We start from the raw sequence: 144,179 nt of genomic DNA, 5'->3' as shown, positions 1-144,179 counted from the left end.
ATTACAGGGCTGATTGTATTTCCTCTCCTCCAAATCTGCAGAAACCTTTAAAAAGGTGTTTATTAAAATGGAAACAAAGTAGGAGTCTACACAATCTTATATAGCTACAAAGGACCAATTTTGAATTTTTTGTGCTTTCCTTGTGCAATTTGATTTTAGTTTTCATTAGGTCACCAGAAATGGGAGAATTTAAGGGCACTCACATTGGGTCAACTGTTGACCCCAGGCTATACTCAACAACTGAGCTAAGCAGGTCATAGACACACGCACTCTGGAAAAGCTTCCTGCAGATAGTCATTCAACAAGAGAAGGAAGCAAGGTCATCCTTTCAGGTCATTACATTCTAGTCCAATGACCAGTGGTAATTAATTGTATTGTGTTCCCATCGTAAAAATAAACGAGGAGGAAGTGCAGTAGGTTGTAAATGCCCTAGGCATTCTTGGAATTTAATCTAGCTCCTTTGAATAGTGAAAAGGAAATGAAAGCTTCACTTTCTCCCAGAATGAAACCAGGTTATAACAGGCAGCAGACCTGTAACTACACATTCAGCCTACCACTAAACGAGTCCTTAAGTTTGATAGCTTTTGATAACAAAAGTAGAAGCTTTACAAAATAAAGTGTAACCATGGCCTATATTCTCTCAGAAGATATACATTACTTGTAAGACCAACACAAAACGTCTCCTAGCTAAGCATTTTGGAAGAAAGGCAAATAAATGAATACTTGGGCATAAATTTATTTAAATCCAAAAGGAGAAGGCTGTCCAAGAGTTTCCCTACACACCTTACATCGGTCCTGATATAGCCTAGGAAAAGAAGAACAGATCCTGGAGGATATATGCAGTGTACAATCGCAGACTAAAGGTGGAAGAAACAGTTTAATTTGAGCTTTGATTTCTCCAGGGAGAAACATTTCAAGGACATTATTAGAACCTGCCAAAGTTAGTTAGTAGCAGAGCTACCTGTAGCCCCTGAAAGTGAGTCAAGAGCTCCTTTTATAGCAGGGTGTGTTTTCCAACTTCAGAAGCCCTAGATCTAGAATGTAAGGGAATTCAACAGCAGTTAACATTCTGTTCTCTTTCAAGTTAGACTTCTTATTGCTTTATTAATTCAAACATTTTACTTTTCTAAAAAAAAATGTATGTATTTAAAAGTCAGAGTTACACAGAGAGAGAAGGAGAGGCTGGAGCTGTGCCAATCTGAAGCCAGGAGCTTCCTCCAGGTCTTTTTACATGGGTGCAGGGGCCCAAGGATTTGGTCCATCTTCCACTGCTTCCCCAGGCCATAGCAGAGAGCTGGATTGGAAGTGGAGCAGCCAGGACTTGAACCAGCGCCCATAGGGTTGCTGGCACTGCAGGTGGCAGCTTTACCTGCTACCCCTAAGATAGCTTAAGTGCTTGGGCCCCTGCACCCATGTGGGAGACACAGAAGTTCCAGGCTCCTGGCTTTGGCCTGGCCTAATCCCAACAGTTGCAGCCATTTGGGGAGTGAACCAGCAGATGGAACAGCTCTCTCTCTTTCCATTTATAATTCTACCTTTCAAATTAAATAAATATTTAAAAAAGAAGATGATTAGCAATTATGAGTAGAGGTATTAATACAAATACCAATATAAGCCTTGCCTTTTGTTATATTCAGACTGAAAGGAATTTGAAAAGAGAACCTAAACCTTACTGTGATTCATTATAATTTAATATCAAACTCGTGTAACACTTCTTATAACTCTTCAACTACTGGTTTAGTTTGCAGAAAACTATAGTTAATGCATTTGCTACTATTAATACCTAAAATGAGGGTCTTCTTTTAAGATTTATTTTTTACTTATTTGGAAATCAGAGTTAAAGAGAGAAAGGGAAGAGACAGAGGGAGAGATCTTCCATCCACTGGTTCATGTCCCAAGTGGCTGCAACAGCCAAGGCAGAGCCAGGCTGAAGCCAGGAGCCAGGAACTACTTCTGGTTCTCCCATGTGGGTAGCAAGGATCCATATTCTTGGGTCATCTTCCATTGAGTTTCCCAGGCCATTAGCAGCAAGCTGAATCAGAAGTGGAGCAGCTGGGACATGAACTAGTACCCATACGGGACGCTGGCATCACAGTCAGCAGTGGCTTAACCTGCTGTACCACAATGCTGCCCTCAAATGTATAGTCTTTGGTATTCTTATTCCCTGCAAGAAATGCAAGAGGCAGAATAGCATAGTAGAGGCCCCAGATATATTCAAATGTAAGTATATATAACTGAGCTATATTGGAGTTTGACCTCTAATTTGATTTGTTTGGATTCACATCCTGTCTTTACTGCCCAATTACCTGTGTGGCCATGGGCAAGGCATTATTCTCTGATCAGGAAGTGATAGTACTTGTTTGGTTGTTATAAAGTCAAAAGGTCTGGTGCATATAAAAATGCATGGTGACTGCTTAGCAAATATTAGTGGAGTTACTATTTTGTTACCATCTTACATCCTACATTGCTGTTCTGTGAGTTAATTTTTTTTTTTTTTTTTTTTTTTGGACAGGCAGAGTGGACAGTGAGAGAGAGAGACATTGAGAAAGGTCTTCCTTTTTGCCGTTGGTTCACCCTCCAATGGCCACCACGGCCGGCGCGCTGCTGCCAGCGCACCGTGCCAATCCAAAGGCAGGAGCCAGGTACTTCTCCTGGTCTCCCATGGGGTGCAGGGCCCAAGCACTTGGGCCATCCTCCACTGCACTCCCTAGCCACAGCAGAGAGCTGGCCTGGAAGAGGGGAAACTGGGACAGAATCCGGCGCCCCGACTAGGACTAGAACCCGGTGTGCCGGCACCGCAAGGCGGAGGATTAGCCTAGTGAGCCGCAGCGCCGGCCTTGTGTGAGTTAATTTTAAGAAAATGTGCATGAGCCTCTCACGGCAGCCAGAGTAAACCACGATTGTTTAGAAAAAAAAAAAAAAACACTTTTAGGTGGCTGACTTTTATGAATGACAAATCAGGTAGACGTTTTCCTGAGACAATTCTGTTGCATAAGAGCCATTTTCCACTCTGCCCTCCTCCACTCCCAGGCAAAAGTTCTCTGAGAAGGCACGGGCAGGAGATCCCACAATGAAATGTTTGCAAAATAACTTGCCACCTCCTAATGTTGTCCCCACTCTGAGTCACCTTTTCAAGTTGGCAGCCTTTCAATATCCTTATAGGGCTACCCAGTTCCAGGGACATGTGTGGACTTATGGTTTTTCCCCAGGGTGTGGTAACCACAGCCGTAGTCAGTGAGGGAGGCAGGTCAAACAAAAGATTGCAGAAGGTTTGGGCTTGAGGGTAGAGGACTGAGCAGTGAAGAGATGGGGAAGTGTAGGCCAGGCTTGAATGAGAGAAGAGAATGTGTGATGTGTGCAGTGGACAATGGAAACCAGGATAAGTAAAAGAAATATGCCAAAGGATAGCACTCACATGTGAAGTGTAAGGCGTACAGACGTCATTCCTCAATCTAAACAGGAGTGCAGAAAAGAAAACATGGTGATTTAAAGAAGATGGCATAAAGATGAAAACTAAAATAACAAAATTAGAAAAAAGAAGGTCTTTGGTTAAGTCATAACACCTTTTGAGGCCAGTGCTGTGGCTTAGCAGGTAAAGCCACTGCCTGCAGGGCTGGCATCTCATATGGGTGCCAGTTTGAGTCCCAGCTGTTCCACTTATGATCCAGCTCTCTGCAATAGTGCCTGGGAGAACAGTGGAAGATGGCCCAAGTCCTTGGGCCCCTGCTACCACATAGGAGACCTGGGAGAAGCTCCAGGTTCCTGGCTTCGGATTGGCCCAAGTCTAGCCATTATGGCCATTTGGGGAATAAAATTGCGGATGAAATGCCTTTCTCTCTCTCTCTCTCTCTCTCTCTCTCTCTCTCTCTCTGCCTCTGCCTCTCTCTAACTCTGCCTTTCAAATAAATAAATACATCTTATAGGTGTTATGTCTTTTTTTTTTTTAAAGGTTCCCCTGGCTAGCTCTGTCAGCAACCCTCTGTTTTATGTTCAAGTATGTATTATATACATGCTCTATTCATATTAGTAGCTTTGAAAGCATACGTTTATTGTTGAAAAATATAACTATTTGATTTTCTTCCTTTAAGTCACTTTCCTTGACTCTGGCCAAGCCTCACAAAGAGCAACAGATGATAAATTCCAGTATTTTCCAAGCCAGACTAACTCTGAGGTAGTGGCTGTTTGGTTTCCATTAGAAACATTAAGAGAAATTAATTATTTTAGACTCATGGAAAAAATCTTTTCCAACAATCATGATGTTACAGATATAAAATTTCAGATCTGGAAAATATTTAGTAGAAAATATTTTTATAACAGTTGAAATAATAAAAATCTATTGCTTTTCTCAGTGGCTTAGAAAGCATAAGAAAAACAGACACATTGAAAACACTGGTGCCGGTGCTGCGGCTCACTAGGCTAATCCTCTGCCTTGCGGCGCCGGCACACCAGGTTCTAGTCCTGGTTGGGGTGCCAGATTCTGTCCCGGTTGCCCCTCTTCCATGCCAGCTCTCTGCTGTGGCCAGGGAGTGCAGTGGAGGATGGCCCAAGTGCTTGGGCCCTGCACCCCATGGGAGACCAGGAGAAGCACCTGGCTCCTGGCTTCGGATCAACGCGGTGCGCCGGCTGCAGCATGCCGGCCGCGGCGGCCATTGGAGGGTGAACCAATGGCAAAGGGAGACCTTTCTCTCTGTCTCTCTCACTGTCCACTCTGCCTGTCAAAAAAAAAAAAAAAAAAAAAAAAAAAAAAAACACCACTGGTGGTGACCCTCCAAGTTTCAGTCTCTCTAGACTACAGTTAGTATGTGACAACTGGTTTGCCAATTGTTTTTAAAGGGCTTGTCTCCCATCTGTGTGATAATAATAAACAGTAACCAGAGTGGATGTGACCTGTCGCTCCAAGACAGCAGTTCCTAACATTGACCACACACAGGACACAACTGAGGAGCTTTACAAAAACACTGACACCTGGCTCCTACCCCAGAAATTCAGACTTTATTTGGATAGGATGCAGCCTGGGCGTCAAGAGTTGTGAACGTTCCTTAGGTGATTTTTATGTACAGCCAGATCTGAGACACACTTAAAAAGCTTTCAGTCGACAAGCGTGGTCCCTGGACCGGCAGCATTGTGATTGCCTGGAGCTTTTTGGAAAAGCAGGACACCACCCTGAAGGCACTCGGCTGCATTTGATCTCAGAAGCTAAGCAGGGCGGGGCCTCGTTAGTACTTGGATGGGAGAAGCACAGGATGTCAGGTCCCACCTCAGCCTGGATTTACCTAAGATTCCCACGTGGTTTATGTGCACGTGAAAGCCCGAGAAATGGCCTCAAAGGAATTCCTGTCCCTGCTCATAGTTTCTTTCTCTGAAGTTAGACAGTGATTGCATAGTAAATAAAAAATGAAGGAAAAATAGTTTTCACTTTCCCAAACTCAGGAAAATAGCCTTTCATCTTTATGACATTCTGTAGCATAATAACCAGTAGATGATGTGGGGTGCGAGCTGTATATATAGGGTTGTCAGATCAAATATAGGCTGCCTAATTAAATGTGGATCTCAGATAAATTCCAATTTTTAAGTGAAAATATGTCCCAAATTTTGCATGGAACATATGTATGCTTACAAACTATTTATTGCTTATCTGAAGTCCAAATGTAGCTGGACATCCTGCATTTTTATCTGCTAGATCTGGCAGTCCTACATGTACTCCCAGGAGCCTCTTTTTGCTCTCTAGACTCTACCAACAAAAAAAAAAACAAAACAAAACAAAACAAAAAAAAGGAAATGATACCATAAATGGGCATGCAGCTACGCTTTATGCTGTCTAGACTGATTGACTGTAATGTTGTTTCTCATGCAGCCCAGACAGCCGGGACTCTGTGACTTCCTTAAGCCGGGCTGGTGACTCATCTAACTGGGAGAGTAATGGGAAATTTACTTGCTGATTCAGAAAGACACAAACCTTGGCAAACTTTTCTTTCAGTAAAACCAAAAGAAAAAAAAATTCCAACTTACAAGTTAGAGGAAAATATATTAAAACAATTTAACTTGAGGCAGCAGGCAAATTAGTTGCATGCTTTCTCTTTTTATTTTATTAAATATTTATTTATTACTTGAAAAGCAGAGTTACAGAGAGACAGAGATCTTCCATCCACTAGTTCACTCCCCAAATATGGACGGAGGTGGGCTGGTCGAAGCTAGGAACCATGAGCTTCCTCTGGGTCTCCCATGTTCTTGCAGGGGCCCAAGCACTTGGACCATCTTCTGCTTTCTCAGGCACATTAGCAGGGAGCTGGTTCTCAAATGGAGGAGCCAGGACTTGAATCAGTGCCCCATATAGGATGCTGGTGCCATAGGCTGCGGCTTTACCTACTACGCCACAGTGCTAGCCACAGCATGCTTTTAGTTGATTAAAATACATTTTCCTGGTTTGATTATTGTAGTCAGGTATTTTTCCTAAAAATTACTGCTATTTAAGCTCCCTCTAAAGCCACAATCCAAGGATGCATTTTAACTCTGCTCTTGATGCTGCATGTCATTTGCAAATCCAGTAGCACATTCTTGGAGCAGAGATGTAGGTGTGGATAGGACGACCATCCCATCTTTGTTACCTGTCTCGAGAGGCTTCGCAGCCAGGGGCACGTGAGATAGGTCAGTTTGCGCTCCTGAAGTGAACACTTCATAGTGTGCTCCATACTTAACTTCTCAGGTTGACTTCAGTCCTTCTGTATTGTGACCACCATTTTCAGGTTTACATGAAGCTTTTTGCTTTTATCAAGATAAGCTGTGGCAGAAGAGGAAATTAAGTTCACATTAGCCAATTCTGAATTTAGTTTTCATGTTTGGAAAGGCTTTAATGGGGAAAACATAAAATAGTTGTGAAAATACATAATTCTATTGATTTTTCTTAAATAAGTTCATAGTTGCTTTTGAGTAGATCTAAAGTGGAATTATAGATATCAACTCTTTTATATACGCTTTCTGAACCTTCTCTGCTGAGGCTGGGTTTTCATGGGTAATGAGACTACCAGCTATGATATAGATGATCATGGTTTCAGGACCTGAAAGCAAACCAACTCATTTCTTGCACATATAAGCAGAAACATCCATTTTATTTTAAAGATTTATTTATTTATTTGAAAGGCAGAGTTACAGAGAAGCAGCGGCAGAGAGAGAGGGAGAGAGAGAGAGAGAGACCTTCCATCCGCTGGTTCACTCCCCAAATGGCTGCAATGGACAGAGCTGGGCTGATCTGAAGCCAGGAGCCTGGAGCTTCCTCTAGGTCTCCCGCATGGGTGCAGAGGCCCAAGGACTTGGGCCATCTGCTGCTGCTTTCCCAGGCACGGTAGCAGGGACTTGAACCGAAGCCCATATGGGATACTGGCACTGCGGATGGTGGCTTTAAATGCTATACCACAGCACCAGCCCCAGAAACAACCATTTTTAAGCAAAGCCCTCAAATGCCATATTCCAGAAGCTTCTCTACCACTTCACCCCCTGCAAACACATGGTAAAGACTCAAAGTGTTAAGTACTCTGAGGTGGGAGGAATGAATAGTCACAAATGCTTTGCTGCTGATGACATCAAGGAACTGCAGTCCGTTTTCCCGTACTTTGAACCTTGCCCAGCTTTGTAACTGGCTTTGATTCAGTAGAATGTGGCAGAAATGATGATATACAAGCAAGCCTCTGGAGAGCTTACAGTTTCCACTGTTGCTGCCTTGGGACACTGCCCTGAAATGACATGCAAGGAAGCTGCTCCAGCCAACTGGAGGATGAGAAGTCACAAGAAGGAGAGCGGAGGTGCCCTGCTCACAGCCAGAACCTCTACCAAATACATGAGTGTGACTGTTTTAGAACTCCCTACTCTCCCCACGCCTTCGCCTGAATGATGCTCCCTCAATAAGCCCAGGAGAAACTGCTAATCAACCCACACAGAATCAAGAGTGATAATAAGTTTAATACTCAAACTTCAGTGTGCATAAAATTTCCCCAAAGAGAAAGTTAAGTAGGAGGAAGATCCCTGGTCCCCACCATAGCAATTCTGATTTCATAAGCTTGGCCTGGGATCCTGTGATCACACTTTCAATACAAGGAGTCCAGATGGTGGTGATCCTCAAACAACCCTTTGAGAAGTGCATCCTGGCAAGATTTCATTCTGCTCAGAGGTCTGAGGCAGCCAGCCACGAACTGTGCATCACCCCGGTCCCCAGGCTGTACAGTGCACATTTCATCACCCACATACTGAGCCAGGTACAGGCAGTCACTTTTCTTTTTAATGTTTGTGTGAAAAAAGAGCAAATATATATATATATATATATATATATATATATATATATATAGAGAGAGAGAGAGAGAGAGAGAGAGAGAGGTAGATAGGTAGAGAGAGAGAGAGAGAGAGAGAGATCTATAAAGTATCAGTGGAAATTCACCAGGAAAGGATTTAGGATAAACAAGGGTGACTATTTCAGAAAGCAGTTTGCAAACTGGAGAGGGACAGCCTTGGTACAAAACAAAAATGCACTGGAAAGGAACAGAGGGAACAGTGATTTGATGTAGACAAAGTTCTCGCCCAGGTTCCCATTCCAGGCTGCCATGCAAAAAACGGATGCAAGTTGGTAGGGAAAGCACTTGGTCTGACTGTTTGGTTCTTAAAACTAGCTGCAGGTCACAATTCATTGGTCAGACATGTGTGGAGAAATGGAACTCTACAGAAATTGTTCTTCTGGCAGCTGGAACCGGAATGTGCTCAGGTAAGGGCCACAAGGTGGGCTCTTCCAGGAACATAGAGTGAGTATAAGAGGATGTGTGTGAAACCTCCAGGCAGCAAATGGCTGTTGGCCTCAATTTGAGTTTTGGGCCCAGTTACCTAAGATTCATCTTGAAGTTTCAGCTCTTCTCAGAGTTTGTGACTGATGGATGGATGGATTGATAGATGGACATAGACGATACTTGTAAAATAGAAAAAGAAAAGCTTTTCTTGCTCGTTTGCCTAATGTAGATTATCAGGGAGATGGGTTGGGTGGGAAACCAGACATGGCTCAACCCCCTGGGGAAACAGATTTGGTGGGAGATTTTGACTGAAATTGATATGGGCTAAAGTCTTGGAATAAAAGGCTAATATTCAAAAATAAGTTGAAGCTGCACTGGAGAACAGTTGCAGGTTTTTTGAGCACTATGAATGGAGGAGACAGGAGAATAGGGAAGGCAGGTGCTCAGGGAGGTTCATTTGAGAGGAGAACAATGTAAACTGCGGGTGAATGCACAGAAACGTGAAGGTGATTGTTGCTTGTTCATCTCCTCTCATTGTATCCGTGCATCACTTAACCACATGGGTTTGGAGCCCTGGAGCCACGGTTCCAGCTGGGGCTAGTGGTGGCTCTCTAGGAGGAGGTGGGTCCTGCTTTTATCTGTCTTACATGTGCACTTCTGGCTGACGTGCTGTTGGGATGAGAGGGTTATGCTGCCTAGAAACATTTGAAAACCAATGAGTTACAACAGAAGGAAATTGCTATTTAACTGAAGAGAAGGATGCATGATCAGACAGATGATATTGTCTTTTAGAGAAGGCGCTGTCAGTGGTACCTGAAAGATTCCATCTTCTCACGGTTGTCTTCTGTCCTCAGGAGTTCGGGAACCCAGAAAAACCCTCAGCAACTACCACTTCTAGGATCTCTGTGTATTTTCTTCACCACAGTAAAAGTAAAATAACTTGTAAAACACGAATTTCTAGTATAGCAATAACATTTTCCAGAAACCTTCCTTTATGGGGCCAGTGTTGTGGGTCACGAAGTTAAACCCCAACCTGTGACACTGGCATCCTATATTGGAGCTCTGGCTTGAGTGCTGGCTGCTCCACTTCCAATCCAGCTCCCTGCTAATGCACCTGAGAAAGCGGCAGAAAATGTCCCATGTGCTTAGGCCCCTGCAACCCATCTACGAGACCTGGATGAAGCTCCTGGCTCTGGCCTGGCACAGACTTGGCTATCGTGGCCATTTGGGGGTGAATTAGCAGATAAAGATATCTATTTCTCTCTCTGCAACTGCCTTTCAAATGAATAAATACATTATTTTAAAAGCAAGGGATCTTTTTCAATTAAAACATTAGTTACTAATAGAATACCTGAAGTGTAACGTATTAGAGTGAAATAGAAATTTTGAGATTCGATGATTGTTTACAGCCTTTTTGTCTTCCATTGAGGAACAGTGTTATTTTTTTTCTCTTCATACTATTTGTTGAGCTCTTTTTTTTTAAACTTTTATTTAATGAATATAAATTTCCAATGTACAGCTTATGGATTACAATGGCTCCCCCCCCACATAACTTCCCTCCCACCCGCAACCCTCCCCTTTCCTGCTCCCTCTCCCTTTCCATTAATATTAAGATTCATTTTCAATTCTCTTTATATACAGAAGATCATTACAGAGAGAGGGGGAGAGCCAGAGAGAGGTCTTCCATCTACTGCTTCCCTCTCCAGACAGCCACAATGGCCAAAGCTGGGTCAGGCCAAAGCTAGGAGCTTTGTCCATATTTGGCCATCTTTTACTGCTTTCCCAGATAAACTAGCAGAGAGCTAGATTGGGACTGGATAAGCTAGGACTTGAACTGGCTTCCATACAGGATGCTGGCTTGCAGCAAGTGCATGACCTGCTGTGTCACATTGCCAACCCCTGGTTGGATCCTTTTCTGTGTGAAACTGAAACTCCTCCTTCCTAAATAGTAACATCCATCAGCCAACTGCTGTTCCATATCCTGGCCACAGAAGTGATCACCTGACAGAGAAATGGCCAATCACAGAGTTTCACTCCTCTGAATAGAAGTTGGGTTGGAGTGAGCAATTATTTTTTTTTAAGATTTATTTATTTTCTTTCAAAGTCAAAGTTACATAGCGAGAAGAGAGGCAGAGAGAGAGAGAGAGAGAGAGAGAGAGAGAGAGAGAGAGGTCTTCCACCTGATGGTCTACTCCCCAGATAGCCACAACGCCGAAGCTGCGCTGATCTGAAGCCAGGAGCTTCTGCCGGGTCTCCCACGTGGGTGCAGGGGCCCAAGGACTTGGGCCATCTTCTATTGCTTTCCCAGGCCATAGTAGAGAGAGCTGGATTGGAAGAGGAGCAGCCGGGACTAGAACCGGTGCCCATATGGGATACCAGCGCCACAGGCCAGGGCTTCAACCCACTGCGCCACAGCACTGGCCCCTGGAGTGAGCAATTATAAAAAGTCAATGAGTCATTGCCTGGAGTTGATTATTGGTTTAAGAAGAGGGTAGTGGAACTGGTGCCGTGACAGTAATATCTTCTACTGATTGTATAACTAATATACTAATTGTATAACTAGGGCCAAGTCCTCTCTGAGGCACATTTTACTCATGGCAATACATAGTTGTAAAGTGTACCCATCTATAGTTACAGGAAAAAGAAAATTATATTTCAGAACCTGGAATCTTTTTAAGGTAAGAATATTCTTTACTTAGTTTTTCACTTGAAATTTTAAAGTCTGGTCATGTAAGTCCCAAACATACTATTAAAAAAATAGGGCAAAACTAAGTGAGCAATTCAGATCTCAAATTGCTTAGCATGAGATCTGAGAGAAATTGAGACATGGCCTCAGCCCAGAGAGAGGAGACAGGGGCCTGGGAGCTAGAAGAGAGAAAAAAAAAAGAGGGCCTGATGGAGATGGGTGGGTACTCACAACGTGGCAAGAGGTCAGGAGGTACAAGGGACACAGACAGACGTTCCCAGGTTGGAATGGCTGAGGGTTTTCAAGAATGAGAACATCACTTCTTGGCCTTTTGGGCAAGATCCAGTGTGAAGAATGGAACAACTAATATTCAACTATAAGAGCTTAGCTGCTCTCCACGGCAAACGTTGCCCCTCAACCATTCTACAGAGTTCTGCAGTATGCAAGTACCTTGCATTTGGCTTGCTTTATGGAATTAAAGCAAAAAGGGCCATGCTCCATCTTTGGGTTAGCACAGGGCATGTACAGGGTTGAGTGGACAGACTGGATACAGGTGACACAGCAGGGAGACTGAGAATTCAATGTTGGGGGCCGGCACTGTGGCGTAGTGGGTAAAGCCGCCGCCTGTAGTGCTGGCATCCCATATGGGCACCAGTTCAAGACCTGGCTGCTCCACTTCCAATCCAGCTCTCTGCTATGGCCTGGGAAAGCAGTAGAAGATGGCTCAAGTCCTTGGGCCCCTGCACCCGCATGGGGGGGGCCCTGCACCCGCATGGGAGACCCCTGGCTCCTGGCTTCAGATTGGCGCAGCTCCGGCCGTTGCAGCCAATTGCATAGTGAACCAGTGGATGGAGGACTTTGCTCTCTCTCTGCCTCTCCTTCTCTGTGTAATGCCAACTTTCAAATAAATAAATCTTTAAAAAAAAAAGGCATTCAGTATTGGCTTAAGTCCTTTTAAGGATCCATAGAGACATCAGGAAGGAGGCTGGTGGCAGTGGAAATTACATACAGCTCACAATCTCAGATCTGCAAGACACAGTACATAATCTATGTAAAATTCAACACAAACTGACTCAGACTGCTTATTGCTCCCACCTGACTTCATCTGAGAGGCAGAGAGACACACAGAGACAGATTGAAAGACAAATACAGAGTGTTCTGTGACTTTGCTCCTTTCAAACAGAGAAATCTCTGGAGATTCCAGAAATGAAGAGCCTATGGAGGGTGGTAAAGAAGGAAAAACAAGAAAATCAGGAATGTTGATGCCAGAGCAGTTTCTGGTTTTTGTTCACTGCACTTGGCACCATAGTTCTGTGATGAATGAATGAATGAGTGGATTCCAAAGATTAGAAGCAGGAAAAAAAATCTGTGCAGAATGGAGCAGAAATAGAGAATACAGGAAGTTTCACCACTTATTTTTGCAGTGATAGCAAGATAAAGTTGGAAGATATTTTAGAATTCATCAAATCTCATTCTTTAACTTTCATATGAAAACCATCTATAACTATACCTTTCCAATTTGGGAGCCGCTAGTCACATGTGACTATGGGATTTTTTTAAATCCAAATTTTTTTTTTCATTTTCAATTACCTTTAAATACAGAAGATCAATTTAGTGTATATTAAGTAAAGATTTCAACAGTTTACACCCACTTAGAAACACAAAGTGTAAAGTACTGTTTGAGTACTAGTTATAGCATTAATTCACATTGTACAACACATTAAGGACAGAGATCCTACCTGGAGAGTAAGTGCACAGTGACTCCTGTTGTTGACTTAACAATTTGACACTCTTGTTTATGGCGTCAGTAATCTCCCTAGACTCTAGTCATGAGTTGCCAAGGCTATGGAAGCCTTTTGAGTTTGCCAACTCCGACCTTATTTAGACAAGGACACAGTCAAAGTGGAAGTTCTCTCCTCCCTTCAGGCACCTCCTTATCTGATGGCCCATTCTTTCCACTGGGATCTCCCTCGCAGAGATCTTTCACTTGGGTGTTTTTTTTTTTTTTGCCAGAGTGTCTTTGCTTTCCATGCCTAAAATACTCTCATGGGCTCTTCAGCCAGATCCGAATGCCTTAAGGGCTGATTCTGAGGCCAGAGTGCTGTTTAGGACATCTGCCATTCTGTGAGCCTGCTGTGTATCTCGCTTCCCATGTTGGATTGTTCTCTCCTTTTTAATTCTATCAGTTAGTATTAGCAGACACTAGTCTTGTTTATGTGATCCCTTTGACTCTTAATCTTATCATTATGACCAATTGTGAACTGAAACTGATCACCTGGACTAGTGAGATGGCATTGGTACATGCCACCTTGATGGGGTTGAATTGGAATCCCCTGGTATGTTTCTAACTCTACCGTTTGGGGCAAGTCAGCTTGAGCATGTGCCGAACTGTACATCTCCTCCCTCTCTGAATCCCACTCTTATATTTAACAGGGATCACTTTTCAGTTAAATTTAAACACCTAAGAATAATTGTGAGTGAATTAAAGAGTTCAACCAATAGTATTAAGTAGAACAAAAAAAATACTAAAGGGATAAAGTATTAAGTTGTTCCTCGACAGTCAGGACAAGGGCTGATCAAGAAACTCAGAAAATGCATCTGTTTTAGCTACCATAAAAAGTAGGGGTTGGACATTTGGGTTAACATTTAGGCCATAATGGAGTACCCCAGCTCAGCTCAATTCCTGGCCCTAGCTCTTTATTGCAGCTTTCTCCTGAAGCAGACCCTGGGAGGCAGCAGAGATGGCTCAAGTAATTGGGTTCCTGTCACCCATATATGAGACCTGGGTTGAGTTTCTGCCTCCCAGCTTTGGCTCTCTGGCCATTACGGGCATTTGGAGAGTAAACAAGAGGATGGGAACACTCTCTGTGTATGTTTTTCCATCTGTCTCTATACGTCTCTCTGCCTTTCCAATGGAAAAAAAAATAATGTAGGGAGAGGAGCAAGCACTTAGCCTAGAGGGTAAGGTGCCTATTTCTACATGTGAGTGCCTGGGTTCTATTCCCAACTTTAGCTTCAGATTCTGGCTCTCCTCTAATGCAGACTTGGGAAGGCAGCAGTGATAGCTTAAGTAATTACATTCCTGCCACAAACTTGGGAGACTTGGATTGCATTCCTGGCTCCTGACTCTAGCCTCAGCCTATTCCAGGAAATTGCAAGCATTTGAAGGGTGAATGAGTGGATGGAAGCTCTCTTTGGTCTGTCTCTCTGCCCTCTCTCTCCCTCTTAAAAAAAGGGGGGGGGCAGAAAATAGTAGGAAGATGTGTCAACACGTCTAGAATAAAAGTAGGTAACAATAAAATCTTTGACACTAAAATTTATATATCTGGGCCAGCATTGTGTTGCAGCAAGTTAAGCAACACCAACATCCCATAAGAGCACCGGTTCAAGTCCTGGCCACTCTGCTTTCCATCCAGCTTCCTGCTAATGCACCTGAGAAAGCAGCAGAAGAGGGCTCAAGTGCTTGAAGCCATGTCAACCTCGTGGGAGGCCCAAAAAGAGCTCTTGGCTCTTGGCTTCTATTTGGCTCAGCCCCAGCTGTTGCAGCCTTGTAGAGAGTGAAACAGTAGCTGGGAGATCGTTCTCTCTCTCTTTCTATTACCTTTCAAGTAAATAAATACTAATCCTCAAACAAAAAATTTTTTATTTTTTAACTATTAGGTCAGTCAAAGTGTAACTGAAAAACCTAAGAAATAGCAGCTTAAAGGTAGAGGCATATTTTTGTCTTACATAATACAGTATGAAAGTTTATCATCCGAGATTGGAATGATGAATCCATGTTTATCAGAAACTCTGTTCTGTGTTCTTAGATCATGACTTCTATTACTAAATATGCTTCCATACGTACAGTATAGCTGCTGTAGTTCTTTTTTTAGATTTTTTTAAAACTTTTATTTAATTAATATAAATTTCCAAAGTATAGCTTATGGATTACAATGGCTTCCCCCCACATAACTTCCCTCCCACCCGCAACCCTCTCCCCTTCCATTCACATCAAGATTCATTTTCAATTCTCTTTATATACAGAAGATCAGTTTAGCATATATTAAGTAAAGATTTCAACAGTTTGCACCCACTTAGAAACACAAAGTGAAAAATACTGTTTGAGTACTAGTTATAGCATTAAATCACAATGTACAGCACATTAAGGACAGAGATCCTCCATGAGGAGTAAGTGCACAGTGACTCCTGTTGTTGACTTAACAAATTGACACTCTTGTTATGGCATCAGTAATCACTCCAGGCTCTTGTCATGAGTTGCCAAGGCTATGGAAGCCTTTTGAGTTGACTGACTTCAGTCTTATTTAGACAAGGTCGTAGTCAAAGTGGAAGTTCTCTCCTCCCTTTAGAGAAAGGTACCTCCTTCTTTGATGACCTGTTCTTTCCACTGGGATCTCACTCGCAGAGATCTTTCATTTAGGTCATTTTTTTCCCCCAGAGTGCGTTGGATTCCCATGCCTGAAATACTCTCATGGGCTTTTCAGCCAGATCCGCATGCCTTAAGGGCTGATTCTGAGGCCAGAGTGCTGTTTAGGACATCCTCCATTCTGTGAGCCTGCTGTGTCTCTCGCTTCCCATGTTGGATCGTTCTCTCCCTTTATTATTCTATCGGTTAGTATTAGCAGACACTAGTCTTGTTTATGTGATCCCTTTGACTCTTAGTCCTATCATTATGATCAATTGTGAACAGAAATTCATCACTTGGACAAGTGAGATGGCATTGGTACATGCCACCTTGATAGGACTGAATTGGAATCCCCTGGTATGTTTCTAACTCTACCGTTTGGGGCAAGTCAGCTTGAGCATGTCCCAAATTGTACATCACTTCCCTCTCTTATTCTCACTCTTATATTTAACAGGGACCACTTTTCAGTTAAGTTCCAACACTTAAGTATAACTGTGTATTAATTACAGAATTAAACCAATAGTATTAAGTAGAACAAACAAAAAAATACTAAGAGGGATAACGTATTAAGTTGTTCATCAACAGTCAGGGCAAGGCCTGATCAAGTCACCATTTCCCATAGTGTCCATTTCACTTCAACAGGTTTCCTTTTTGGTGCTCAGTTAGTTGTCACCGATCAGGGAGAACATATGATATTTGTCCCTTTGGTACTGGCTTATTTCACTCAGCATAATGTTTCCCAGATTCCTCCATTTTGTTGCAAATGACCGGATTTCATTGTTTTTGACTGCTGTATAGTATTCTATAAAGAACACGTCCCATAATTTCTTTATCAAGTCTACTGTTGATGGGCATTTAGATTGATTCAGGTCTTAGCTATTGTGAATTGAGCTGCAATAAACATTAATGTGCAGACAGCTTGTTTGTTTGCCAATTTCATTTCCTTTGGGTAAATTGCAAGGAGTGGGATGGCTGGGTTGAATAGTAGGGTTATCTTCAGGTTTCTGAGGAATCTCCAGACTGAATTCCATAGTGGCTTGACCAGTTTGCATTCCCACCAACAGTGGGTTAGTGTCCCTTTTTCCATACATCCTCTCCAGCATCTGTTTTTGGTAGATTTCTGCATGTGAGCCATTCTCACCGGGGTGAGGTGGAACCTCATTGTCGTTTTTATTTGCATTTCCCTGATTGCTAGTGATCTTGAACATTTTTTCATGTGCCTGTTGGCCATTTGGATTTCCTCTTTTGAAAAGTGTCTATTGAGGTCCTTGGCCCATCTCTTAAGTGGGTTGTTTGTTTTGTTGTTGTGGAGTTTCTTGATCTCTTTGTAGATTCTGGTTATTAATCCTTTATCTGTAGCATAGTTTGTGAATATTTTTTCCCATTCTATCGATTGCCTCTTCACTCTCCTGACATTTCTTTTGCAGTACAGAAACTTTTCAATTTGATGCAATCCCAAATGTTAATTTTGGAATTGACTGCCTGTGCCTCCAGGGTCTTTTTTAGGAAGTCTTTGCCTGTGCCTGTATCTTGCAGGGTTTCTCCAATGTTCTCTAATAATTTGATGGTGTCGGGTCATAGATTTAGGTCTTTAATCCACGTTGAGTGGATTTTTGTGTAAGGTGTAAGGTAGGGGTCTTGCTTCATGCTTCTACACGTGGAAATCCAGTTTTCCCAGCACCATTTATTGAATAGACTGTCCTTGCTCCAGGAATTGGTTTTAGATCCTTGATCAAATATAAGTTGGCTGTAGATGTTTGGATTGATTTCTGGTGTTTCTATTCTGTTCCATTGGTCTATCCATCTGTTTCTTCTGTACCAGTACCATGCTGTTTTGATTACAACTGCCCTGTAGTATGTCCTGAAATCTGGTATTGTGATACCTCCGGGTTTGTTTTTGTTGTACAAGATTGCTTTAGCTATTCAAGGTCTCCTGCATCTCCATATGAATTTCAGCATCATTTTTTCTAGATCTGAGAAGAATGTCTTCGGTATCTTGATTGGTATCGCCATGGTTAGGCCAGGCTGAATTTGGAAGCTGGGAACACAGTCCAAGTCTCCCTGTGGGTGGAAAGGATCCAAGTACTTGAGTAATCATGTGCTGTCTCCCCAAGTGTGCATTATCTGGAATGTCGAAATGAAAACTAGAGGCAGAACACAAACTCAGACTCTCCAATATAGGATACACATGCTTCAAGTGGTATGTTAACCACTGTAATAAATGCCTGAACCTAGAGCATTTATTTTAAAATATATTTATTTATTTACTTATATATGTATTTGAAAGGCAGAGACAGAGATCCATTGCTTCAATCTTCAAATGCCCAGGGTAGCTGAGGCTGGAACTGGCTGAAGCTATAAGCTGGGAACTCAATCCAAGCCTCCCACAGGGGTGGCAGGGACCTAAGTACTTGAGCCATCACCTGCTGCCTCCCAGGGTGTGCATCAGTAGGCAGCTGGAATCATCAGTGCAGTACTGAGATGTGGGTACCCCTAAAGTATTGAGTACTTCTCATACAGCACTCTAACATTAGTTGATGTTACTTATTTAAGTATTTGTCTAGTCAAACTTATGTTTTTCATAAGGGTTTGTGTCTGATTTGTCTTCACAATTCAAGCTCCAATTGAAGTCTTGGGCATTCAGGAGGCCCTTAATGAATGCTTAATGATTAAATGTACGATTAACATATTATTTCTTTAAAATCCCTCAGATGCCAGAAGGCATAATGTTTTTGTTTTTTTCATTATTTACTTGAGAGGCAGTTACAGAGAGAGGGAGAGACAGAGAGAGGTCTTCCATCTGTTGGTTCTCTCCCCAAATGGTCACAATGGCTGGAATTGAGCCAATCTGAAGCCAGGAGCCAGAAACTTCTGGGTCTCCACATGGGTGCAGGGGTCCAAGGATGTGGGCCATCTCCTACTGCTTTCCCAAGCCATAGCAGAGAGCTGGATCAGAAGTGGAGCAGCTGGGACTCTAACTGGTGCCAATATGGGATACCAGCACTGCAGGCAGATACTTAACCTACTATGCCATAGCACCGGCCCCAATTAATGTATTCTTTAAGTAGACTAATTAACTGTAGTGTGTTTGTAAATGAAAAGAAAAATAGTGTAATAGTCATTGTGAACACATTTATTTTATCCACATTAACAACATCAGATTTTCATAACTATAATAGGGCATTAAAAAGTACACACCTAAAGTAACTTATACTATATTCTTAGAACTGTCAACTCATAATATTCAGTAGTATTTAATGCTTTAATAGGATTAACTTTTTATGTTCTTGATATTTAAATTTTCTCATGCAAGAATGAATTTATGTAGACATATGTACTTATGGCATTTTTTTTTAAGATTTATTTATTTATTTGAAAGAGTTACGCAGAGAGAGGTCTTCCATCCAATGGTTCACTCCCCAATTGGCCGCAATGGCTGGAGCTGCGCCGATCTGAAGCCAGGAGCCAGGAGCTTCTTCCAGGTCTCCCATGCGGATACAGGGGCCCAAGGACTTGGGCCATCCTGTGCTGCTTTCCCAGGCCACAGCAGAGAGCTGGATTGGAAGTGAAGCAGTTGGGATTCAAACTGGTGCCCATATGGGATGTCAGCACTTCAGGCCAGGGAGTTAACCCACTGCACCACAGTACCGGCCCCTGTACATATGCCTTTTTGAGAAATGCAGATCGTTTTTACTTCCTAAGTATTTTTTTGACAGGTTTCAGTAACCACATTCTTTTTTTTTTTCCTTTTTTTTTTCTTTTTTTAAAATTTGACAGGTAGAGTTATAGACAGTGAGAGAGAGAGAGACAGAGAGAAAGGTCTTCCTTCCGCTGGTTCACTCCCCAAATGGCCACTACAGCCAGCGCTGCGCCAATCCGAAGCCAGGAGCCAGGTGCTTCTTCCTGGTCTCCCATGCGGGTGCAGGTGCCCAAGCACTTGGGCCATCCTCCACTGCACTCCCGGGCCACAGCAGAGAGCTGGTCTGGAAGAGGAGCAACTGGGATTAGAACCCGGCGCCCATATGGGATGCCAGCGCCACAGGCGGAGGATTAACCAAGTGAGCCATGGCGCCAGCCCCTACTTACTAAGTATTTTAGTCATCAGTTAGATGTTATGTTACTAAACAATAGTAGGATTAATGCATATCTCTAATGAGAATTTCAAGAATTAGATATGTAATCATATAAATGGAATGTTTTGCAATTAATAATATATTTTCTTGCCTTTTTCTCAAGAAAAAAATACATGTGTAACTTTTTTAAAAATTTATTTTATTTATTTGAAAGAGTTAGAGAGTTAGAGACAGAGAGAGAGAGTTCTTCCATCTGCTGGTTCACTCACCAGATGGCCACAACAGCCAGAGCTGCGCGGATCTGAAGCCAGGAGCTTCTTCCACGTCTCCCACGTGGGTGCAGGGGCCCAAGGGCTTGGGCCATCTTCTACTTCTATCCCAGGGCACAGCAGAGAGCTGGTTTGGAAGAGGAGCAGCCGGGACTAGCACCGGCGCCCATATGGGATGCCGGCACTTCAGGCCAGGGCTTTAGCCTGCTGCACCACAGCACAAGCCTCCTTGTGTAACTTTTTAAACTGCAGTTTTTAAAAGCCTTCTTGTTATGAGTGTTTACATCTATCATAAGTCTGAATAAAATAAGAGAAGTTTTGAGTCATAATGTCCAGTGAGAAACAGACCAGATTTATATGAAGTGATTTTATGGTGAAAGTAATAATAGTTATCTATCAAGTACCAGAAACATTTTAAATTATCCCACATAATTTTTTCCATTATTCATGACATAAATAAAACAGGGAGTTTTATTAGAATTTTAAAAATTCTATGTTCCTCTGATATGTTATTTTTATTTATTTTATTTTATTTTTTTTTTTTTTTTATTTATTTATTTTTTTTTTTTTTTTTTTTTTTTTTTTTTTTTTTTTTTTTTTTATTTTTTGACAGGCAGAGTGGACAGTGAGAGAGAGAGACAGAGAGAAAGGTCTTCCTTTTGCCGTTGGTTCACCCTCCAATGGCCGCCGCGGACGGCGCGCTGCGGCCGGCGCACCGCGCTGATCCGATGGCAGGAGCCAGGAGCCAGGTGCTTTTCCTGGTCTCCCATGGGGTGCAGGGCCCAAGCACCTGGGCCATCCTCCACTGCACTCCCTGGCCACAGCAGAGGGCTGGCCTGGAAGAGGGGCAACCGGGACAGAATCCGGCGCCCCGACCGGGACTAGAACCCGGTGTGCCGGCGCCGCTAGGCGGAGGATTAGCCTAGTGAGCCGCGGCGCCGGCCTGATATGTTATTTTTAAAAATCATGTTAGCTCATTCTGTACATAGCACAAATACTTCACTTTCTATATCGAAGCCTCTAATTTGGCTTTTCAGTAACAGATGAGTAACTAGGACAGCAATTCCTGCTTCCAAATGTGGCTCATTTTTGGAGTATAAGCACTGTTCTGAGAATTGTGATCTGTTTCATTGCATACATCAGAGATTTCAACACTTCAGGTCGTTAAAAATTACATCTCCTTAGGTAGTTACACTGTAAGAGGATGCAGTAACCTTTAATTGAAATAAAGTAAGATGTATGATCCCCTTCTACATTTTTACCACATGTTGGTTCTTGGAAGAGGAATTCTGAAAACCACCAGGTACTTCTTTGAAGTTGAGAATTACCTATCTTGACAATATAGTGATTTTCACAGTGAGATGTAGAGAACTGCAGGGGTACACAAGACATTTATTGGTATTTATGATTTATTTTTGTTTCCTTCATAAACCCCAAATCTTAATCCTAAATTGCAGAAATGAAAGAAAAACAGTTAAAAATCTTAGAAGCACTATTCTTGGGGCCGGCTCTGTGGCATAGTGGTAAAGCCAGCCCCCACCAGTACTGGCATCCCATATGGGTGCCAGTTCGAGTCCCAACTGTTCCACTTCCAATCCAGCTCCTTGCTGTGGCCTAGGAAAGCAGTAGAAGATACCCAATCCTTGGCCCCTACACCTGCATGGGGGACCAGAAGAAGCTTCTGGATCCTTGTTTTGGATCGGCCCAGCTCCAGCTATTGCAGCCATCTGGGTAGTGAACCAGCAAATGGAAGATCTCTCTTTCTCTGCCTCTGCCTCTCTCTAACTCTGACTTTAAAATAAATAAATAAATCTTAATTTAAAAAAAGGAAGAAAAAAAAGAAAAAAAGAAACTTTTTAAAATATAAATAAATAAATCTTAATAAAAATAAATAATAAAAATAAATAAAAAGATAAATAAATAAATCTTAATTTAAAAGGAAGAAAGAAAAGAAAAAAAACTTTTTTTTAAAGATTTATTTATTTGTTTGAAAGGCAGAATTAGAGGGAGAGAGAAAGTGTGTGATCTTCCATCCACTGGCTCATTTCCCCAAGTGGCCACACATCTGGCTAGGGCAGGCCAAAGCTAGGAGTCTGGAACTCCATGTAGGCTTTCAACATGGGCAGCAGAGGCCCAAAGACTTGGACCATCTCCTGTTGCCTTCCAAGTCACATTTACAGGGAATTGGGAGAAAGAAATGGAGTAGCAGGGATTTGAACTGGTGCTTATATGGGATACCAATATTGCAGGCAGTAGCTTAACCTGCTGTACTATAATGTAGCCCCAGTACTTCAGCAAATTAAGATTACTTTAACTATTTAATGAAATCATTGCTCAGGCACACTTGCACAACTTCTTCTTGGACAAACCGCTAAATTAGTGGAACTCATTTGATGAACACAACTAGTAATATCATTTTATTAAAATCTTTAAATTTTTTTATTTAAAAATTTTGAGAGGTGGAGATACAAAAGAGACAGAGATGAACACACCTCCCATCCTCTAAATGGCCTCCCAAATGCCTGCAAGGCCTGAGCCTGGGACAGAGCTGGGTCAGGGAGCAAGGTATGCAATCCAGGTCTCCCATGTGAGTGGCGGGAACCCAGTTACTTCAGCCATCACTGCTGCATCCCAAGCACTCCATTGCTAGAATGGAAGCCAGAATCAAGAATTGAACCCAGGCACTCTGAAGAGGGAAGATGGCGTGTTACCTGCTCGGCTAAAAGGCCTTTTCTTATTAGACAGTACTAGAGGCAAACAGTATGCTATAAACAATTCAGATTGAGGGTAAAGATAATTTGTCAAGTAAATTTTCAGATCATTTCGAATATATTATATGCTTTTTATCTTTTTCATTCTTATATTGTTACTTTATGAATTTTTATATTGCAATGAAAACCTAGTGGTGATGAACCTGAGCTTGCAGTCATAGCATCTTGTGTTCAAAGTTTGTGCTATGTTAGAGTCATGACCTTGGAGAATGATTCTGTCTTATAGAGAATCAGTTTCTTCCTCTTTAAACTGGTGAGGCTAAGACTGGCACTGTGGTATGGCAGGTAAGGCGACTGCCTGAGATGCTGGCATCTGATGTGGTCATTGCTTTGAGTCCCAGCTACTCCATTTTTGATCCAGCTGCCTGCTAATGGCCTAAAAAAAGCAGCAGAAAACGTCCCAAGTGCCTGGGCTCCTGCACCCATCTGGGAGACCTGGAAGAAGCTCCTGGCTTCTAGCTTCTGTTACAGCCATCTGGGGAATGAGGCAGTGGATGGAAGATCTCTCCTCTCCCCTCCTCTCCTCTCCTCTCCTCTCCTCTCCTCTCCTCTCCTCTCCTCTCCTCTCCTCCCCTCCCCTCCCCTCTCCCCTCTCCCCTCTCCCCTCTCCTCTCCTCTCCTCTCCTCTCCTCTCCTCTCCTCTCCTCTCCTCTCCTCTCCTCTCCTCTCCTCTCCTCTCCTCTCCTTCAAATACATAAGTCTTTAAAAATCTAAAAAACAACCAAAAAATAAACTGGGGATGCTAATGGAACCTATGTGATAGAGTTTTATGACTAATAAATAACAACATATACACAAAATGCTTAGCACAACACCCAGTGTATCATGAATAAAAATCAATGCAATTTTTAGTCATTATTAAGTCTCTGGACAATGGAATTCATTCGTAAGGCCCTGTGTGGAGCTCACAGCATGTGAAGACAATAAAGCAAGGATATGATGATCCTGACACAATCTTTGAAAGACAATTGGAACTAGCCACTTCAAGGAGACTGTGCAGGTTTGTATGTGACCGGAGGCTGGGGGAAATGGTGGCAGAGGAGGGCTAATGTTTTCCAGGAAGATGGTGCCCTATGAACAAAAATGGCATTCTGGAGAAACTGTTAAGTAATTCAGCATGGTTAAAATTCCTTTGTGAGGTAGGGACTGGTAAGAGGTAGTAGTTGAGAGCATGACAGTGAATAAGCTCCTCTTACGGATGTAGAATGAGAAATACTGCAAATCAAGGACAGAATCTTAGGGAACTCTAGCATTCAAGGGATAGTTTTAAGAAATGAGGTCCAAAAAGATCAGTTTCTTGGCCACCTTTTTTTCAGTCACCAAGGTGCACAAGTGTTATCTGGGGTTTTTTCAAATACAGATCATATAAGGAAAGGCAGCAGGGGGGGTGAGAGTGAAACCACAGAGGCCAACTCAAACTCCCTAATAAATCACTAGGAGAGCAGAGGCCAGAGAGTTAGACAAATAAACTACAGCAATAAAAACTCCAGGACTGGGTGGAGTGGAATGAAAGTTCTGGGGAAATGGAGAGTAGAGGGGATTTCAGAAGAGTTCCTGTGGGTTAGGAACTGAATCTCCCTGGATCTGTGTGTGTGTGTGTGTGTGTGTGTGTATTTAAAGATCTATTTATTGGGGCCAGTGCTGTGGTACAGTGGGCTAAGCCTCTGCCTTTGGTGCAAGCATCCCATATGGACACCACGGTTTGTATCCCAGCTGCTCCACTTCCCATCTAGCCCTCTGCTATGGCCTAGAAAAGCAGTAGAAGATGGCCCAAGTACTTGGGCCCTTGCACCCATGTGTGAGATTTGAAAGAAGTTCCTGGGTTCAGATTGGCCCAGCTCCAGGCATTTCAGCCATTTGGGGAGTAAACCAGTGGATGGAAGACCTTTCTCTCTCATTGTCCGTGACTCCACCTCTGAAGTAAATAATAAAATATTTTTTAAAATTCTATTTATTTATTTGAAAGGCAAAGTTATATATAGAGAGGAAGAGACACACACAGAGAGATCTTCCACCTGCTTGTTCACTCCCCAAATGGCCACAATAGCCAGGGATGGGCAAGGCTGAAGCCAGGAGCCAGGAGCTTAATCCAGGCTGCCCACATGGGTGGCGGGGGCCCATTTTTCCACTGCTTTTCCAGTAGCATTAGCAGGGAGCTGGATCAGAAGTGGAGTAGCTGGGACATGAATTGGCATCACAGGCAGCAGCTTAACCTGCTGTGCCACAATGCTGGCCCTATGGATGTGCTTAGAGATGCAAATTTTGAAATTTCTCTTGTTTTGGCATAACTGGACTGAACTCCTTGTGTACAAGCAAAGTAGAACATGGGTTTATTTTTATTTATTTATTTGAAAGACTCTGTTTCTTTCCCTCTCTCTCTCTCTCTCTCTCACACACACACACACACACACACACAATTTTTCATCCACTGATTCACACTCCAGATGGCTGCGAAGTAGGAGGTAAGAGCCTGGAACTCTATGCAGGTCTCCCACATGGGTGGCAGGAACTCAAGTACCTGAGCCATCATCTGCCCCCAGGACATTATCAGGAAGTTGGATCAGAAGCAGAGCAGCTGGGTCTCCAGTGGGCACTCCAATATGTGATGCTGGCCTCACAGGTGGTGGCCTAACTTCTGTATCACAATGCCAGCCCTGGAACCCTGGTTTAATTATGATTGTTGAAGGAGCTTCAACAGTTGTTGGATATGTACTAGGAGAACTAAGAGCCTAGTAATAGTCACATGAATTTACTACTGTGCTAAGTACAGTACAGAAGTACTGATGGCAGCAAAGGCTGTTTAATTATACAACATAGGTGACATTATCATTTCCACTTTATAGATAAGAAAACTGAGATACAGAATGGTTGGATCAATTTTCCCAGGGTCAACAATGAGTAGTTGGTGAAGGCAGGAATTGAATCCAGATGCTTGAATTTATAGAAACCAATTGCATCAAGATTTTTAACTAAAGGACAGTGGATTAGAGGCAAAATTCAAAGTCAAAATTCTTTTTACTGAGGCAGGCATTTGGCATACGGGTGAAGACACTCATTGGGATACCTGCACCCCATTCTGAGTGCTTTTGTTGGAGTAATGGCTCTGCTTCCAATTCTAATTTCCTGCTGACCCATGCCCTGGGAGGCAGCAGGTGATGGTTCAAGTAGTTGGGTTTCTGCTGAAGTGGCGGGGTGTGGATTATTAATTTTTTTCCAGGCTCTTGCCTTGTACCTAGAGAGGCATTCCAAGTACAGGCATAAAATAACAAATTTTATTTAAAAGGTGAGAAAGAGAACACACATACACAAGGTAGTGTGGGATGCCCACCCCTCCAAACATTTTATGAGTGGACAGCAGGCCCAAAAGGAGAAAGGGGTGGTGGAGTGGAAGCAGAAAGCCCAAAGCCCACCTAACAGTCCCTCTAGATGTGGTCTTTGGTGAAAGAGAGACTCCTCCCCAGTTGTTGGCCTCTTTTATGATGTCAGGGTTGGGGTGGAGTGTGCCTCCATAGGAATGAGGCCACCTGGGAGTTTTATGGTCCTCCATAACTCCCACAAGGAGCTCAATATCCATATTTCCATTATGTCTTACCCCAGGTCCTGGATGAAGCAGACACATCCCAGGAAAGGGAGCACTTTTTTTTTTTTTTTCAATTAGAAGAAAATAATTACACATGGTTTGGGGGTGGGGATGGGAGTTGGGGTGGGGTAGGGCTTGTGACTTTCTGTTCAGAAATCCTAAACTAGCTGCCTCCCTGTTCTACATCATTGCCACCCGTGTGGAAGACCTAGAGGAGCTCCTGGCTTTGGCTTTGGCCTGGCCCAGCCCCAGGTATTGTAAACTTCAGCTGCGGGGGTAGAGGGCTGGGGGAGCATACTGATGGTGGTGGTGAAGCAACCAGCAGATGAGAGATCCTATCCTTCTGCCCTTCAAAGAAATACATAAAAATTTAAAAATTCTTTTTGCTACCTAATATTTTCTATATAAGAAAGGGATTCTGCTCAATGTAGATAAGGCAGATGAGTTGGAGAGTTGCTGGGATGTACAGGAAGAGTACAAGTAGTGGTATAAAGAGCAGCTGGGCATTGCTTTTCTTCCAGTCTAAAACATGCTTTTTCCCTCTCCCATGCACACAGTACGCAGCACAATGTTGATTCTCAAGTAAGTGCTGGCAGAATTGATATGTTCTCTAGTACATTTGCAAGGCACTGCACGGATGACTGCTCAAGCATGGTAACACAAAGATGCCTGCATTTATAACCCTAAGTTCCTAAAGGCACGGCATTAGTCAACTTTATTGTCTCCTAATAGAAATGTATGTGCGTGTGCTTTTTAAACAAATTCCTTGACTTGCGAGACTGCTCATTTGAAAAGAAGTTACAAAGAATGACTCAAGAAAAAGCACTTTTAGTAGCTATTTGCAGGCTTACTTACCGTTGTGGTGTTCACTCAGATTTTTGTGGGGGCGTGTGTGGTACCATTGACTTCTTCCTTTTCCTGCTTCTCCCATGTTCCTCCCCCCTCCCTTGGTGAGACCTCTGTCCTGGGATGAGGAGTTGAGCAATGGGAAATTTACTGGTTTAGCCAGACATTACTGAACTCTTTCCCTGAATGGATTTCCATGTGGGTTGGTTCTCAGGCTTTTAGGTATAAAAAAAATTCTTTGGCTTTACGCATCCACACACCTATCCCGGGCATCTTAAGTGCATTAGGCAACATAGAGAGGAGAATGGTGTATTTGTATTTATGGGTAAGTGAGCTGTAGGATTTGTTATCTCTATTGGTAACTTCTTTAAGGCAGATGCTGTACAATGGCTTGTTTACAATGGCTTGTTTAACCAATGATTTTTCTGCATTATCTTTTTTTTAATTTAAAAATCAGACTATTTAAGGCTAATTTCAAGTTTGGATTTCATTTCAATTTATATACATAATCCTTCAGAGGATTATTTAACAATGAGAGTGATATATATTGTGATTGAGTTTTAATAGTTACTTTGGGCAACAGGTCCAATATTACTATGGCAGTATTTGTAAATTTTAAAGCTCTACACAATGTTCTTCTACTTTATTCCGTTCACCAAATTTTTTAGCATATTATACGCCGTACGGGAAAGTCAGTTCTCTGGGCAAAGTTTACTCATCTGCCATTCATTCAATGCTTGAACATTTTATTGACAGCTTACTATCTGCTTAGCAAGCGGCTAGATATTGGGAATAAACACACACACACCCCACTCCACTTATTTCTCGATGATGCATATTCCTTCTTCCAGTTCTGAAATTTGTCTACCTAAGCATCCTAAAATCAAAGAAGCAGTTTTGTGATGTCTTTGAACAACCCCATTCGGAATAAGGCTTCGGCCATTCTGACTTGATTGCAAACCATCACTGCTCATCTTTGACTCGACACCGCTTTGGTGTGACTATTTAGTTCAGCTGTAACACACCCAGCTTAGGAGAGGCTGCACCAGCCCAGCGTTGGGGAAGTTGGTAATTACTTTGGTGTTTGTGTGTGGGAGAGGAAAAGGAGCATTAATTAGAGTTTCGCTGACGAGAGCCAGCCAAGCTCAGTTGCAGAAACAGGAGGAGCGGATCAAGTTTTCCGCACTTCTAAACAAAAGTCGCAGGGAAGTTCCCCGCGGGATCAGGGTTATGGGGCGTCCTTGCGACTCGGGCGAACTCGAGAGGGTCGGGACACTGGACCTCATCGGCCCGCCAGCTCGTGGTGCTCGGCCTGAGGCCCTCGTGCTGCGCCCGGCCGCCCACCCAGGTTCTTTGGGGTTGGAACCCTGGCACAGGCGCCTGGGGCTCGGGACAGGCGGCGACAGGACGCACGGAAGTGCGCTCAGCTCTCCCTAGTCCGAGGACAACTCTCCGCCCACACTTCCTCCTCGGGCTGGGCGGCTCAGCCTCCCGGGCCGGCTCCTCCTCCTCCTCCTCCTCCTCCCCCCCTCCGCTGCCTCCTCCCCTTGCCCGCCGCAGCTCCCGGGCCAGAGGTGCAGCGCTCAGCCCCGCAGCCCCCAGCCAGAGTCTCGATTTGGAGCGGTCAAGCGGGAGGGGCGCCGGGGCCGCCTGCGCCGTCGTCGCCGCCCCACGCGCCCTGCACCCCACTCCTCCCGCGGCCGCTGCGAAGCTCAGCCCGCCCGCCTGCCCCGGCGCTGTCGCAGGGTAGCGGGGAAGCAAGCGGCGGGCAAGTTCAGGCGCGCGCAGGCGGCGGGCCGCGGGCACCGTGCGCCCCGGGCTGGGCGCCCCGCGCGCACTTCGGCGATGGCTTCGCTGCCGGGGCGGCTGAGCCTTCGCCCTCGCTGCCTCCTGCCGCTTCTTCCCGGACTCCTGCTACCTCTCTGCGGCGCCTTCAACCTAGACGTGGACAGCCCTACCGAGTACTCTGGCCCCGAGGGAAGTTACTTCGGCTTCGCGGTGGATTTTTTCGTGCCCAGCGCGTCTTCGTAAGTGGCTGCGCTCGGACCGCCCGCCGGCCCCTTCCCCCACCGCGCACCCACCCTGCGTTTTCCCCCGGGGATTGGTCTCGGGGAGATCCGGGCGTCTGCCTGTCTCGCCCTCCTCACCCGCGGGACGGTTTATGTCCTGGATGGATGAAATATTTGGGAGAAGCTGAACTCTCTAAGCGGTCACCACCCAGTTCCCCACCTCTCGTCACCTCTTAAAATTGGTTGGGGGCAGAAGGGCAGCGTCGGAGCGAACCTGCGCTGCAGATTCGGGCAGAGTGGGGATCCACAAAGCCGGGTCCTGCCCGACCCCGCTCCGCGCCTGCCGGTGTCCATTTGGTCTCCAAGCGTCTTTCCCTCCGGGACCAGTGAGCCTTCTCAGTAGCCCTTTCCTGCCTCCCAGGCTCGACGCCCGTCCTCTCCGCTCTCCCCAAACGAGCCCTCCCCCACTCTTGATGCCTTGCACTCTGTGTTTCTTCTCCTTTTCCAGACATTCGGGGAACTAAAATGACCCTGTTGTATTACATTGGTTGTGTCTTATCTCTGGTACTGTCAGACCTTGACGCATTTGAGGTTGAACAGATGAATGTGTCATCTGCTCTTTTTATAGCGAGCCACTATTTAGGTCATTGTTCAGAAAGAACAAGGGTTTTTGCTGAGTTTTCGCTCACTGCCGGTCGTTTGGATATCGCAGAATGTAAAAACTCAGGTACGTTTTCAAATGGCCATCGGTCTGCGTTGCAAAGACCGTAGCGGTTTGCAACAGTTATTGTCATTATTGGATTCAAAGTTGTCTGTGACTTTACTGAGCGCTGACATCATTCTCATCGCCCCACCCCCATACTCGCGTTAGAAATTCTGATTTAATGAGTGCTCCTGGGATGTTTTACGTTTAAGTCTTTTCGAGAGGGAAGCTCGTCTCAGCGTTCTTTCTGAACTCTTAGAACTTTTAGTAACTTTTGTTTCTGAATTTTCTTTATATAATATCCTTTATTGTTCTGGAGTGGGAACAGGATCATTTTGATGGTCAGTACTTGCTTGAGTAGGACCATTTTTCCAATACATACAAGCCTAACTTGAGAGTGGACTGAATATTTTTCTATGACTATTAAAGCGTTCATTAGGATTTGCTCTCAACATTTTTTAGAATGTTGCTGATTGTAATTCATTTGTAACAACCTTTGTAGAAATATATACATTGTATGCGATTAGTGGACACTAGGCTTTTCTTCTTCTTCTTCTTCTTCTTCTTTTTTTTTTTTTTTTTTTTTTTTTGTAGTGAACTCAGCTTTGTGCATTCTACTGAAAACTGCTTCCTGTTCAGGGAAATCTGAAAACAGATTTTTCAAGATAAAAATATTCATTAACTTTAGGGAAGCATTTGCCACCTTCACAGTAGATTTACTAATCATTTTAGTTCTCCTTGTTAACATTTTTTGTTTCCAGATATTTTTAGTTGTGTGCCTTTAGAGTACTGCACATTTTACTTTCACCCAGGTGTGTACTTTTAGATGTAAATTGTACAGAAATTTTAGTCATTTCCAAAATCTTTTCTTTTGTGGAGGTGGTATTTAAATAGGAGAGAGTTGAGGGCTGCTAATTCTGCCACCATCCTCTGAGTTTACTGAAGTTATCTGATAAAATGATAGACATTTAAATGTCTTTACCATGGAAAATGCACTAACATTGAACTATTGGTGATATCTGCCACCACTAATTACAGGGAGTGATGGTAATCCCTGAGTAGTCATTGTGATCACTGGATATACTGTGACCTTGCATGTTTAATGACCTCACCTATGGCCTTCACTGGTAAAACTGAATGAAGATTTGGTTTCCTATAACATTCTGGAATGCTTGTCAGTAACTTTGTTAGTGATAGGTTATACCTAAGGCTCCCTAGTCTAACTTAAACAGTGGAAGCCAATGAAGTTTTTATTGTTTCAAGTATATGAATATATACATATGTAATATGTGTATATATGCATATATATACAAAATATATATGCAAAGGTTTCTACTTACTGAGTTTCTCAGATTAAACAAAAATTATTGTAAAATTGTGCTGAATTTTGTTAAAAGGTACTCTTCAATTTAACAGGCATTGAATCCCAGATCCCCTAAATTAAATATTATCATTTATAATATTACCAGCTGGATTTATGGTTGTTATTGCTGTTATCATAAGCTTTCCAAGGGGAAAAAAGGGAGACAGAGCTTGTATGCACTGGTTCACTCCCCAAGTGGCCACAATGGCTGGAGCTGGGCCAAAATAAAGCCAGGAACCAGGAACATTTTTAGGGGTTCCCATGTAGGGGCAGGGGCCCAAGCACCTGGGTCATCTTCCACTGCTTTCCTAGGTGCATTGGCAGGTAGCTGAATTGCAAGTGGAACAGCTAGGACACAAACCAGTGCCCACAGGGGATGCGGGTGTTGCAGGCAGTGACTTTATCCGCTATGAAATAGCACCGACTTCCAACTGTATAATTTTTTCATTTTTAAAAGATTTATTTGTTTATTTGAAAGGTAGAATTACAGAGAGAGAGGAAGAGATACACAGAGACATATCTGCTGGTTCACTCCCCAAATTGCTGCAATGGGCAGGGCTGAGCCTGGAACTCCCTCTGGGTCTCCCACACGGGTAGCAGGGTCCCAAGTAGTTAAACATCTGCTAGGCAGGGAGCTGGATAACTGACCCTCCTGTCGGGTGCTGGCAGTGGGTTAACCTGCTGCCGACCCCTTTTTCATAATTTGCAAAGTACTTTTACTTATGTCTCAGTTCATTCTATACTACAAACTGGTAGGGAACTAGTGGGGATAGTTAGGTTCATTCATTCTTACAGATGAGGAAATTGAGGTCAGTCATTAGATTGTTAGACACTGAAATTCATACCTCTTCCTTTTTATATGCAAATATTGATTTTTTTTTTTAATGTGAAGGGATGGAATGAGAGGAGGAGAGAGAGAAAGAGAAAGAGAAATCTCCCATCTCCTGGTTCATTTCCCAAATGCCTGAAACAGCAGAGGCTGGGCCAGGCAGACCCAACTACTTGAGCCATCACCTGCTGCCTCTCGGGGCCTGTATTAGCAGGAAGCTGGAATTGGGAACCACAGCTAGGCTTTGAACCCAGGCATTATGACATGATATTCAATACCTCAAGCTACATCTTAACAACTGTGCCAAACACCAGACCCCAAATATTGACATTTCAAGAAGAAAATAATTGGGCAATCTTCCTTATTCTTCAAATACCATATGCTATAGCATACAACTTTCATTTTGTTTGTTTATTTAAAAATAATGCTATAAAGAGGAACAGCGGATTTACATTCTTGCCTTTCCCTCATTAAACATTCAATGAGGGGCTGGTGCTGTGGCTGAGTAGGTTAAGCATCCTATATGGACCCTGGTTCAAGTCCTGACTGCTCCACTTCTAATCCAGCTCCCTGCTAGTGCTCCTGGGAAAGCAATAGAAGGTAGCCCAAGTGCTTGGGCCCCTGCACTCACATGGGAGACCCAAAAGAAGCTCTTTGCTCCTGGCTTCGGATTGATCCAGCTCCAGCCATTGTGGCCATTTGGGGAGTGAACCAGTGGATCAAAGACCTCTCTCTGTCTCTCCCTCTCTCTGTAACTCTGACTCTTGAGTAAATAGATAAATCTTAAAACACACACACACACACACACACACACACCATAAATTGAATCTTATTTACAGTTTGTGTGTGTTCTTGTGACCCTCCCGCCCCCCCTGCCAAGAACATGGTTGGGTGAATTTGCCTTGGAAACAGAAGTCCTTCCATTAGCATAGCAACACCTGGACAACTTTTTAAATCAAACTGCCTCCCTGGTTGCATTGTAGTTCTCAAGTAGAACTCTAACTTGATGTTTCTATAGACTGTGGATCACTTCTCCCTGAGTAGCCCATCTCAACTCATTTTAACAAAGAAAAACTCTTTTGCACCAAGAGATGTCAGATGTACCTTTGTTTCTATTAATAGTACCATCATTTTCTCTGTTGCCCTGGAAATAATTTCATAGTCCTCCCTCTCATTTTCTATTTTTCTTTGTCCTCCTACTGCACTCCTCCAATATTACTCAGAGATTAGTCACCAGGCAGAAAGTCCTAGAAATTCTTCCTTGTTAAAGTTGTCTTATATCCATCTCTGCTTCCCACTTCTTTCACTGCCCTATCTCAGCCCCAAGTGTCACAGGTCCTCTTCCTTGATCCCTCTGTCCATCATTTGGTTTATACTTGAAAACTGAAAACATCTTTGGTATTTTTTTTTTTTTATTTGACAGGTAGAAAGTTATAGACAGTGAGAGAGAGGAGAGAGACAGAAAGAAAGGTCTTCCCTCCGTTGGTTCACTCCCCAAATGGCCGCTATGGCCAGAGCTACAGGAGCCAGGTGCTTCCTCCTGGTCTCCCATTCGGATGCAGGGGCCCAGGTACTTGGGCCATCCTCCACTGGCCTCCTGGGCCACAGCAGAGAGCTGGACTGGAAGAGGAGCAACCAGGACTAGAACCGGCACCCATATGGGATGCTGGTGCCGCAGGCGGAGGATTAACCAAGTGAGCCACAATACTGGCCCCCATCTTTGACATTCCTTAGTTTTGTCTTTTTGAAATATCTTTTTTGGTCCTATAATTCTGCTGCTAAAATTCCCCCAGCAATGCTTCTGTTGCTAGACAGAAAGTCCAAACTGCTTAACCCAGATTTAGGCCCCTTTGGGTCTGTCCCAACCTGCATGTATTTTTAAAATTTTGTGTTCTCTTTCTCCCTTTGTCATTGAAACCACTGGCATAACACTTTACAAAGTGACTCCAGCTTGCTTTCCTGAGCTTTAGTGTGGTGTTGGATATATTGGTTGATTTTTCTCATCATAAATAATATGTATGCGCAGACTATGTTCCTTATTATTTAGAAAGTAGAGTCTATGTTGATTATTCCCAATTAAGACCATAGGCATATTGGGCATTATATATACAGGGAAAACCCATGGGATTCATGGTTACTGTTTCTGTTTTATGTCATATAATTGTTGACAGTATAGCGTTTTTTAAATAGAAAGTAAATCTGAAATTGGAATTATAGCTCTGAAATGAAACTCGGTACCGTTTTATACACATTTCTTCCTCTTCACGTGCATGATAATTTCTCAGAAGTTTCTTCTGGTGGAGACTCATTGGTTCACCCAGAGTCAGCTGAATATATTGAACGTGCTTTATCTTGGAAAGGTCAGTGCTGAAAGCAGCCAAATAACTTTGTTCATTTGGAGGGTTTGAGAAATGTACTTGTCATTGTTTGGCAGCCTGCCCTTCCTTGGTAGTCAAGGTCACATTCCCTGAAGCAACTGCCCTTCAAGTACAATGAGGATAGAAAGGGCATCCAAAGGGCATCCTTTCGGTTGGTTGCTCTGGTCTTCTCTCTCTCACTTCTTCTCCCTATGTCTCTACCTCCTCATTGTTCCCTTTTTCCCTCCTTCCCATCTCTTGTCCTCCCTCTCCCCTCTCCTGTCTCCTTCTCTCTCTGTGTGTCATTCTGTCCCCCTCTCTCATTTCTGCCTCACTCATAACTTTAATCCCTCTTTCTGCATTGTTCTTCTGCCTTTCTCTGTCCCCTACACCTTACCTTTTTAACACTTCTTGACAGGCTATTAAGAGCCTACTCATGGATGGCAACCTTAACTCTGGAGTCTCATTTAATGAAAATGTCTCCATTCATTTAAAAAGAATGGTGAAGATGGGAACCCTAATAACATTAAAAAAGACTTATTTATTTGAAAAACAGAGTTACAGAGGGGGAGGGGAGGGAGATACACACACACACACACACACACACACACACACACCACTCCCCCCATACACAGAGATCGTCCATCTGCTAGTTCACTGCCAAATAGCTGCAATGGCTGGGGCTGGGCCAGGCTGAAGTGGAGCCAGGAGCTTCTTCTAGGTCTCCCACATGGGTGCAGGAACCCAAGCACTTGGGCCGTTCTCTGCTGCTTTCTTAGGTACATTAGCAGGGAGCTGGATTGGAAGTGGAACTTGAACTGGCACCCATATGGGATGCTGGCACTACAAGTGGTGGCTTAATCCACTACACCACAGCACCAACCCCTATGAAAGCAGATTTTAAGTTTTGTAATGCTTACTTTGTTAGGGAATAGTTTATTAGTTGTATTAATTGTTGTTTTCAGTTCTGATACCATCAACTGTTATTTTCTGATGCTTTCGGACTTTCAAAGTTTGTATCTATCCACTATGCACCTTTAGAAAAATTCTTTTCAGAGTAATTACAGTGGGTGTTGCTATTTCCATTCAGTAGAATAGGGAACAGGGATCCAAAGTGAGCCTTTCAATTCATTTATTGTGTTTGTAACTTTTCAATCCAAACTGTTTCTATTAGACAGTGTTGTTTATATTGCAAACATTTTTTTCTGGTCTGTCACTTCTTTTACCCAAATTAAGCTGTAGTAGACATTCTTAGAGGAACTTGAAGTAACCTTTGTTTAATTTTTTACAAACATTTTATTAATAGGCTTTTGTTTTTCATAGCATGTCTTGTTTTTTTATATTTCTTAATTTTTTCACTTAGCATATTTTACCACCCTGGGTCCTTCATGCAAATAGTTCCTTCACTGTGTAACTCCCTCTTAAGACTCACATATGTGTATAGTGATTTTACTTTTTCTATCTGTCCATTTTTCTCTTTTAAAAACTTAAATATCATAAAAGTAACTTAAATATCTTGGTGCCATTTTGGCCAGATAACTTTGTTCCTCTGTTTTTTTTTCTCCACTAACCGAGCATTGAGCTGTTGACACTGCTCACACATTCCTTTTATATTATTCTGCCATTTCTGTGGCATTTCAGCAATGCACAAGACTGTACTTGAAGGTATGCCTCGCAGAACTTGATGAACATCCGTGTTAGTAATCTAATTACTGTCATTTCATGTGTATAATGTGCAAATGTTCTGATGAAAAGCAGCAGCCTGGTTTCTGTCTTACCCAAGGAGCTCTGTTGTTTTCGTTCAGAGAACTCATCTATTGCACTCTTTTCTGCATGAGTTAAAGGCTATCCCTCATGACTGCCCAGCCTTCTCTGTCTTACAGAGCCAGGTAATGGAATTGTGTGAAATCTGAAACACAAGGGAATTGTTGTAAGGTTGATTTCAATAGAGAGTGTTTAATAGAGGATGGTGTTTAAATTCTAGAGGGGTTGAGTATAGTGAAAATGATTTATTTATATGTTGGTGGTTTAAGATTGAGACCTATAGTTAGTAAATTTACTTGCTCTTCTACTATCAACTCAGAAACTTGCCTTGAATTCTTATTTGTGGCAGGCACAAAAATGCATTAGGATACCCTAAATTCTAAGAAGCAATTTATCATAAGATGGGAAGAACAGTTTTGATGATAAATTATAAAGTGTTCTGTAATGTATTATATTATGACAGTCCAGATTTGAGTTTGGCTTGCAGGTGCTTAGGCAAGTTCTGATAACTCTCCTACCCTGAGCTCGTGGAACTAAAATCACTTACACACCTATGCTTTATTACCTGTCTTGGGAGCATTTAGAGAATGAATGACTCAGGACTTTACACTGTCAAGATCTTGAAAAAGATGCTAACTTAAAATGTTGTTTTTCTCCAACATGCACTCAAAAATTATTTAACTCAGTTGAAGAGGATCAGTTTGTGATTTTTGTAGTCACATTTTTGACCTATTGGAAAGAAAAACCATTATATTTGTTTACATATATAAATGTAGATGTTATAATGTATCTGCTTGTATATAGTAATTAAGCCATGTTGAAACCAGCTCTCTTTAGAAAATATGGAAGGAGTTGTGCTGACAAGGAGCTGCTCTCTTAATTGTGGGTAACAGGGGTTCTTTTACTCAGTCATATTTTTTCTCCTTGGGAAAGCTTTTTGATGAACGAAAGTTGATTTATTTTCCAAAATCTTGCTACAATGGGTGAGAGTCAGCATTGGTGTTTTACTGATGCCAAATATGACTGCATAAACCTTTATTAAACAGGGCGTGGTTTGATTCAGAGTAGCATTTTTATTTTCAATTTGTGGGTTTGAGGATAAGTTTCTAAAGCAGAACCTGGAATCCACACACAGCCAGGTCTCATCTAGACTAGATGAGATTTGACAGCTCCTAGCCAGAATAAATGAAATTGTAATTGACTTAAAAAGTTAAAATGATTGCACTTTAAGAAAAAAGGAAAATGTTTCCTTTGCCAGAAGAATGTACGAGACTTAGTATTCAAAGAAATAGATTGATAAGGATGGTGGCATTTATTTAGTACTGTGTCGACTTCTGCCCTGTTTTTTTCTTCCTACATTTCAGTTTGCTTCTAGTGAGGAAAGACTGACAGTCCCCTATATCATCTTTCTCCTCCTGACTCCCAAATGTTATTGCCCCGCAGAGCTCACTCCTTGGTGTCTTCTTGCTAGACTTGACCTGGTTGAGCTCGTCCTGACTGTGTGAACACATTGTCTCCTCGGCTGATCTCTCCTCAGAGCCTCACACTACCAAGCACGTGTCACACAGACACCTCCAGCTCACACCGAGAACCGAATTCATGTTTTCCTGTCCGTAGGTAATCTGTCTCTGCTTCCTTCTCTCCAGGCTTTCCTCATATCCGTACAGTCAAGAGGGAAACCTGGCTGGCCTTCTTTAATCTTCCCTTTATCCCCGTCCAAGCCACCATCCCTGTCTCTTTCCCAGATCTGCTCACTCATCTCTGTCTCTGCCCTCCCTTCCTGCTGCAGGTCACTCTCATCTCTTCCTGGATGCGTTGCAAGTCTCTTGCTTTCTGTGTTACTATTATTATTATTATTTTGGCCATCCTCTTTCTTAATGCTTTCCCCACAGGGCATGGCACTTACTTTCCTTTAAATGGAAAAAGTTTTACCATGGCTCGCAAGCTCTTCTCTACCTTGCTTTTGCTGGGCTCCCAGATGTGATCTTGTGCCCCTGCCAGCTTGCTGTCTTTTTTTTTTTTTTTTTTAATATTTATTTATTTATTTACTTGAGAGGCAGAGTTACACACAGAGAAAGTCTTCCAGCTGCTGGTCCACTCCCCAAATGGTTGCAAGGGCTAGAGCTGGGCTGATCTGAAGCCAGGAGCTTCTTCAAGGTCTCCCACGTAGATGCAGGGGCCCAAGGACTTGGGCCATCTTTCACTGCTTTCTCAGGCCATTAGCAGAGAGCTGGATTGGAAGAGGAGCCGCCAGGACTCCACTGTAGGCTGAGGCTGAATTTACTGTTGCAAAGCGCTAGCCCTTAGCTTGCTGTCTTGCTTCAGCAACGATGAATTCTTTCCTGCCTGAGGTCTTTCTACCTCCTGCTTGGAGTGCTGCTTCCACCTCTTTATCTCATTCCCTCATCTCACCTTCCACCACCAGTACACAAAAAGTCCTAAGAGCTGTCCTAGTTCTGTTCCTCAGAGAAAATTGCCCTGACTACATTATCTAAAAAGATCTCTGCTCCCCATTCTTTAAAAACCCTTTCCTTAGAGAAACCTTGCTTTATCTACAAGAAGTCTCACCTCTCAATTCATTAGAGAAATTTTTGCTTAATCTGAAGAGGGCCTCCCCTCCCTATTCCCAAATAATCTCTCTCAGCCACTTGTTTGCTTCCTTCACAGCATTTGTAACTGAGTAATTTGTTTCTTTTTTGGCAACTTTCTTGCATCCAAAGGAATGTAAATGCTACTGAGAAAAGGAACCAAGGTGGTTTTATCTGTCTTCGTGTCTCTAGTGCCTGTGCTATGCTTTATGTAGAGGAAATAGTCAATCCATGTTTCAGGCTGCCGCCTGCAGTGCGGGCATTCCATATGGCGATGGTTTGAGACCCGGCTGCTCTACTTCCAATCCAGCTCTCTGCTATGGCCTGGGAAAGCAGAAGATGGCCCAAGTGCTTGTACCCCTTCACCCAGGTGGGAGACCTGGAAGAAGCTCCTGGCTCTGGATCCGCCCAACTCCGGCCATTGCAGCGTTTTGGGGAGTGAACCAGTGCATGGAAGACCTCTCTCTCTCTCTGCCTCTCTGTAATTCTGCCTTTCAAATAAATAAGTAAATCTTTTTTTTTTTTTTTTTAAAGATTTATTTGTCTACTTGAAAGAGTTACACAGAGAGAGAAGGAGAGGCAGAGAAAGAGAGAGGTCTTCCATCCACTGGTTCACTCCCCAGATGGCCACAATGGCCAGAGCTGTGCTGATCTAAAGTCAGGAGCCAGGAGCTTCTTCCAAGTCTCCCACACGGGTGCAGGGAGGAAGCACTTGGGCCATTCTCCACTGCTTTCCCAGGCCATAGCAGAGAGCTGGATTGGAAGTGGAGCAGCCGGAACTCGAACTAGTACCCAAATGGGATGCCAGCACTTCAGGCGGCAGCTTTACCTGCTACGCCACAGCGTCGGCCCCAATAAGTAAATCTTAAAAAAAAAGGAAAAGTCTCATTTTGAATAAATAGAAAGCAACTAGAGGAAAGGTCTCTTTGTACTTAAAAATTTGGACTCCTAATGATCTTGCCGTCTGTTTATTTTACCCTGATAAGAAATTGAGTAGTGGTTCTAATCTTTGACCAAGAATTGATTAGTTAGTCTTGTGAAGAGAGATTTATTAATCACTATTAAATGTAAATGGTAATATTTAGAATTATCATACTTTGCAATAATTTATTGAGAATTCTTTGTTCATTTTTTTATAAGAATCCAGGTTATAGAAAACACTAAGCAGATCACACTCCCACACAAAAGACAAAACCAAACTTCCCTGAATCTAGCCGGCATGTGTGTGTGTGTATAATATGGATATAATATATATACACATTTTAGTATATATTTTATATGTATTTAATATGTATTTTAATTTCATTTTATTTGAAAGCAGAGCAATAGAGAGAGATAGACACTGGTTCATTCCCAAATGTCTGTAATAGTTAGAGTTGGGCTAGGTAGGCTAAAGCCAGGAGCCCAGAACTCAAAACCAGGAACCTGGACCTCAATTCAGGTCTGTAATGTGGGTGGTAGAGACCCAGGTATTTGAGCCATCATCTACTGCTTTACTGTGGTGCACGTTAACAAGAAGCTGGATCAGAAGAAGAGGAGCTGGCACTCAAACCAGGCACTTCAGGCTGAGATGTGGGTATCCCAAGTGGCAGCTTCGCTGCTGTGCCAAGTTCCCACCCCCAGCATACATTTTAAAAACAGCTTATTGAGATCTATGACATATAATACACTGTTTGTTTTTGTACATAAGTTTAAAACGTATATATAGCTTGACCAGTATAAATTTTTAAATGAATAAAACCCTACAGTTGGTTTGTAATGTTACAGGATGAATAATAATTATAACAAATAGTGGATGTGTGTAAGAAAGTTTCAACTATATAAGGAAATTATATCCTTAGGGAATAGTTTTAAAAAATTGTTCATCACATTAAGAAAATGATTGTTCCTTATAAATCATGTTATTACTTATGCCTTACGTCATTTAAAATTTTGTTAATGGGTTGGTGTTGTAGTGTAGCGGGTAAAACTGCCACCAGTGATGCTGGCATCCCATATGGGCACCGATTCGAGTACCAGCTGCTCCACTTCCAATCCAACTCCTCATTTATGAGTCTGGGAAAGCAGCAGAAGATGGCCAGGTCTCTGGGCCCCTGCACCCACATGGGAGACCTGCATGAAACTCCTGGGTCCTGGCTTCAGCCTTTCCCAGCCATGGCTGTTGTGATCATTTGGAGAGTGAATCAGCAGGTGGAGGATCTCTCTGTCTTCCCATAAGTCTGCTTTTCAAATAAATAAATTTTTTTTAAAAAAAACCCTATTTCTTCTTTTGTATTTTAGGAGGATGTTTCTTCTGGTGGGAGCTCCCAAAGCAAACACTACTCAGCCTGGGATTGTAGAAGGAGGGCAAGTCCTCAAATGTGACTGGTCTTCCAACCGCCGGTGCCAGCCGATTGAATTTGATGCAACAGGTAAATACTGCTGCAGTGGTTATTTCATTCATATCATTTGATATTTTTAAGCAATTGATTTGGTTTAAATGTAACAGTTTAATAAAGTGATGAATATAAGCACCTGAGATCCACTGATAAAGTTATTTAAAGACAAATGGCTTATTTTATGATTTTTTTCTACAATTTTGTGGCATATGAAAGCATTAAAAATACATTGTGTTCCATTAGGTGTCTTCCAATTTAAACTGATAGCGTTAAGCTGTAGAGATTTGGAGAGATTCGGTTAAGGTGTTTTTGCATGTCTTCTGAGATGAGGAGTTCATGGGCACAGCCACAGTGAAGCATGAATGCTATGGATCAGGTTTCTCATCATGAGTATATTCAAGTCTTGGGTCGTGCTACAAAAACCAGTTGAGGAATTTTTTGTATTTAAGCAGATTTTGGTAACTTAAAAAACAAACAAACAAACACCTTTGGGGCAGACTTTGACATAGTGATTAGCACACACCCATGCCCCCTCAAGGTAGCTGGTATAACTTCCGGTCCTGGCTCCTGACTCCAACTTTCTGCTAATGAAGACACTGGCAGGCAGTGGTGATGGCTTGAGTAATTGGGTCCTGAACTTTTGTGGGAGACTTGACTTGTGTTCCTGGCTTGCGTCTTTGGCCCTGGCTGAGCCCCAGCCTCTGTGAGCATTTGGGGAGTAAACCAAAGGATGGTTTACTCGCTCGTTCTCTCTGTCAAAAATAAATAAATAAACAAGCAAATAAATAGATAAATGAATATTTTAAAAACCTCTTTGCTAAACCAATGGATGGGAGCGCTTTCTTTTTCTCTCACTTTATAAATAAATAAATAAATAACCAACCAACCAATCACTCTTAGCCAAAATTTATTGGGCAAAATAGGTGTTATGGTTCTGGTAAAAGGAGAACTTTATCTCAAGTTTCAATGTCAGTCATGATTGCAGCAGTAAGGAGTGAAGTAGCAGATGGAAGATGAGAAATGACAAGAAATGATTTAAGGCTATGATAATGTCAGAAATGAAATGTGCAAAATCCTTTCTAAATTTTTATTAGTACTTTATAAATTTATTATTATTTATGAGGCAGAGAAACAAAGGGCCTCTGTCTGCTGGTTCACTCCCCTAAAGACTGCAGTGGGCTGGGGCTGGGCAGAGGGCAGACCCAGGAGCCAGAAATGCACTTGAGGTCTCCAGTGAGGGTGATAGGAGCCCAGTTAGTTGAGCCATCTCCATAGTGCCTCAGGATCTGCATTCGTGAGAAGCCAGAGCTGGGACTTGGAACTCTGATGTGGCATGAAGTTATCTTAACTGCAAGGCTAAATGCCCCCTCCTATATTAGCATATTTATGTACATATATATTATAAATGTTTAGAGAATCCTCAAAGAAATTGTGTGACATTTCTTCTAGTACAACATGTCACAGAATTTTTAATGATTTGCTGATGTTTATAGAATGCTTCAAGACAAGCCTGAACAAAATCAGTCCTTTTTTTTTGTTTCCTATATTTTCATTTCCTGGTAGTTCTAAAATACATTGATTCTGGAAATTAAAATATCAGTAAAACAGGAATCATATGTGGACTGTTCCATTTGATATGGTGATTATTGCCAAAATGATCATCTGTCATTAAGCCTGCTCTTAACAGGAACCTGTCACATGTTTTTGTTTTTTCCATCTGAAACCATATTAACTCTTGTTGTCTTTTTTCCATATGTGACTAATACTTGGAAAACCCCAAAAGTTTATAAATAGGCTTAATTTTTACCACAAATGAAGAATACCTGTGATTCAAAATATTATGGGTCACATTATTTGTCTTCTAAGAAAATGTGAATATTAGTAAAATAACTGTATGATAGGTTGAACTGTTCAAATATGTTTCTCTACTGGACACCGTAGATTTTTATATATTGCAAGGTAGTTTATTGCTGATCCTTTTTCCTGGAACTGCTTTAGGTAATTTTTTATTTATTGAAAAATAATATATATACCTTGTTTAAAAAAAAAAGTCAGATAATCCAAAAGGATATATAGTAAAAAAATAGAACTCTCTCATCAGCTACCAGGAGGCAATCATGCTTGACTGTTTCTTTTATCCCAGAATTTTTTTTTTTTTTTTTTTTTTGACAGGCAGAGTGGACAGTGAGAGAGAGACAGAGAGAAAGGTCTTCTTTTTTTTTTTTTTTTGACAGGCAGAGTGGCCAGTGAGAGAGAGAGAGACAGAGAGAGAAAGGTCTTCCTTTGCCGTTGGTTCACCCTCCAATGGCCGCCGCTGCAGCCGGCGCACCGCGCTGATCCTGGCAGGAGCCAGGAGCCAGGTGCTTTTCCTGGTCTCCCATGGGGTGCAGGGCCCAAGCACCTGGGCCATCCTCCACTGCACTCCCTGGCCACAGCAGAGAGCTGGCCTGGAAGAGGGGCAACCGGGACAGAATCCGGCGCCCCAACCGGGACTAGAACCCGGTGTGCCGGCGCCGCAAGGTGGAGGATTAGCCTATTGAGCCACGGCGCCGGCTTTATCCCAGAATTTTATTTCAATACATGTATGCATACTTTAAAAAAAAAGGCAACACCAAAATAGAAATATACTGTTAGGCAGTACCCACTTTCTAGCAATATGAATCTTACAGATCTTTCCATAATAATATATTTGTGTTTACTTCATTTTTGTTGTTGGTCACTGTGGTTATATCCTATTAATTTGCAGTCCTTTTGTTAATAGTAAGACTGGGCATCTTTGCATTTGTGTGTAAGCTGCACAGATTCCTTTTCCTATGAGACATTTTCAGTATATTTGTGTATGTTTTCTACTGATTTGTGAATTTTAAAAAATGAATCTCAATTTTGGACACTCCATCATTTCAAAGCATAAACTAGAATATGGAATCATGTTTGCCATCAAATCTGTCACCAAATTCGAATCTAAATGGTCTTTGTCATTCTACTAACATCATGGCCCAAATAATCATTGTCTCCCACCTGTACCATTGCCCTAGACTCTGAATTAGGGTGCTGCCAGGGTCCAGATGGCACACTTAGATTGGAATAGTTAGGAGCTTGACTATTGCAGAGGGCTGAGTAGGATATCAGGTGATTGGTTAGTCATACATCGGCACTAGTTAAAATTTGGCCTCCAGGGCTGCAGGGAACAGTTTCCAAATCCAACAACAGAGCCCTCTATGGAGAGTTGCATGATGGGAGCTATGGCTTTCATCAGAGGGCAGTAGCCTTACACAACATGACAAGAGGGGAGGAGCAGAGGATTAAATCCTGATCTTGTTTTTCTTCCTCCTTTTGATTCTCTGGATTTCTTTGCTGTGTCTCATAAACAGTAGCTACTTTCCTACCTCATCCTTACCTAGGATGTTTTATCATGTCAGACATTCTATCTTCAGATGTCTCCTGGGTATGCCTGTCACCACCATCTTTGAGAATCGCTCCAATACCTTCTCAGTAATGCCCTGACCATCTTGATTAAATTGCAACTCCCCCTCCCCACCTTGTAATGTTTGCTTTATTTTTCTCTGTAGTACACATATTTCACACTACTGTATACAGAACCAGGAACACCATCTCCACATGGGTGGCAGGAACCTCAGTCTTCAGGCCAGCATCAACTGCCTCCCAGGCACAGTAGCTTGAAGGTGGACCAGAAGTGTGGAGACACTGGGACTTGAACCAGGCACTCTGATATGGGATGTAGGCATCCCAAGTAGCTGCTTAAGCTGCTGTTCTGTAACACCTGCCCCAAGTTGTTTGTTTTTAGTGAATGCCTGTCTCTCTCAGTTAGGGCATAAGTTCCATTGGGACAATTTTTTATAAAAGATATATTTTTATTTATTTGAAAACAAAGTGACACAGGGGGAGAGACACAGAGAGAAAAAGATCGACCATCTGCTGGTTCACTCCCTAAATGGCCACAACAGCTGGTGCTGGGCCAGACTGAAGCCAGGAGCTCGGAACTCCATCTGGGTCTCCCCTGTGGACAGAGGCGAGGTACCTAGGCCATCTTCTGGTGCTTTCCCAGGTGCATTTGCAGGGAGCTGTATCAGAAGCAGAGCAGCTGGGACTTGAACTAGTGTTCCACTATGGGATGCTGGTGTCCCACACAGCAGCTTAACCCACTGCACCACAAACCAGCCCAGGTTAGTATTTTGTTTTGTTTCGTTTTTTAAAGATTTATTTACTTATTTTGAAAGGCAGGGTTATATATATAGAAAGAGACAGAGAGAATCTTCCATTTGCTGGTTTACTCTCCAGATGGCCACAATGGCTGAGGCTGAGCCAGGCTAAAGCTAGGAGCCAGTGGCTTCATCTTGATCTCCCACATGGGTACAAGGGCCCAGGCACTTGGACCATCTTTTGGCTGCTTTCTCAGGTGCATTAGCAGGGAGCTGGATTAGCAGTGGAGCAGCCAGGACTTGAATCCATATGGAATACCACTGCAGGCAGAGGCTTAACCTTCTATGCCACAGTCCTGGCCTCATCTTTTTTTTTATTTTTTATTATTTATTTATTTGTGTGTGTGTGTGTGTGCATTATATTTTGTATCCAAAGGATGTTTGCTTGAGTTCGACAGGACAGTATAGATCTCAATAATATAGTCAAGAGAATACATCTTTAGAGGCAGCACTACTAGACTGTATTGACTTTTGTGGAGAAAATGCCTATAATTTACATTTTGCTTCTGAACTTTCCTTAGAGCTCTGTCCCAAGGAATTCTTTCCACTTCCTTGTTCAAACACATAAGCATCTCTGCACCACCAATGTCTTGCTATCTTTTCCAGCACCTCAGGGGAGATAGAGGTGGGTGGTTGGTTATCTGTGGTTTCTGGTTTTTGCTCCAGGCTCAGACTGCTCGTGCCATTCAGCAGCTGTTTATTTTGCACAGGTTGCTACCCTTATCTTTGTGGTGATGGTCCTCATCTAACCTTCACAGACGTGGCTTAAGCAGATTTTAAAGGTCGAAAGGACTTTGACCTCATATTTTAAAAATTATTCATTTTCATTTTTATTTGAAATGCAGAGAAACAGAGAGGTAGAGACAGACACAAAGAGAAAGTTCTTTAGTTTTTTAAAGATTTATTTGTTTGGAAGAGTTACAGAGAGGAGAGACAGAGAAATTGATCTTCCATCTGCAGGTTTGCTCCCCAGATGCCCACAATGATCAGGGCTGAATCAGGCTGAAGCTAGAAGCCAGGAGCTTCATGGGGGTTTCCTGTGTGGGTGTCGGGGCCCAAGTACTTGGGCCATCTTCTGCTGCTTTTCCCAGGCTATTAGCAGGGAGCTGGATTAGAAGTAGAACAGCCAGGACTCAAACCAGCACCCATATGGGATGCCCACGTCACAGGTAGTGGCTTAATTCACCACAACATACTGCTGGCCCCCAAGAGAAAGTTCTTCAATCTGCTGGCTCATTCCTCAGATGCCCCAGCTACTGGAAGTGTGCCAGGCTTAAGCCAGGAGCCCAGAACTGAGAGTCTTCTGTGAGGGTGATGGGGGCACAGGTACTGGAGCCGTCACCTGCCACCTCTCAGGTTACCTATGGGTAGGACCCAGCACTTGAACCCAGGCACTCTAATATGGGATGTGGGCGTCCCAAGAGACATTTTGGCTGCTTTGCCACTTACCTGTCACTGTCTTCATGTTTTCGATATTTGGGAAGTAATTTATAAAATACTCAGGAAAATAAGCTCTGGTTATGTGATTTAGTAGATATTACCACTCTTTAGCAGTGTTCATCTTTCTAAAACTGGCCTGCCCAGGCGACTTTTTATGGCCAATAAAATATAAGCAGAAGTGTGTCATTTGTGGGTGGCTGTGTTTAAGGGCTGGGGCATTATTCTGCCATTCACCAGATTCCATAGTGAGTTGTGAGAGCTTAAATGACAGAGCCTGTCAATCTGAGTCCTGTAGATAGGAAATCATTGATCTGGTTCTTAGCAACAAATAATTGCTATTTTTTAAATTATTTATTTATTTATTTTTTTATTTTTGACAGGCAGAGTGGACAGTGAGAGAGAGAGAGACAGAGAGAAAGGTCTTCCTTTTGCCATTGGTTCACCCTCCAATGGCTGCCGCGGCCGGTGCGCTGCGGCCGGCGCATCGTGCTGATCCGAAGGCAGGAGCCAGGTGCTACTCCTGGTCTCTCATGTGGGTGCAGGGCCCAAGCACTTGGGCCATCCTCCACTGCACTCCCGGGCCATAGCAGGGAGCTGGCCTGGAAGAGGGGCAACCGGGACAGAATCCGGCGCCCCGACTGGGACTAGAACCCGGTGTGCCAGTGCTGCAAGGCGGAGGATTAGCCTATTGAGCCACGGCGCCGGCCAATAATTGCTATTTTTAAAAAAAGATTTATTTATTTATTTGAGAGAGTTAGAGAGATCCTCCATCCATTGGTTTACCTCCCAAATGACCACAACAGCCAGGGCTGGGCCAGGAGCCAGGAGCTTCTTCTGGGTTTCCCATGCTGGTGCCCTTGGGCCATCCTCTGCTGCTTTCTTCAGCCATAGCAGAGAGCTGGATCGGAAATCGAGCAGCCAGGACTTTAACTGGCGCCCATATGGAATGCCAGTGTCACAAGTGGAGGCCTTACCCACTGCGCCACACTGGCCCCCATATGGAGATATTAAAATACAGCATTACTAGTAGTCAGCTTTTGGAAAAGGCCATCAAAATCCTTTCCTATTCTACATGCAACCTTGATTTCTTGTAAGTTTCTTGTTCTGTTTTACTGGGGACTTGAATGAGTAAGTGACTGGATACCATTCCTCATGCTAAAAATGACCATGATTGGTAAATTGCATTTGGATTGGAAAAAACTAAACAGAGTGAGTGCCTGCTGAGGATGCCATAGTTTTTGAGTTCCCTGTGTAGTGACTCATAACCCGCATGTGCTTTATTGGGATTCTAGAAACTATGGCTATGGAATTGTTGCGAGAGACATTTTTCCTATGTGGCTTTGAAGCCAGGGTGGCTCCTGTGCCTACTAGATCTTGTTTCTTCCTATCTGGGCTGGCATCTGGTGTGGGAAAGAGAACTCTGGACACCTGTGTATGCAGGAGAGTTCATGTAAGGACTCTCAGCCAAGAGGTGTTTGGACCACTCTTGCTGTCCTGTGTCCTTCTAAGTGAACTGATGCTACATGGGATCTTTGTTAGCTCCGTGAACCTGAACCTTTAGCTGAGCCTTAAGAAGTTCTGGGTGATTATTGCATGCAATTTGAACTTTGTAGGAATTCTTTGATTTAGGAAATACAGTTTCTTAATTCACTTATAAAACTGTGATAATCAGTGGGACGAGGTAACAGTGTTAATGAAAGGACAAATTGTTTTATAAATGTCCGATGCGTTTTAAGTGTTTCTAGAAGCGTAACTGTATGGCCTTGAAATGGCAAGAGAGGAAGTACGTGGAGTCATAGACTACTGAAAAATGAGTCTAAGTAAAGAAGAGTTAAAAACCGAAGTAGCGTATCCAGAAGAAAACGTGATGAAGCGCGTTTCATTGGCTGTAGTGTAGGCTCCTTTGTTTCTCAGTCTGTTCCTTCACTTCTGGCTTCTCCCTCCATCTTCAACGCCAGCGGTGGCTGGCAGAGTCTTTGTCAGGCTACAGCACTGTGGCATTGACTCTTCTCTGTCCCTGTTAGGATTACATTGCTTCCCCCAGCTAACCCAGAATACTCTCCTATTTGAAGGCCCTTGTTTTGGTCATGCCTGCAAAAGGCTTTTTGGCCATGTTAGCTCACATATTTATGTATAAAGTTCTGGAAATTAGGACTTGGATGTTTGAGGGTTTAAGGAGGAGAGGCATTATTCCGTCTGCTACAGTGCTTTTTAAATATATTTTGTTAATTGATGTTGGTTATTTTCCAGGCTAGAACTCTGCTTATGTAAGTAGGCATTGTTCCCTCTCTCCCTTTTCTGTTGGCAGCTGTTGTCATGAGGAATGCAAACTGGATTTAGAAGATACAGGCTCTGATACTTACCAGGTGTGATATTCAGCAAACGACTGAAGTCTGAGAGCCTTAGAAATGTGGGAAGCCCATAGTTATGGAGAAGGAAATAAAGATAATTACAGATGTTGTTAAATGGATATATTTTGGTTTGCATTTTAGCTTCTGATATTGCGACATTTGGGAAAAATCTTGTCTGTGCAACATGTTTTTCTTTTCTTAAGAAGTGTATGTTACTAACAGGATGCCTCAATAATGTATCTTTCCTAAAATGATAAGAGTGCTGATTTGCAAACCAAGTGTTGCCTGGCTCTGCCAAAGTTTCTGTTTGGAAACACATACAGGCTTGGCTTCTTGCAGAGGATGGCCCAAGTCCTTGGGTCCTGCACCCCATGGGAGACCAGGATAAGTACCTGGCTCCTGCCATCGGATCGGCGCGGTGCGCCGGCCACAGCGTGCCGGCCGCGGCGGCCATTGGAGGGTGAACCAACGGCAAAGGAAGACCTTTCTCTCTGTCTCTCTCTCTCTGTCACTGTCCACTCTGCCTGTCAAAAAATAAAAAAAAAAAATTAAAAAAAAAAAAGAAAAAGAAGCTCCTATCTTTATATACCAAATACAGTGGATGTCACCTACTGCCCACCATGTCTGTCCTAGAGGTCAAAACTCAAATTACTCTCCTTCCCTTCCCAAATGGCTTGAGGCAACATTTACCGATTGCTCCCAGATGGACTTAGCTACATGCATTGGGAAAAGCCTGGTTGTGCTGCTTCTCTGGTGAAGAAAAATGCTTGTGATATTTTCTGGGTATTACTAGATTTTGTATTTAATGAGGAATACAGACCTCTGAGCTATTTTTGCTTCTTTGCCATACAGTTTCCATCTGATTATGATTAAAACACCCAGGCAGATTCTAAACTAGGCTGCTTAAAGTTTAAGGTCCTGATTTGGGTAAATATCAGTCTTTGCACAATTGTGTCTAGATGTTTCTATGGTTGCAACAGTTCTGTGAACTGAAAAGAAAAACACGGAAGAAGAATAACTTCCCTTCCTTTGTTAATAAATAAATTTATACTAAGAAAGATTTTCTGTTTTAATGAAAATGTTTCTCCTGATACACTCTTTCGTCCCTTGGTGCAGAAGTATACAGTTGGAGAACTGGCAAGCTCCTTGGAAATCATTTAGTCCAAATTAGGAGTTAACTCACACTGATGCGGCTTAGTCAGTGTTTTAACATTTTTATGGTTTACCTCGTCTAAATTCACATAATCCTTCAAAGTTTGCCCCCTTCTCCGCCCACTTTGATATCATTCATTCCCATTCTTTTAGATTGTTTTTCATTTTTTTCATGTCCTGTAAAGAGGTTTTGTTTTAAAATGTTAGATGCTTTCAGGATTACTTCCTTCTATCACCAGGAGGAAACAAACCAGCATTGATAAAACAGTGGTGTTTTCAAAAGGCCTGTTTTTGTGCAGCCTCCAAAAGAACCATCAGAATCGCTCATGGAAGCACAGGGAGATTTTGATTCTTTGTTCAGTGTTGTAGTAAAAACTACAAGATAAATAAAATAAATCCCAATGCCAGTGAAACGAGCTTCATCCTCTTTTCTTCTTGATATACTTTTCTTTTCTTTTCTTTTCTTTTCTTTTCTTTTCTTTTCTTTTCTTTTCTTTTCTTTTCTTTTCTTTTCTTTTTTCTTTCTCTTGTTTACTCTTACTTTAGACTCATTTTTCAGCAGTCTGTGACTCCAAGTACTTTGCATTTAGAAATCTTTGTGTCTTGCCATTTCAAGTTAATACAATTATGCTTCTAGAGACATTTAAAGCCACGTTGGAAGTTTATAAAGCAAATCATCCTGTCATTAACACTGTTACCTTGTGCGTGCCAATTATTATCTAACATAGTTTCCCAAATCAAAGGACTGGTTGATCTATATTTCAGTCTTCAGGACGATCTAGAATTTTGATTTTTTTTTCCCTTCAACTTTGTTTATTGATGTACTGAACATGAATTTTGATTTTTTAATGATTTTTTTTGCTATATTATACTCTAATAATTTGATTCTGTGACATGCAGCAAGATTCCCAGGAAGACCAGTGCTTTTTAAAATGCTAGGAAGAGCTCGCTCAATTGAAATAGTCTTGCATTTTTGTGAACATAAACTCCATGTATCTGAGATGAAAATATAAACTTAAAGTTAATAAAGAGGGAGTTACGGAGCTCCTAACAAATCAAGATTAACAAATACCTACCCATACTACATTTTAAAATCATTTTAAAATATTACAATAATAGATGTCCATTGATGAAAATCAGAGAAAATTCTGGAAGATAAAAAGAAAATAAAAATCAACTAAATTCTATGACCCAGATGACCAAATAGTCATAAAATATATTTGTGCAGCTGTCTGTATTTGTATGTGTACCTTATATTCTGTGTATGTACTGTGTGTGTAAATATATAAAATTTTAATTTAGTCAATCTGTCTTCTATTGGGTTGGACATTTTTTTAAATGGTTTTAACAAGACTTTGAGTATACTTATCATTTTAATTACTTTTTGAATGGATTCCTAAAATTAAGTTCAGAAGTCACGTGAATGTGGTGGAAAGATTGATGCAACCTATCTTTTAACCAAATTTGATGCCAGCTTTTCTCATCCGACAGGTGAAACATGGATCTAGTCATCATTTATGTAGCAAGATTTCGTTTGCAGCAAGGTTGTGCTTATTAGCACTCCCTTTTTAAATTATCTATTCTTAGTCTATTACTCTACTGATACTATTTATTTTTAAATAATTTTGAAGAATCTTTATTACAAACATGCCTGTTCAATGTTACAACTATCTTTTCACCTGACAAATATGACTTTTTTTAAAAAAACGATTTATTTATTTATTTGAAAGGCAGAGTTACAGAGATGCAGACACAGACAGGGAGAGAGAGGTCTTCCATCTATACACTGGTTCACTCCCCAAATGACCGCAATGGCTGGAGCTGGGCTGATCTGAAGCCAGGAGCCAGGAGCTTCTTCTGGGTCTCCCATGTGTGTGTAGGGGCCCAAGGACCTAGGCCATCTTCTGCTGCTTTCCCAGGCACATTAGCAGGGAGCAGGATCAGAAATTGGAACTGCCAGTACTTGAACAGGTGCCCATTTGGGATGCTGGTACTGCAGGCGGTGGCTTTACCTGCTATGCCATAGCACTGACCTCAAGTATGTCATTTTTAAAAATAGATTTATTGAGATATAATTTACCGTAACATTCACCCATTTTAAATGTACAATCCAATTAAATCTTACATTATTTATAAAGTTTTGTAGCCATAACTACAATTTCATTCCAGAATGTTTCTCTCACCTTAAAGAGAGATCTTGTGCCTTATCAGTCTCTCCATCCGTATCTACATCCCTAAGCCACAACTAATCTATTGTTTGTCTATATATCTTCCTTTTTTTTTAAAAAAAAAATTCATTTAAATATAATACACAGTTGTCCTCGTTGTAGTGTGTATCAGTCCTACACTGTTTTTTTGCATAATAGATTTTCATTAAAAAGATAAACATTAGGGGCCAGTGCTATGGCATAGTGGGTTAAGCTGCCCTGCTGCAGTCCCGGCATCCCATATGGAGATCAATTCTAGTCCCAGCTGCTCCATTTCCAGTCCAGCTCACTGCTAATGCACCTCAGAAAACAGCAGAGGATGCCCAAGTGTGTTGGTCCCTCTACCCACATGGGAGACCCAGATGAGCTCCTGGCTCCTGGCTTCAGTCTGGCCTGGCCCTGGTCATTGCAGCCATTTGGGGAGTGAACCAATGGATGGAAGACTTCTCTCTCTCTGCCTTTGCCTCTCCCTCTCCCTCTCTTTAACTCTACCTTTCAAATAACTCAATAAACAAATCTTTAAAAATAAAAAAGGATAACTGCAGGTGCAAATATGGGTTGTTTCCACTTTTTGGCCCTTATGAATAATGCTACTATAACATTTATGTACTAGTCTTTGTGTGGACATATGTTTTTAGTTCTCTTCAATAGAGACCTAGTAATGGAATTGTTGGGACACATGTTAACCTATGTTTAACTTTTTTTAAAAAATTGCCAAACCATTTTCAAACGTGTACCATTTTACATTCCTCTTAACAATATATGAAGGTTTCAGTTTCCCTACCTCTATAGGGACAGTTGTTTTCTGTCTTTTCTATAATTGCCATCCTGTTGAGTAAAGAGCCATGTTTCAATGTGTTTTTCATTTGTATTTCCTTGATGTATTTCCTTGATGATATTGAGCATCTTTTCTTGTGTTTATTGGCCATTATATCTCCTTTGGAAAAAATATCTATTCAAGTCCTTTGGCCATTTTTAATTGTGTTATATGTTGTTTGTATTTTTATTACTGACTTTTAAGAGTTTTTCCTTCAAATTATTGTATATACAAGTTTCATACCATATATGACAGGCAAATGCTTTTTTTTTTTTTTTTTTAAGATTTAATTGTTTATTTGAGAGGCAGAGTTACAGACAGAAAGGGGAGAGACAGAGAGAGGTCTTCCAGAGGTCTTCCATCCTGTGCTTCATTCCCCAAATGGCCACAATGGCCAGAGCTGGGCCAATCCAAAGCCAGGAGCAAGGAGCTTCCTCTGGGTCTCCCTCGTGGGTGCAGGGCCCCAAGCACTTGGACCATCTTCCAGTGTTTTCCCAGGTCATTAGCAGGGTGCTGATCAGAAGTGGAGCAGCCAGGACTTAAATTGGTGCCTGAATGGGGTGCTGATGCTACAGGTGGAGGCTTAACCAACTATACCGCAGAGCTGGCCCTGAGGCAAATATTTTCTTTGATTTTTTTTCCACTTTCTTTGTGGTATTTTTGAAGCACAAAAGTTTTTAATTTTGATTAGTACATTAGCCCTCTCTCTCTCTCTCTCTCTCTCTCTCTCTTTCTCTCTTTATTTCTTTTAAATATTTAGTTGAAGGAGTTATGGGTAAGGGGAGAGAGAGAGGAAGAAAAAGAAAGAGAAAGATATCTTCCATCTGTTGGTTCACTCCCCAAATGGCCACAATGGTCAAGATTGAGTCTGGCTGAAGCCAGGAGCCAGGAGCTTCTTCCAGGTCTCACATGTGGGTTCAGGGACCCAAGCACTTTGGCCATCTTTGCTACTTTTCCAGGTGTAGTAGCAGGATGGGAAGTGGAACAACCAGACTCAAACCTGTGTTCATTTAGGATACTGGCGTCACAGGCAGCAGCCTAACCTGCTTTGTGGCAGTGCCAATTCCAGCCCTCTCTTTTATTGCTTGTTCTTTTGGTTTCCCAAGTCATTGCCTAACTCAATTCTGTGCTTTATTCCTTTCTTTTAAGGGTTTTATAGTTTTAGCTCTTAAAGTCTGTTATCTATTTTGAGTTAATTTTTTGGTAAGATTTGAGGTAGAATTCCTAATTATTTTATTCACATAAAATCCAGCACTATTTGTTAAGAAGATTATTTCTTTCCCATTGAATTTCTTGGCATCTTTTAAAAAAATCAGTTAGCTGTAAATGTGGTGGGGCCATTGATGTTAAATATACTGCTGAAAATTGCTACTAATTATGAGTACAGCATCATTGACTGCAATACACATTCATATTGCAGAGGTGTTATTGTCTGAGTATTTGTCACTCTGAGTCATTGAAATACATTATTTCACAATAACATTAGATCATAAGTAAATGTGTAAATCTAGTAGCTGTCTGACTACCTCTTCATTCTTTTTCTCAGATTTCATTTATAGTAGTTGCAGCTTTCTGAAATCATCTCATATAGTTATTTATGATTTTTCCCCTTGAAAATGAATGACCTTACCTTTTTTTGGATTATTCTATTTCAAAAAATTTTTGATTAACGTATAATAACCTATATGTTTCTAGGAGGTACAGTGCAATATTTAAACACATATGCACCATGTAAATTGATCAAGCAAGGCAATCAGCCTTTCCATTTACTTATCTTCTTTTTGTGTTTGGTGCCTACTAGCTCTCTTCTAGTTCTTTTTATGGTATCTAATGCATTATTGTAAGCTATGGCGCCACTGTGCTATAGAAGTCAAGAACTTGTTACTGCTGTCTGACTGTTTTGGCCTCTATCCCCATTCCTCCACCTTTCCCATCCTTCAATTAAATCACTGTTCTGAATTCAGATCAACTGTTTTTTCTTTTTTAGCTTCCACATGTGAGACAGAACATGCTGTATGTGTCTTTCTGTGCCTGGCTTGTTTCACTTAACATATTGGTCTCCAGTTCCATTTATCTTCCTGCAGATGTCCAGATTTCAGTCTTTATTCTATGTTGTGTATATACCACATTTTTAAAGTTCATTCAGCCATTCAGGAATACCAAGATTGATTTAATATCCTGGTGATTATAGCAATGAACATGGGAGTGTAGGTATCTTTTTAATATATTGAGTTCATTTCCATCAGATCTATACTAGAAATGGTTTAACTGGGTCATATGGTGGAAATCTATTTTTACCTTTTTAAGGAACCTTCATATTGTTCTCCATAATGGCTTTGCTACTTTCCAGTCTTACAAACAGTATGTAAATATTTCCTTTTGTCCATATTTTTGCTAGCAGTTGCATTTTTTTTTGTCTTTTTGATAATAACAACTGGAGTGAGTGAGATAATACCTTATTGTGCTTTTGGTCTGAGATAATACCTCATTGTGCTTTTGGTCTGTATTTCCCTGAGGGCTAATAATATTCTGCAGTTTTTTCATGTATTTGTTGGCTGTTTTTATTTATTTTGAGAACTGTCTATTCGGATCGTTTGCCCATTTCTTATATGCATTCTTGTTTTTCGTTTTTGGGTTCTGAATATATTCTGAATATTAATCCTTTGTCAGATGAATAATTTGCAAATATTTCCATGAATGCTATGATGAAGTTTCTTAGTTTGATATAATTCCACTAACTTCTTAGGGAAGCACAACCCTTGAATAGCTAAAACAGCGTTGAATAGAAAGAACAAGGTTGGAAACATCACAATACTTGATTTCAGGACATTCTGCAGAGCTGTTGGAACCAAAACAGCATGGTACCCATGTGAAAACAGACATGTAGACTAACACAACAGAACAAAAATCCCAGACTGAATCCAGGCATCTGTAGCCAACTGATATTTGACAAAGTTGCCAAAAGCATCCTCCAAAGAAAGAACAATCTCTTCAATAAATGGTGCTGGAAAAACTGGCTGTACACAGGCAGAAGATCAAAACTTGCCCCTACTCTCACTCTATACAAAGATAACTCAAATGAACCAAAATGTAAATGTGAGAACTGAAACTATGAATCTACCAGAAGAAACTATGGGAGAGGGGCCAGCGCTGTGGCACAGTGGGTTAACGCCCTGGGCTGAAGAGCCGGCATCCCATCTTTGTGCTGGTTCAAGTCTCGGCTGCTCCACTTTCTATCCAGCTCACTGCTACGGCCTGGGAAAGCAGTACAGGATGGCCCAAGTCCTTGGGCCCCTGCACACGCGTGGGAGACCAGGAACAAGCTCCTGGCTTCTGGCTTCGGATTGGTGCAGCTCTGGCTGTTGCGGCCATCTGGGGAGTAAACCATAGGATGGAAGACATCTCTCTCTCTCTCTCTCTCTGTGCCTCTCTTCTCTCTGTGTAACTCTGACTTTCAAATAAATACATAAATCTTCAAAAAAAAAAAAAAAAGAAACTATGGGAGGAACACTTTAAGACATTGTCACAGGCAATGATTTTATGAATACAGTAACAAAAGCAAATTTGTCTTATTTACTGCTGTATTTCTAGATATAGACATAGAAAATATCCATAATTTATCTATTTAATAGATGATCAACGGAGTCCTTTGACTTGTCAATTTTTATATAAATGAAGAAGTTCTATAGGGAAGTTTTTCTTTCAAGCAAATTTGTTAGGGCAGCAGTGATGCTTGAGATAAAACACTGCAAATTGTCAATTTTATGCAAGTGTGAATATGAGGTGGCATTGTTTTAATAGCCTTTTTTTTTTTAACTTTTATTTAATGAATATAAATTTCCAAAGTACGATTTATGCATTACAATGGCTTCCCCCACATACCGTCCCTCCCAACCACTACCCTCCCCTTTCCCACTCCCTCTCCCCTTTTAATAGCCTTTTTTTTTTAAACCAAAAATAGAATTCTCTAAGGGCCTAAATCATTTCATTATTCTTAGAAGTCATAGTAATGAATGGGAGCCAAATGACTACAACCACATTTACAAATGAAAGTTATTGTAATGCTTTTGCATTGTTCTTCACTTTGGCTTTTCCAAAGAAAGTGATGTAGAGACTGGCCAGTCGTGGTACAGCAGGGTAAGCTGCTGCTTGCCGTGCCAGCATCCAGTATCAGAGCACCAGTTGGAGTCCTGCTGCTCCACTTCTGATTCAACTTCCTGCTAATATCCCTGGAAAGGCAGTGGAAGGTGGCGCAATTGCTTGGGTCCCTGCCGCCCATGTAGGATGGAGTTCCTGGCTCCTAGCTTTGGTGCAGCTCTGGCTGTGGCAACCACTTGAGGAGTGAACCAACGAATGAAAGATCTCTCTGTCACTCCCTCTCTCTCTTACTCTGCCTTTTAAATAAGTAAATAAATATTTTATAAAAAGGTGGCATAATCTTATTTTTCCGAAGTATATTCTTTAGACATGAAAACAAGAAACAAAAAATTTAGCTTTTGGGTGGCAAACTGTGTCTTTATTTTCCAATGTTCCAATTTTCCAATGCTGAGAGATTGACTGTTTCTTTTGAAATACCAAGGAAAAGAGAAAAGTGACCCACAAATGAGAGCAGAGTATAAAGTTACAAATCAGGGCTTGCATTATAGCGTAGGAGGTTAAGTTACCACCTGAGAAGATGGAATCACATTTGGACACTGATTCCAGTCCTGGCTGCTCTACTTCCCATCCAGCTCCCTGCTAATGCACCTGGGAAAGCAGCAGAAGGTGATCCAAGTGCTTGTGCCCTTGGACCCACATGGGAGACCAAAATGAAGCTACTGGCTTTGGCCTGGTGCAGCCCTGGCTGTTGTGGCCATTTGGGGAATGAACCAGCGGATTGAAGATTTTCTCTTTCTCTCTGTAACTTTCAAATAAATAAAAAATAAACCTTAAAAATAGTTATGACAATCTGCCATTTACTTCTGCCCTTAAGTGTTTAATTATGGGAACATGATAAAAAAGCTTATTACAGATTTCAAAACCTGGCAAATACACATTAAATTTTCAAGTTTCACGTGATTGGCTTACTAATCACCTTGAAGTTTTCCATCAGTATTTTCCTCTATATTTTTGAAAGTGATAGTTCGGAGTCTTGTCTTAGTATACATCACACAGGACAATTTCTTCTCATTTGTAACATAGTGTGAGATACTGTTTTCCCCTTTTCCTTTAGCCGGGTGATCAGAGCTGCTTTTCCTGTGTGTTTTATGACAGAAATCTATGTTCTTGGCTGTTGCCTGGGGAAGCATGGCTTTCAGCACTGGAATATCTCCAGTTTTCTGTGTCCTGTTTCCTTTTCAAGGTCAGAAGCATAATCCTTGCTGTTTGGCGAATTCCAGCATCACCCAAAATGGTGACCTCAGGGCTGTGACTCAAATATTTGCTTCATTCATGTGCCCCAGAATAGCTGCCAGTTTCATCCAGGTCGTGAATGGACTTCTGGTCAGTTTGTTTAGAAAGCAGACTTTCCTTTTCCTCTCCACACCCACCTCTGCGTGTACTTCCTCTAAGTGAAACTTCTCAATGATATTGAATTGCGTATTTTAAGGCTTAGTGTCTGGGAAAAATTCTGATTTGTAAAGGAAAGCTTCCTCTTGAGCGTGCCGGTTACCAAGATGCTGATATAAGATTGTGACTCTCCCAAACCTGTATATGTGAGATATGTGAAACCTGTATAACGTAAAAAATTTCAAAAAATAAACAAAAAAAAGCATAAAAAAAAGATTGTGACTGTGGTGAAGCTAGAAGCATTCGGAGCAGTGGATGGTAGCTTTTTAAGATTACTGACCAAGTTTTGATGCCCATGCATCCAATACATTCTATCTAATCCTAACTTTGAGTAGTAATGTAGTAGGAAAAAAAATGAATCATAGTACTTTCAGACATGGCTATTGTTTTCAAGCAAATCTTAAGTTTTAGTAAGACTCCAAATATACTTTTCAAATTAAATTTTTCTTTTATTTTTTTAAAAATATTTATTCATTTAAGGATTTATTTGGAAGGCAAACTGAGAGAGAGTGAGTGAACCCAAATGGCCACAGTGGCTGAGGTGGCCAGGCAAAAGCAAGGAGTCACTAACTCCATCTTGGTCTCCCATGTAGGTAGCAGGGGTTCAAGTACGTGGGCCATCATCTGCTGCTTTCCCAGGTGCATTAGAGCTCTGATATGGGACGCTGGCATCACAAGTGTCAGGTCACTGGGCCACAATGCCGACCACTTTAAAAACAATTTTTAATGGACACATAAAACCTGTACATATTTATGGAATACCATGTCATTTTGATACATGTATGTATTATGTAATGTCCAGTCAGAGTCATCATATCTATCTCCTAAGGCATTTAATTTTTTTTTACAGTAAACACATTTGAATTCCTTTTTTTCTAGTTTTATTTTTAGAGAAATATACATTATCATTCACTACAGTTACCTTACTGTATAGTAAAACATTGGAACTTCTTTCTCTAACTGTAACTTAATAGCCATTTTATACTCCACTTTCCTTTCTTTCCGCAGCCCCTGGGGCAGCCACCATTATATTTTTAATGTCTATGACTTCGACTTTTATATTCCACATGAGTGAGATCATGTAGTTCTATGTTCTTTCTGTGTGTGGCTCATTTCACTTAACATTATGACCTCCAGTGGCATCCATGTTGTTACGGGTGACAAGATTTCTTCCATTTTTGGTGGAATAGTATTGCATTCTGTATATGAACCACGTTCTTCATTTATCAGTGGATGGGCATATCGATTGTCCCATTTCTTGACTATTGTGAACAGTGCTTCAGCAAACACAGGATCGCAGATGTCTCTTCGACAGACTGATTTCATTTCCCTTGGATATATACCTAGTGTTGGCATTACTAGATTGCATGGTAGTTTTCCTTTTCAGTTTTTGAGGAACTTGAATACTGTTTTCCACAGATCCCTGTACTAACTTACATTCCACCAACAGTGTGCAAAGGTTGTCTTTTCTCCTCATCCTCATCAACACTTTTTGTTTTAAAGATTCTTTTTTAAAGATTTATTTTTATTTGAAAGACAGAGTTACATAGAGAGGTAGAGACAGAGAAGTCTCCCATCTGCTGGTTTACTCCCCAATTGGCTACAACGGCCGGAGCTGCGCCTATCCAAAGCCAGGAGCCAGGAACCTCCTCCGGGTCTCCCACATGAGTGCAGAGGCCCAAGGACCTGGGCCATCTTCTACTGCTTTCTCAGGCCATAGCAGAGAGCTGGATCGGAAGAGGAGCAGCTAGGACTAGAACTGGATGCCCATATGGGATGCCAGCACTGCAGGCGGAGGATTAACCTACTGTACCATGGCGTCGGCCCCTCATCAACACTTTTTTTTTTTTTTTTTTTTTGACAGTCAGAGTGGACAGTGAGAGAGAGAGACAGAGAGAAAGGTCTTCCTTTTGCCGTTGGTTCACCTTCCAATGGCCGCCATGGCTGGTGCGCTGCGGCCAGCGCACTGTGCTGATCCCAAGGCAGGAGCCAGGTGCTTTTCCTGGTCTCCCATGGGGTGCAGGGCCCAAGCACTTGGGCCATCCTCCACTGCCTTCCCGGGCCACAGCAGAGAGCTGGCCTGGAAGAGGGGCAACCGGGACAGAATCCGGCGCCCTGACCGGGACTAGAACCCGGTGTGCCAGCGCCGCTAGGTGGAGGATTAGCCTATTGAGCCACAGCACCGGCCAACACTTTTTATCTTTTGTGGTTTTGGTAAAAGTCAGTCTAACTGGACTGAGGTGATATCTCATTGTAGTTTTTATTTGTACTTTCCTGATGACTAGTGCTGTTGAACATTTTTTTCTTGAACTTGTTGGTCACTTGTATGTATTCCTTTGAGAAATGTCTGTTTAGATATACAGCACATTTTTAAATTTAGTTATTTGGCTTTTTTAAAAAAAGAATTATTTATTTGAAAGTTGGAGTTGGAGAAAGAGGGAGAGAGAGGGAGGTTGATCTTCCATCCATTGGTTCACTTCCCAAGTGGCTTTAACTGCCAGGGCGGAGCTAGGCCAAAATCAGGAGACAGGAGCTTCTTCCAGGTTTCCCACATAGGTGCAGGGGCCCAAATACCCGGACCCTCTTCGGCTACTTTTCCCAAGCCATTTGCAGGGAGCTGGATCAGAAGTTGAGACATGAACTGGCGCCTATATGGGGTGCCGATTTTGTAGGCAGGGATTTTACCTGCTATGGTAAAATGCCATCCCCAGTTATCTGACTTTTTATATTAAGTTGAGTTTCCTATATTCTAGTATTAACCCTTTGTCAGTTGTGTAAGTTGCAGATACATTCTCCTATTCTGTTGATTGTCTCTTCACTCTGTTGATTGTTTCCTTTCTGTGAAGCTCTTTAGTTTGCTAACATCCCATTTGTTTATTTATTCTTTGTTTCCTTTGCTTTTGAGGTATAATCCAAAAAAATATTGCCCATTCCAATGTCCTGAAGCATTTCCTCTATTTTTTTTTTTTCCTGGCAATTTCACAGTTTCACGATGTTAACATTTAGGACTCTGGTCCAGCTGGAGTCGCATTTTTACATGATGATAGATAAAGGTTCCAGTTTCAGTCTTCTGCATATGAATATCTAATTTTTCCAACATGTTTATTGAAAAAGTCTGTCCTTTGCTCTAATGTGCATTCTTATTAGCACCATTTTCAAATTTTTCAATTTTACTGTTTCTTCAAAAAGAGCCACAATGTCTGATGCTTTTTCACATTTTTGCTCTCATTTTCATTAAGTGCTGTTGGTAAATGGCTTTACATATGGAGAGAACTGTGGGTTGTTGTGCTCTGCAGTACTTAGTGATGAACATGAAAGCACAAAGATCTATAATATTTGCACTTGTTTCCCATGATCCTTCCTGGCTTAACCGAAGCGTGATGTTCACAAGACAGACATCCATCATTCTTGTGGCAAGGTTTCATTTTAATACTTTCAAACATAGGAAACAGAATGTGATAGCTGTGAGAAGCGTTCGCCACTTGCTGACTCACTGCAGCATCTTGTGTCGCCATATATAAATTTAGAGAAAATGATGTTTGCTGAGAAAAATATTTATGGAAACATTTTTTTAAAATTATAGGAAGATAATTGAATAACGTTTTACAGAGAGCCTCCTCTTCATTTTTAAGGCATATAACAATTGAAGAAAAATTGCTTAGCAAAGCTGGCAACTCAAAAATCCCATGATAGACATTCTTAGAATGACATGAAGGTCCCTGACAACTCTGTAGACTTTTCTCTCTAGTCAATGAACAACTCACAGTTTCCTAAAGAATCCAGGCTTATCATCGAAGCTTTCATTTATTTGTGCATTTCTTTGGCTAGGAAATATGTCACTGCTTGTATTGTGTCGCCATTTTCCCATGATTCTTGATATATTCCTCTGCCATTCTACCATCACAATGACTTGTTTTTAAAAGTGTCTCTTGTGTTAGACAAGTATTTCCTAAAGGGACAGATTGCACTTCATCATGCATTAGGGTTCTGAATAGATACCTACAATTGGATTTTCAGGTAGCATTGAATCCAGAATGAAAGAAATAAAGTTTTCCAACCAACAGGGCTTTGGGTACAAGGGTTGCTGGTGGGAATGAGCAGGACTTGTTTCAGAGACTGGGGACTGACAATAAGGAACTCTTAGGTATAAAAAGAAGTATATTGTGGAACCTTGATAGAAAGTTACCCATTATAATAAAATTCTGTATTACATACCATATTCTAGAGGATTTATGAGTTTAGCTTAGCAATGAGGTTGTGTTTCAGACCCAAACAAAACAGTATGCCAAGATTCTTGTATATGTTGAAGAAAGAAGTAGATACAACTTTGAGGGGATATATGTCTCTTTTTTTTGTTTTTTAATGATTTATTTATTTGAAAGGCAAAGGCAGAGGCAGAGAAAGAGAGAGAGAGAAAAATGAGAGAGAAAATCGTCCATCCACTGGTTCATTACCAAAATGGCTGCAGCGGCCAGAGCTGGGCTGACCCGAAGCTAGGAGCCGGGAGCTTCCTCTGGGCCTCTCGTACAGGTGCAGGGGCCCAAGCACTTGGGCTGTTCTCCACTGCTTTCCCAGCCACATTAGCAGGGAGCTAGATCAAACGTGGAGCAGCTGGGACTAGAACCAGCACCTGTATGGAATGCCAGTATTGCAGGTGGTAGCTTTACCCTCTGTGCCACAGCTCTGGCCCCCATATAGATCTCTTAAAATAAAAATATTCCTAAACTTGAAGCTAAAGGGAATTGATTCAGTAAATCATTAAATGGCTGTAAAATGGGATGCTGTGTCACAAGAAGATTATATTATAGATCTGTTATTATTGACATTTTGTTTAGGGTGAAAAAGCTACAAAGATTTATAGATATTAATTTAGTGTTATAAATATTGGCATCAAATATATGTGTTACATATAAAAGGATATGCACATATATATGAAGCAAATCCTTAGAACAGACAGCAAAATGTTAGCAGAAATCATTTTATTTATGTTGTGGTTATGGTATTTAGAGCATCTTTAAAGACTTTTATAATCAGAGTCAACATATTGAAGAGTTTAAATAAAACAATTTAAGGTATCTTGCTGACATTGTAGTACAAATGTACTTGTTGACTACTGTACTTGTAAAATTTTCAAACCAATAGAAAACTTGAAACAATAATGCAGTGGATGGGAATATACACTTCACCTAGCTTCACTCATTGTCATAAACATTGAAGCACTTTTCCTTCTAAATGCAAGGGTATTTCAGAAAATTTGTGATAAAATTAAAAGAAGTTTTTTGGTACAAAAATCTTTGAAATCCATGCATAGTTTATCATAAAATGTATTTTCTATGAACTTTTGAAGACCTGTTTAACTTGAGCACATATCCCCTAAAAGCTGTCACATTCCCTTACTGTCATCATCACACATTAGAAATATGTCATTATTACAATACCATTATATACTCTACAGTTAATATTTGCATTTCCACAGTTATTCTAATAAAGTCTTTTATACCTTTAAAAATTGTTTAAGATAGAAAGCTCAATCAAGAATCATGTCTCAGATTTGTTTGCTATGAATCATTCTCTTTTTTTTCCCCCACAGAAACCTTTTATTTAAGAAATACAAACTTCATGCATTCCATAAATATAACTTTAGGAACATGGTGATTCTTCCCACCATACCCAACCTCCTACCCATACTTCTACCCCTTTTCCTCCTCCCTCTACTATTTCACTTCTTATTTTTTACTAAGATCTATTTTCAGTTAACTTTATACACATATGATTATGTTAAGTAAATAGTTCAATAAATAGTATGAAAAAAAACTGTTCCTCAACAGTTGAGACAAAAGCTATTCAAAGTCACTGCATCTCAAAGTGTCAGTTTCCCTTCAATAGATTACCTTTTAGGTGCTCTATTAGTTTTCACAGATCAGGGAGAACATATGGTATTTATCCTTTTGGGACTGGCTTATTTCACTAAGTATGATGTTTTTCAATTTGTTTGCTATGACTCATTCTGTTTTAATCTAGAACAATCTGCAGCATTTTTTTTTTTTTGCTTTGATATTAGTATTTTTGAGGAGTTTCTCCAGGTGTCTTGTAGGCAGGAACACTTGTGTTGGCAAGGGTATAGCTATGTTGGGTCTGTACCACTGTATCATTTTGTATTAGTTATTGGGAGTTTTAAAATATGAGAAAATATACAGAACTTTTTTTTAAAGATTTTATTTATTTATTTATTTGAGAGGTAGAGTTACAGACAGTGAGAGGGAGAGACAGAGAGAAAAGTCTTCCATCTGCTGATTCATTCCCCAGATGGCCGCAGCCAGGAGCCAGGTGCCTCTTCCGGATCTTCCACATGGGTGCAGGGTCCCAAGATCTTGGGCCATCTTCTACTGCTTTCCCAGGTCATAACAGAGAGCTGGATGGGAAGAGGAGCAGCCGGGACCAGAACCAGTGCCCATATGGGATGCTGGTGCTGCAGGGGGAGGATTAACCCACTGTACCACAGTGCTGGCCCCTATCCAGAACTTTAATTTGAATGTCTCTGATGTGGCACTTATTCAACCAGTGATATTCTCTAATACAGAAAAGCTTTGCTTCTGCTTGGAGTCTTTAGATTTGCATTTTGCTGAGAAGGCTGTGCTTTAAATGAAAGTAGAGACAGGAGATACAAGTTGGGAGAATGCTACGTTAAAAAAAATTTCTATTTTATTTGAAGGGGGGGGGCGAGAGGGAGAGGGACAGGGAGAGGGAGTGGGAGTGGGAGAGGGAGAGGGAGAGAGAGAAGGAGAGAGAGAGATCTTCTATCCAGTGATTCATTCCCCAAATTTCTGCAACAATCAGGGCTGGACAAGGTTGAAGCAAGGAGAGCAGAACTCAGTCCAGGTCTTCTATGTGGTTGCAGGGATCCAAACACTTGAGTCATCATCTGCCATCTCCCAGGATGCATTTTTAGGGAGCTAGGTTAGAAGTAGGGTGACTTGGACTCATGGCTTAATCCGCTGAACTTCAGTTCCCTTTTTGAACTGATGAAGATGACCTGAGTTTGTCTTGATGCTTATAGTCTCCAGGGATGGTGAGTTGAGACAAATCTTTCCAAGCAGCAGCTGTTTCTTTTCATAGTCATCCTATATTTCTTCTATATCAGTACTGTTAGGGAGAAAATATCTTATTTTGCTTTACAGAAGAGAATAGAAGAGAAAAGCCAGTAACTGAGCAAGAGAAACAGTGGAGTAAAAAAAAATCCCAAGTAACTTAGAGCTATAAATTTTGTGCTTAAAATCCTTGCACAGCTATCAACGGAATCCAATTCTTCTAAGGGCTAAACGTTTTTATGGTTGTAGGTCAGACCCTTTTTGAAATTACATTATGTTTTTAGAATATGTATTAAGACATGCAAGAATGTATTTCAGTAATGGCATGATTTTACCATCCATTAAGAGATAATGTCTTCTTCCTGGTGCTGTCCAGTATGGGTCATTTGTGTCTGGTGGCTTAGAGCTTTGGGCTGAGAATACTTCCATGTAGGAGCTCCACCGTTCTCATGGCCTCATTGATGGGAGACGGGAAACAGAGACCTCATATCCATATTTTTATAAAAACATTCATTTATTTATATTTTTTGAGAGGTAGGAGACAGACATCAATCTTCCATTCACTGGTTTACTTCCCCCTTGCCCAAAACAGCCAGGGCTGGACCAGGCTGAAACTAGGATCCCAGAGCCCCATATGGTCTGTGTAGGTGGCAGGAACCAAAGCATTCAAGCCATCATCTTTTGTCTCCCAGGATGCACATTAGGAGGAAGCTGGATCAGAACAGAGTAACAGGACTCAAACCTAGCACTCTGATATGGGATAGTGGCATCTCAAGCAGCAGTTTAAGCTGCTACGCTAAATTCCCTGTCTCTGATTTGCACTGTTAACTGTACTTGAACTGGAAATGAAGTGTGCTACTTCTGTTCTTACCTTTATGAGCAAGAATTAGTTACATTGTTTTAACACAACTGTGAGAGTATAGGAACTGTAAGACAGCACAGGTACTCTTTGGTGACCAGTGGAACAACATAGTGAACATAGGCTTCAGAAGCAAGCTGGCCACCATTGGAAGCCTTGATTTTATATAAAGGGCATGCACTAGCTATTCTAGTTCCATATTTTCTGCTTCCTTCCCTCTATAAAATTGTGCCTTTATGATCACTGACAAGGAACAGAGGTGTACACTGTACAATGAGTACATGTATAAATTTGTCACATGCTACATAATATGTACAATTTTAATATATCAGTTAAAAATTAAAATAATAGATTTTATAAGCTAAACTTGGGGTAAGTATTTGGTGCAGCAGTTAAGATGCTATTTCGGATACCTGCATCTTATATCAGAGTCCTTGGGTTCAAGTCCTGCCTCTGCTTGTGACTCCAGCTTCTTATTAATGTGTGGCCTGGGAGACAGCAGGGGATGGCTCCAGTGCTTGGGTCCCTGCCACCTAAAGGGAGTTCTGGATGGAGTTCCAGGCTTCTGGCTTCAGCCTCGTCTATTTCTGGCTGATTGGGCATTTGAGGAATGAAACGGAAGATGGCAGATCTCTCTCTGGCAGTGTCTGTCTCATTGTCTCTTTGCCTTTCAGATAGAATAAATAACTAAATCAAGTTTAGAAAGTTAAGCAGAAAAGAATACTAGCTGTTTTAAACTCTGTTAGAAGCCTTTGGAGGTGGACACATAAAACTTTTTTTTTTTTTTTTCAAAACGATGAGATAATTAAAAGAGTAAAACAGTGAACAACATTTCACCCTCCACCTTGCCTGTAAGAAATCTGGTATTGAAAATTTCATTATTTATAACTCTTCAGTTGGCTTTCAGTCTTGAAGTGTAGAATTGAATAACCATAAGCACTATCTTGGATAGGTAAGGGTTTAGGGAAACAATTTTTTAAATGATTTTGGATTTGTAATGACTTCTAAAATTTTTTCATTTATTTATTTTCATTTTTATTTGAAACGTAGGGAAGAGGTGGTGAGCAAGTAGACAAGAGAGCCAGAGCAAGAGAGAGAGAGAAAGTAAAATCTCTTTGATCTGCTGATTCATTCCCTAAATACTTTCAAAAGTCAGGACTGGGCCAGTCTGACAGCAGGAGCCAGGAACTCAATCCAGGTCTCTTAAGTGAATGGTAGAGACCCAAGGACTTGAGCCATCCTCTGCTTTCTCCAAGGATGTACATTAACAGGGAGCCAGAAACAGAAATGGAGCTGGGACTTCCACCCAGGACCTCTAATATGGGATGTGGGCATTCCGAGCAAATACCTTTCCCCAAGGAAATGATTGAAAGCTTTTTGGTGGTATTTATGTGTTGGCTAACATTTGTAAAATCAATATTTATCTGCTGTATTGTCCAACATAGTTATTAAAATATGTTAATAAAAATTATTATTTTAAATAGATTTTAAGAGTAACAACTGGACTTTTAAAAAATAGGACTTCCTTTCTAAACTACTTTGTGCAACTATTTCTGTAATTTCCTCCTGATCAGATCATGGAACAGATTTTAACTATTTTTAAAAAAAATCTGCAGTGTTTTACATGAGTGCCTGGCACATTGGGGTCATCTTCTCAGTAGCTGGGGCTAAAAAGTAAATGTTTAGATGAACATTCTTTTTCCTGCTGGCCAACTCATGTCTTGGATTTTGACTCTTGTATTATAATGCCATTAGTACATGTCTTAGTCTTATCTTTATTGCCTTTGTTATACATAAAATGTTCCATATCCCTTAATGTTCATAAATTTCTTTATGCCATGGAAAGACCTTCTGGGAATATGATTGATGATTGTAAGTTTGAGCTTTATGGTTAGCTAATAATTTAGCAATTAGAAAACTTATTTATGGTTACTTTTTCGTATCTGTACTATGACCGTTGATGGTGCTAACAACCTTGAGACACTTCTAAGCTATTATGTATTATATTTTTATGATCAGTTGACAGTTCCTAATATATATAAATTATATGAGATAGATAACTAATGTAGTATTTCATTAGTCAAAGTATGCTACTTCTAAACTTGGCTGGATAGAAATAAGCTCACTTATACTAAGAACACTAAATTTTGTTTTTCACCCCCCACAATATTCTTTTTTAGGCAATAGAAATTATGCCAAGGATGACCCATTGGAGTTTAAGTCACACCAGTGGTTTGGGGCATCTGTCAGGTCAAAACAGGACAAAATTTTGGTAAGTCTTGAATATTTACTCACAGGTGAGTTCAGTCAATTTATCTGGAGACACAGGGAGTGTTATGATTTTAAGCTGGAAGTAAAATTCAGTATGCTTAAGGGTGCAGGGTATAATAAAGTAAGATAGGGATAACTCTGATTAGGGGCTGTCCCATCTAAGAATACTAAATCTCTTTCCCTTCTCGGGCTTCTGTTTCTTTCTATTCATTCCTACATTGTTGGTTTTTCCTGCCCCACTTGATTGTTCCCATCAGTTTGTTTCTGTCCAGCCAAGTTCATGGAGAATATGTAGTTTCTTATAATACACATTTTCCATGAGCTTTTTTGAAGACTCCTGTGTATATATCTGTGATGTTTCGTTTTGTTTGGTACTTATTCTTCTCTTTCTTGCCCTCTCAACACCATTCAACAAGATCACTCAATCCTCCCCCTTTTTACAGATACCTTTCTTCTCTTGGTTTCTGTGATACAGTACTTTCCTGGGTTTTCTCCTGTATTGCTGACTACTCCTTTGAAGTTTGGATTTCGCCTTTACTTTCATTTCCTCAGAGAGCTCTTCCCTATTTTAATTACCTGCTAGGCATTTATATTATCTACCTTTCATCTGATTATGGGGCATTAGAAACTTTGTTAGGAGATGAAGTTTCAGCAGGGATTTAAAGGTTGTGCCTAATTTTAGCAATTGGAGATAAAGGATGGGGTTCATTGTGGGGGCATTCTAGGCAGGAAGATGTATAAATAAACAGAAGTAAGCAGAAGGAGCAAATCATCTACTCTGGAGCATTGAATACGTATAGGGAAGTTCCAACGATTGGCTACTGTTCCCCCTTCCATGAATATAAAATAATCCAGTGTCACTTTCTCATTGTTTATATGAGTGTTTTGTTTCAAAAAATATTACAGAAATTTCATTGAACTGTTACCAGTAAATTAAATTGTTACAGTTTTGGTAGATTGCTGTGTTATTAAGAAATACTTTATTCCACCACTTCCATATAGTATTGAAATCTAGAACTCTGAAAACAAAAAATTCAGTTTATTTGGAAAGTAAATAAAATAATGGCTGCAAATTATTTTCTGAAATTTTATTTATTTACTTTTTTTATTATTTGAAACACAGAAAGGGTGGGGGATAGGTAGATATCTTCCACCCCCTAGTTCATTCCCCAGATGCCTGCAACAGCTGGGGCTGGGCTAGGTCGATGTGTTCCAGGAGCCAGGAATTCATTCTGGATCTCCCATACAAGTTGCAGGGATCCAAGCTCTTGGGCCACAGTATGTTAATTCCTTGGGTGTGAATTACCAGGAACTGAAAGTGGAGCTGGGACTCAAACCCAGTCAATCTGATATGGCCTGTAGGCATCCCAGGTGGCATTTTAACCACTACACCAAGTATCCACCCCAGCACCATTAATTATTTTACTGTCTTCTTGATACATTTTTTTAAATTTAGGGGTATATCAGTATTACTAAGTTTAAAATTTGATTCTATTTATGATAGCCTAGAAATTGAAGCAACCTAATTGTCAACTGATGACAATAAAGAGAATAATATATAATATATAATATAATATATAATATAACAATAATATAATATATAATATATATAATAGAATACTATTCAGCCATCAAAAGCATGAAATGTTGTCATTTGTGACAACAGGACTGGAACTGTAGACCCTTCTATTAAGTGAAATAAGCCAGGTGCAGAAGTACAGTGTCACATGCTCTCACTCATATGTAGGATCTAAAGAAGTCAATTTCATATGAGTTGAGAGAACAGTGGTGATTGCCAGAGACTGGGGATTGTAGTGAGATGGTGAGATAAAGAAAGGTTATTTAACTGGTATTAGGTTGTAGTGGGACAGGGGTAGGATAGTCTGGTGTTCTATTGCACAGTGAGGTGACTGTAGATAATGATAATGTACTGTATTTGTTGTTTAGCTAGGAGGATTTTGAATGTTTTCCCCTCAAAATAAATGTTAAATGTTTGAGGAGATAGATGTGTTTACTCTGATTTAAACATTACACAGTTTAAATGTGTATGGGAAGCATCACATGGAACCTCATAAATACACACAATTTTTTGTGTGTCTGTTAGAAATCAAGCAAAATTTTAAACAAATTGATTTAATCTGTGACCTTCAAGTAGTGTGTTGTGTCAAGAAATATATATGAAATAATAATGTTTCTATTTTGAAATATACATAGACTATAGATAGGCTTTGGAAGAATAAGAGAAAATACATCTTTTAAAATCATTTTTAAAAGATTTGTTTATTTATTTGAAAGAGGCAGAGAGGGAGAGGGAGAGAGATCTTCTATCCGCTGGTTCACTCCCCAAATGCCTGCAACTGCTGGAGCTGGGCTGATCTGAAGTCAGGAACCAGGAGCTTCTTCTGGGTCTCCCACATAGGTGCAGGGACGCAAGGACTTGGGCCATATTCCACTGCTTTCCCAGGCCATTAGTAGGAGGCTTGATTGGAAGTGGAACAGCTGGGACTCGAACTGGTGCCTGTATGGGATGCCAGCACTGCAAGCAGCAGCTATAACCACTATGCCACAATGCCAGCCCCTAAAATTGTTTTTAAAAGGATTTATTTATTTGAAAGGCAGAGTGACTGAGAAAGAGGGAGTGATGGAGAGGAAGAGGGAGAGAAAGAGAGGGAGAGATCTTCCATTTGTTGGTTCACCTCCCTAAATGGCTACAATTATGGGCTGTCCAGGCTGAAGCCAGGAGCTCAGAACTCCATTTGGGTCTCCCACATGGGTGGTAGGGGCTCAAGTACTTGGGCTATCTGCTTTTTTCCCAGGCTCATTAGCCAGGATTGGATTGGAGGCTGAGCATCCAGGACTCAAACCAGAGCTCCGATGATGGATGCTGGCATCACAGGTGGTGGCTTAACTTGCTGCACCATGACAGCAGCCCACTTCTTTTAAAATCCTCATCTGCTACTCTGATAAGGAATTTAAGGTCTAGGATAGAGTTGATTAATTTTAATTAATGGTTAGAACGTGATACTATATTCTAAGTTACCATAGGTGGTTTGAACCACTGATTATTCAGAGTTTTTATATCATGAACTAAACCTTTAATTTTAGGCCTGTGCCCCTCTGTACCACTGGAGGACTGAGGTGAAGCAAGAGAGAGAGCCTGTGGGGACCTGCTTTCTTCAAGATGGAGCAAAGACTGTTGAGTATGCGCCATGCAGATCAAGTATGTACAGGAAGTTGTACCAACTTTTAAGAGGAAGGATGTGAAGTCTAGTTTGTTAACAATGTGTTTGAGTATGTGTGCATGATAAAATAGACAGACATATTGTGATGATGAGAGCAAAAATGGAACAATCCTACTAATATAAAGAAATTACAAGTTTAAACAGATTTATCTTTTCTCCCAAAGAACTCATTTTCTGCCAGGATTAGTATTAATTGATATCTGATTTAGGAAACTTTATTTTTAATCAGTATCAGTTAGAAATGTTCCAGTGAGTTTCTTTACCAGAGACAGGGTCTGCCACAGGTAAAGGTTGTGATTCAGGGGGGTCTAGGTTAGGTCTGGGTACTTGCATTTGTTAACAAGCTCTACAAGATAATTCTGATGGATACCAGTGTTTGAAAATCAATACTTTATAGTAACAATGATGTTCAAAAAAAAAAAAATAAATGATAACAGCACCTTAAAGAGCCAGAGTTTATGTAGGAAGATGAAGCTGGAGCTGGGAGTCTTGATTCTGAATTTCTCTGCTCTTAATCTGAGTTTTTTTTTTTTTTTTTTTTTTTTTTTTTTAACTATTATCAAACCTGCCCTTCTTTGGGCTATTCAGAAAATCTCATACTCTTCTCTGATATTGAAAATTCTCATGAAATTAACATTGTAAGGAAAAATGATTTCAAGCACAGACAGTTTGGATTATGCTTTTCCGTATTCTACATTCTTTTCCTTTAGAGATGCTGATCTTTTTGCACCTCTACCCTGTGTTGAATTGTCCACTATTCCACATCCTCTGAATCATTAAATTGGTTGCCATATATATATATATATATATATATATATATATATATGGTACTTCAAAAAGTTCATGGAGAAGTGGAATTAAAAGATAAGTTTTTTTTTGATACAACAAAATTTTTTTTAATTTTTATTTAATGAATATAAATTTCCAAAGTACAGCTTATGGATTACAATGGCTTCCCCCCCATAACGTCCCTCCCACCTGCAACCCTCCCCTCTCCCACTCCCTCTCCCCTTCCATTCACATCAAGATTCATTTTCGATTCTCTTTATCTATAGAAGATCAGTTTAGCATACATTAAGTAAAGATTTCAACAGTTTGCTCCCACACAGAAACATAAAGTGAAAAATAATAGATGATTTTTTAAATGATGATGAAATCAGATCAGACCTATTGTCATGTTTAATCCCAGTGAGAGTCAAGTTGGGAATTGATAATTTCTTCTTCTTCTTCTTCTTTTTTTTTTTTTTTTCAGAAGATCAGCTTAGTATACATTAAGTAAAGCTTTCAACAGTTTGCACCCCCATAGAAACACAAAGTGAAATATACTGTTTGAGTACTCGTTATAGCATTAAGTCTCAATGTACAGCACGCTAAGGACAGAGATCCTACATGAGGAGTAAGTGCACAGTGACTCCTGTTGTTGACTTTACAAATTGACACTCTTGTTTATGGCCTCAGTAATCTCCCCATGCTCCAGTCATGAGTTTCCAAGGCTATGGAAGCCCCTTGAGTTCTCCAACTCTTATCTTGTTTAGACAAGGTCATAGTCAAAGTGGAGGTTCTCTTCTCCCTTCAGAGAAAGGTACCTCCTTCTTTGAAGACCTGTTCTTTCCACTGGGATCTCACTCACAGAGATCTTTCATTTAGGTGTTTGTTTGTTTGGTGTTGTTTTGTTTTTTTTTTTTTTTTTTTTCCAGAGTGTCTTGGCTTTCCATGCCTGAAATACTCTCATGGGCTTTTCAGCCAGATCGGAATGCCTTTAGGGCTGATTCTGAGGCCAGAGTGCTGTTTAGGACATCCACCATTCTATGAGTCTGCTGAGTATCTCACTTCCCATGTTGGATCACTCTCCCCTTTATTTATTCTATCGGTTAGTATTTGCAGACACTAGTCTTGTTTATGTGCTCCCTTTGACTCTTAGTCCTTTCATTATGATCAATTGTGAACTGAAATTGATCACTTGGACTAGTGAGATGGCATTGATACATGTCACCTTGATGGGATTGAATTGGAGTCCCCTGGTATGTTTCTAACTCTACCATTTGGTGCAAGTCAGCCTGAGCATGTCCCAAATTGTACATCTCTTCCCTCTCTTATTCCCACTCTTATGTTTAACAGGGATCACATTTCAGTTAAATTTCAACACTTAAGAATAACTGTGTATTAATTACAGAATTAAACCAGTCATATTAAGTAGAGCAGACAAAAAAACTACTAAGAGGGATAATGTATTAAGTTGTTCATTAACAGTCAGGGCTATGCTGATCAAGTCACCGTTATACAACAAAATTTTGAAACCCATGTACATGACAAGTTTATAAAAAGTTCATGGAAGATGGATATTATGGAAAAAACTTCATGTATTTAAAAACTTATGTTAAAATAAACTCATCTTTTAATTCCATTTCCATGAACTTTTTGAATTTAATTTGTATGATAAGGTTTAACTTAAAAATTAGGCACACTAGGAAATTAGCAACAACAATAACAAAACAATAATAAAAGTTACTAAGACTTTTGAGCTATATATCTCTGGTCTGTTTTTGTAAATAAAATTTTATTGGAATCCAGCAGCATCCATTGTTTACATGTTATCTGGGAAAGTTGTGCAGTGAGAATTGAGTATTTGCCATACCATATGGTTCTTAGGCCTAAAATATTTACTTTACAGAAAAAGTTTGCTGAGACCTAAAGTAAATTATAAAACCTCAAATCTTAGGAAAAACTCAGGGATAGAAAAAGCAAAGGGAATGCCTTTCTTCCTAACAGACTTGGCTTTCAGTAACCATTGATTATTTTACATGCATTTTAAGAAAAGATGTATTTTTTTAATTTATTTGAAAGGCAGAGTGACCCCCTCCCCCACCTCCCACAGATGGATTGATTGATGTTCATTCCTCTGATTCACTCCTCAAGCAGTTGCAATAGCCCAGGGCTGGCCAGGATGAAGCTAGGAGCTCAGAATTCCATCCAGGTCTCCCCATAGGGGTGGCAGAAGTTCAAGCACTTGCGCCATCATCTGCTGCTTCCTAGGCATATTAGCAGGAAGCTAGATCAGAAGCAGAGTAGCAGAGACTTGAATCAGTACTCCAGTATGTGCTATGGGCATCCCAAGCAGCAGCTTAACCCTATATGCCTTTCAGTTCAATTGTTGAAATGTTTTTTTTTTTTTTGACAGGCAGAGTGGACAGTGAGAGAGAGAGACAGAGAGAAAGGTCTTCCTTTGCCGTTGGTTCACCCTCCAATGGCCGCCGCGGCCGGCGTGCTGCACCGCGCTGATCTGATGGCAGGAGCCAGGAGCCAGGTGCTTTTCCTGGTCTCCCATGGGGTGCAGGGCCCAAGCACCTGGGCCATCCTCCACTGCACTCCTGGGCCACAGCAGAGAGCTGGCCTGGAAGAGGGGCAACCGGGACAGAATCCGGCGCCCCGACCGGGACTAGAACCCGGTGTGCTGGCGCCGCTAGGTGGAGGATTAGCCTAGTGAGCCGCGGCGCCGGCCCCAATTGTTGAAATGTTAAGCTACCTACAGGATCAGGTTACGAGATGCAGCCGATCTAGAGAAAAATCTCAGGACTGGGAGTCTGAGAACCTGGATAATAATCAGACATTCAGCGGACGTTCACCTATAGCAGAGGCTAGTTTCCTTAATGACTCTGGATTCCTTTTTAGACCAAAAAAAAAAAAAAAAACCCTATAAAAATTTCAAAGGCACAAATTTAGTATTGTACATCTTCCATATGTCAGTAAGTAGTACAGCCTAATAATTGGTTTTACATGATGATAACAGGTTTTCTTGAGCTGGCTTGCTAACTTCTTGATGTCTGGATTGTCTCCATGGTGGCAGTCTGCGAGTTGTTTTTTTTTTTTTTTTTCTTGGTTTTAGTTCCATTTGCTTGGCTTGGTTGGACAGTGCTTTTTTAATTACATTTTTAAAAATTTTATTTAAGTTACACAAGTTTCATGTATTTCATATATACACATTTAGGAACATAGTGGCACTTCTCCTCTACCCTCCCTTCTGCCCATGCTCCGACCCTTTTTCCCCCTCCCTTTCAAATTCCCATTCTCAATTTTTACAGTGATCTATTTTCAGTATTCTGAATGATCATATAGTTATCCTTACTCTAAGTAAAAGAATTCAATAAATAGTATGAAGAGAGAAAAAAAAAAAAAACACTTCCTCAATGGAAGAGACAAGGGCTATAACCAATCATTGATTCTCAAAATGTCTATTTTAGTCCAATACATTACATTTCAGGTACTCTATTAATTACTTCGAATCAGGGAAAACATATAACATGACCTATGTGGAAATCCTGGACAAGGAACTTAGCTGTTCATCATCAACTTACCTTTAAACTGATTATTTTTACTTCCAGTTTCTCATAACCACATCTGTGACTTTCCTTGGCGTTATGCAGTAGGCCAGATGTCCATCTGTTCTGAAAGTACCTCTTAATACTGTTTCATCTCCCTGCTCAGATTGAATCTTTTGTTCTTCCTGTCTGCTTTTTGGTTACAAGGTTACTTGAACATAGATTTTCTCTTTTAATGATTTCTAGTTGGCTTTTCCTTCCCCGTTGCCATTACTGAGGGACTGATAAATACCTTCTTGAGTTGAGAGCTCAGCAGAGTGGTGTAGACACCCCTGGGTTCAGGTCCATACTCCTTTATTTACTAGCTGGCTGATCATGGTCAAGTTACTTCTTTTCTCTAAGCATTAGTTTCCTTACCTGTATAAATTGTGAATAATAATAGCATCTCTTGTGGTATTGCTATAAAGAGTTAAAGGATGGTACTGTGTAAAACACTGTAGCATTAGACATAGATCACAGTAAGGGCATCTTAAACACTAGCTGATCTATCATAATCAAGAACAACTGTTCATGATGTCATTGCCAGACTTAACGAATGGGAGAAGCATAACTCACCTGTAAAATTAAACACCAAAGTCTTCACTGAAATAAGTTATATTTAACATGAAAGTCTTTACATTGGCAAAGCATGCAGTTTAGTATGTGCCTGTTAAGAAAATTTTAGAGGACAAACTTTTTTTTTTTTTTTTTTTTAGCTGGATGTTCTGGGAAACTAAATAAAGTAGATAATTGTACAGTGTGATAATCAAAAAAGGATGTCTTTATAAATAGCCTGAAATGGTTCTCCAGATGCAACTTGAATAAAGTAAATCAATGGCTGGCTTGAGGTCAGAGCAGAATTCCTTTGTATGATTCACTAGATGGTGGAAACCCCAGCCCCTCATTTCCCACTCCCTCTTGGTTACAGAAGTTTACATTGGGGTAGCATTACACGCTTGAGGGCATTTTCAAGAAAAAAAAGTTGGGTCAATTCCCAGGCTTTAAAATTGGTTCAGAACTTTTGATGGGATTATTTGACAGAAATTCTTGGAAGTTTGTCCTTATGACTGAAAATAGATACTTTTCTTCCTGTATTTGGGTGGCAAATACAGTAAAAACAAGTAACTTTTCATATATTTGTAACATTGGCTACAAAACTTCTTTGATAACTGAAGGATGGTGTTTCCCAATGTTCCTGTTGTCCTGGATGTAAAGCAAGGAGAGTGTTCAGATTCATCCTACCACTATTCTAGATACAGTGTCGCTCATGATTAAAGTTAAATTAATTGATGAATTGCTCAGAATTAGTCCCTTTCCATGAGAACTGCAAAAAGAATGAGGTGTGTGTGAGTAATCACAAAAGAGGAGAACTGTTGGGTCTTCTGTTGGAAAATACTTGAAAGTGTTATGTTTAAAGATAGTCACTTTTATTAGACCAAATTTACTCAATGTGTTGTGTGGATAGTTTCATATTTTGCTCTTCATACAAGATTCAATTTTCTGAAATTCTGAACTGTATCATTTTTCATTTTTGTTGATGGCTGTAAAATATATGTATTGGTAATGTATGTATCTCTTTGTTATTATTCATGATTACTTATTTAAAAACATAGTAACTGTCGAGTAACAAGGATGAAGGAATCTGAGAGTTGAATTTTTAACTTGACACCACAGCTCATTGGTGTTTTGTGAAACAGATACAGTATGTCACAATCAGTAATTTTGAAAGTAACAGAATGAAATGAAATAGGAAACATCAACGAGTATTATGTAAAATTGCAATATTGTTTTATGAAATTTAAGTGATATATGTATGTATAGTTTACACATGTAGTTTGTGTTGGATTGTGATTTAAACTATAATCTTGCTGTGGATTGTGGTTAAAAAAATGTTTGAAACCTACCATTTTTTTGTGGATCTTTCTATTTCTTGGTGATTGGCATGGGTACCTAAATATCTCTGTTTCCATATCTGAGGAAGTGGTGCTGATAACCATGTATATTAAGTTTTCCTGGAAGTAATAATAACTCTGCCTGAATGAATGACCACTCCCAGAAACTAACAGATCATGTTAGGATTATTATTACAGCAAATTTTCTTATGTTTTATTTTGTGTTATTTGTTTGTTTTGGGGTTTGTGTATATTTCCAATCTTTTTATTTTAGAAAATATTGATGCTGATGGACAGGGATTTTGTCAAGGAGGATTCAGCATTGATTTTACTAAAGTAAGTTCTCATTTAAGATTGGATGAGATTTAGATCTACCTTATTCACTAAACTATGGCTAAAAATAAACTGATCAGTGCCTCAGCTTCTTTGTAACTACTGCCTTTTTCATGAAAATGGCTAGCTATTCATTTTGGCATTCCTTGCCTTACACTACTCCTTCCCTAGTAGTGTTTTGAAATAGGGAGGTACTGTAATGGGAACGGAGGAAAGTAGGTAGTCTCCTCAGTAGATGATAGGTAACTGTTATGATTTAATACCATAATCTCCAGTTATGTGGCTTGTTAAATATTAATGTTTTTATTTTCAGCTGCAATTAATTTTCACAATAGTTACCAATAGGAACTTTATACAGACTTGCACTTTCGTTTTATAAAAGCTGAGAGACATGCATAAGTTTGTTATCTTATATGCCTACAGGCAACATGTGAAGCAGAAGCAATTTAATATTCATAGGAAATCACATATGCAAGCTATATATTTTTAGTTAAACTAATATGCTGTCCAGAGTTGATTGTTTTGACAGTTTCCATTTATGTTTTCATTGACAGTTTTTCATTAGTACTTTACATAATTTTCTTTTCTGTGTTTCACTTGTTTATTTACTTTGGTGGGGGGTACATGAACATTTTGAATAGTGAATTGAGAATATTGCTTTCTCCTACAGATGTATTAAAAATATTGAAAGTGAAACTTACTTAGAAACCTTACAATGGTTTTCTAAGAAAATGTGAGGGGCCGGTGTTGTGGTGTAGTGGGTAAAAGCTACCATCTGCAGTGCCGACATCTCATATGGGTGCCGGTTCAAGACCTGGCTGCTCCACTTCCAATCCAGCTCTCTGCTATGGCCTGGGAAAGCAGTAGAAGATGGCTCAAGTCCTTGGGCCCCTGCACCCGCATGGGAGACCCAGAGGAAGCTCTTGATTCCTGGCTTCGGATTGTTGCAGCTCTGGCCGTTGCCTCCATCTGGGGAGTGAACCAGCGATGGATGACCTCTCTCTCTGCCTCTGCTTCTCTGTAACTCTGCCTTTCAAATAAATAAATAAAATCTTTAAAAAAAAGGTAAGCAAAATAGATGTCTTAAATTTATGAAGATGACAGAAATTAAAATCATGCAATGTGGAAATAATAAAGCATTTTCCTACTTTTATTTATTTGAAAGGCAGAGTTAGAGGCAGAGGGAGAGAGAGAGGGATGGTCCATCTGCTGGTTCACTCCCCAAATGGCTGAACAGCTGGAGCTGGCCCGATCTGAAGCCAGGAGCCAGGAGCTTCTTCTGGGTCTCCCACGTGGGTTCAGGGGCTCAAGGACTTGGGCCATCTTCTGCTGCTTTCTCAGGCCACAGCAGAGAACTGGATCGGAAGTGGAGCAGCCAAGATACAAAGTGGTGGTGCCCATATGGGATGCCGGCACTTCAGGAGGTAGTGCTGTTGTGCCACAGCACCAGCCCCACATTTTCTGTTTTTAAAATTTTGTTTTTATCTCTATTTTCATTTTATTAATGAAATTGATTTTCTGCACTAGGTACTGATAATTATAGTTAATTCTCACAACTAAGTGATTAATTTTTAATTTACTTAATCTCATATTACGTTATCCATAATTCAAATAGAAACCAAACAAAAAAAGTATAATAATAAATATTAGATGTAAATTTGCATAATGTTTTCAAATAAGTATTTTTAAAAATGTGTCCATATTCTCTGTACCTGTGCCTATACATCTGTAACCTCAGAAGCAATCTCAATGTGAAATTTATTGCTAAATTATTCCTTCTCTTAAACCTATTTATGAGAAAAGGGTGTGATTTTAAGACAACTTGGAAATATCTTATACATAGTAAGGGCAGGAAATTGATTGTTGAAAGCTTAAGAGCTGTATGTACCTTTGGAAAGAAAACATTTTTCTATTCTCTCCGATAAAAAGAAATTTCCAAAATATTGTGCTCAAACAAAATATTTGGAATTAGATGTTTACAGTTTTTTTTACAAGTATAGTAAATTTGTGTGTTTCTATAACTCCTTAAAAATATATTCTATAGTTTTACTCCTGTTTAGATCTGTGAATACTAAACATAATTTTCCTTTATCATGAAAGTCTTCAATGATTGTTAGAAAGAAAATTTCCCTTATCTAGGCCCAAGTCTGAAATGCCAAAGTAAGAAGTGACTTTTTCCTCATTCTAACCCAGAGTAATACTCCACACTATTACTTCATTCTAGATGTGCAAAGAAACTAAGATCCGCAGAAATAAAGTTTTTATATTCTTATATATTAAATGAATACATTGTAGCTTTCCTTTTTAATTTTTAGAGTAGGAAGAATGAAAACCACGGGAGTTGAATTAGATGAGTTTGACATTTAAGATTTTGTGTATATATTTATGTACACTATATATCTGTATGTATCTGTTATTGCACAGATTTCAGTGTTATGCCTATTTTTTAAGTATATATATATACATCTTTGTTTGATTCAATCTAGGCTGACAGAGTACTTCTTGGTGGTCCTGGTAGCTTTTATTGGCAAGGTAGGTTAATATATTTTAAGTTACTCAATAGTGACTATCTCTGATTCATCTGTCTTATTATGCATCTGAGATATTTTCTGTTTATCTCCCCCTTTTTTTTTTTAAAGATTTATTTATTTATTTGAAAGGCAGGGAGAAATACAGGGAGAGAGAGAGGGAGGGAAGAAGGGAGGGGGAGAGAGAGATTTTCCATTTATTCACTGGTTCACTCCCCAGCTTCTTCTGGGTCTCCCATGTGGGTGCAGAGGCCCAGGTACTTGGATCATCCTCTGTTGCTTTCCCAGGCACATTAGCAGGGATCTGGATTGGAAGTGGAGCAGCTAGGACGTGAACTGGCACCCATATGGGATGCAGGATGCTGGTGCAGCAGGTGGGAGCTTTATCTGCTATACCATGGCACTAACTCCACATCTGATTATTTTCAAATAATTTAAAGAAACAATGGAAAATATATTTAATTGTGTAAACATTGTTACACAAATTTTTAAAAAATAATATTTAACTGGTAGAAAAACTGAATAGTTTATGTAGATTATGAAGCAAATAAAGTAATTTAAGATAGTTTATTGTGTATGATATATACTTCTCCATGAAGATAAACACTATGAGGGCGTTCAAGAAATTAATGGAAAATGAAATAATGAAAAATCTACACATTGATTCAACATCCAGGGCTAGGCCCTGAGGAAGCTAACAGCCAGGAACTCCATCCAGGTCTTCCATGTGGGTGGCAGGAACCAAAGTACATGGACTATCATCTACTGCCTTCCCAGGGGGCATTAGCCGGAAGCTGGATTGGAAGAAGAGCTAGGACTCGAACTGGCACTCCCATAATGGTATGCAGGTATCCCAAGATGTAGCTTAATCCACTGTGACATGACATATTTTTCCATTTTTATTAGCAGAGCTTACTTTTAACTGGTAGCCTGAATAAAGATATAGTCAGACCTCTATATACCTAGGTTCCTTAACTGTGTATTCAACTACCCACAGATAAAAAAAATTTGATTAGAAAGATTGACATCTGTACTGCACATGGGCAAACTTTTTATTCCCTAAGCAATACAGTATCACAACTATTTACTTGGTATTTACTTTGTATTAGTTATTATAAATAATCTAGAGATGATTTCATAGATACAGGAGAATGTACATAGTTCATATGCAAATAAGGGACTTGAACATCTGTAGAGTCTGGTATCTACAAGGATAGATACCAAACCCCCAAGGGACTGAGAGACAGCTGTAATTCCAAGTTTTTATCAGTTATGTCAACTTTCATGGGGGTAGATTGTGTGGCACAGTTGTCTTAGCTACCACTTGGGACATGTGCATTACATATCAGAGTGCCTAGAATGGAGTCCTGCCTCTGCTTTCTCTTCCAGCTTCTTGCTAATGTGCCTGTGAGGCAGCAAATGATAGCTCAAGTACCTTTCTGCCATATACATGGAAGACTGAGATGGAGTTCTTGGCTTCCAGCTTCAGCCTGGCCCAGCCTTTCTGTTGGGGTATTTGGAGAGTAAACCAGCAGATGGAAAATCTCTGTTTCTCTATTTCTATCACTCTGCTTTTCAAATAAATTTTTAAATATCAAGCATCATATTTCATGTTTAGCACTATTGATGAATTAAGATTAATAACTAGAGATATTAGTATCTAATATTTTTTCCATGCAGGCACCATTATCTACATCACAAAAATGTTTCTATTCGAAGGTTAATTTACTTTATATAATTTTTTTTAGGTCAGCTCATTTCAGATCAAGTGGCAGAAATTGTGTCTAAATATGACCCCAATGTTTACAGCATCAAGTATAATAACCAATTAGCAACTCGGACTGCACAAGCCATTTTTGATGACAGTTATTTGGGTAGGTAAATCAAAAGTACAGATGCTTTATATGGAATTGTAGTTTATATGGAATTGTCCTGTGTTTGCAAATCCTACTTTAATTAGAAAAATATTTTATGTGAAACAGATTAGTATTTTTCTAAACATAAGGAATGTACAGTTTCAGAATGTTATTGAATACTTTGATTATGTTATGTCTATTTTATAAATTAAAATTAAAGATAATATACAGTGATAATAATAGTAACAGCTAACCTTTGAGATGTACTTACAATGTTCTGGGTATTGTTCCAAGTGCTTTATGTACTCATTTATTCCTCACAAGTCTACAAAATTATACTGTTATATTCTCATTTTATAGGTGAGAACATTGAGGCACAGAAAGGCAAAAATCATACTTCACTTCAGACACAGGCAGTTTTATTCCTGAACTTTAATTCACTATGCTGAACTATAGTTTTGGCTTTGGAATTTACTAATGTTTGCTCTCATTGAATTTCTCTTATTTATTAAAATAAGATACACATGTCAGAAATGGTATTTGCTTATGCAGAGTCAGTTATTGCATCCTTTTTGGTACATTGCAAACTTACTGTTTTTCATCGACTGCTTTAAGACTTTAATAGCATTTATTTTTCTAATAGAAATTCCAGTTTGAGTACTTCGCTCATTTATTTCTTTTAAAATTCATTCGTCATATGAACCTATTACTCCTAGAAGACGAAGTATTGCCTAATGAACAGAATTACTTAAAACTGTTTCTGAGGCCAGCTCCGCCGTGAAGTACGTTGAGGAGAAATGTTCCCGTGCTGATGACGTGTCACCTTTGATTCCCCCTTTAGGCTATTCCGTAGCTGTTGGAGATTTCAATGGTGACGGCATAGATGGTATGAACCTCTTGAGCCATTTTTATTCCTTTATGAAAAGATTTAAGTTAGGCATTAGGAACAGATGCCATTGAAATTTTTCAGCAGTTTGAAGCCCTCTCATAGAATACGAAAGAAGAAGTCAGGACGTTGAGGAGAGACCAGCACCTCATGCTCTGTCTTCTGCTCCTCGCCTGCCCCCAGCATCCCTGGCTGGGCTCTGTTCAGCTCCTTCTTCAGCTTTCAGCAAGTGCATTCCTCTTAGTGAGGCTTAGTTCCTTCTCTCTGTAGAGGATCGGTAACCCTGGGCTGGTTCTGGAAGGTGGATTCCCATCCTCTCTTTGTCCATCTGTCTTTTTTCAGATCTCCATTTAGGAAGCGTAGACCTGATTTTCATCATGCTCAGGTGCCACAGCCCACCTCTATGCCATTTCAGTTCTACTATATTATTTTTTATTCCTGTAAATATAGTCTTACCCCCCCCTTCCTTAGGTTACTTTGTCTTATCTATTCTTGTTTAACTAGGTTACAAATGACTTAGGGTTTATTTACATGTATTTGAGAGTCCTCAAGAATATTTATGTATTTTGTAAATTTGATTTTGGGGTTTTAAAATGCTGGGTTATTTATTATGGAGAGCAACTTAAAAATATTTTTCTTATTTTCTATTGAAATCATAAAACAAAGCTTTGTGACATAATTGCTTCCACAATTTCCAATGTTGATCTTAAAAATGATTAATTAAGTTTTGTTTGTTTTCAGACTTTGTTTCAGGAGTTCCAAGAGCAGCAAGGACTTTGGGAATGGTAGGAAAATACAAAGGTGCTTTTAAAAGTCTCTGAGTTGGGGCATGCACTTGGCCTAGTGGTTAAGGCACTAGTTGGAACACTCAGTGGAGTGTCTGGGATTGAGTGCTGGCTCCACTTCTAATAATGCCTTTCTGCTAATGTATACCCTGGGTTGCAGCTGTTGTTAGTTCAGTAGTTGGGTCTGAGCCACTCCTATGGGAGACCTGGATTGAATTCCCAGCTCTTGACTTTGGTCTGGCCCAGTCCTACCCCTAGTGGGCATTTGGGGAGTGAAGTAGTAGATGGACGATCTCTGTTGCTGTCTCTGTCTCTTTGCCTTTCAAATAAGTAAATAAATGTTTAAAAATATCTGAATTATTTTATATTTTACTGTATTTCACATGCTTTTATTTTTCCTGCACAGGTTTATATTTATGATGGGAAAAACATGTCCTCCTTACACAATTTTACTGGTGAGCAGGTATGCCTTTAAAATATATCCCATCTCCCAGAAGCAGTGTAACATTCATTTGAGAAAATTTGAGAAATAAAGAGAAATGTTAAAACAACAAAAAAAAGTCAACTGTAATTCAATCAAAAGATAATCCTTCAACCCATGATCTTTTTGGTGTAGTTCAGTCTTGTGTGTGTATAACAAAAACTGGTTAGCTGAGTATCTTAAACATTATGTCTTTTTTTTTTCCCACTCAACAGTTTATCATTAGCATTTCTTAATATCTTAAACTTTTTCTAGCAGTATTGAAATGGTTTAATGATTCCATAATGTATGCATAGATATAAGACTGGCTTTAAATATTTCCCCTTTGTTTTAACTAAAGCAATTTGTATAAGCAAATTTATAATTGTTTTTGTTTTGTTTTGTTTTGGAAAATGCAAAATCAAATTGCACAGACACAGAATCACAATAATTCCACTTTTCTTTTCTGATGACATCTGTACTTTGAATTTTCTTTGAGATGACCTATGCCTTTTAATTATTAGATGGAAAATAAGCATTGTATTACAACATAACCATTGTTTTTTTTAAACTTTTATTTAATGAATATAAATTTCCAAAGTAATTTCCAAAGTACAGCTATGGATTACAATGGCTTGCCCCCCATGACGTCCCTCCCACCCGCAACCCTCCCCTTTCCCGCTCCCTCTCCCCTTCCATTCACATCAAGATTCATTTTCATTTCTCTTTATATACAGAAGATCAGTTTAGCATACATTAAGTAAAGATTTAAACAGTTTGCTCCCACGCAGAAACATAAAGTGAAAAATACTGTTTGAGTACTAGTTATAGCATTAAATCTCAATGTACAGCACACTAAGGACAAAGATCCTACATGAGGAGTAAGTGCACAGTGACTCCTGCTGTTGACTTAACAAATTGACACTCTTGTTTATGGCATCAGTAATCAACCTAGGCTCTTGTCATGAGCTACCAAGGCTATGGAAGCCCCCTGAGTTCACTGACTATTATAATTTTTAGACAAGGCCATGGTCAAAGTGGAAGTTCTCTCCTCCCTTCAGAGAAAGGTACCTCCTTCTTTGAAGACCCGTTCTTTCCACTGGGATCTCACTCCCGGAGATCTTTCATTTAGGTGGTTTTTTTTTGTTTTGTTTTTTGTTTTTTTTTGTTTTTTGCCAGAGTGTCTTGGCTTTCCATGCCTGAAATACTCTCATGGGCTTTTCAGCCAGATCCGCATGCCTTAAGGGCTGATTCTGAGGCCAGAGTGCTGTTAGGACATTTGCCATTCTATGGGTCTGCTGTGTATCTCACTTCCCATGTTGGATCATTCTCTCCCTTTTTGATTCTATCAGCTAGTATTTGCAGGCACTATTCTTGTTTATGTGATCCCTTTGGTTCTTAGTCCTATCATTATGATCAATTGTGAACAGAAATTGATCACTGGGACTAGTGAGATGGCATTGGTACATGCCACCTTGGTGAGATTGAATTGGAATCCCCTGGTATGTTTCTAACTCTACTGTTGGAGGTAAGTCAGCTTGAGCATGTCCCGAATTGCACATCTCTTCCCTCTCTTATTCCCACTCTTATATTTAACAGCAATCACTTTTCAGTTAAGTTTCAGCAATTCAGAATAATTGTGTATTGACTACAGTATTCAATCAAAAGTATTAAGTAGAACAAACAAAAAAAAATACTAAGAGGGATAACATATTAAGTTATTCATCAACAATCAGGGCGAGGGCTGATCAAGTCAGCATTTCTCATAGTGTTCATTTCACTTTAACAGGTTTCCTTTTTGGTGCTCAGTTAGTTGTCACCTATCAGGGAGAACAAGTGGTATTTGTCCCTTTGGGATTGGCTTATTTCACTCAGCATAATGTTTTCCAAATTCCTAACAGGGATCACTTTTCAGTTAAAATTTAAACACCTAAGAATAATTGTGTGTTAATTACAGAGTTCAACCAATGGTACTAGAACAAAAAAAAATACTAAAATGGATAAAGTATTACATTGTACATCAACCATCAGGCCAAGAGCTGATCAAGTCACTGTTTCTCATAGTGTCCATTTCATTTCGACAAGTTTCCCCTTTGGTACTCAGTTAGTTGTCGCCGATCAGGGAGAACATATGATATTTGTCCCTTTGGGACTGTGTTAATTCACTCAGCATGATGTTTTCCAAATTCCTCCTTGTTCCAAGACCCCTACCTTTCACCTTACATAAAAATTCACTCAACATGGATTAAAGACTTAAATATAAGACCTGACACCATCAAATTATTAGAGAGCATTGGAAAAACCTTGTAAGATATAGGTACCGGCAATGACTTCTTGGAAAACACCCCAGAAGCACAGGCAGTCAAAGCCAAAATTAACATTTGGGATTGCATCAAATTGAGAAGTTTCTGAACTGCAAAAGAAACAGTCAGGAAAGTGAAGAGACAACCGACAGAATGGGAAAATATATTTGCAAACTATGCAACTGATAAAGGGTTGATAACCAGAATCTACAAAGAGATCAAGAAATTCCACAACATCAAAACAAACAACCCACTTAAGAGATGGGCCAAGGACCTCAGTAGACATTTTTCAAAAGAGGAAATCCAAATGGCCAACAGACACATGAAAAAATGTTCAAGATCACTAGCAATCAGGGAAATGCAAATCAAAACCACAATGAGGTTTCACCTCACCCTGGTTAGAATGGCTCACATTCAGAAATCTACCAACAATAGATGCTGGCGAGGATGTGGGGAAAAAGGGACACTAACCCACTGTTGGTGGGAATGCAAATTGGTTAAGCCACTATGGAAGTCAGTCTGGAGATTCCTCAGAAACCTGAAGATAACCCTACCATACAACCCAGCCATCCCACTCCTTGGAATTTACCCAAAGGAAACGAAATTGGCAAACAAACAAGCTGTCTGCACATAAATGTTTATTGCAGCTCAATTCGCAATAGCTAAGACCTGGAACCAACCCAAATGCCCATCAACGTAGACTGGATAAAGAAATTATGGGACATGTGCTCTATAGAATACTATACAGCAGTCAAAAACAACGAAACCCTGTCATTTGCAACAAGATGGAGGATTTGGAAAATAACCATTGTATCATATGTGTGTATTATGTATAGGAGGGTCTTCAAAAAGTTCATGGAACAATGCATGTTATCCTTTAATTTCATTTTTCACAGTTTTTAAAGTACTTGCATATATATTATAAATAAACTTTGCTGGTATTATGTGAAGTAAGACATTTTAGAGTTAAAGAGTAGTACTTTTAAGTACTATATATCATGTTCAACACAGGTATTTTTTAATCTGTAATGTATAAGAGTACTTCAAAAAGTTTGTGGAAAACTGAAATTAAAGGATAAATTTATTTTGGTACAAAATAATTTAGAAATGCATGCATAGTTTTATCACAATACATATTTTTCCATAGCTTTTTGAAGACTCCTTGCATGTCTCAGAGAATTAAATAATGATAATCACAAAGGAAAATTAAACAGTCAGTGTAGGAAAAATACCTCACGGTTTGCAGATTTGGTATTCAAGCCCATTTCTTGTCAGTAGAGATTGTTGGGCTTTGAGAGGATCCATAGTATGGGGACCAGCTTCAGGATTGTTGCTCCACATGAAGTAATGCATAATCCACAGGCAATTGGGATTGCTGGAGGCATGGTTATCCTTTTGTGCTGTTTCATTTCTATCCAGTGTCCATGGTTGTGTCTGGATCCTGTTGCAAGTGGGCGGTGATGCTTGCTTTGTGAGCTGTTTCCAAAACATTGCTGAAAAACACCTATTGTGAAAAAGCTGTGCATGGGTTCCCATTATGTTTTGAACCAAAATGAACTTACTTTTTAACTCATTGTTTTTCATAAACTCTTTGAAGTTTCCTTATTTTCATCTTCAGCTATCGTTGGGGAAGTGCAAGGCTTAGATGAGGACAGACCTGGGCTCTGTGCTGTTTATTATTGCTTTGGACAAAGTGTTTGCCACTATGATTCTGATTCCTCATTGGTAAACATAGGGATGCTGCTAACGTTCTCATGGGGTAGCCGTGAGGATCCATCATGGTGCTCAGGACAGAAGTTGTTCTCAGTAAATGCCATACTTTCTTTACCCTTTCAGGACAAACACTCTGACAGAATAAGGTTCAAGAATATTATTTTGGCATATTGTAGTCAGCACATCAACATGGTACCCCAAACATAGTACACTTCAGTACACAAATTCTGATCTTATCATTGAATAGCGAATGTGTGTTTTGTTTTCTCAACTACACTGTATCAAGCCAAAATAGATAAGGTAGGAATCTCCCTTATCATCCCCTCTGAATATATATTCAACTAATCAAGATTCAGAAGCATCCCTATTCCTAAAGTTGTACCTATGAAATTTGCATTCATTGAATTAAAGCTTAAAAAAAAAAAAAGAAGCATCCGTAACTTTCCTTCTTTGCTTTGCTGACTCATTCACTCATTTGTTGACTCACCTTAGTTTATCTTTAGTCTGTCATCTCTTCTAGCTTTGTTTTGCCTGTTGGGCTCTCTTTAGAACTTCCTTTTCTCCCATTCCCACCCCCACTCCTGCCCCCAGCTGTCTGTGGTAGCCAGTGGTCTCCTGTGGTGGAGGAGAGGAAATTTCTTCTCCCTGTGCATAATAACTTCATAATAAATCCAAACATATTTGTAGTGTGTGTGTAATTAAGAAACAAAGCCATCTGGCAAATAATTGATTGAGATGTGAGACAAGAATGAACTCCTGTTTGTGTCTTTCCAAACAATAACTTCTAAAGAATAGTTGTTTCACAAAGGGAGAGCCAGTTATTTTCTGTTATCAATAATTATTAACTATTGTCCTTTCTGAATAGGCATCCACTTATAACTTCTTGGGTCCAATTAAAATGTTTGTGACTGTGTCTTTCTGTTAGTATGCCTGTGTGTGCCTTTTGTCAGGGAATGGGGAGAAAGGGAGCGATTGTTAGGCATAGGAAGGAGAGTTGATTATACTTGGAATACAAGTAAATGGAATTTAAACATTGAAATGTTATACCTAGAATGTATTTTACTTGCAAATTAGCAAGCCTCATTACCTGATTGTTGTGGTGTTGCTAGAATAAACAAAAGAGAAGACTTTTAAATTGAAGCACTGTATATAGAAAAAAATAACCATTTCTATTTGCTAGATATATTGTAATTGTTAATTGCCTAAAGTATTTGGATGAAATATAAACATTTCATTTTCATCTTGTTATCCAGATGGCTGCATATTTTGGATTTTCTGTAGCTGCCACTGACATTAATGGAGATGAGTAAGTTTTAAAAAATTTTTCCAGAAACAGTTTTGCTCTCATGTTTGTGAATTATTTACTAAAACTAAGCAGTTTTGCTTTTGTTTCTCTGTTCCCTTTCTGCTAATCTATTTAAGGAAGCAATTTGAAGCAACCTGACACAAACATGGAAAACCTCTGTTGGTCATATTTTTTTAATAGTTTTTATAGCATGAAAATTTTATGGTTTCATAATTTCTTAAAAGAGTTAAAAGAAGCTTTGAATTTGAAATGGCTACTATGGTCATCGTTTTGTGCTTCCATGTACCTGTGAGAGATGTGGAAAAGGGGAAACTGAGTTTTAATAAGAAAGAAAATGTGTATTAATAACAGATGGAATTTGATCTTGCTTTGGTGAGGAGTTCTGTCTCTCAGTTATGCAGACGTGTTTATTGGAGCACCTCTCTTCATGGATCGAGGCTCCGATGGCAAACTCCAAGAGGTGGGACAGGTCTCCGTGTGTCTGCAGAGAGCCTCCGGAGACTTCCAGGTTACGAAGCTGAATGGGTTTGAGATCTTTGCACGGTTTGGCAGTGCCATAGCTCCACTGGGAGATTTGGACCAGGACGGCTTCAATGGTAAGATAGAAGTTAAGCAAAAGAAGTTAAGTCCTTGATTTCTGAGCCCATCTGGGAAAGTCCATAACCCCATCTGTTGAAATTCGCATGAGCAAATCTCTTCTGGAAGATGGATTGAATGTCAGTGAGCAGTACACCAAGTTTATAGATAGGTTGCATTTTTTTTACCTTAAAAATCAGAGCAAAATTTTCAAAAATTGATTCTCAAGAGAGATTCAGAACGGATGATTTCTGAAAGGCAGTTTTTTCATTCTCACAGAGCCCAGTGCTGGTGACTTTCTGTGTCTCTGTGTCCTGCTGAGCAACAGTGCCCTCTACTGTTCATTTGGCTACAAATATAAAAAAATGCTCCCAAGGCACATTGCAAGGCAATGCTGACTAATGTATATCTTATGCGTACCTCAAAGGTATGCTTTAGCAATACTATTTTGAAAGTCATAACTTTGTTGTGACTGTCCAAAATGTTCTAAGTGAGTTTCTGTTTCCCTTCATGGGGACACACAAACATATAAGCCCACTATTTGATGATCGTCTTATTTCAATAGCTGTAGACATCTTTAAAAAGCAAAGTTAGCTTTCAGTATAGAACTTTGGAAATGTGAAATACAAATTACAAAGTACCAAAATACTTTCTAAAAGATAATACTAAAACCTTTCTATAGATCATGTAGTAGAGAGATGCACTGTTGGTTTGTTTGTGTAATCAACAATATATCAGGATTCTTACTAAAAGAAAAGCTACACATTAAGTAAACTTCAAAGATACAGAACCACAGAATAAGTAATCAAGTAATGTGGAAACCCAGATAATGATAAAGACTGCAGGTTTTTTAAGGCAAGGTAACATGATGGAGAGCAGCTATATAGAGTGTATGACAGAGTGGAGGGGGAGAGGGGCAGGGACCAGGGGACACTGGCAGGATGATGTCTGATGTAGGATTTGAGCATGAGGAAACAACAATGAAAAAGGCCAGTGGTGTTGGGAAGAGTGCATAGTTTGAAGAGAATGAGTCATAGAGGCAAGCCTTGAAGTGAGAGGTCACTTAGAAGGTCACTTCACAGTTATAGACACAGGGTGGCCACAGCAGCAGAGAAAAGTGGACCTATTTATAGTATATTTTAGAGTCAAAAAAGGTCCTATTGACCATTGGTGTTTTGTTTATTTTAAGAATTTATAATTTTATTTGTTTGAGTTGAACAAGATGAAAATGAAGTCCTTTCAAATTTGTGATCCAAATGGATTTCTGTTCAGAAAAAATTAAAGTGATGCATGAATCAACAAAATAGAATTTTGCTACCTAGAATGAACTTTAGATGAATCTTTTGACATGTTCTCCTCCTACCTTCCACACCCCCAAGTTTAAGTATGGGGCACTTAAGGTTCAGAAGTAAATGATGTATATAAGGTCAGACCCAGAATATATGGCTCTAAGTTATTGTCATTTCTACAGTTTTGCTTGAACTTCCTTGAATTATATTGTTGCTTTTTGAATTACTGAACTTTGAACCAATACTGATCAAGAGAAAAGGTTCTGTGAATATTCCGATCCCCATATAAATGACTGAGTACTGAGACTTCAGTGTCACCACTCTTGCCTTCTTCCCCCCTCCTCCTCCCTTCTCATCCTCTCCTTTCCATGCTGCTTCTTCTCTTCCTCCTCTTCCTTTCACCCCATAGATATTGCAATTGCTGCTCCCTATGGGGGTGAAGATAAGAAAGGAGTTGTGTATATCTTCAATGGAAGGGCAGCAGGCTTGAATGCAGTACCGTCTCAAGTCCTTGAAGGCCAGTGGGCTGCTCGGAGTATGCCACCAAGCTTTGGCTATTCAATGAAAGGAGCCACAGATATAGACAAAAATGGATATCCAGGTGATTTTCTACAAATACTTACAGCTCTGAGAGTTTTCATTCCTAAAGTAAATAATGTTATTATTCTCCTGATTTGTTTTATAAGCCATTTCAATTCAATATTTCAAGTATTATGAAACCTCAACCATGCTCAAAGCATTGTTCAAATCACTGAAGGTGATGTGAAGGAAAGGCAGCTCTGTTTCCTGCGAGTGTACAACGTGAAGCACATGTGCGGAGCTTTTGTTCACTGTCTTGAAGTCTGTAATGAGACGTTAGAAGAAAATGTTGTAGAAGATGTTGTTTTTGTTGTTGCTGCCTTACAATCTCTTGACTGAGAATCTGCTTAAATTCTTTTGTGTGCATTGAAAGTTTTATAGCATGGTGTAGAAATTTAAAAACCATTATTAACATGTGTTTTCACTCTCTCTTCAGACTTAATCGTAGGAGCTTTTGGTGTAGATCGAGCTGTTTTATACAGGTGAGTATATCCGGTATTGTGTATTATAGGATTACTCTGAATTATTTGAAAGTTTTTAAGCTAAATGTCACTATTTGAATTTCAGCTCAATTTCTTGAATAATGAAATGTGTTCTTTCTGTCCAGCAATTGCTGCAAGTAAATAATATTTACACAGAAAAGTCTCAAGAAAAAACTATAGATGTTTTATTTTTTAGTTTTAGTTTTTTAAAGTTTTATTTTTTATTTGAAAGGCAGAGGTAGAGAGAGAGAGAGAGATTGAGGTTTTCCATCCCCAAATTCCCTCCACAGATGTCTGGATCTGGGCTGAACCCAAGCAAGGAGCCAGGAACTTCTTTTGGGTTTCCCATGTGGATGCAAGTATCCAAGCAGCTGGGACATTTTCCGCTGCTTTCCCAGGCACATTAGCAGGGAGCTGGACTGGAAGTGGAGGAGTCCAACTGGCGCCTATATGGGATGCCGGTGTTGCAGGCAGCAGCTTTACCTGCTATGCCATAGCTGGCCCCAGATGTTTTCTTTTGAAAGGAATTCACAATTTTTCATCCTTGTCCTTTAAATTGTATTCAAAACTATTCCCCTATTGAAATCAGACATGACCCCCTAAAATTTATACAAAAATGTGGCCCCTTAAAATTCCCCAGTAGTGCTATCTGGGGTGCCACATATGCTACCAGAATTTGGGGTGCCATACTATTTCACCATGTGTTTATTAATAAACCCCCAATATTAATAAGCCCTAGAGGGTTCTTGCCTAATATTTGCAGAAGAATTCTAAATACCGGCACAGATAAATGAGGCAGCATGGTATGTTTTAGGCTTTTATTTAGTGAGAAAGGTGCATAGGAAAGTGAGGGCTTTAGTAAGAGAGAGAGGTAAATCTGGGTTCATACCAAGCACCAGGAACCAGCCACGTAGAGGAGCATCTGGGCCAGGAAGCCTGGAGCACGTGGCCCAAAGGCCACGCACCCTGGAGGCGCAGGGCTACAGTGAGCCCCCTCCTGGCAAGAGGCAAAGGAAGAAGAGAAGGGATGGACACACCCGCGCATCCCAGCTTTTAACCCACTTCCAAAGGGGAGTGGTTAATTAACCTGATTGGCTGGTGGGCACCCAGGTGTGGCCAGGTAGGGGGAAGAGGTCTCACAGGGGCATGGTGAAGGTGTGGTCTTCCAGCTCACAAACCTAATCAATTTTAGTCTGTATGCCTGCCTACTTCATTTAGACTTTTTAACTTTTTGACATTTGTATCAGTAGCATTTTACATTATCATAACAAAATTTGGTAATGCTTCACATCTTGACAGTACCTTTAATATAATCCAAATAGCCATATTAGTTAAAGCTCAAAATATCTGGTTGAAATAGGATCCCTCTACATCATGGGGCCAAATTTGATCATTGATACAAAATGATTACTCAGATGCTTTAAAATGAGCACATATTTAAACAATCCATAGCTCTTAATAAAAAAACTCAGCTGCTTTTAAACAATTAGAACTTTTTTTTAAACTTTTATTTAATGAATATAAATTTCCAAAATACAGCTTATGGATTACAATGGCTTCCCCCACACATAATTTCCTTCCCACCTGCAACCCTCCCCTTTCCCGCTCCCTCTCCCCTTCCATTCACATCAAGATTCATTTTCGTTTCTCTTTATATACAGAAGATCAGTTTAGCATATATTAAGTAAAGGTTTCAACAGTTTGCACCCACACACATAGAAACACAAAGTGAAAAATACTGTTTGAGTACTAGTTATAGCATTAAATCACAATGTACAGCACATTAAGGACAGAGATCATACACGAGTAGTAAGTGCACAGTGACTCCTGTTGTTGACTTAACAAATTGACACTCTTGTTTATGGCATCAGTAATCACCCCAGGTTCTTGTCATGAGTTGCCAAGGCTATGGAAGCCTTTTGAGTTCACCAACTCTGATCATATTTAGACAAGGTCGTAGTCAAATAGTCAAAGTGGAAGTTCTCTCCTCCCTTCAGAGAAAGGTACCTCCTTCTTTGATGACCTGTTCTTTCCACTGGGATCTCACTTGCAGAGATCTTTCATTTAGGTCTTTTTTTTTTTTTCCCCCCCAGAGTGTCTTGGCTTTCCATGCCTGAAATACTCTCATGGGCTTTTCAGCTGGATCCGCATGCCTTAAGGGCTGATTCTGAGGCCAGAGTGCTGTTTAGGACATCTGCCATTCTATGAGTCTGCTGTGTATCTCGCTTCCCATGTTGGATTGTTCTCTCTCTTTTTTATTCTATCGGTTAGTATTTGCAGACACTAGTCTTGTTTATGTGATCCCTTTGGTTCTTAGTCCTATCATTATGATCAATTGTGAACAGAGATTGATCAGTTGGAGTAGTGAGATGGCATTGGTACATGCCACCTTGATGGGATTGAATTGGAATCCCCTGGTATGTTTCTAACTCTACCGTTTGGGGCAAGTCAGCTTGAGCATGTCCCAAATTGTACGTCTGTTCCCTCTCTTATTCCCACTCTTATATTTAACAGCGATCACTTTTCAGTTAATAAACAATTAGAACTTAACAGAGACATTAAGAGAACCTAATAGATAACTTTAACAGGACACAAAATCTGTCTTTGGTCATCCCAAGGATCATAAATGAAACTTAAATTATCTAGCACATGGAATTATCCAATAACTTGGAACAATTTTAACAGAGTCAGAAACTAGGGAAGAGAAAATAGCTTACTGGAGCTAGTTAGAAAACTGACAGAGTCACCAATTAAAGAAAACTATTAAAGGGAGATGCTGTAGTTTTTTTTTTATATGCATTGCAAAAACCTCATTGCTTTAACAGAAGACCAGATTCTAGTTCTATGTCAAAGAAAAATAGATTAATAGCTTTTATATCCAAAAATTTCTTTCTTTCATAACCTTCTGTGACTTCCACACACCTTCTTCAACTTACTTGAAACTCTGATTTCCATTCCAGTCTAGAGTAACCAGCCATCAGGATAAGGTACTTCTTACAAACCATTTCCTTTCTTTATTCAAAAAAACTCTTTTCTTCTTAACCTTCCTTACCAAGAACACATTTTTATACTTCTGACCTTTTCCATCTGCTCATTTCCTTGATTTACATTTTGAAATAACCCTTTATAAGTCCCCAAATTAAGACCACATTTTCTAAATAAGATAACACATCGAATTTTAAGCTTAGTTACCTCCAAGTGGTGTTGAAGTATTTTCATATGGACAAAGCGTGTTCTAAGAGTACCTAAGTTTACATTTAGTAATTATACCTATGTGACTGAAGATGCTGATATTATATCATACCTCTGTCTGAATTAAGGTTGAAGTTACATTTATATCATAGGTATAAACCAGTGACATTAAAGCAAAATTGCAAAATGCACCTTAGGGGGGCTATAAGATGCATTGATTACCATTGCTATCAGAAACCTGTTAAACCAAGTTGTAAAAACGAGTTTGGCAAGTTACAAAGCAACATTTTTAAAGGCAGTGAACTTCCTAGATTCAAAAGAGAGAAATTTCTTTAGACCCGACGTTCAGTTATAGTTGAATGAAATTCTGTTTACCAAAGACATCATTTTAGACTCTAACTGAATCTGAGTCTAGTTTTCCTTTTACTCAAAGAAAAAAAATACCTTAAGCCATCGATGCCTAGTCAACAGCCAGCTACTTGGGACTGCCTCTGAAGCAAAAGGTTCAGCAGCCGCGCGATGGGTCTCAAAAGTGACTGTACGCTAGAGACTGATGTGCCAGGGATAAGAAGTGCACTGGAGATGGCGCACCATTGTTAGGTTTTAATGGGAAGGGGCATCCAGAGATTCCTAAGGAGCATCTGATGGTGGTAGAAGAGGTCAGTTACTACAAGGAGGCTCCTGTAAGAGCCCGCAAAGGGGCAGGATAGAGAAAAACTGGAGGCTCTGCAAAAAGACAGTAACCTTATACTCTAAAACCAAAAGCCAATACTGGACATGTCTAATAGTGAGGTTGTCAGTCAAACCAGCCTCAGGGATGAGGAGTCAGGTCGGGAGGTGTCTCAAGAAGACATCATGTGGATTAATCCACATGCATTCAATGACATCTGAAGTTATTGGGCCTAGATTCTTGCCTAGAAAGCCCCAGACAAAATTAAAACTGTGGGGGCAGTTGTCACCTGATTTAACAACAACAACAAAAAGACTCCTACACTGGGATTAAAACCTCAGCAGTCACAAGCAATAACAGAAGAAGCCTGATAGCTCACTGAATAGACCCAAGGACTCTGTGACACTCTGGAAAAGAATTTAATGCGTATCGGAGCACATGCAGGGTGATAGAGGCAAGAGGTCTGTTAGGAGACAGAGTTCTGAGACAGGGAGTCAGAGTACGGGGGCTGGCACTTTTTATAACTCACTTAAGCTAACTCTCCATCCTCTGTAAACAGGCCAGGTAGTGGTGCGGAAAATGAGGCATTTTTCTGTAAGCTCAGGGTCCAAAGAAATAAAAGTAGATGGTTTGCCTCCTGGCTGGAATGAGAGCATAAAGACAGAAGCGTACTTCAGGTCTCCTGAGTTTGAGACATCTCTCAAAGCGGTCTTGCTGCCCGTGGCGTTCAGGTGTGCACTGAAGCCCACAGGGAAGGGAAGAAGGTGAGGGGAGGGTTAGCACGTATCACCTACTCTTGCTCAGCCTTCCACACCTGTAGCCTAGGGTATATACTTGTCAGAATAGCACACGCAGGGAGTGATCAGTTCCCTTACTGGTGGTGTGCTAAACTAGGCCTCTGCCTGGTCAAATATATATTGTCGCTTTGTTCTTATACATAAGGAAAAATAGTTGTTTGTTTGTTTGTTTTTGATTTGACAGGCAGAGTTAGAGAGAGAGAGACAGAGAGAAAGGTCTTCCTTCCATTGGTTCACTCCCCCAAAAATATTTGTTCTACACCTTTCCTTGAGTCTTGTCTAATAGGCCTGATTTCGACAATGAGCTTTCATGGTAAGAGCCTTAGCAGAGGTGTTTATAAGCTAGCGTGCCAGCCCTGCCTACCACCTACATTGGTGACTACACAGGTGAAGTCACAAAGAAGCAAAGTGGGGGAATATAATTCTCCCCAGTAAAATCTGTGGTAGCTGACAGTGGGGACCCAAAAGAGCAGACTGGAGAAGGAAGGTAGGGGATACCAGAGACCTGCTGAGAGTTATCTGTGCCACATGGGGACTGCAGCTAATGAGAGTCTAGCTCGAGAGACTGCCTGTCTGCAAACGAGATGGTTAGACTTTAACCTAGAACCAAGGAACAAATTATCTAGGAAATAGCCATTAATGAGACCAGGAAATTGAGTTTGTAGAAACTCTGGAGACTTGACGAGGTCTAGAAAGCATTTAGAGAAGCAGAGAGAGAGAGAGAGAGAGACAGAGAGACAGAGAGACAGAGAGAGAGAGAGATCTGCTGAGATCTGGGATAAAGGAAAAATTCACTGAGGCATGGAGCTCAGAGCCCCTGGCCTCACTCCAGGGTGTGCCCAGTCTCACCAACAGATTAATCTCCAGGAAGGAAGAACAGAATGGAGTTTTCGGCTGACATCCTATTGGGCCATTGGGATCTGGTGTCCAGTCAGGGAGTCCTTGAAAAACACTAGAGTGTGGCCCTCGCCTGAATTTTAAGGTTACTCCAAACCTTTCTCCCAGTCCTGGCTGTTGGGCCAATCACCAAAAAAGGAAGCTGAATTGGGCCAGCCAACGTTCTCAGAGCTGAGACAAGAAGCAAAGAAGAATGGAGCCTCTGGCTTTACAGCTCGCGAGAACTCCAAAAAGGCTGGGGGCTGGCTCCCCACTGGAAACTGCGGTTCTCAGCCCAACACCATTCTGGCAGTCGGAGCCCGAGACCTTCTGAAAACGCTGGAGTGTAGCCCCAGCCAGAATCCATCAGTTGTATCAGGCCTTCTTCCAGGCCCATGAGAAGGGCTGATCCATGCAAGAGGGAGGGGAGCTGTTAGGACAGAGTCCCAGCTCCAGGGAATTGATATGGCCTAGGTCAGCAAGCCTCACCCCTGTGCCTTAAGACTGGCAGCCGCGCTAATCGCTTTTAACTGGCTGACAGGGACCTGGTGTTTTAGGGAAAATGTGAGTTACTGTGAAGGAGAGCAAGGCTCTCTGAAAAAAAGCAACAGCAGTGTGCATGCTCACCAGTCCGGCTGGATGATCCGAAGTTGGATCCGCATCATGCTGGAGTTGCAATCCGAGTCACGGCACCAAAAATGTTACGGGGACACCGCAGTGAAGAGAAGGCCTTGGTTCTTTGTCTCGTGCAAAAGAATTATCACACATGGACACAGCAGTGAGAGTAAAGTGGGAGTTTTTTAGGTTATAAACCTCCTGCCAGAGCGGCAAAGAGGGGAGTTCCAAGAGAGGAAGACCCCAAGATTTAATTATTTATTTGAAAGGCAGAGGTAGAAGGAGAGAGAGCATATTCCATCTGCTGGTTCATTTCCCAAATAGCTGTAGTGGCTGGGGCTGGGCCAGGCCAAAACTAGCAGTCACGAGCTTCTTCCAGGTCTCCCATGTGGGTTGTAGGGACCCAATGACTTGGGCCATACTCTGCTACTTTCCCAGGTGCATTAGGAGGGAGCTGGATCAGAAGTGGAGCAGCCGGGTCTTGAACTGGTGCCCATATGGGATGCTGGCACTGCAGGCTGAGGCTTAACCTTCTATGCCACAGCACCAGCCCCTGATTTATCATTTTTGAGACAGGCTGAGTAACATGTGCATACTGTATTTTTTGTACAGGATTCAAACCAGTGAATTTGAACTTTTTTTTTTTTTTTTTTTTGACAGGCAGAGTGGATAGTGAGAGAGAGAGACAGAGAGAAAGGTCTTCCCTTGCCGTTGGTTCACCCTCCAATGGCCGCCGCGGCTGGCGCGCTGCAGCCGGCGCACCGCACTGATCCGAAGGCAGGAGCCAGGTGCTTCTCCTGGTCTCCCATGGGGTGCAGGGCCCAAGCACCTGGGCCATCCTCCACTGCACTCCCTGGCTACAGCAGAGAGCTGGCCTGGAAGAGGGGCACCCGGGAAAGAATCCAGCGCCCCGACCGGGACTAGAACCTGGTGTGCCGGCGCTGCTAGGTGGAGGATTAGCCTATTGAGCCGAGGCACTGGCCGCATTTGAACTTTGAAAACCTATACTTACAGATTGAATATCTGTTATCTAAAATGGTTGGTACCAAAAGTGTTTCAAGTTTTGGAGATTGTTGGATTTTAGAAAATTTGCAGATTTTGCCACTTGAGTGTCAATAATCCGGAAATGGAAATTTGAAATATCAGCGCTCAGAATTTTGGATTTCAGATTAGGGGTGCTTGCTTTTAATTGATTGTTTTAGTTTTTAAAATTGCTGTTAATGAATTAACACATGCATGTAAAAATATTCAAACAATACAAATAAATATAATTTAAAATATATTTTTCCTTAAAACAGTTACAAGCTTATTAAGATTACCAAAAATCTATGCATTGAAAAATCATGTGTTTTCATGTGTGTTTGTGTGTGTAAGCATTCTTTGTTAGATATTTTCCTCTCCTACTAACAGTGGTCTAGGATATATTTCAGGGATCACCTTCTATTAGCACAGATGTGCTTATGGCACTCATTTTTCCACTGTGTTCCATTGAATTAGGTAGATATCCCATAACCATACTTTAATGGACCGAGTTCAGATACAGTGCCAGTTGTCCCACTTTACCTGGAACTGAGAATTTTCCAGGATGTGGAGCTTTCAGGCCTGGGCTCACAGAGACATTTGATCCTGCATTTGGGTTGTTCCTAGGCTTTTTGCTGTTATAAACAGTGCTTAGTAGACATTGCACTGCCAGGTGGTGAATGGGAACCTAAGTGATTAGATCAGTGTGGCTGTAAATAATTGTCTCTCATTTTTTCAGGGCCAGACCAGTTATCACAGTAAATGCTGGACTTGAAGTGTTCCCTAGTATTTTAAATCAAGACAATAAGACCTGCTCGCTGCCTGGAACAGCTCTCAAAGTTTCCTGGTAAGAGTATTGTTTACTAACAGTTATGATTGTAATTATTGATTCAATCACTCTAACTGAAAATGAAGGTAATCAGGATTAAACATTGTTAAGCAGGTTCTATAGGTATACTGTATTTTTAGTTATAGAAATACTCCTAGAAAGAAGATATCTAGAAAACTCCAGAAATCCTGGAAGATATCCAGAAGGCTCTATAAATTAGAATAAAATGAAATTTTAAAGATTTATGTATGGTTAATAAATAGATTCATAAAGAAGGAAAAGCTAATAAGATTTAAGAACTTATTTCTATTTAATTTTAAGCAAGTTTATGAACATGTAAAGTGTTTTAAAGGATATGTTACTTTCCAGATTTAATATATGTGAAAAATTATTTTGCTCTGGATTACTGTCTTTTACGTATATCTTTACTAGTTTCCATAGAAAAATATGATTTTTCATAAGTCCAGTGTTTGAATTCTCTAGTCCATTATTTCTTATGTCTCTGTCATGTATGTTACTTTTATAATTTTTGCTATATTTTTCTTCTATAATTTTCTTAAGATTCTCTTTTAATTGATTCATGTTTTTTAAGAAAATAAAGATAAAGTGGAGAAATCAATATCTTTTTCATACATGAAAATGAATATAAAAACTGGGCACGGGCATTATGAGGTAGTGAGTCAAGCTGCTGCTTGGGACACGCATGTCCTTTGTCCCAGCTGCCCTGATTCCAGTTCCTGATAATGCGTCCTGGGAAGCAGCGGAAGGTAGCCCAAAAATCTGGTTTCCTGCCACCCATATGGGAGTCCTGGATGGAGATCCAAGCTCCTGGCTTCTGCCTGGCCCAGCCCTAGCTGTTTTGGTTATTTGAGGAGTGAACCAACAGATGGGAGATCTGTCCCTGTCTGTCTCTCTCTTTCTCTGTCACTCTACCTTCGAGTAGATGAAAATAAATAGGTAAATATTTTTTAAAAACTTACAAAAAGTCTTGACCCATAAACCATGAATATCATCATGAGTAGCCCCTGTTTTGGGAAACGCTTAATGTTTCTTACTTATACAGAAAAATCACAATGAACTTATAGTCTGATACCTAGGAAAAATTTGCTTCAGAGGATTTGCCTCATTTTGTTTTTAAGTTATTAAAATTTTCAAATTAAATTTTTTATTGGATTATATAAAAATTCACTGATATTTGCTGTTCCTTTTTATTGACTGACAATGAAGTTGTTTTTCATGGTTTTGGCTTCAAGTTTTATTGCCTTTTCTCACTCTGTAAAATTGCCAATAATATGCTTATAATTAAGCTAATAATTTGAAGGCTTCTAATGACTACAGCAGTGGCTTTCAATATAATTTTGAGCATGTCACATAATAAAAAATACACTTGGCATCTTAATTTGGTGAGCACATATGCACAGTTAAAACCAAAATTTTACAAAATCATATTTTCCCTTAGTACTTAAGTCAATTTAATTTTTTATTAAGATGCTGGATACAACCCATTAGCCTGATTTCATAACTCATGAATAAATTGTGGAAAATTCTGCCTAAAGGAAGCTTCAGTGGGTCATCTTATTAGAAGAGACATTATTTTGTTTCTGAACTTTTTTTTTCATTTTGATTTAGCAACACCTATAAACTTGAGAGGAGGTTAGAAAATTTTTTCCCCTTCCTCTTTTTTTCTTCAAAGTACCATGAAAGCAAACATGATGGAATTACTGATAGATGAGCTATATTAGTCTGTGTAGTTTTATGTTTTAAGAGTAAAACTCAGATATTAAGAAAGAGCCTCATGATACAAGATTTGTGTATAGTCGGCCTTCTGTATCCACGGTTCCCTCTCTGTAGGTTCAACCAACTTTGGTTTGAAAATATTTGAGGAGAAAAAGTGGGTTCTGTACTGAATATGTGCAGACCTTTTTTCCTTCTCCTTATTTCCTAGACAATACAGTATAACAACTTGTTTTCTTATATTAGGTATTAAAAGTAATCTAGAGATGATTTAAAATGTCTTGGAGGCTGTGTGTAGGTTATATGCAAATACCGCTTGAGGATCTGCAGATTTTAGCTTCCCCAGGGGGTCCTGAACTAATGCCACATGGATAGAGAGGTTTTACTGAATTACACATACACGTATTTCTATTACATTTGGATGATATTGAAAAGTACATCTAAATTGTATTATAGAATTTATATCAGATTTTTTTTTCCTCCTGCAGTTTTAATGTCAAATTCTGCTTAAAAGCAGATGGCAAAGGAGCACTTCCCAGGAAACTTAGTAAGTGTCTTTTTAAAATTCATATGATTTTAATGATGCTGTGTATGTAGTACTTAAAAATGTTTTAGGATGTTTGAAAGCTACTTAAGATATTGTATTTTGTTTGAATGTTTATGCTTACAGACATTTAAGATTGCAACATAATTACTTTCATTATTGGGCAATTCTTAAGCCAATTCAGAAATAATACACTTATTTATTGACATTGTGAGCATAACTGTTCACAGAATGGTAAACTATGGCTTTTAGAAAGTTAAGCAGTTACCAATATGAGGATGAATTCTGGGTAAAATGAATATCAATGCACATAGATGATCTACTGAGATGTTTATCATTTATATTTTATAGAAGCTCCTAGCAATTTAAGGAGCAGAGACAATTTAGAAATAGCAAGAAAAAGAAGAAAAGATTTGGTCACTAAATTTAGCTGAATTTTAATCCTCACAACAAACTCTGCTCTTCAGCTCTTCCTTTATTAAATGGTTTATGCATCCTGAGAGTGTTGAATAGTTATTGCCAAGATTTGACATGCTTGCTAGTGACAAGAGCTAAGGGATAATAAGACAGTAGAACAGAGGTCTGGAATGTTGGCCATGTGATTGTACATGAAAATGTAGAGAAGAGCCCCAAGGAGCCAAGCAGGGTCTCACTGGAAGATAACCTTTTGGTGGCTACCTGAAGGAAATTAGGAAACTACAGGATGTTGGAAGGAATATTTTGTGCAGAGCAAATGGCAATTTCAAGAGGCCTGAGGCAGGATTGTGCTCAATGAGTTTGGGAATCTGCAAGGAGGGCAATGGGACAGGGTGGAACAGGATATAACACAAAAGAACCCTGCACTTTCACCTGTGTCTAAAATGAAGGTCAGTGTTTACAGAAACTTGGAAATGTGGACAGGGACTTTTATCTCCTTTTAAGGAAACTAGCTCAAAAACTGAATCAAGAAACTAGCTTAACAACTGAATCCTAACAACTGTGCTTCAAACTATTGGCTTTGCATTCATTTTTAGATGATTTTGACAGCTCGTGAAACTGCATCTGGTCATTGGCTTCAGGAGGAACACATTTATATTTATCTCTTGGGTTGATATATTGCTTCATTGGAAACAGGAGTTGCAAATGATGCAACTTGCTTTATCATGGTGCTTAACACAATGATAGGGGCGCCTGTTAGTGAATACTCTGAAACATGGTCAGCAACACTCTTGCTGTTGGATCAGTGGCAGAAGTCTTAATGCTGTATGTTTCACTCTCTAGACTTCCCTCAGTTGAAATAAAAAGATAACAGTTCCCTTCTGTCTGATAGCTCTTTTATTACCATCATTATATAGGATTATGTATGAGACTACCTTGGGGAAAGTTGGATTAATTATTACCATTAAATATTTATTTACAATTACTCTGTACAAAAAATATGCAGATATTTTTCATGACTTAGAATCAAATTGCTTCTAAGGAATAAATATCCCTGTTTATGTGAAAACTAGGACAGCTGAGTGTCCATATGAATATGGTTGTTATAAATCCTTTGATTTGTATAGACTTCCAGGTGGAGCTTCTTTTGGATAAACTCAAGCAAAAGGGAGCAATTCGCCGAGCACTATTTCTCCATAACAGGTCCCCAGGTCACTCCAAGAACATGACTATTTTCAGGGGGGGACAGATGCAATGTGAGGAACTGATAGCTTATCTACGGGTAAGAGATAATGCTTCTTGTCAGTCATTATTTATTCTTTTTTATCTAAGTGATTTTCACTTTCTATAAATTGATATTATACAAAAATAGAAAATATAGAAAAATACATTTGAGGAAATTTGGCTTTTTCGGTCATGAAACCTGGCAGTAGAAATAATGTATCATGGCACTACTAGCTATTAGAACTGTAAGAAAACCTGAACTGTCAGAAACCTGTCTTTAAAATACTGCTGGACTCTCAAGACAATTAAAGAAATCTCAAGAGTCCAAAAAAAAAAAAAAAAATGCAATGAACTAGTAAACCCCAGTGAGCAAATGTGAATTGTTAAGTTGTATGTGCCAAGCTTTCTGTCCAGGGAGGGAAGCTGAGCTGGACAGAGGGTGAGCAGAAGTTGTTGCAGACACCAGCACACCGGCATGGCGAGTCAGATTCCTGGGGCGTACTTCCGTGAAACTGAAGTGTTCTCAAGGCAGACCTGCAGACTGACTCCCACCAGAGCAAATGCAAAGCTTCTCTGTGGCAGAGCATTCCTCTGTGGGGCCCATGATTGCCAGTGGCTCCGTGCCACCATGTGGGGGACTCAGCTGGGGTTCCTGCTCCTGTCTTCAGCCTGGCCCAGCCCTGGTTGGCATTTGGGGAGTGAACCAGTAGATGGAAGGTCAATTTTCTTTCTCTCTCTGGCACTCTGTCTTTCAAATAAATAAAAATAGCTAAACACTTAAAAATAGTATGGGTCAAAAAAGAAACCCTAATGGAAATTTACTTAGAACTGAATCATAATGAAACCACTACATACAATGTGTGGATATCTGAGAAGCAGAATGTAAAGGTAAATATATACCCTTCAATGCTGTTTAATTTAAAATAAATGAAGGAAGGAACAAAACCTCCTACAAAATTAGAAATTGCAAAGAGACATGATTATGGAGAAGGGCAGGATTATGAGAAATCTTGTACCAAAATGTCAGAAACTTAGACAAAAGGGAGAAAGTCTTAGAAAAGCAATGCAACTGCAATAAGCAGAAACAGAAAACCCAAATAATCATCCACACAAAGGAAACCCAAAGCCAAGATGGTTTTATAGGCAATATCTACCATTCAGGAATGAGACATTCTGATATTAAGCAAAATCTTCCAAGAGTTGAAAAAAATATTGTAAAGTCATTTTGTGAAGCTAATAATTGATGTCTACACTGGTCAAGGATGGTAGAAGAAAGAATTTAATGCCAGTTTTACACAAAGACATAGATGTAAAATTACTAAACTCACATAGCAAACTAAATGCTAGCAGTTTACAAAAAAGATAAATGGACCAGGTTGGATTTATCTTAGGGTGGGATAACAGAATCTAGAAGTATAACTTACTGCATGAGCACACTAAAAAACATGACCATCTTCCTGAAGTGATACAAAAGCTTTAAATTAAATAAGTAGCCACAATTTAAGAAACAAAAAGACAAACATTTCAAGCTATGACTATGAAAAAATAAAATTATTAATTTAAGCAGTTTATCAATATTCATTAATTGGCCAAGGTATGAGTTAATTGGAACTCTTACAAGTGTGGTGGAAGTATAAATTGTTATGAAGATATTAGAAAGTAATATGGTATTACAAAGCTGACAGATCTACTTGTCAGTATGTGTAAGAATAATCACTGTAAAAATTTGTGATAACAAAAACAAATAACCTTAGAAAATGGATAAATTGTGATAGACTTATGTGAAGAATATGAGTATTATTACTCAACAATGAAAATTGTGGGTACATGGAGCACCATGGACAAATTTTTTTTTTGTTTTTTAAAGATCTATTTACTTGAAAGGCAGAGAGAGAGAGAAAAAGAAAGAAAGGGAAAGACAGAGACAGAGAGAGGTCTTGCATATACTGTTTCACTCCTCAAATGACCGCAACAGCTGGGGTTGGGCCAGGCTGAAGCCGTGAGCTTCTGGATCCTCCACATCAATGCAGACGCCCAAGGATCCTGGCCATCCTCTGCTGCTTTCGCAGATAAGTTAGCAGGGAGCTGGATCAGAAATGGAGCAGCCAAGACACAAACTGGTCCTCATATGGACTGCCAGTGCTACCAGTGGAGGCCCAACCCACTATGCCACCTTACTGGCCCCATGGACAAATCTTAAAAAAAAATTTTTGAACAGAAAGTGAATCATAGAAAAATACATATGATCCCATTTTTAAATAAGCAAAAGAAAAGGCAAAACTGAAGAACATATTAAGGACATAAATAGTATTGTAGAAGCTTGATTTAATAGAGTTGTGTAGAACCTAGACCTAAATAATTACAAAATGTAACTGACTTTGCGTAGGCCATAAAGTATAAGCAAAAGTCAAGTAAACATCACAGAGAAGCAAGTAAACAAATGGCAGACTTTAAATTCAGGGTGGTGATTACCTCTGAGAAGGAAGGCAGAGGGATGAAAAGAGAAAGCAGCATATGGATAGCTTAAGCAATGTTAGCAATGTTCCAGTTGTTAAGTTGGGTATGTGTGTGCTCATTTTGTGAACATACCTTGTATGTGTTTGTGTGGATTAAAATATTATAAAATAAAAATTGATTTGAAGTTCTCAATGGATAATGAGATTTTTGGATAGTCCTTCTTGGATTTACATAGATAGTTTCCCAGAGTTTTGGTTTGTATTAAAGGATCAAGGGGTAGAGCTGACTTAGTGGTGTGCAACTTAGTCTCCAGATGGTGTAATTGATGTCATCATTAATTTCAAGGTTTTGTTTCTAGGATGAATCTGAATTTAGAGACAAACTCACTCCAATTACTATTTTTATGGAGTATCGATTGGATTATAGGACAGCTGCTGATGCAACAGGCTTGCAACCTATTCTTAACCAGTTCACCCCTGCCAACATTAGCCGACAGGTACTGTACTTTTGTAATTTACCACTAATTTCATACTTTGATAGTTTTTTAAGGCTTTATGATTCATGTCCTTAATTATAAGGGATTGCTTTTATAAAGTTGATAAATGTTTACTCAAAAAAGTCAGGGAGGAAGAATCTAAATTTTCAAGACAGAGATAGTTAAAGCCACTCAGAGTTTAGTGAATTGTAGAGGAAGACGTGTTATATTTCATATACATAAAATAGTAAAATACCTCAAAGAAGACAATAAAATATTAGTTTATTTATTTACATTGTACTTTAATACTTTGGTAAACATCTTTGATATCTGTTATCATTTGTATATATTTATTTTAATGGTAAATAGCATATTTATCTGTATATAGTTAGATATATACACATATACATATATGCATCTATGTAGTATATTCTTTTTATAAAAAGAAATAAAGCAACATACAATATACTTTTATATTTTTAGGAATTATCATTTTATATTTTATACATGATAATTTTAGGAATTTTAACCTTATACTTTAAATATTTGTATTATATATATATTTATAAATACAGTTATATATAAATATATTTATGTGTACATTTATATATTATATATTCTATTTATAAAATTATAAGTTGTATGGTTTTATATTAATATTAACTTTACAATTTATATATAATTTATGTGAATGTTTATAGTTTATATAATTTTAGGAATTATAATATTATATTTTTGAGTATTATAATCTTAGAAAATCCTGTATAAAGTTCATATATTTAAATATTGTATATTCTATTTCTCACTTTTTAAATTACATACTCATATTTTTAGATGAATATTTCTGCTGTAATAAAACTTTACTCCAGGATCAGGTTGTCATTTGTTCTTTGTCTTCCTTTCTGTGGTCCCATTAGCTGGTCTTTTTTCTTTTTATGTAGTTTGAGAATACCATATGTGATAGCATAAGTCTAATTATAATATTTCTTGAAGTTTTCTCTAATTTTAACAATTCATTATTATATTTCATTTTGTATATTAATGTGGCCATTTTCTACTATTCATTAATAACTTAAAAATAATTCTGTGTTTATATTTTTAATATTTTTGATGAATGTACAATGTTATGTTGATTAATATTTTAATCATGAACATCTGTGATGGGTGTTTGGCGCTGTGGATAAGACACCGCTTGGGATACCCACATCCCATATTGAAGCGCCTGGGTTCTAGTCCAGCTTCCTGCATATCCCAGGAGGTAGAAGGTGACAGCTTACGTACTTGAATCCCTGCCACTGGAGCGGGAGCCTAGTGCTGAATTCCATGTCTCCATCTCACTCTTTCAGTCGGTCCCTGTCTTTCTGCCTTTCAGATGTTCCTTATTATTTTATACTGTTGCAGGAATTCAGGAGTGAACCAGTGGATGGAAGAACTCTCTTTATCTGTTTCTTTCTGTCTTTCTGCCTTTTGAAAGAAATGAAAATAAATATATTTGTAAAAACACTTAGGAGAATCCTGGAAGTTTGTGGAAAATGTACATTGTCTTTGAGTTCTATTTTGTCTCAGAGAGTTTATACTCTTTGCAAGATATTTAGCATATAACTGTAGAGGTTTGGTTCTCCGGGCATGGAAGACATTGTTCTGTGGTATTCTGTTTCGGAAACTCTCTTTTCTGATTGCACATCTTAATACTGTTGCTGCTTTCATGCCAGCTGAGTCCTTTTTCCTCCTTGTAGAGTGGTAGCTTGCCAAATATCCCTTTACCGAAGTTTTGTTAATATTCTGTACATAACCACTCCCACTCAGATACTTAATCTGTCATCCCAACTAAGAGTGTTAGAACACTGTGTCTCTAATTTATTATCTGCAAAATTCACACTATATTCCTGACTGAGTAGTTATTTATACTGAAATTCTCCAAATAGCTGTGACCTTTTTTCCTCCTTAAAGCTTATAGCATCTGCTTATGTCTAGGTAATTGAATTAATTCACATATATTTTTGGGTTTTATTCTGGATAACTGCACATCCCTTGTGACTTAGAATTTTGCCATCATCTTTTTCATAAAAGATTCTGTTTATTTTTCTTTCCTTTTAAATCCTTTTGTCTCTTGTTTTGTTTGCCCCTGGACCTTTTTGATGTTACAATAGACAAACCAAAAATGGCTTCATCTTTATATATTTCTTTCGCATCCTACTAAGCTCTTCTGCTTCCTCCTACTATTTCACTGTTTTGGATTTTTTTATACTCTGATAGCTGGCCAGATCTAGGAGAAAAAAGTTCAAGGTTTTGCTTATTTCAGCTACCCTGATCACTTGAACGTTTTGAGTTCATTTTCCTTCATTTCTTTACAGATGACCATGCACATGCTGAACTCATTTTGTGCAGTTTCTTTTCCCCTCTGGTCTGCCTGTCTGAGTTGCTGCTCTATATCTGTAGCTCCTGAAACTTTTATCCTCTGAAATTGTATTTTGAAACTACCAGGGAGCTTATTTTGCTCAAGATCACACATCTTAGCTAGCAGTACAGTCAGAACAGATCCTTATTTCTTGAATATTTCATTCAGAATATGCCAAAATGATAACAGCAAATTTGAGATAAAACTAAGTTCCAAGAATCGTATTATGCACCGTGGATCTTTTTTTTCCTTTCTCGTTCTCAGCCCGCTGCACTTAAAGATAAGTGGCCATGATCTTGTCTGCATTTAGGTGGCAGACAATTTGAGGAGTGTACATAAAAATTTGCCTGTGGTGCTGGCATTGTGCCGTAGCTGGTTAAGCCACTGCCTGCAACACTGGCATCCATATGAGATTCCCAGCTGCTCCCACTCCCAATCCAGCTCCCTGGGAAAGCAGCAGAGGATGGCCCAAGTCCTTCAGCTCCTGCATCCAAGTGGGAGACCTGGAAGAGGCTTGTCTCCTGCCCCAGTCCCAGCCATTGCAGCCAATTGGAGAGTGAACCAGCAGATAGAAAACCTCTGTCTCTTCCTCTCGTCTCTGTAACTCTGCCTTTCAAAAGAAAAAGAAAAAAAATTGTGTACATATGTATATATCCACAAATGTACATTGATATGTGCTTCATTTATAACCTATACTGATATTTTATCACATAGAAAAAATGTTTTTTTCTAGGCACATATTCTACTTGACTGTGGTGAAGACAATGTGTGCAAACCCAAATTGAAAGTTTCTGTAGATAGGTAAGTTTTGTTCTAAACAAGAAACAATATAATTAGTAATGTAGGTGAAAGAGCACATTTTCCTATTCAAAGTGTGAGTATGTTTTAATAAGTAGTTATATTGGATTATAATACATGATTTTCTATAACAAAATTAAAAGTCTGAAGCCTCAACAAAAATATCAGCTGTGTTTTCACCAGTTACCTAGGTAGACTTATTTATTACCATTCAGCAATGGGTAGTGTCACAAAGTAATATGATGTTATTTTAAAGGTTTACTTCATTGTAGACATACTCCAAAGTATATTCCTACTAGTCTATATTATATACCTATGATAGGCCGGCGCCGCGGCTCAAGAGGCTAATCCTCCGCCTTGCGGCGCCGGCACACCGGGTTCTAGTCCCGGTCGGGGCGCCGGATTCTGTCCCGGTTTCCCCTCTTCCAGGCCAGCTCTCTGCTGTGGCCAGGGAGTGCAGTGGAGGATGGCCCAAGTGCTTGGGCCCTGCACCCCATGGGAGACCAGGAGAAGCACCTGGCTCCTGCCATCGGATTAGCGTGGTGTGAACCAACAGCAAAGGAAGACCTTTCTGTCTCTCTCTCCCACTGTCCACTCTGCCTGTCAAAATATATATATATATATATATATATATACACCTATGATAAAGAATCCTATGAGAATCATGACAAATGATTAATCCAGCTATTAAAAAAAGAAATCTGGGAATTAAGCAGATGCAGAGTTAGAAAATTCAGTAATAAATGTGAACACTTATTATGTATTAATTGCATCAGTGTTTTACTGAGAGAAGCATTGAATTTGTATCTACTGTGCTATTTTCTGTTTCTGTTGAGCTGTGAAGTAGTCTTAAAATATCTGAAGATGCTGATGAACTTGTCAGTGCTGTCTGTGTATTTATCTTTCGTTTCTTTGAATTGTCATATGCTCCCTGTATCGTCTTTTTTTTCACCGTCTGGATCTGTATTAACTTGCAGTGATCAAAAGAAGATCTATATTGGGGATGACAACCCTCTGACATTGGTCGTTCAGGCTGAGAATCAAGGGGAAGGTGCATATGAGGCTGAGCTCATCATTTCCATCCCACCGCAGGCTGACTTCATTGGGGTTGTCCGAAACAGTGAAGTATGCAAGTTTCTCTTTAAACATTAAAATGCACTCATGGGTCTTGTTAACAATAATGAACTACTCCCCTGTTTAGTGAAGCATAAGCTTAGCCATTCTACCTCAGGCTCAATTGCTAGACAGTAGTGTGCTGGTTTTACATAATCCCTTTCAAGCCTAATACGTTGTGCAATGCATTGATATGACATTTTTAGAATTGCTAGCTTAGTGTCTGAAAACAAGGTCAGATGGATAAGGTGTCTAAGCCTGTCCATCAAATTCTTTGCCAGAGGCAATATAGTTACATATCTAAGTCCTCTTGGGATCTTTCAGACACACTTTTACATTTCTATGTGGCAGTTGTACCCAATTCTGGCTTCTGTCTTAGCCTTGGTTTGCTCAAATAGATGAATTTGCTTCATCAAAAAAAGAAACTTAAATATCCAACCACTTGATATTATGTAAGAACTTTAGTCTTGTGTCTTCTGCATTTTATTTATTTACTTTTTTTGGTCATAGATTTATTTGAATTTCACATCCTGTTTCTTTGTCCATCAAAGGCCTTGGCAAGACTTTCCTGTGCATTTAAGACAGAAAACCAAACCCGCCAGGTGGTTTGTGATCTTGGTAATCCAATGAAGGCTGGAACCCAAGTAAGACATTTTAATTAAATAAATTTTTCCTCCATAAATAGAATCACATGCTTTTTTTTTTTAGGTTTTTACATAGTGATTTCTTGAATAAACATTTTATAATAATGTCTTCAAATTGGTTTTGATTTAGTAAATAACAGAGTTTAGTAATTAGCAGAATTTTATCTAACTTTAATTAAGATACCAAAACAATAGGTTATGTTATTACACTATTAGGTGACCATCCTTTACAATGCTTTCAGTATGGTAAATAGGCAAGAATGTGGTGTAAGTCAGGGTTGGGGAACCTTTATTCTCCCAAGGTCCATTTGGATATTTATCACATTATTCATGGACTATACAGAATTATCAATTTAAAAACTAGCCTATATATATATAGATTTATTGTATCATTTGAGTCCCACCTGCAGTTGCCTTGACAGGGCCAGACCAAATGATTTTGCAGGCCTTATACATCCACAGGCCAGTTATTCCCCACCACGGGTTTAAACTGAGGTCTCAAGTTATAATTTTGATATTTTATTTTATATATTTTTAAAGATTTATTTATTTATTTTAGAGAGTTACAGAGAGAGAGGCAGAGACAGAGAGAGATTGTCTTTCTGCTGGTTTAGTTCCCAGGTAGCTGCAACTGCCCAGGCTGGACCAGGACAAAGTCAGCAGCCGGGAGCTTCATCTCCCGCAAAGGTGGCAGGGGAACCAACACTCGGGCCATCTGCTGCTGCTTTTCCCAGTCTGTTAGCCAGGAGCTGGATTGAAAGTGGAGTGGCCAGAACATAAACTGGTGTCGATATGGGGTGCTGGCATGACAAGCAGCGGTTTTACCTGCTGTGCTACGAGCCTGGTCCCATAATTTGGATATTTTAATACATACTTTAGTGGATCCTCAAAAACCACTCTGGTAAATACTAGGACTGATGTTCTTAGATGAGATAGAGTTATCTCCTGAACTTGAAGCCCTATGTTGTCCTATACAGGGCCCAAAATAAGGCTTCGTTGGATCAGTTTCCCCCTTACATGGTGGAATAGCAGCACAGGAGCTTGGAAAGAAGCACACCGTGCATCTCTTCCCAACCTTCTAAAAAGTGAATGAAATGTACCTTGTAGAATTCTTAGAATCTAAGAACAAATGCCAGTACATATTATGTTACCATTTCAACAAAATTTATTTAATGGCACACTGATAATTTGAAGATGTGTTAATATGAATATAAATATTCTGTGTCACTTTTGGTGTATTTTTCATTAAAGTCATTATTTCTATATATGTGTTTTCTTAGGAAAGAGGCATTGAACAAAATATCCTGCGTTCTGTTTTTCCACAAGTAGTCAGTTAGCAAGTCAGCTTGCCTTTTAGTCTCACTCCTTGTAGCTTTTTTTGTTGTTATTGTTCACAGCTCCCTCATTATAGATAGTTCCTGTTATTCCAGATGGCCAGCTCTTGGCTTTGTAAAGTCCTCAGGAAGTACCATTTTTAAAAATTCATTTATTTATTTTCATTTCGATTTGAAAGGCAGAGAGACAGAAAGACCACATCAGAGAGAGGCCTTCTTTCTGCTGGTTTATTCCCCAAATGCTCACAATAGTGTGGTTTGGCCAGGCCAAAGCCAGGAGCCCGGATCCTTGAGCCATTACCTTCTGCCTCCCCTGGTGTGTGTTAGCAGGAAGGTGGAATCGGAGCGCACCTAGGATGTTAACTCAGGAACTTCAGTACGGGATGTGGCTGTCCCAAGTGGTGTCCTGATCACTGTGCCCAATACCAGATACCTGCCCTAGAAGTACAAATTTATGTGTCATGTATATGATTCTGCTAGAAGCATGTTTTCTTATACCTTGCAACTTGATTGTTTTCTTTAAAATGTCTCAATTTTCTACCTGTAGGAGTTAGGATATTTGGTGTCTGAGGGTTGTGAAGTGGTGTGAAAAAAAATTCTGGTTCTGGCCACACCAATGCATTCTTCATTTTTAAAAAGATTTTTTTTTTTACTTATTTGAAAGGTGGGGGGCAGAGAAGAAGAGCGAGAAACCCAGAAAGAAATAACAGGTTTTCAATGCACTGGTTCACTCCCCAAATGGCCTCAACAACTGGGGTTTGTCCAAGCCTTAGGCAGGAGCCTAGAACTCCATCTGGGTTTCCCACATGGGTAGAAAACACTTGGGCCATCTTCTGCTGCTTTTCCAGGTACATTAGCAGGTAGGTGGCTCAGAACCAGAGTAGCCAGGACTCATACTAGTGTTAGCCTCACAGGCAGTGGCTTAAACTGCTGTGCACTGCACGCCTGACTCATGCCCACGTCAGCCAGAGTCTTACTTTTACCAACTATCCCTTTCTTCTTTTCTTGCCCATGAACACAGTTCTGTTATTAGCTTCCTTTTACCAAATCATTTGTCTCTTTACTGTACTTTGACTGGATCAACAGATATTTTATTGCATTTACTTTCAGGAAGATACTCAATATTATAAGGAGTTAATTATGATTGGTAATTGCATTAAAAAGGCTCCATCACGGATGACAAGTGCTCGGGCCCCTTCCATCCCTGCAGGAGACCAGGACATGGCTTCTGATCCAGCCCTGACTGGCGTGACCATTTGGGGAGGGAACCAGTGGATGGAAAATCTCTCCCTTCTCTGTTGTGCTACCTTTCAAATAAATACATACATAAATAAACCTTTTTTTAAAGGCTCTATTATGGATTGGCCCAGAAATCTTAAAGAGATTCAGTAGAAAATCAGATTTAGTTATCTTTGTTCGGTTTTATTGTTAGCTCAGAAAAACTCTATTTTAGAGGGCCAGCATTGTGACACAGCAGGCTAAGCCACTGCCTGTGATGCTGGCATCCCATATGTTCACCAGCTGGCATTCTGGCTGTTCCACTTCCTGGCCAGCTCCCTGCTAATGCTCCTGGTAAAGCAATGGAAGATGGCCCAAGTGCTTGGGACCCTGCCACCCTTGTGTAAAACCCAGATTAAGCTCCTGGCTTTGGTCTGGCCCAGCTGTGGCTGTTGTGGCCCTTTGGGGATTGAAATGGTGGATGGAAGATTCTCTCTCTCTCTCCCCACCCCCCCCATTTATATATATATATACACACACACACACACATATATACATATATGTAAAGTTATATATGTATAAACTCTGTCTTTCAAATAAATAATAAAATTTAAAAGAAAAAGGAAAACCGTATTTTAGAGCTATATTTGTTTGACTTGGATTTACAATTTCACTGATTAGACATTGGCTAACATGATTATATACTGCCATTTGTTCTTAAATTATCCTCTTTTCTTCTCCCCTTCAGCTCGTAGCTGGTCTTCGTTTCAGTGTGCACCAGCAATCAGAGATGGATACTTCTGTGAAATTTGATTTACAAATTCAAAGGTATGAGAAGAACTTTATAACAATTTGGAGGAAAATCTTTGTTATAAATATGTACTATGCTTAATGATTATGTAATATATCAATTAAAATTTCAGTGCTTGATTATAGCATTTTAAAAATTTACATTTACATTATAAGAATAATTTTTCCAGCTTTGAGTTTGCAAGACAAAATTTAAAAATAAGAGAAAAATCATCAGAATTATGTGGAAATGGAAATAATTCTTTTGATTCGTGCTTATTTTATCTTTACTGTTAATTTGTTCATTTTTACTTTCACTGGGTTTCTGCATTATTTTGATGGAGATTTTGCTCATTTCAGTCCTAAATATGTTTTCTTTCCTTTTCAGCTCCAACCTTTTTGACAAAGTAAGCCCAGTAGTATCCTACAAAGTTGATCTTGCTGTTTTAGCTGCTGTTGAGATAAGAGGGTCAGTATGATCACGAAGTTAAATGTCTCATTCTTGTGATTGCTTTCTAAAAGCAACTTCTAGACCTTAGCCTCTTTTGGAGTAGTTTTACTAAGACAGTAACTTTGATAGCTATTAGGTCTTAAGTGTGTTCCAAAGCTCCAAATGTTTATTTGATATTACTTTGGGAAGGAGTAAGACACGGGAACAAGCATGACATAAGTTTATTAAACCTTCACAAACTTACTTTACTTTTTTTTAAAAAAAGATTTATTTATTTATTGAAAAGGCAGAGAGAGGGAGAGACATAGAGAAAGAGAGAGAGATTGTCCATTTGTTGGTTCACTCTTCAAATGGCTGGGACAACGGGGGCTGGGCCAGGCCCAAGCAAGGAGCCTGGAAGTCTGTATGGGTCTTTCATATGGGTAGCAAGGACCTGAGCATTTGGGACATATTCAGCTGCCTTTTTTGGCGCAATAATGGGAGGCTGGATTGGAAGTGGAGCAAACAGGACTCAAATCAATGTCACCCAAATGGGATACTGGCATTGTAGGCATTGGCTTTAACCTGCACCACAGTGGAAGTCCCACAGATTTACTGTCCAATTCAGCTATTAAAAAGTAAGTTTAGTAAGAACAGTTTTTGTGCATACCTGCATTCACTAATTGTTTCTTTTAAAATATATTTTATTAGGTCTAATTTTATTCTTTGAATATGTATACTTTTGAAAATGTACTGACAATGCCACTTTGATATTCATGGTAGGTTTTCTTTAATCACTGTTTAGAGTCTCAAGTCCTGATCATATCTTTCTTCCAATTCCAAATTGGGAATACAAAGAGAATCCTGAGACTGAAGAAGACGTTGGTCCAGTTGTTCAGCACATCTATGAGGTTTGCGGCTGTTAGATTTAACTGAACCTAATGAGAGCCAGCAAAGAGAAGAACAGCTAAGCTGATTTAAAATAATTCCATTTAGTTTTTACATAAACTGTGCACAGCTTCTATATGTATCAGGGATTTCTATCAAAATCTTCCTTATTCATAAGTACATTTTTATTAGAAATAGCTTATGATTTATGGTTTATTTTCTATGTTTTAAAAAGATGTTGTTTAAAACCAGTAAGTTCTTCTCGAATAAAAGAAACAAGGAATTGGGTATTTTCTCATGAACCTATTGCATTGCTAAGTAAAAATTGGATATGCCTTTAACAGGTAATATTTCTTTAGGAAGAACTTTTTTTGTTATTGTTCATTAATAACTTTTAAAATATTTTTACATTTGGTTTATATTTTCATTCTGGCATATTCTCATTCATATTAGTCTACTTTAAAAATAACTGTTGAGTTTGATTTCTTTTGCATATTAATGGTCTTGTTGTAATATTAGAACCATACAATGGAAAGTCAAATCTTGTTGATTTGTCATTAGCGTCATTTCTAAATTTGACATGAGAACAATTCTAGAATGGATTTTTTGCCTACATTATTTTCATTTTCTCTTTCTCGTTAGCTGAGAAACAATGGTCCAAGTTCATTCAGCAAGGCAATGCTGAACCTTCAGTGGCCTTATAAATATAACAACAACACTTTGTTGTACATTCTTCATTATGACATTGATGGGCCAATGAACTGTACTTCAGATATGGAGATCAATCCTTTGAGAATTAAGGTAATGTGTTTAAAAACAGCCCTTAATCATGCTTTTTTTTTTTTTCTTGTTACTCTCTCAACCTATAAATGAAATGCAGGAAATGAAACAACTATTTTAATGCACAAACAATTCTGCAAAAATATTTTAGTTTGTAACTAATACACTAAGGATTAGATTACTTATTTATTTTAAACATTTATTTTATTCATCTGAAAGAGTTACAGAGCAAGACAGCCAGAGATAGATGTTCCATCCTCTGGTTTACTCCCCAGATGGCCACAATGGCCAGGGTTGGGCCAGGCTGAAGCCAGGAGCCAGGAGCTTCTTCCAGGTCTCCCACATGGGTGGCAGGGGCCCAAGTACTTGGGCCATCTTCTACTACTTTCCCAGGTGCATTATCAGGGAGGTGGATTGAAAGTGGGGCAGCCTGGGGGCCGCGGCACCAGCGCTGTGGTTCACTTGGTTAATCCTCCGCCTGTGGCGCCAGCATCCCATATGGGCGCTGGGTTCTAGTCCCAGTTGCTCCTCTTCCAGGCCAGCTCTCTGCTGTGGCCTGGGAGTGCAGTGGAGGATGGCCCAAGTCCTTGGGCCCTGCACCAGCATGGGAGACCAGGAGGAGGCTCCTGGCTCCTGACTTTGGATCAGCGCAGTTCCACCCGTGGCGGCCATTAGGGGAGTGAACCACGGAAGGAAGACCTTTCTCTCTGTCTCTCTCTCTCACTGTCTTTGACTCTAGCAGTCAAAAAAAAAAAAAAAAGAGAGAGAGAGAGAAAGTGGAGCATCCAGGACACTAACCAGTGCCCATATGTGACACCGGTATTACAAGCAGTGGCTTAATCCGTTATGCAATAATGCTGGCCCCAGGAATAGATTTTATAACAGATAAGAATTAATTTTGTGAAGTCCTAATGAGCCATGCAATTATTGAGTGTTTAGTGAGTCACAGGAGATATTCTTAAGTGGCTCAATTTGACTTTTGCTCCATTGCATTTATCCAGTGTATAATATTGTGTCCTGAGTGTGTGTTGAGTTTCTGTCTTTAGAATCAGGTACACAATTTAACTCATGACTCACTTGACCTACGTGACCTACAAAAATGTCATTTTACAAATATACATATGCTTCTGGATATAGTTGTATCCATCTTAGCACGTATATTTGCATAAGAAGCTATTGGACAATGTGGTCTAAGGAAGGTTAAGAAAACAAAATAAAAAATGTACTCATAACTGACACTCATCACAGATGTTCTGTGGTATTACAGACTGTTTCTGTGTTTCATTAGCTTCCCTGATAGCCTCTATCTATGCAAGAAAAAATGGGATGTCTAGGGAAAGCCAACTCTTTTTGTACATATTAAGAACTCTAATCTTATTGGATGCCATGTTTTAAGTGGTGAATTTTCCATCATAGCAAATTTTTACTCATTATTATTTCATTATGAATCTGTGTTCAAGTCAAAATGTTAATGTAAAATGTTTGCTCTTATCATTTCCCACCATTTGTTAATGCAGGTCTCATCTTTGCAAACAACTGAAAAGAATGACTCAGTTGCTGGGCAAGGTGACCGGAGCCACGTCGTCATGAAGCGGGATCTCACCCTTGGTGAAGGGGATGTTCACACTTTGGTAAGTGCCATTTCAAGTACACTCACTGTAAACATTTTAAAATATGCGATTACAAATAGATGCCAAAGAACATTCAAAAATAACAACAGCTGTGCCTGAAAGAGCTACACACATTTTTACACCTTTCGGTCCTCTTTCCTCTGGTCAAATTTTTGCCAAACTTTCCTCAAATGTTCTACCTTTATGGATTGCTAATAAAAATATTTTATGTTCCAACTCATTTTTCTGACTGCATCCCTTTACTGGTTCTCTTTCTTGGCCTTATCCTAATCTTTGAGGCTTTAGGGCAATATTCTTAAAAACCCAGAAGACCTCAACAAAAATATAATAGAAGAGTATTTACCAATATGATTCAATTTTGTTGAGTCAGCCTAGGTAATGACTATAATGTTTTGAAGGTGCTAAATTAAGTTTTTGAAAATTTAACATTTTGGAGTCAGCGCCATGGCTCACGTGGTTAATCCTCCTCCTGCAGCGCCAGTATGGGACTGGGTTCTAGTCCCGGTTGCTCCTCTTCCAGTCCAGCTCTCTGCTGTGGCCTGGGAGTGCAGTGGAGGATGGCCCAAGTGCTTGGGCCCCTGCACCTGCATGGGAGACCAGGAAGAAGCACCTGGCTCCTGGCTTCGGATCGGTGCAGCACCAGTTGTGACGGCCATTTGGGGAGTGACCCAATGAAAGGAAGACCTCTCTGTCTCTCTCTCACTGTCTATAACTCTACCTGTCAAAAAAAAAAAAAAAAGGAAAATTTAACATTTTGCAAGTCAGCCTCTAGTAGAAATCCTGGTATAATGTTCATGTTCAATAGCAAGCACTAGTTATTTCTATGAATGTCAGATTCTATGAATGTCAGATTCTATGAATGCCAGATCCAACTGCGTACAAGAACTTCTCTTAATTATCTAATGGGAATCTCAAACTTACTCTAAAATTATAACCTTGAATTTTCTCAATGCTATTCCTTCCACTGTGATCCACATTTTAGTAAATATTCATTCCATTCTCTGTCTAAACTCTATGCATCATGCTTCATTCCTCTGTATCCCTCAAACCTCACATCCTGCTTTTCATCAAATCCTATCAGCATCTGCTTTCAAAATACCCAGAATCAGGCTTCTTGTATGTTCTATGTAGCACTGCCGCAGCCTAACCCAGTCCAACCTTCCTCTCTGATTTGGACTATTGCTAAACTCCTAGTTGGTCTCCCTCATAGGTGCAGGGGCCCAAGCACTTGAGCCATCTTCTACTGCTTTCCCAGGCCATCTGCAGAGAGCTGGATCAGAAGTGGAGCTGCCAGAACTCAAACTGTCGCCCATATGGGATGCCAGAGCCACAGGTGGAGGCTTAACCTACTGTGCCACAGCACTGGCCCCAATAAGTAAATCTTTAAGAAATGAATAGATGAAGGAGTACTTCCATGACTATCCTATGAAATAGAAGATGCCTTCTACATCTACCCTACTTTTGGTCCTGCACCCTCTATCCCTCTATCTTCCTACAGAATTGTGTTTTTAAAAAATTGAGAAGAAACTTATATAAGATAAAATCCATCTCAACCACTTCAATTAATTAAATTACATAATTAAATTAATAATTATGATTAATTAGATTAATTAATTAAAATATATAATTCACTGGTTCTTAATCTGTTCACAACATTGCACAGCAATAGCCATCATAATTCTAAAACATTTTTGTCACTTCCAAAAGAAATGCAGTTCTCATTAAGCTGTCATTCACCATTCTCCCCTACTACCAATCCCTGGTAATCCTATATATTCTGAACATCATAACAAATAATATATGTGGCTTTTGGTTATATGGCTTCTTCTACTTGGCATGTTTTCAAGATGTCATCCATGTTGTAGTATATATGAGAGTACTTTAAGAAGTTCATGGGAAAGGCAATTAAAATAATTAGTTTATTTGGGGCAAGAAATTCTGAGTACCATACATTTTTTTCCTGTAATATGTATCTTCCATAAAACTTTTGAGGACTCCTTGATTTAGTACTTCATTCATTTTTATGGCTGAATAGTATTCCATTCTGTGGTTATACCACCTTTTGTTTATCCATTCATCAGTTTGAAGGATAGTTGGGTTGTTTCCATTTTGAATGGTAGACAAAGCAGACAAAGGAACATTCATACACAAGTTTTTGTGAGAGCAAATACTTTTCAGTTTTCTTAGGAATACAACTAGGAGTGGAATTGCTGTGTTGTATGGAAATGCTGTGTTTAACGTTTTTGGGAATTGCCAAACGATTTTCCAAAGTGGCTGTACCATTTTATACTCTCAGCCAACAATGTATGAGGATTCAGTTTCTCCACATACTTGTCAACACTTGTTATTGTCTATTTTTGTTCTGTTGCCTTAAAATGTTCATAGTTGTTTTAGTAAATGAAGAAGTAGCTCATTGTGGCTTGGATTCACATTCTTTGCCCATTTTTTAATATATTTTTTTAAACTTTTACTTAATAAATATAAATTTCCAAAGTACAGCTTTTGGATTACAATGGCTTCCCCCCCCCCATAACTTCCCTCCCACTCGCAACCCTCCCATCTCCTGCTCCCTCTCACATTCCATTCACATCAAGATTAATTTTCAATTATCTTTATATACAGAAGATCAGTTTAGTATATATTAAGTAAAAATTTCAACAGTTTGTACCCACACAGAAACACAAAGTGTAAAGTACTGTTTGAGTAATAGTTGTAGCATTAAATCACATTGTACAACACATTAAGGACAGAGATCCTACATGAGGAGTAAGTGCACAGTGACTCCTGTTGTTGACTTAACAATTGACTTGTTTATGGCGTCAGTAATCCTTTGCCCATTTTTAAGTTAGTTTGTTTGCCTTCTTTTGTTGAGTTTTAAAAGATTCTTTTTTGTGGATTCTATCCTTATTATATGTATTTTCTCTAATTCTGTGTGAGTTATCTTTTCATTTTCTTGATAGTATCCTTGGTGCACAAAAATTTTTAAATTGGAAGTCCAATTTGACTTCTTTTATGTTTGTACTTGTATTGTCATATTTTAAAAAATATTCCCCAAATCAAGGTCATGAATATTTATGACAAAGTTTTCTAGTTTTCTGAAGTTTTATACTAGTATTTCTTAAGTTTCCGCCTTTGATTCATTTTGAATTAATTTTTCTGTCTGATATAAGATAGGGGTCCAGAATTATTCTTTTACATGTGGCTATCCAGTTGTTGCAGCAGTATTTATCTAAATGGTCTTGATATCATGGTAACTTGTTGGAAACAAATTGATCATATATATATATATATATATATATATATATATATATATATATATAATTGCAATCCTACTGCAGAGCTATAGTAACCAAAACAACTTGGTTTGGTTACTATAGCTCTGCAGTAGGATTGCAATTAGAGAAGTGTGAATCATCTAATATTTTTTCTTTTTTAAAAGATTTATTTATTTATTTGAAAGTCAGAGTTACAGAGAGAGAAGGAGAGGCAGAGAGAGGTTGGTCCTCCACCTGCTAGTTCACTCCTCAATTTGCCACAGTGGCCGGAGCTGCGCTGATCCGAAGCCAGGAGCCAGGAGCTTCCTTCGGGTCTTCCCACATGGGTGCAGGGATCCAAGGACTTGGGCCATCTTCTGCTTTCCTAGGCCATAGCAGAGAGCTAGATTGGAAGTGGAGCAGCCAGGACTTGAACCAGCGTTCATATGGGATGTAGGCACTACAGGTGGCAACTTTACTTGCTACACCACAGTGGCAGCCCCAATATCTTTTTCTTTCTCAAGATTATTTTGGGGGCCAGCGCTGTGGTGCAGCAGGTTAAAGCCCTGGTCTGAAGTGCCGGCATCCCATGTGGGGTGCCAGTTCTAGTCCCGGCTGCTCCTCTTCCAACCCAGCTCTCTGCTATGGCCTGGGAAAACAGTAGAAGATGGCCCAAGTCCTTGGGCCTCTGCACTCGCATGGGAGACCCAGAAGAAGCTCCTGGCTCTTGGCTTTGGATCAGTGCAGCTTCATCTGTTGCGGCAATCTGGGGGAGTGAACCAGTGGATCGGGGACCTCTCTCTCGCTCTGCCTATCTTCTCTCTGTGTAACTCTAACTTTCAAATAAATAAATAAATCTTTAAAAAATTATTTTCGCTATTTGGGGTCCCTTGCAATTTCATATGAATTTTAGGATAAACTTGTCAATTTCTGTTGGAATTTTTTTAAAAAATGATTTATTTAGTTAGCTAGTTGAAAGGCTAACACCGGAGAAACTGGTAGGAAAGGAGGGAGAGAGAGAGAAAGAGAGATTTTCCATCCATCCCGAAATGGCCACAACAAACAGGACTGGGACATAAAAAAAGACAGGGGGTAGAACTCCATCCAGGTTTCCCACATGTATGATAAGGGCCCACGCACTTGTGCCATTATCTGCTACCTTTCCAGGTGCATTAGCAGGGGCTAGATCAGAAACAGAACATCTAGGACTCAAACCAACACTTTGGTATGGGATGCTGGCATCACAAATGATGGTTTAACCTGCTGTGTCACAACTCTGGTCCCTCTGTCGGAATTTTGATAGCAATTTTGTTGAGTCTTTATCAGCTTGGGAAGTATAGCCAACTTAGCAATATTACATCTTTCACTCCATGAACATGGGATGTCTTTCTGTTTATTTAGGTCTTCTTTAATTTCTATTACCAACATTTTGTAGCTTTGGGTGTAGTAACCAACACTTGGTTAAATTATTTTACTGTATTTTATTTTTAGCACTGTTTTCACATTTTTCATGGCTGTTTATATCTTGATCTTGAATTCTGCAACTTTTCTGTCCTTGTATATTAGTTCTTCACTAGTTTTAGTGTATATTACATAAAGTTTTCTATATATAAGATTCTTGTCACCTGCAAAGAGATAACTTCAGTTCATTCTTTCTAATCTGGATGGCTTCTTCTTTCTTGATTGATTACATTAGATAGAACCTTCTGGACATTGTTGAATAGAAGTGGCTTGAGTGGGCATTCTTGTCTTATTCCTTGTCTTACAGCAAACATATCAAGTCTTTCACCATTAAATATGATATTAGCTGCGGGCTTTTCAGATGCTTTTTAATGAGTCTGAGAAGCTCAGTTCTATTCCTAGTCATCAACTGGTACAACCATCTATCAGATGTCAATACTGCATGCAAAGTGGTGTATCCAATCCAATATGACCAGCACATGGAAAGTGGTGAATATTTGTTTCTTTTAGTGCCTATCTTCAAGTTACAGATAACAACACTGGATGTGGTAGAGACCCTCAGCATGCCATGTGATTTCTATAGATCTGACATTGAGTAACTATTAAGAATTCATCTGTTTTCCTTTTCTTTTCCACAGGGATATTGTGATCTGATTTTCATGTCTTATTGTAATCATGATGCTCTGGATTTGCCTAAAGAATATTGAATTCTAGTCATAAAAGTGAATCTTTTAATGTTATTGATTTTATCCTCCTGTAACATGACATTAAAATCAATACCTTCAGGGCTGATGTTGTGAGGCAGTCGGTTCAGCTGCCACTTGGGACATGCACATCCTATATCAGAGTGCCCGACTGAATCCCAGCGACTCTGATCCAGTCCTCTGCTAATGCACGTGAGAGGCAGCAGATGATGACTCAGATGCTTGGGTTCCTGCCACCTGCATGGGAGACCTGAATGGAGTTCTGGCTCCTGCCTTTGTCCTAAGCTCTGATTGTTGCAAGCATCTGGGGAGTGAACCAGTGTGTGGAAGAGCTCTATTTCCTTCTGTCTCTCCTATTACTCTATCTTTCAAATACATAAATAAATCTTAAAAAAAAAAAGAATATAACAGGCACCCTCATAACAAAAAACATCTGTAAACTCAACCATTAGCCTCTTTATGTATTATTCCTACAAAAGAATCTGGATACTTTATCTTTGGCCTTCACAAAGAGTAAAATAAAATGTCTGATTTTCAGATATTGAAAAGATGGTGAAATGACCATTTCTTATACATAAATATTTGTCTTTTTAGGGTTGTGGCATTGCTCAGTGCTTGAGGATTGTCTGCCAAGTAGGGCGACTAGACAGAGGCAAAAGTGCAATCCTGTATGTCAAGTCTCTACTGTGGACTGAGACCTTTATGAATGTGAGTAGACAGATGCAGCACTTGTCATACTTATCCATTTTTTTTCTCAACAAATTAAGAAAGCTAGACATTTGGGTAACCATCTTGTTGTTATTTCCATTACAGAAGGAAAACCAGAATCATTCATACTCTCTGAAGTCATCTGCTTCATTTAATGTCATAGAGTTTCCATATAAGAATCTTCCAATTGAGGATATCTTCAATTCTACATTGGTAAGTCACTGATTTAGGGAAATGGGATAAATGAATTCAGTTCAAAGGTCTTAGATATTTTTATTTTGTTTTTGAAAATGGCAGTTTGTTTCAATAATATAAAGTAATGAAGAGTTATATGGTAGGATGATAACATTACTACTTTACTACCTCACCCCCGAATTATTAAAAGTAGATGCTTTACTCTAGTGTCTTTTCCTATATGAACTTTTATTTATTTATTTTTTTAGTATGAGAATACTTCAAAGGTTTTTGGAAAAATAGAATTAAAAGATAATGCACACTGTCTACAGGGGTCTTTGAAATATCCTCATATGCACAAAGTTACATTGGGGAAATTCAGAAATTTCCCCTCATAAAATTAGGAAGTTGGAAATTAATTTCAGCATCTGGAAGCATTTTGGAGATATTTAAGAATAAAAAATTCAGCACATCATAAACTGGTTTGGATTACTTAAGAAATCATTTCAGATGAGTCAGAAGTTAACCTGTTATTGGTTAACCTGTTATTGGTTAACTTTTTTTATTTGTGTTTGTGCATGCCATTGATACCAAACACCACTATCATTAAATTATCCTAACCAAGAAAAGAATATAATGTAAATAATGCTAAAATAAAATATAATAGGCACTCCTATAGTTTGTGATTGAGTCAGTAAACCATTATTAGGACTAAAAACCTTTTCTTCCCCCACCAGGTTACCACTAACGTCACCTGGGGCATTCAGCCAGCGCCCATGCCTGTGCCTGTGTGGGTGATCATTTTAGCAGTTCTGGCAGGACTGTTGTTACTGGCTGTTTTGGTGTTTGTCATGTACAGGGTAAGTAATGAATTTTGAAAGAGAGGAAGCCAGGAAGAGAGGGAAAACAGACAAAGGGAAAGGGGGCCTGGAAAGAAGAAGGAATGAACAAGAAGGAAGAAAGGATGACAGGGACTTCCCATGGTGACACTTGGTGGGCATTACCTTTTATTTAAGGGAAGAGACGTTGACTGCCAAACAAATGTTCTTACTTATATGCTAGTCACTAAAAAAAGTACTTTTAGTAATCTACACCTGTGTGACAATAAGATTGGTTTTTCTTCACCTGACAGATGGGCTTTTTTAAGCGAGTCCGGCCACCTCAAGAAGAGCAAGAAAGAGAACAGCTTCAACCTCATGAAAATGGTGAAGGAAACTCAGAAACTTAGCTGCAGTTTTCCAAGTTATGCTTCATCTTAACCATCAGAACATCAGCTTCATTATAAATTTAAATCTTTGTCATCAAGAACGAAATTCCAAAACTTTCCTGCTAATGGTCCCCCATGGTCTTACCCATGACATGAGAGCAATACAAGTATTTATCATCCTTCTCTTTATAAATCAGTTCAGACATACATTTAACACAATGCACACTGACTTGTGTTTTTAGTTATTTAAATAATAAAATTTCAAGTGGTAGAGTTTTTATTCAATGTACAGAAAATAGTAGTGCCTGAGTTATACTTTATATAAAATAGTACCTCCTACAATCACTGTTTCTGATTTATATGTGGAATTTTCTTGTTTGTTGTTATTTTAAAGCAATGCAAATTTGGACTTTAGCATCCACATCTTTTGTATAGGTACTTAATGTTAATATACATGACACTACAATTCACTTTTCAAGCTACTAAAAACTTTATAACTGAATGAACTTGGATATTAATATCACCTATATAGTGGACTTTAAAAAAAAAAAAAAAACTCATGTTAACAATTTTTTATCCTGTGACTACAAAGGTACAATATTTTGTTTTAATATGAAAATTAGATACATGCTATTAATTTTTATTTATATTTAATCCACAATCTATTTTATTGCATTTTTGCTTGTACAGTTTATTTTCTATGGCAAATCCTTTAAGCCAGCCTATACTGAAATTAGTTCTGTAGTCAGAAATGCCTCTTTTCTGTAATGGTTTAATTTCACCTAAACATCATGATGCTTAAAATCGTGTGGAGTTATAGTTCATTTCCAAAGTACACTTAGTCCATTGCTTTAGTCTAACAACATTACAAAGCAGAAAGCATTTTGGTTAAAAGCCTTAACATTTGTACTTCTTTGACATAATTGCTTGTTATTATGTTTTTAGATTAGAGCAGAATTTTTCATTGGTATTAATTTATTTTCCTTTCATATGTGTGTTTTTTCTTCTATTTCCAAAATTGATACTGAAAACAGGTCAAGACCAATGAGGAATCTTACAAGTTACAAGAACCTCAATTTCCCAATTCTACTCCATGAGAATGCTTGGAATCAAAATGCATAAGTTAGCTTAATGGTTTAATTCTAAACACAGCTTTTTTGCTACCTACATGGAAATTACCTTAGGATAAGCAAGATAATGTGTAAAACGAGTCTCAGCTATCAGAATAACTTCTTTTTTTTTTTTTTTTTTATTTTATTTTTTTATTTTTTTGACAGGCAGAGTGGACAGTGAGAGAGAGAGACAGAGAGAAAGGTCTTCCTTTTGCCGTTGGTTCACCCTCCATGGCCGCCGCGGCCGGCGCACTGCGGCCGGCGCACCGCGCTGATCCGATGGCAGGAGCCAGGAGTCAGGTGCTTTTCCTGGTCTCCCATGGGGTGCAGGGCCCAAGCACCTGGGCCATCCTCCACTGCACTCCCTGGCCACAGCAGAGGGCTGGCCTGGAAGAGGGGCAACCGGGACAGAATCCAGCGCCCCGACCGGGACTAGAACCCGGTGTGCTGGCGCCGCTAGGCGGAGGATTAGCCTAGTGAGCCGCGGCGCTGGCCAGAATAACTTCTAAAAGATATTTTTATAAGCAGTTCAACTTATTGAAACCTTTGAAGAATTTTTTTAGATTTGTTAATGCAAATCACTTTTCTAAGATTTTTTAATAAAAGCCACATAGTGATAATTTTATAGTTTTATATGCCTGTAGGGTAGTGACTCTTCTAATGGAATATATCATTTATTCACAGTTCCTCAGTGCCCGAGGATGACTATCAACTGTACCCATTTTTGTGCAATTACATCATGGTGTACATTAGAAATTGAGGGATTAATAGCTTTTTAACTGCTTTCCTCTTCAGGAAATAGTATTACCCTTAAGTAATTTACTATTTTTATGTGTTTTAAAAATAATTGAGATTTATTTGCCATATCTTATTATATAGTAATTCCATGTACAAGTGGCTGAGTTAATCTTCAAAAATCATGTTCATAAAGTAGAAGCACATTTAAGTGAGTTATACAAGTTAGAACATAGACAAATCCCTATATTTAGCTTTAGTGCATTTTAAAATTAATAGTTTTTGGAATATAGACTTAAAAGATCTTAATCATATGTAATAAGTATTTTGATTACCAAGCAATTTAAATCTTTTTAATAAGAAAATATTTTTATCCCAGGGTCAAGTGTTGCCTGTCACCAGTCACTAAGTTGGTCTATAACAACTTTTTACTTGTATGCTTTCTCATTTAACAGCTGCCATTCCTGAAAATGTATGTTAGGTAGACACTCTTTGACACAAGTGTTAGTATTTGCTTTTGCACAATCATTCTATTATAGCCTCTAGTTCAGATTGAAAGCTACTGTAATTAGAAATTAACATAATATTTTAAATTATAAAGTTTAATTTCAAATAACAGCATACATTCTCTTTCAAAGAAATGAAAATCCATATCAATACAAAAATATGGAGAAGTATAGTTTGAAAAAACATTCCTTGAATAAAATGTTGGGATTCTTTTTATCCTAAAGTAGCATGTGAGTGCATCTGATTACATATTTTAAAATAGTCCTATGAAAATTATTTTAATCTTCAAACATTTTAAATACTACTATATTTGTAATTTGTTGAATCAAAATCCATTTTAAGTTTCAGATTCTCATAATGTGACACAGTTTAAATGAGAAATCTAGAGAACGTTAAAAGCATTTGACATTGGTGAGAAATATTGATACTAATATTGATTTCTTATATTGGTATTTGTTTTAGAATTGCTGTTTGAGAAATATTTGTGTGAGGATCCCTTTTTCCCTTTCTTTCAATTAGCTTTCTCATGATTATTTATCATTTTAACTTTGATCAAGATCTTAACAATTCTGAAAGGTAAAACAATTAGCCAAAATACTGCCACAATTCTGTTTGGAACTACTAATTCATAGCTAATTATCATTAACACAATATGTATGTTTATGGGAATAATTAAAGAATTAGTAAGAGACTTATAGGGTCCTTTAAGGAGGCTGTGAAGGATTTTTGATAGTGAATCATGACTCTAAGGGAGAGATTTTTGTGGCAAATAAAGAATATAATAGATCAGATGATTTTTATTACGCAAACAGATTTTTTTTTTCTTTTGACAGGCAGAGTGGACAGTGAGAGAGAGAGACAGAGAGAAAGGTCTTCCTTTGCCGTTGGTTCACCCTCCAATGGCCGCCGCGGCTAGCGCGCTGCGGCCGGCGCACCGCGCTGATCCGATGGCAGGAGCCAGGAGTCAGGTGCTTTTCCTGGTCTCCCATGGGGTGCAGGGCCCAAGCACCTGGGCCATCCTCCACTGCACTCCCTGGCCACAGCAGAGCGCAGAGGGCTGGCCTGGAAGAGGGGCAACCGGGACAGAATCCGGCGCCCCGACCGGGACTAGAACCCAGTGTGCTGGCGCCGCTAGGCGGAGGATTAGCCTAGTGAGCCGCGGTGCCGGCCCTACGCAAACAGATTTTGCAAGTGATAGGTACTCCTAAATTTCAGAATGTAGTGATGAACCTGGTGGAGAAGAATAAGCTGTTTTTATAAAAACTTGTGTGTAGCCATTGCAAATCTCAGTGTCACCCTCTTGGTACCTTTGGATAGCTTGTATATTTACAAGTATAATTTAAAAAATACAAAATTTTAAAATTGATTAAAGGTTCTAAAAAGGCTAGTAAATTATTCCTCCATATTTTGGAGCGTATCTCTTTTAACTTGTTAGTTGGCTAATATGAACAATGAACTTTTAATGTACAACATGTATTATGTGCTTATATTTCATTGTAATTTCAAATACATAATGAACTACTTAAGGAGAGGTACTCAAATTTTGATTTTTGTCGTCATTGTTCTCAAGTGCAATATAACAATGTAACCAAACCTAGATAATTTCAAAGTTCTCATTAGTAAGCCTAATCTAAACAAAAATGTATTAGTATTTTTTAGGCTGTGGATATACAGATGGAATTATTTCCCCTAAATGGTCCATTTTATTTCAAGATGGACATGAATTATTCCTTGCCAGTCTTGAAACAACTTTGAAATATCTTAAGATAACCTGGAAGCTGTGTATATCAAGTTCATTTGCTGCCTAAGTAACATAGAAAATAGTTGTCTTTATTTAGCTTCTCTTGTGATCACCCACATTGGGTGAAACATAAAATGAGTCTGTTTTAAAATCTGTCATTTGCTAACTTGAATTGAGTTAGTGAAAACTGGTACAGTGTTCTAGTTTCCAGTGTGTAACTTGTGACTGTATAATAAACTTGAGCATATGGTGCCACTTTGGTGTATGATGTCCTTTTCTTTGGATGCTACTTTGCTTTTTTACTCACATGAGCCAGCAATAATGCACTAAAAAGATAACTTCAAAAAGGTGATAAACATATTTAAAAGTTAAATTCTTTTTTTTTTAAGATTTATTTATTTGAAGAAAGGAAAAACAGGAAGAGCAAAGGAAGTCTAATGTTAAGATACATAATCAGAGGTGCAGGTGTTGTGGTACAGTGGGTTAAGCTGCTGCTTGGGATACCTGTATCCCATGTTGGAGTGCCTGAAGTCAAGTCCTTCCTCTGTTTTTGATCCAGCTTCCTATTCATATACCTGGGAGGTAGCAGATGTGCTTGGGTCCTTGCCGCCCTGGTAGGAGACTTGGATGGAGTTCCTGACTCCTGGCTTCAGCCTGCTCAGCCCTAGGTGTTGTGGGTATTTGGGGAGTGAAGAGGCAGATTCATTTTCTTTCTTTCTTTCTTTCTTTTTCTTTCTTTCTTTCTCTCTCTCTCTCTCTCTCTCCATTTCTCTGTGTGTATCTTCCTCTCTCTTTTTTTTTTAAGATTTATTTTTGAAAGAATTACAGAGAGAGAGAAAGAGAGAGATCTTGCATCCACTCGTTCACTCCCCCAGATGACTACAATGGCTAGTACTGGGCCAGGCTGAAACTAGGAACCAGGAGCTTCCTCTGGGTCTCCCATGTGGGTGACAGGGGTCCAGACACTGGGGCCATCTTCCTCTGCTTTTCCCAGGCACATTAGGAGGGAGCTGGATCAGAAGTGGAGCAGCTAGGACACGAATTAGAGCCCATATGGGATGCTTACTCTGCAAGTGGCAACGTTACACACTATTATATGTCTCCAGTCCCATCTTCTTTTCTTTCACTCTGCCTTCCAAATATGTTTGTGTGTGTGTGTGTGTGTGTATCTTCTCAGAAAGTTATAGTATTTGCCTGTATAAGAATCCTTTGATTTCTAAACAAACTCAGTTATTTCTAAATTTCATTGCCCTGACCTTTGTTATTCAGCAGATTGCCTTAAACTTTTTTTTACACATCTGCAGTTTTGCAAAAAGTTCTACTAGTCACACATCTTTACTAATATAAGGTGTCAGAAAAATTATTCCTCATAGTTTATTAAAATAAATCTGTAGATAAACTGTTCAAAGAAATCATCTTCCAAGTTTCTGCAGTGGATTGATGAGTTACAGGTGTCCCTTTGAGTAAGACATCTATGGATTGTGTTTCTCCTTAATCTGTATTATCCAAACAAAGTACTTGTTCTCAAAAGTGATACCATTTCCTGAAAAGCATGCTAGCTTTAGTTTCAAATTCAATTTACAATTGATGTGACATGGAAACCTACCTTTATTCATTGAATTTTGAAATTAGAACCTTTCCATACAACATCTAATGGTTTGCTTTCCACGGAGGAGAGTAACTGACTTTATATGATGAAAAGCAGAGGTAGCTCACTACCAGCCATCTACAATCAAAGTTACTCTAGAATGGCATGGCTTACCATAAGCATACATGGTCTTTTGAGATTTCTTGTGTTTATGACTGGCTTCTTCCCCCGCTGTGAAGGCATACTGTCTTTTGCTATTGCTAAAATGAAAAAACTCTATGCTTGCATAATCTACACTTAGGTGCAGGTTAAGGATTTGGGGTTTCATTTGATGACTAGACCTCTGGTGCCATCACAGACTGGTCCTCCCAGAGACAAAAAGGGGTGGTTTTAGCAGCAGCAGCATCTCCTGTAGCAGTCATTGTGCCATTCATTACTTAAATTAACTTTCATCATTTAAGGAATGAAAGGAAAATGAAAAAATGACATTGCTGAGTGTAATAGTAAAAGAAGTCATTAAGACAATTGTGACAAAATTTGGTTTTAATCCCATTAAATTGCATCTAATTGTTTTCATAATAGGGAAAAAGGAGCAAAATTAGAGAATCTGTAAAAAAATGCTGATGATATTTAAAATGTTTCTAAAAGGAATGGCATAGTCAAGTATATTTCATTTTTAGCTCAACAGTGAAGGAAAATCTGTAATACTGAAACTTTCCAAATGGAACCTTTCTATATTTTGGTATCCTTAAATACAAGTGACGAAGACTGCCTGAAAATATACTGCTTTCCTGTGGCAAGAGGGTTTATTTGATTAAAGAGAAAGGTGCTGATTAAATATGTCTAAACACATCCTTTTGTCAGCTCTGGTCACTGTAGCATTTTATTGCTATTGTATAACCAGTCACATGGGAAAGTTTTCTGACTGCATGATGCAACTGAGGAGGCTCAGAGCTCAGATCTTTGCTAATTAGGAAGCAAGTGGACCTTGGCCCTTAAATTTATGCCAAAAAGTTATTGTTATATACCTTGCTTAAAAAATACTGCTGCATGTGGACTGATTTTGGACAGTCACTTCTTGTCGGATAATCTACCAGAGTCAAAGTAATGGTGATTTGCTCTGTTATTGGTGATTTACTCTGTTATTGGTGTAAATATAGTCATTGTCAAAGTGAAAAAAGTCTGCCTACAGTTATAAAGCTATAATGGAGGTCAGCTTTGGCTTAGTGGTGAGGATGTTCATAAGATGCCCTTATCCTATATCCAAGTACCTGGGTTTGAGTCCCAGCTTTGCTCCTAATTCCAGCTTCCTGCTAATGCAGAACCTGGAAGACAGCAAGTGATGGCTCAAGTGGTTGTATCCCTGCCACCCACGTGGATTGACTTCCTGACTTCCAGCTTTGGTCTGCAGGCATCTCAGAAGTGAGCCAGAAGGTGGGAGTTCTCTCTCCTCTCCTCTCTCTAGTAAAAGCAAAACTGATAGTGAAAAAAATCAGGAAGGTAGGATGGCCAAAGCAACAAATGTAGACCTGGTGATCAGGTAGAAATGAGAAAGGAGCATCTGACTAGCTAAAGAATGCAGCAGTTCAAGACACGAGGTAGGGCATCAAGAAGAGGAAAGAAAAGATGTGTTTGTGTGTTAAGGTTTGCAAAACATGTTTTATTGTACATATTTAAGAATAATAGGATGTCTCAATACACACATATATATGTATATACACAATGTTTAATTCAGGGTAAACTATCTTCTCAAATAATTATCTCTTTGGTGAAAGTATTGAAAATCCTTTCTTATAGTTTTTAAAATACATATGTACAATGTATTGTTATCATAGTTTCCCTACTGTGCAGAACAACAGAACTAATTTCTGGTAACTTAAACTTAGAATCTGTTAATCAGCTTTTCCCTGCTCCATCTCTCTCTCCTACTGTCTCCAGCCTCTTGTAACCACTATTCAACTTTCAACCACTCTAATTTTTGTTTTAGATATGAGTGAGATCATGTACTACTGTTCTGTCTTTGCCTGACTAATGTCCCTTAACATAAGGACTTTCATGTTGTCACAAAGGACGAGGTAATAACTTTTTATGATTGAATAGTATTACTTTGTGTGTGTGTATATATACATGTGTATGTATACATATGTGTGTATATATATACACACATCACATTTTTAAAATCAATTGATACATAGTTTGTATATTTCTTGGATATTGTGAATAATGCTGCTATAAATATGGGTGTGCAGGTGTCTTTTCAACATACTGATTTTATTTCCCATAGATATATATACTTGGTATTGGGATTGTTGGATCATATGCTAGTTCTCTTTTTAGTGTTTTTGAGGAACTGCCATACTATTTTACACAATGGGTGCATTAATTGAGGTTTCCATCAACAGTGTACAAGGGTTCTCTTTTTCTCTATATCCTAATTGATTCATTGTCTTCTGTGTTTTTGATTGGAGCTTATCTGGATAGGTTGGTATCTCATTGTCACTCAATTTGAATTTCCATGAGTATTAGTGATGATGAGCTTTTTTTCTATGTTCCTGTTGCCATTAGTATGTCATTCTTTGAAAACATTCTGTTCAGATTTGTTGCTCATTTTAAAATTGGATTATTAGCGCCGGCGCCGCGGCTCAATAGGCTAATCCTCCACCTAGCAGTGCCGGCACACCGGGTTCTAGTCCTGGTCAGGGCGCTGGATTCTGTCCCGGTTGCCCCTCTTCCAGGCCAGCTCTCTGCTGTGGCCAGGGAGTGCAGTAGAGGATGGCCCAAGTGCTTGGGCCCTGCACCCGCATAGGAGACCAGGAGAAGCACCTGACTCCTGGCTTCAGATCAGCGTGGTGTACCAGCTGCAGCGTGGCGGCCATTGGAGGGTGAACCAATGGCAAAAGGAAGACCTTTCTCTCTCTCTCTCTCTCTCTCTCTCTCACTGTCCACTCTGCCTGTCAAAAAAAAAATTGGATTATTTATCCATGTGCTATTGAGTTTTTACATATTCTGGCTGTTAAATGAACAGCTTGCAAATATTTTCACTAAGACTGTAGTTTGTCTCTTGAATCTGTTGTTTCCTAGCTATGCAGAAGGTTTTTGTTTTAATGAAATACTGTGTGTCTTTGGTGGAAAGGGAAGGCCATACCAAGATGGCCCCTGGCAAGTGAGCGTCAGTTACTCAAGAATGGCTTTGAAACTGCCTGGCAACAGGCTGTGATTGGATGGATTTGAAACTGCCTGGCAACAGGCTGTGATTGGATGGCTTTAGACACTGCCTGGCAACAGGCTGTGATTGGATGGATTTGAAACTGCCTGGCAACAGGCTGTGATTGGATGGCTTTGGAAACTGCCTGGCAACAGGCTGTGATTGGTTGGGGCATAGACCGCCCCTTGACCAGATTGGCTGGTCTTGGCTATACAAGATGTTGTACCAACTGAAATAAATGAGTCTGCGGGCTGCTCCCCTCAAGCCTGCTTTCACCTGACTCCCGGGGTCTGTGTGGTGACTCCGCACCTCTTGCCCCCACCAGGCTGCTCCTCTCAGAAACGAATCCACTGCAACATTGTTGAGAAATCAATGGCAACAGTATTTCTATTGTTGTTTTTGTTTCCTATGCTTTTGGAGTAGTTTTAGACAAAAGAAACCCTTATCCATTCCAATGTACTGAAGCATTTTTTTCTGTTTTTCTATAATAGTTTGAGTTTTGAGGCTTATGTTTAGGTTTTTAATAATTTTGATTTGTCTTTTGTACATGGTGAAAGATATGCATTTACTTTCATTCTTCTGCATGTGGATATCCGAGTTTTTCCAGAACCATTTGTGGCAGACTGTCCTTTCTCCAGTGTATGTTCTTAGCGTCCTTGTTAAAGATGTTGGTTGTTGACATATGAGTTTACTTCTAGGTTCTTTACTCAGTAAATTTTCTGCTTTCTGATATTTTCTTTTTATTTGTTTGTATCTACTTTCAGTTAGTATATCTTATAGGGCATATCTGGTGGTGATAAATTGTTTCAGTTTTTGTTTGTGGATCTCTTGATCTCTCCTCCATATTTAAGAGATAACTTTGCTGAATGTGGTATCCTTGGCTGGCAGTCCCCCCTTTCAATACTCTGAACATCTCATTCTACTCTTCTGACCTATAAGGTTTCTGCCAAGAAGTCTGTAGTCAAGTAATTTGGGACATACTTATGTGTTACTTGTTTCCTTTCTCTTGCAGCTTTGGTAATGCTCTATCTTGGAGATATAACAAATATCTTGAATATTTGTTTCAGGTAGACTTGGTTGAATTGAATCTGACTAGTGACTTTGTTTTAAAGATTTATTTGAAAGGCAGAGATAACGGGGGGTGGGGAGAAAGAGAAAGAGAGATCTTCCACCTGCTGGTTCATTCCCCAAATGGTTGTTAACAGCCAGGGCTGGGCTAGGCTGAAGCCAGGAGCCAGGAGCTTTTACAAGGTCTACCATAACAGGTACAGAGGCCTAAGCACTTGGGGCATCCTCCCTTGCTTTCCCAGGAGCATTAGTAGGGAGCTGGATCAGAAGTGAGCATCTGGACTCAAACCAGTGCCCGTATGCATTGCTTGCGCTGCAGATGGCAGCTCAACCTGCCGTGCCACAGAGCCCATCTCTGACTAATGTCCTTTGACATTTATCTTGATAGTTGTATCTTTCTATAGATTTGAAAAGTTTTCTGTCACTGTCTCTTTGAATATGGTTTTGATCCCGTTGACTTTCCCAAGTCCCATTTGAATTCCAGTAACTTGTACATTTGCTCATTTAATGTGATCCAAAGCTACCATAGCTTTTTGCACCTTTGTGTATTTTATATAGCCTTTCTTCATTTCTTCAAGCTCACTAATTCTTTCTTCTATTTGATCTATGCTGTTGAAGTCTTTTATTATATTTTTAATTTCACTTGATATACTTTTCAAATCAAGGACTTCTGTTTTATATTTTGAAAAATTACTTCCATATATATGTTAAGTTTCTGTGTTAGAATAATTAATAATAGAGGCTGGCACTGTAGCGTAGCGGGTAAAGCTGCTGCCTGCAGTGCCGGCATCCTGTATGAGCGCTGATTCGAGTCCGGATGCTCCACTTCCGATCCAGCTCTCTGCTCTGGCCTGGGAAAGCAGTAGAAGATGGCCCAAGTTCTTGGGCCCCTGCACCCATGTGAGAGACCCAGAAGAAGCTCCTGGCTCCTGACTTCAGTTCGGCACAGCTCTGGCCATTGCAGTCAATTGGGGAGTAAACCAGTGGATGGAAGACCTCTTTCTCTCTCTGCCTCTCTTTCTCTCTGTATGTAACTATAACTTTCAAATAAATAAATAAATCTTTAAAAAGAATAATTAATCCTGGGGCTGGCATTGTGGCACAGCAGGTAAAGCTGCAGCCTGCGACACTGGCATCCCCTGTGGGCACTGATTCAAGTCCCAGCTGCTGGATCTCTGATCCAACTTCCTGATATTACTGCTAAAGTAGCAGAAGATGGCCCAAGTGCTTGGGTATCTGTACCCAAGAGATCCAGAAGAAGCTCCTGACTCCTGGGTTTGGCTTGGCCCAGCCCCAGCCATTGCAGCCATTTGGGGAGTGAAACAGTGGATAAAGATTCAATCTCCCTCCCCCCCCCTTCTCCTTCCCCTCTCCCTCACCTTCCCTCCCCCTCTCCAAAACTTTTCAAATAAATAAATAAATCTTTTTAATAAAAAGAATAAGGAATCCTTTCTCTGTTTTCCTGCATTTTGTTTCCTTAAGAGAGCTATTTTTAAATCTGCATCCAAAAATATGAATATCAGTTGCTATCTGATTGGTTTCTGACATCTTATTTTGTTCATTAGATGAAGGAATAGCTCCCTGAAGGTTCTGTCAAAAAATTTATTTGAAAGAGGGAGATAAGAGAAACAAAGATATCTTCTATCTGTAGATTTACTCTCCAAATGCCCACAAGAGCCAGGATAGGCCAGATGGAAGCTGGGAATCTGGGAACTCAGGCCAAACCTTCTGCATAGGTAGCAGGAACCCAAGTATTTGTGCACCTCCAAGGGTGCACAGTAGTAGTGAAAAACATGAGAGCGTGAGGAATTAGGTTAACGGGCAGTTAGGCAGTTGGAAGGCTATTAGTTTTACCAAAGCTAGACAAGATTGTAATCCCAACCTTCTGCTTAGCTGCTATTCTGGTCCTCCCCTGACTGGTTAAATTTAGGTTTGATTTTCAGAAAGGGACCAATCAGAAAGAGCCGCTTTATGTATATAAACGGCCAACTTCTTTGGCAACTCCTCCCTTGGAGACGCCCTCTAGACTGCTGAGGCAGGAGATTTCTCACTTTCAATAAACCTTGCTTTGCTCACTGTTCCTATCTGTGTGGAAGTTCTTCTAAGTGAGACAAAAGCAAAGATCACCTTTGTCATCATCATCCCTCAACAGCTGGAAGTTGTATCAGAAGTGGAGTAGTTGGGACTAGAACCCAGGCCTACTGGTATGGAATTTGGGCATCTCAAACAATGGATTAACCACTGTGTAAAATGCCTGCCCCCTTAAAAATTGTTTTTACTTATTATAATTATGTGAAAGGCAGAGAAAGAGAGAGGGCGAGCGAGCCGGAGCTCCCATCTGCTATGTTCACTCCCTGAATACATACAACAGCTGGGATTGATCCAGGTCAAAACCAGGAGCTGGGAACTTAATTCAGGTCTCCCATGTAGGTGGCAGGGATCCAAGTACTTGAGCCATCACTTATTGCATCCCAGGATGCATATTAAAATGAAGCATGAAGCTGGAATCAGGAGTGGAGCCAGGGTTCAAGCCCAAGTGTATTGATGGGATGTAGACATCCCATGTGCTGTCTTAATCACTGCTCCAAATGCCCGATCACTCTAGAATGTGTGTATTTTGATGTGTGATGTTGACTGTGCATTTAGGAATTAGGATTTTTTTTCCAGTTCTTTTAATCTGGCTTTGTGCCAGCCTTACAGAAATTCTGAGCAGTCTGTTTTTGTTTGTTTGTTTGTTTGTTTTTCCTTTTATTGCCTAATGGGTCTGGCTAAAACTTCCAGAACTATCATGAATAGTAATGGTGAGACTGGGTATCATTATCTGGTTCTAGATATTAGGGGACATGCTTCTAGAATTTTCCCAATTCAATATTAAGTTGACTATGGGTTTGTCATTCATTGCCTTTATTGTGTTTAGATATGGTCTTTATATACCCATTTTTAAAGGTTTGTAATCATGAAAGCATGTTGTGTTTTATTGTGTGTTTCCTCTGAATCTAGTGAGATAATCATGCTTCATTTTGTTGACATCATATACATACTTAATGATTAACATATGTTGAATTATCACTGCATCCACTTTGGGTGAATGATCCTTTTGGATGTGTTGTTGGATTTGATTTGTTAGTATTTTGTTAAGGACTTTTGCTTCTATATTCATAAAGGATATGGTCTATAGTTCTCTCCCTCTCTCTTTCTCTCTTGTTGGACCTTTCTCTGGCTTGGGAATTAAAGTAATACTGGCCATATAGAATGAGATCGGAAGAGTTCCCTCCCTTTCAATTGTTCAGAATAATTTAGAAGAATTGAGGTTAGTTCTTCCTTCAAAGTTTGGTAGAATTCAGCAGTGAAGTAATCTTGTCTTGAGCTTTTCTTTGTTGGGAGACATAAACAATAGTGTCTGCAAATACTAGCTGATAGAATAAAAAAGGGAGAGAATGATCCAACATGGGAAGTGAGATACACAGCAGACCCATAGAATGGCAAATGTCCTAACATACTCTGGCCTCATAATCAGCCCTTAAGGCATGCAGATCCGGCTGAAATGCCCATTAGAGTATTTCAGGCATGGAAAGCCAAGACACTCTGGGGGAAAAAAAACCTAAATGAAAGATCTCCGTGAGTGAGATCCCAGTGGAAAGAATGGGTCATCAAAGAAGGAGGTACCTTCCTCTGAAGGGAGGAGAGAACTTCCACTTTGACCATGGCCTTGTCTAAATATGATCAGAGGCGGTGAACTCAGGTGTCTTCCATAGCCTTGGCAGCTCATGACAAGAGCCTAGGGTGATTACTGAGGCCATAAACAAGAGTGTCAATTTGTTAAGTCAACAATAGGAGTCACAGTGCACTTACTCCTCATGTAGGATCTTTGTCCTTAGTGTGCTGTCCATTGAGATTTAATGCTATAACTAGTACTCAAACAGTATTTTTCACTGTATGTTTCTGTGTGGGAGCAAACTGTTGAAATCTTTACTTAATGTATGCTAAACTGATCTTCTGTATATAAAGAGAATTGAAAATGAATCTTGATGTGAATGGAAGGGGAGAGGGAGTGGATAAGGGGAGGGTTGTGGGTTGGAGGGAAGTTATGTGGGGGGAAGCCATTGTAATCCATATTCTGTACTTTGGAAATTTATATTCATTAAATAAAAGTTAAAAAAAAGATTGCTTTAGCTACTTGGGGTTTCTTGTGTTTCCATATGAATTTTAACATCATTTTTTCTAGATCTATGAAGAATGTCTTTGGTATTTTGATTGGGATCTCATTGAATCTGTAAATTGCTTTTGGTAGTTTGGACATTTTAATGGTATTGTTTCTTTCAATCCATGAGCATGAAAGATTTTACATTTTTTAATGTCTTCTCCTATTTCTTTCTGTTTTGTTTTGTAATTCTCATCATAGAGAACTTTGATGTCATTGGTTAAATTTATTCCAAGATATATTTTTTTTTGTAGCTATTGTGAGTGGGAATTATCTTAAAAATTTTTTTCTCAGCCATGGCATGGTCTGTGTATACAAAGGCAATTGATTATTCTGTGTTGATTTTATATCCTGCCACTTTAGCAAACTCTTCTATGAGTTCCAATAGTTTCTTAGAGTATTTTGGATTCCCTATATATAGAATCATATCATCTGCCAATAGGGATAGTTTGACTTCCTGTGTCCTGATTTGAATCCCTTTGATATCTTTTTCTTGCCTAATGACTCTGGCTAAAACTTCCAGGACTATATTGAATAGCAGTGGTGAGAGTGGTCATCCTTGTCTGGTTCTGGATCTCAGTAGGAAGGCTTCCAACACTGTCCCATTCAATAGGATGCTGGCCGTTGGTTTGTCATAAATTGCCTAGATTGTGTTCAGGAATGTTCCTTCTAGACCCAATTTGCTTAGAGTTTTCATCATGAAAGGGTGTTGTATTTAACAAATGCTTTTTCTGCATCTATTGATATAATCATATGGGTTTTTTCCTGCAGTTTGTTAATGTGATTTATCACATTGATTGATTTGAGAATGTTGAACCATCCCGCATACCAGGGATAAATCCCACTTGGTCGGGGTGAATGATCTTTCTGATGTGTTTTTTGATTCAAATGGCCAGAATTTTGTTGAGGATTTTTTTTTTTTTTTGACAGGCAGAGTGGACAGTGAGAGAGAGAGAGACAGAGAGAAAGGTCTTCCTTTTGCTGTTGGTTCACCCTCCAATGGCCGCCGCAGCCGGTGCACTGCAGCCAGCACACCATGCTGATCCGATGGCAGGAGCCAGGTGCTTCTCCTGGTCTCCCATGCGGGTGCAGGGCCCAAGAACTTAGGCCATCCTCCACTGCCTTCCCAGGCCACAACAGAGAGCTGGCCTGGAAGAGGGGCAACCGGGACAGAATCCGGTGCCCCAACTGGGACTAGAACCCAGGGTGCCAGCGCCGCAGGCGGAGGATTAGCCTATTGAGCCATGGCGCCGGATTGTTGAGGATTTTTGTGTCTATGTTCATCATGGAAATTGGTGTGTAGTTCTCTTTCTCTGTTGCATCTATTCTGGGCTTAGGAATTAAGGTGATGCTGGCTTCATAGAAGGAATTTGGGAGGATTGTGTCCCTTTCAATTGTTTTGAATAACTTGAAAATAATTTGAGTAAGCTCTTCTTTAAATGTCTGGTAGATTTCAGCAGTGAAGCCATCTGGTCCTGAGCTTTTCTTTGTTAGGAGCATCTTTCTTACTGATTCAATTTCTGTTTTGGTTATGGGTCTGTTTAGGTTTCTATATCATCATGGCTCAATTTAGGTAGGTTGTTTGTGTCCAGGAATCTATCCATTTCTTCTAGGTTTCCCAGTTTTTTGGCATAATTTCTGGTGATTCTTTTTATTTCTATGGTGTCTGTTGTTACATTTCCTTTTTCATCTCTAATTTTATTGATTTGGTTCTTCTC

The 144,179-nt window shown here is 39.6% G+C and overlaps 1 protein-coding gene across 2 annotated transcripts; it reads left to right on the top strand.

Moving 5' to 3' along the window:
- Positions 1-28,938: 28,938 nt before the first annotated feature.
- ITGAV (integrin subunit alpha V) lies at positions 28,939-132,654 on the top strand. Of its 2 annotated transcripts, XM_002712329.4 has the most exons (30): positions 28,939-29,422; positions 41,289-41,419; positions 69,248-69,339; positions 72,444-72,558; positions 79,102-79,163; positions 81,647-81,692; positions 83,437-83,562; positions 84,386-84,430; positions 85,172-85,215; positions 85,622-85,678; positions 90,945-90,997; positions 91,391-91,593; positions 93,272-93,463; positions 93,878-93,923; positions 101,833-101,940; positions 104,145-104,203; positions 105,745-105,899; positions 108,657-108,794; positions 111,905-111,972; positions 112,947-113,094; positions 113,634-113,726; positions 117,027-117,106; positions 117,456-117,536; positions 118,303-118,408; positions 119,028-119,186; positions 120,683-120,796; positions 126,810-126,923; positions 127,029-127,136; positions 127,835-127,957; positions 128,230-132,654. In XM_002712329.4, exons 1-30 carry the CDS (start codon positions 29,241-29,243, stop codon positions 128,323-128,325), a joined length of 3,144 nt encoding a protein of 1,047 aa, XP_002712375.1. In that variant the 5' UTR covers positions 28,939-29,240; the 3' UTR covers positions 128,326-132,654. The 2 variants fall into 2 exon arrangements, with proteins under 2 accessions (XP_002712375.1, XP_069926596.1); XM_070070495.1 differs by lacking the exon at positions 79,102-79,163 and having other exon boundaries at positions 29,232-29,422.
- Positions 132,655-144,179: the final 11,525 nt, after the last annotated feature.

The sequence above is a fragment of the Oryctolagus cuniculus genome, chromosome 3 (genome assembly GCF_964237555.1).
Source record: "Oryctolagus cuniculus chromosome 3, mOryCun1.1, whole genome shotgun sequence".
Lineage (NCBI taxonomy): Eukaryota > Metazoa > Chordata > Mammalia > Lagomorpha > Leporidae > Oryctolagus > Oryctolagus cuniculus.
The sequence above is the reverse complement of the archived record's forward strand: the minus strand, read 5'-3'. Positions and strand labels throughout refer to the sequence as shown.

Coding starts and splice junctions, on each gene's coding strand:
- ITGAV (XM_002712329.4), top strand. CDS start 29,241: ATGGCTTCGCTGCCGGGGCGGCTGAGCCTTCGCCCTCGCTGCCTCCTG. Junction 85,216..85,621: donor CAGCAAGGACTTTGGGAATG/GTAGGAAAATAC, acceptor TTTCCTGCACAG/GTTTATATTTATGATGGGAA. Junction 119,187..120,682: donor TCAATCCTTTGAGAATTAAG/GTAATGTGTTTA, acceptor TTGTTAATGCAG/GTCTCATCTTTGCAAACAAC.